Below are 144,179 nucleotides of genomic sequence, written 5' to 3' on the forward strand. Positions count from 1 at the left end.
TTGATGATAGAACTTTGTGTATGAGTATCTATGCCCACAAATGTGTTTTGTGCATTTAATAATTATATTAATATTAGCCTCTAAAGAGTAATATGGAAGGATGGCTAGGCAAGGCCCAGTAATATGTAATATTTGAATTGTAACAATAGTAACAACTCAAGAAAACCTGGTAGATTTAGAAACTAAGAGAAATCATTACATGAATTTATATTTATAATTATACCTATGATTATAAACATATCAGATTTAATAATGAATATAGTTCTACATCTTGCATATATTGAAAAAATTCACACTCATTATTCTTTTAACGCTTTGTATTTATTAAACAAAGTCAGTGTTGTTGATTTGGTAATGATAAATTGATCTCAGTATATTTTTAACATAAGAGATAACTGTATTCTTATTTTTCTCCAGGTTTATATTTTTCTCCCATCTATCTTTCTAGTAATTTGAGGCAGTAGAAATATCATATGTAACTTCAAAATGAATATTGGATTCTCTCATTTTGCTGTATAAAATACTTTATAAAAAGTCTGAGAGGATTTCTCTAACATTATTTACTATAAATGTTACATAAAGTAACAGTAGAGTTATTGTTAACTCAATCATCTAACTAAACATCTTTCTTCAAATATGGCATAAACATGCATGTAAATTTAACAAAAATTGGAAACATTTTTGTTTTCATGCTAAAATAAGGAAAATATATATTAGGCTTCTCAATAATTTAAACTTGATAAATTTAATTGTATCATTCAATGGATTCTACATTTATTTTTCAACCAGATTTCACATAAATCTTTCAAATTCCTTAAAGACTTTGAGTTATCCAGACTTACAGAAATGCTCAACATTTGATTCTATAATCTATACTTGTAACTTTAGTCTGCAAAGATGTGCATGTCTGTTCTTCACAGTGAAGGTTACAGTGCTTGGCCGGAAATTGAAAATGAATGGAAATCAGTAAACTTTGGTGAGAGATCAACTTAGCATAGGACTTCCTTACCTTATATTCTCATATATTTTCAGATCAAGTGACTTTTCAAACCTTAAATGTTACTGCTTTGGTGTATAACTTAACATGATGAAATAGCAACTAAAATTTGGTATAAGCATGTTCGTCTTAGTGCTTATATGATTATATTGTGTTTCTTTTATTGTGATGGTGAAGGCTATCAAATTTAAACATAAAGGAGAATAGTAATCTCTTGGCATTTAGGCACTTAGCATCAAATTTCAAATATTCATAATCAATCATAATTCCATAAAAACATCTACTTCTGCTTCATTGACTGCACTAAAGCCTTTGACTTTGATCACAACAAACTGTGGAAAATTCTTAAAGAGATGGTAATACCAGACACCCTTACCTACCTTCTGCGAAATCTGTATGCAGGTCAAGAAGCAACAGTTAAAACTGGACGTGGAATGGACTGGTTCCAAATTGGGAAAGGAGTATATTGTCACCCTGCTTATTTAACTTATTTGCAAAGTGCATCATGCTAAATGCTGGGCTGGGTGAAGCACAAGCTGGATTCAAGTTTGCTGGGAGAAATATCAATAACCTCAAATATGCAGATGACACCACCCTCATGGGAGAAAGTGAAGAGAAACTAAAAAGCCTCTTGATGAAAGTGAAAGAGGAGAGTGAAAAAGCTGCTTAAAACTCAACATTCAGAAAACTAACATCATGGCCTCCGGTCCCATCACTTTATGACAAATAGATGGGGAAACAGTGGAAAACAGTGACAGACTTTATTCTCTTGGCCTTCACTATCACTGTGGGTAATGACTGCAGCCGTGAAATTAAAAGACACTCCTTGAAAGAAAAACTACTTCCAAGGTATGCAGCATATTAAAAAGCAGAGATACTACTTTGCTGACAAAGGTCCGTCTAGTCAAAGCTATGGTTTTTCCAGTAGTCAAGTATGGCTGTGAGAGTTGGACTATGAAGAAAGCTGAGCACTGAAGAATTGATGCTTTTGAACTGTGGTGTTGGAGAAGACTCTTGAGAGTCCCTTGGACTGCAAGGAGATACAACAAGTTCATCCTAAAGGAAATCATTCCTGAGTGTTCATTGGAAGGACTGATGCTGAAGCTGAAGCTCCAGTACTTTGGCCACCTGATGGGAAGAATGGACTCACTGGAAAAGACCCTGATGCTGGGAAAGATTGAAGGTGGGAGGAGAAGGGGATGACAGAGGATGAGATGGTTGGGTGGAATCACCAACTTGATGGACTTGAGTTTGAGTAAGCTCCAGGATTTGGTGATGGACAGGCTGCAGTCCATGGGGTCACAAAGAATCAGACATGATTCAGCGACTTAACTGAACTGATAACCCTAAAGTTACATGACAAATAGTAATCATTAATTTTGCTAAAGTATAATTTAAATCACTCTTGAACTGAGGCTTTTGTTGACAAAGGAAGCTGATGGTACCTGGAAAACTCAGTCAGGGCCGCTCTGTATTTCTTAACTTGTCCTGTGTGTATTTTACGCTTCTTTTTTCCAGGTTTGAGATCAAGAAACCAAAATTATACCAAACATTTTAAACAGAAAGTGATTTAATAGGTAATAGAGGGCAAACAAATCCACCTGCAATGCAAGAGACCTGAGTTTGATCCCTGAGTTGGGAAGATCCCCTGGAGAGGGAAAGGGCAACACATTCTGGTATTCTTGCCTGGAAAATTCCATGGGCAGAGGAGCCTTGGTGAGCTACAGTCCATGGGGGAGCAAAGAGTTGTACTCAACCGAAGTGACTGAGCACGTATACACACAGACACATTCCGAGGCCCACAAGAGTGAATTTTATCTTAGGCACCAGGAGAGGGTAATGTTCAGAAGCCCCAGAACTGAGCCGCTAAGAGGGTTACTAACTCTGTAACTGTCAAGAAACTCTCCCTAGAGTATTTTAGCTCATGAAAACACCAAAATCACTGCTATCCAGGGCGTGTCCCCTACATCCATGGCCACCGTCCTCGTGAGAGAATTTTTGTGTGTGTCCACCTTTTATCTAGTGCTTTACATTTTCATTTGTTAAATATAATGTACAAAGCACATCATGTATTAGAACATCATATGCATTTATTTAAAAGTAGATGCTCGGGACTTTCCTGATGGCTCGGTGGTAAAGAATCTGCCTGCCAATGCAGGGGACATGGGTTCAGTCCGTAGTCCAGAAAGATGCCTTGTGCAGCGGGACAACCAAGCCCATGAGCCCCAGCTACTGAGCCAGTGCTCTAGGGCCCATGATTCACAGCGAGAGAAACTTCTGCAGTGAGAACCCCTCATGCTGCAGTGAAGAGTAAGCCTCCACTCGCCACAACTAGAGGAAGCCCACATGCAGCAATGAAGCCCCAGCTCAGCCAAAATAAATAAACAAACTTTAAAAATAAATATGCTCATGGCATTTACTCAAAGATACTGTGATGTATCTTTTTCATGGTGCATCATCATGCACCATGAAAAACCTTTAGACAGCAGTGGCCTAAAACCACTATGCTTAGCCATAACCCTGGTTGACTGCTGCTGGTAACATGTGCCTGCTCTATCCATGTTCTAGGAAAAGTGAAATTTAAAATTTTCAGGCAAGAAGGTGATTCTAGCCCTCTAGGGTTAAAACATGGGCTTTATTTAGCATGGAGGGCTGCATCCCATTGCCTTCTCAGCCTGATAACAACATCCATGACATTAAGCACCTTTCTATGCCTGAAAAATAGCAGAGGGAGAAAAGGCAGAGGGAAATGCTCTCCAGACCTGTTTTGTTTTCACACAACAATAACAGAAAAACAGTTTCCGCTGCTGCCTGATTCCTCAAGCACATTTTCTAGCTCTCAATCAAACAAACAGGAACCTAGAGGCCTTTCAGACCTCCCCACTCTTCAGCAGATACATACTTGTCCCTTCCTGGCAGAGCTTCACATATTGTCTGAAATACACAACTAGATGTGTAATGGCTTTTTTGCAACCTTGGATTGTTCTCCGGGACCTGGCCACCTACACTAAGCAATAAGGGACAAAATTGAAGAAGCTTTTTAGCTTTTATAGCTTATTGATTTTTGTATTTTCTGATGTATTAGAGCAATTTTTCAAACGTATCCTCCTTACCTTGATATCTTGAGTGTGGAGAGAGGATTTCACATTTATTAGTTTTGCTTTAGGTTAAAAAAAAAAAAAAAGAAAAAAAATATATAAATTCTGTGTGTGTGTTATCTCAGAGATATAAATGGTTTAGTATTAAAAAAAATCAATTCTTAGAGTAAAATTCAAAGACTGTGTGCAAGTGTTACATAAAAAGCAGACAGAAAGGAATATTCCCCTTCCAACAGGTAACAAGGATGGTTTCGCAAAGTACAATTTCTGGGCCATGGTTAGACTCAGAGATGCTCCATACTGTTCAAAAGAAGAGTTCTACCATAATGGACAGCGTATAACGTGGTAAATACTTTTTTCATTACCTCTGATCATCCGTGACAGCATTAAAGAAAGAGGTGCAGCAGAAATGTCTTCTCCAGTGGGAGTAGTCTTTTCTCGGAGCTCAGAGACAAGGTGTGAAGCATTTCATGGTAGAGACTCTTTGAAGTTTTTCATTTTAAAATAATAGGTGCAAAACAAAATTACTTGTGGTATGCTACTTCACTGTTGCACTCTAAAGAATTAATAGTTTCTATTTTAGAGAGAGTCTATTACTTGATAGTCATGAATTTCACTTGCGTATTTTCAATCCTTAAGATGGCTGAGAATCAGGCTGAAGTTTCCCCCTATTATTATTTTTTTTTTTGACAATAAATTCCGTGACTTATCAGCATTCTTTTAAAAACCTCTAAAACTTCACTCATCTATAATGTATTTAGATAGAGAAATAAACTAAAAGCATCAAGGAAGTTTTATAAACCTTGAGTTATCCTACCTCCAACAATGTCTCCTATTATTCTGATATAATGAGTGAACTTTACTGAATTTTATTTTCCTTGAGGTAATTTTTTGTTTGTTTAAGAGTTAGCTATTACAATATAGAGAGCAAATTAGGTTAAATACATACTCCTGATTTCAAACAAATTACAAGTTTAGATGTGTTTCTTACCAGTAATTAAATTTAAAAGGTTAAAAATATGGAAGACTTTTGATGAAGACAGTGGGCAAGCCAAACTTAAATGGTGGTGCTAGCAAGTCAATTATCACATGATCGTTGTGCATTCTTAAACCTCTCTGAGAATGGGTAGTTCATTTATAAATTGGGAATGCTGCTGCTGCTGCTGCTAAGTCACTTCAGTCATGCCCGACTCTTAGCGACCCCATGGACTGCAGCCCACCAGGCTCCTCCGCCCATGGGATTTTCCAGGCAAGAGTACTGGAGTGGGGTGCCATTGCCTTCTCCAAATTGGGGATAGTGATACATAAACACAAGGTCGTTTTGAGAAAAACAACAGAACGGACATGAAACACAGAGCACCCAATCGAGCGTGTAGTGTGCCCTAAAAATATGGCAGTGTTTTCCTGATTGTTCCATTTGTTTGCTCATGAATTTATTTGATTCAGAGGGCACTGCAATTGAGAAATACTCCTGATGGTGATTAGATGCGGTATAAACAAGGGAGATATGAGTTAAGGTCTCTAAATTCATGCCAGGAAAAAGGAATGGAGTGTATAAAAGAAAGAGAAGAATAGAATAGATCCTGGAAGGAAAACACGGTAAAAACCTGCATACTAACGTCATCTAAGGTTTACCCTGAGCTTTGAGTTTATATACACAGACTATCTGATAGACGCTCCAAAGGCTTGAGCTGCTGTGAGGTTGGTTAATAACCATTTCTTTCAACCACAGTGTGGCTCTTGCCATCCTCAGGTCTTGCATATCAGTGGCCTATTTTACATCATTTCCTGAGCTTCTGAAGCTATCAGAAGTTGTCCACTTTAATTTGCTCACTTGCATCTTCTGGCGAAGAACAACATGCAGTGTGGAATATGCCCCCCTCGATTCACTTCAGTGAGCCAAGCTGGGGGTCGGGTCCGATGGCTGGAAAATATGTCACTTCATTCTTAGCAGCTGTGTGAATGCTCTGAAGAAAGAACAGGCGCCCCTAGGCTCCTCGTACAATGGGAGGAAATCTCCATATGGTCACTACCTCGTTTCTGAGCCCGTATCTTCTTTTCACCCTTGAAAAGCAACTGCAGAGCATGAAACCATCAGTTCTGCTCTCAGAACAGAGAGTAAAGGCATCTGACAGCCCATTCTGTGGTCATCCCACAACAGATTTCTGGAGGCCAGCCCAGTCTTTGGAATTCTTACTCAAGTTCTGAGCAGTGATGAAATCCCCTTTGCCTGACCCTGATGGTTTTGGCTTCAATTTTGTTCAAAACCAGGTCTATTTTGAACAAAGGACTGGGAGAATAGGACAGGAATTGAAGGGAGGAAGCTTTCTAATACATTGATTGGAAGCAAAACAGCCTTGAGTAAACACTGACCTACACCGATTCCCTGATCACTACCTGAATGGATTATCTGTAATAATCCATTATGATTATCTGATATACACTGCTTGTGTAAACTAGGGTTTCCAAAGTATGGTTTGATTTGAACTTTCTTAAAATCTGTTAATGGCTTCCATTTCTTCTATGACTTTCTTGTACTCTGCCTTATATCATTTTCTCTTCATAAATGACCTATTTTTCCCTTAGCAGGCATTTCACTATATGACATTAAGTGCCAGAGAGTATATAACCCAGTTCAGTTCAGTTCAGTTCAGTCGATCAGTCATGTCTGACTCTTTGCGACTCCATGAATTGCAGCACACCAGGTCTCCCTGTCCATCACCACCTCCTGGAGTTCACTCAAACTCACGTCCATGGAGTCAGTGATGCCAATCCAGCCATCTTATCCTCTGTTGTTCCCTTCTCCACCTGCTCCCAATCCTTCCCAGCATCAGAGTCTTTTCCAATGAGTCAACTCTTTGCATGAGGTGGCCAAAGTACTGGAGTTTCAGCTTTAGCATCATTCCTTCCAAAGAACACCCAGGACTGATCTCCTTTAGAATGGACTGGTTGGATCTCCTTGCAGTCCAAGGGACTCTCAAGAGTCTTTTCCAACACCACGTTTCAAAACATCAATTCTTTGGCGCTCAGCTTTCTTCACAGTCCAACTCTCACATCCATACATGACTACTGTAAAAACCATAGTCTAAAGTAGACGGACCTTTGTTGGCAAAGTAATGTCTCTGCTTTTCAATATGCTGTATAGGTTGGTCATAACTTTCCTTCCAAGGAGTAAGCATCTTTTAATTTCATGGCTGCAGTCACCATCTGCAGTGATTTTGGAGCCCAGAAAAATAAAGTCTGACATTGTTTTCACTGTTTCCCCATCCATTTCCCATTAAGTGATGGGACCAGATGCCATGATCTTCATTTTCTGAATGTTGAGCTTTAAGCCAACTTTTTCACTCTCCACTTTCACTGTCATCAAGAGGCTTTTTAGTTCCTCTTCACTTTCTGCCATAAGGGTGGTGTCATCTGCATATCTGAGGTTATTGACATTTCTCCCGGCAATCTTGATTCTAGCTTGTGCTTCTTCCAGCCCAGCGTTTCTCATGATGTACTCTGCATATAAGTTAAATAAGCAGGGTGACAATATACAGGCTTGACCCAAGCCAGAATATATTCAAAAGTGAAAAGGGTGCAGCAGATAATGCACCCATCAGGTCTCTGGGACAGCAGGACAGATAGGTATAAACTGGATCATCCCAGGCAAACTGTGTCTAATGGCTCCCCTGATTTATTGCCCCGTTTTTTTTAAATTTTTCATCTATTAGGAGCGCTAAAGATTTTGCCAGTATTAGGCTTGAACTAAACATTTAGATCGGAGAAGGCAATGGCACTCCACTCCAGTACTCTTGCCTGGAAAATCCCATGGGCGAAGGAGCCTGGTAGGCTGCAGTCCATGGGGTCTCGAAAAGTCGGACACAACTGAGCGACTTCACTTTCACTTTTCACTTTCATGCATTGGAGGAGGAAATGGCAACCCACTCCAGTGTTCTTGCCTGGAGAATCCCAGGGACGGGGAGGCCTGGTGGGTTGCCGTCTGTGGGGTCGCACAGAGTCTGAGATGATTGAAGCGACTTAGCAGCAGTAGCAAATATTTAGATGTAATTTTAAAGAATCGTGTGTTATGGTGAGTTGAAGCAAGAAGAACTTGAAGTCAAAGAAGTACCTTCTAGTTGGATTCTGATCCTTCCCTAAAAGGAACTATAGGGAAAATGCATTTAATAGCACCTGCATTAGCATTGTAAGAATTAAATGAGACAATATATTTAGAAATGTTTCAAAAACTGCACAACCCAATCAACATTAAAAAAAAAATGTTATCCAAGAGCAAGGTGTATTAAAGTAGAAAGTCATGAGTTCATGCCACTATGTGAAAAAAACAAATGGTTTTAAGAAGATGAGTCTTAATAATTAAATCTAAAATTTATATTAGTGGTAATAAAATGGGGGAGGATTATTTTCTGCTGTTTGCTAAATTCTATTAGAAAAGTAGAAATAATTTATGAACCAATAGCTCTTAAGGATCGTTAGGATTTTCTATCTACCTTAAAGGGTATCAAGAGAGCAGGGAAATAAGTTGCCAGAGCTAGAGAAAACAATTAATTGATTAAGCTAATGCACATACCTTCATAATATTCCCCCAGGCCATAACCACAATTACCTAAATAGTTATATTTTTAAAGCACCGACATATGACTCATCCTTAATATGTGAAACTGTCACATGACTGGGAAGTTACTTATTGAAATTTCTAAATTCTCATGGGAGGAGCAGAGGAAAGTCACTGCAGTGGAGCAAGTTGGACACATTGGTGTATAAGAATTTAACTTGATTTCTGTCTCATGGAAGCTTAGCACAGACGTAGCTGTATCGTACCCTGATTCTGTATTTGTAGTCACTGTTATTCCAAGAAATCACATGACGACTATATTTTGTATAATAATATGGCCTCACGCACCTTACAAACTTGAATCTTATTTACCCAAAAAGCATACCCAGGTATCTTCACCTCTAAAGCCCGCATCACTCCTTTAGTATGGTGTATTATGAATCTCACCGGTATTTTCTGCCTGTTTTTTTTTTTTTTGGCCACACTCCACAGCAGGTGGGAATGTGAGATCTTAGTTCCTGGACCAGATATGGAACTCTTGCCCCCTGCAGTGGAAGCACAGGATGTTCACCGACGGATTGCCAGGGAAGTTCCTCACCTACATAATTTCTTTATAAACTACAAGTATACACCATTTCTTTCAAATAGGGGTAGGATGTTCAGGGAAGTTTTGTGCACTGATGACAATGCTTTGTTTCAAATAGAAATTAAAAAAAAATAGGTGTGCATTTGTGTGTTGGGGGGCGATGAAGAGAAAGAGAAATGGAAGGAGAGAAAAGGAGTAGGAGGGGAGAAAGTGAGCTCACGGCATTCCAGGTGATGCTACAGAAGTGAAAAAGGTCCTTGCTTACATGCGGCTTTTGTACTAATACAAGGAGCATGTAAACAAATAGACCTGTGCTTTTCATTGTGTGGGAAAAAACCAACTGATGTTCCAGTAAGGGCCAAGGAGGAGTTGGGTAAGCTTAGAAAGGAGGATCAGTGCAGGCCACTCTGAAAACATGGGATTTTAGCCTAGGCTGGAAGGACAAACATGAGGCTGCCATGTCAAAAGCAAAGCTACCTTTTGTCACCTTCAGCCTCTGAAACACTTTGGTGTGTTTAAGGAATGGAAAAAAAAAGGAAAAAGCAAAAGCTGACGTCAGAAAGCAAGGCAAAGAATATAGGAGACGCGAACAGAGAGACTGAGAGGGGTTAGTTCTCTCCCTCCTGCCAGCGGTTTATAATGAAGGGTGTGCAGTATCATCTATGTTGCTGGCATTTAGAGGCATGTGGGGGTGGAGAGCTCCTGGCATTTCATGCCCAGGGGCTTGTGATGGCAACCATTCTGCAGTGCCAGGGACAGCTCCTCAAAAGGCAGAACCCTTCTACTCAGAAGGGCAATAGAGCCATCATCACACCTTTCCCCGCTGAAGAATACCAAAAGTCTTTTAATTCATGCTAAGGAGCTTTAGACTTTATTCTAAAGGCATCGAGGCTAATATTTTATTCAGGGAGGTGATATTATCTAAATTAAGGGCTTAAATAAACTGTAGCTTTATGGAAAATGGATGCTAGATGCCATTAGTAGTATCATTTGGGGATTTGGAAAATTTGTATTTGTAACCTAAATAATACATTGTGACATGATTTCTTCATATGAACTGGGACTACCTTTTTTTTTTTTTTTTCCTGCCTCCCAACTTGATTCTGTACATTAACCGAAGGGAGAAAGAATATTTTAAAATAATGAAGCACTATTTTGGTTCCTATTTTTTTATCATCTTTGGGATTTCCTCATCAACATAACCCTGAAAACATACCAAATATTGAATTAGATAACCTCAACCCCTATGTCTTCACAAACTCAAAGGAAAGTACCAGTAATTTTGCATAAATCTGAGAAGCTAAATTACAGTCTTTATTAGCCTTTTAAAAGCCAACATTACACTAAAATGTCAATCAAACAACACAGAACAGTTTAACCTTATGACAGCATTCCTGCCAGATACCAGGCTGGCTTGAGGCACTTAGCTGAAAAGCTGAAGCCTCCATCACAGTAGAATGCCTCCTGCCCTTGCCAGAGGGTTCCTGTCCACTTATTTTCTACATTCAGATGTTGTTTGAGATGAGTATCATGTTCCCCTTCACCCTTTGGCCCCACTGGCATCTGCATCCATTAATTCAGGACCTCGTGTCAGAACATGTTCATTACCAGAATCCAACCACCTCTTGCCTAGTCTCAGTAAAATATCCAAATCCTCCGAATACATTTCCTTTTGCTTAATGAGGTGCCCGGGGGTGACAACAAAGGTTTCAGGCAGGGGAGGGATATGTACCAGCTGTGGCCTGCTGGTGTAGGAGGCCACTGAAGTATTACCCCCCCCCAAAAAAAAAATTGCCATCAAAGAATCATAGCTACAAATCAAGAAGGGAAAAAAGGGATCATTTAGTCTGTGTGTTGCAAACACAAATATTTACAGAGACAAGCAATTAATGAGTGAAGAGAGCCCTGTAACTTCACTCAGAAGAGCCAGGATGGGGGGGAATGGAGAGAGCGGCCCCCTGAGAACGCACACTGTTGCCATGTGTGCCAGGACATGTCACGTGTCCCCACCCACTGATTTATTTTTTCCAGAAAAAGCTATCAAACCAGACAATTATAAAAATGATCCTTAATTTCATGCTAGGGCTTCTCTGGTGGCTCAGATGGTAAAGAATCCAACGAATCCACCTGCAATGCAGGAGACTCAGGTTTGATCCCTGGGTCAGAAAGATTCCCTGGAGAAGGGCATGGCAACCCACTCCAGTATCCTTGCATGGAGAATCCCATGGACAGAGGAGACTTATGGCTACAGTCCACTGAGTTGCAACAAGTTGGACACCACTGAGCAACTGAACACACAATTTTGCACCCAACAAAACAAAAACAGGCTGCCAACTTAAAATCTCTGACTAGTCTAATCTCTTGATTACACCGAGATGCTAAAGCATGGTTCTAGAGTTAATAGAATGAAGGAGTTGTGATTAAACAACAGAGATATCTTGGTTTTTAAGTCATTACTTTTCTATGTGTGACTGAATCATCCTTTGTCCTTTTTTCTCTATCACTCTGTAGCCAACTGAGTCTCAGCATGCCTTCCAAGTACGTGTCTTCAGCTCAGCAGAACAGGTTTCTATGGCACCTTCTGGCACAACGAAGTGCATATCAGTTCTTCATTCTACCAGCAAGCAGAAAGTTTTTAGGACTAGTAGAAATGTGGCTGATCCTTGTAGAAGAGGAAAATACCTTCAGTTTCAGGTGTTTTCCTGTGCTATGTATTATAGGTTGCATAAAGTACTTTCCAGACCAGTTGTGAAAAAAGGAATAACAGACATACATAAAGAATCAGATGCAGATTAAGGTTAATTTGCTATATCCAAGGAGCTTTTAAAAGCATGGGCAACTTAAAAGAGCAGTGTATGTCATTTTAGCCAGTTTTATATGTCTGATAAATGTGCATGCTTTCACTTCAGTCGTGTCTGACTCTGTGCGGCCCCATGGACGGTAGCCCGCCAGGTTCCTCTCGCGGTGGGATCCTTGAGGCAAGAATACTGGAGTGGGTTGTCATGCCCTCCTCCAGGGGATCCTCCCGACCCAGGGTTCAAATCCGTGTCTCTTAAGTCTCCTACATTGGTAGGTGGGTTATTTACCTGCTCACAGATAAGTGTGAGCAGTTATTAAATATAAATTGAGTAGAACACAATTTTTACAGATTTTGAGTAGCTATGGGTAGTATTTCAATAATCATAGTAATAAAATCATATTATTCATATTTATCACACGAATTGAAGGTAAATAAGTTCTGTTTTTTTGTTAAATGTCTAATTATATACATATAATTTCGGGAGTTGACATCTTTCTTAAAGATTATTTAAAGTGGTAATTTTGAGGAAAGCCTGACACAGGCAGGGTTATTCAATAGTTCTTATTTAAGAGGGCAGTTTATTTGCAAGAAGGAAATATGATCAGCTCAAAACTGTTATTAATAAAGAAAGAAATCTTAAATTATCTCTAAGGAAAACACACATACAAACACAAGTATATATATATAGAGAGAGATAAATAGATAGATAGATATATGAAATAGCTATAAATATAAGAAGTTGGCAAAGGGGGAAACAAATGAAAAAAATCTTCTACTCATGCAATCATCCAATGGTTCCTTAGATTTTTTTTTTAATCTACTATAAACCTAGGTATCTAGGCAGTAAAGTACAAGTAGAAGAGAGAATCTGTGTCACAGATCAACTTTAGTTGTAATGAATTTCAAGTTTCAAATTGTACTTGAATGTCAGTGCTCTGGAATTGTTCAACCTATATTGCTCATTGATTAGAGTTAAAACATTTTAAGGATATGGGAAAACTCATTATTATGGGATTCATATTAATAGAATTTATCTGAATAATTTTGAAACTTATCTACTGATCTTTATTCATTCTTGTGCCTGTGTGCTCAGTCATGTCCAACTGTTTATGACCACCAGGCTCCTCTGTCCATGGGATTTTCCTGGCAAGAATACTGGAGTGGGTTGCCCTGTCTTCCTGACCTAGTGATTGAGCCCAAAACTCCTGCATCTCCTTCATTGACAGGTGGACTCTTTACCACTGAGCTGCAAGGAAGTGCTTTATTCTAGCATTTATTATCAATAATTATGATAATAATTAGGATAACTTGTTTATAAGCTCTATGGTTAGAAGTTCAATAAAGATGTTTTTGACTACATTGAGTGGGTATAAAATTTGGCAGTGAAGTTCTAAATGGTAGATCCCTAATCCAGTTTTGACAGCTGCAATATCTATTTAAACTTCTATTATCCCAGGCTTCTATCATCCCTAAGGATATGAAAATTCACAATAGAAAAAGATTTTTTTTTCCATTTTTAATGCAAATATGAATTGAATGCTTTCTTTATGCTTCATCTTTTTACAGGAATTAGGGACCCATCAGTTAACACAGGAAAAAGATATCCTTTTGTTGGTGATGGACAGGGAGGCCTGACGTGCTGCAATCCATGGGGTTGCAAAGAGTCGGACACGAGTGAGTAACTGAACTGAACTGATGAAACAGAAAAGTGTTTTTATAGTGCCTACAGATAAACAATAAACTTGAACAACATAGGAGTTAGGGATGCTGACCCTGTACACAGTCAGCAATCCATATATAAGTCAACAAACAGCCAGGCTTCCATACCAACAGTTCTGTATCCATTGATTCAACCAAATCAGATCATGTAGTACTATAGTATTGATAGGTAATTATCGAAAACAAATGTGCATATAAGTGAACCTGTGTGGTTCAAACCCCTGTTGTTCAATGGTCAACAGTAGTTTATCACCTTTATATTAAATGAAGGGGAATACAGTGTGTTGCAGGTGGGAAAGGAGCTGTAACTTCACATCTTTGGCTAGACAAGGTCTCAGCGAGAGGTTGTGTTTGAGGAAGACTGGTGAAGAAGAAAAGTAAAAGTTAGTCGCTCAGTCCTGTCCAGCTCTTTGGGATCCCATGAACTGGATCATCTGTCCTGCCAGTATCCTCTGCCCATGGGATTCTCCTGGCAAGAATATGGAGTGAGTTGCCATTTCCTTCTCCAGGGATCTTCCCTACCCAGGGATTGAACCCGGGTCTCCTGCACTGCAGGCAGACTCTTTACTGTTTGAGTCACCAGGGAAGCCAGAGAAGGAGTAAACCATGCAGCTATTTCGGAAAGAACAGTGGAGGGTGTAAGAAGAACAAATGAAAAGGCCTGGGGTTGGAATACACTTGCATGTTCATGGAACTTCAAGGAATGGCGAGGAGTCCCTGTAGGCTGGAGAGCACGTGGGGAAGGCTGACTGTAGTGAGGCTGCTGTGTATGAGCTTTAGGAATGATGGACCGGGTCACGGAGGAGCCTGTAGGCTCTTAAGAAACGCCAGATCTGACTCTGAGTGATATGCGAAGACACCGAATTCTTGTTGTATTTGTAAACCACCGTTACATAACAAATGGCCACATACTTGGTGGTGTGTTAGTTCACAATTCTGTAGGTCAGAATTTCAAGTATGGGAAACCAGGTTCTCTGCTCTAGGATAGATATCAAGAGGCTAACATAAGAATAAAACTGAAGTCAGTCTTACATTATATTCAGATAATTTTTCTCATACTTCTCTTTAATATATATTTTCTTATTTAATTCATTTATAAACTATACTATAAACTTCTTAATGCTTTGACAGAATTAAAATTAGATAAAATCATAAGTATACTTCCCACTAAACTTCATAAGTATGTTGTCATTCACATGTTTTGAGATTTTTCTAGGTATTTATCTTCCTGTTCATTCATTTGACATCTATTGCTGGGAGAAATCTCTGAATCTTATTTTTAACTCTTTTGGCCCGTTACACTTCTTCTGTGTTTAATACTGCATTTAAGTTGGTGTTACCACAGGAAAACTAAAAAATTAATACAAATATTTATAAAATAATGTTCATGAAAAGAGTAATTTATACACTTGGAAAATGTTTTTGACATTCTACTCAAGAAGACCATCTAATATTATCTGGTGGCACATTAAGTTAATCCGTATTTTATGCCTTTTGGATATAAGGAACAACATGTTGTCCCTGGAAACACTGTCTGCTGACTTGGCATTCATGAAATTCACTCGGCCTAAATTGCGGGGTTAGTTCAGCCTATAAGATATGAAATCATTCAGGTTTCTAAAAGGGAATAAGAATAGCTTCACCCTCAAGCCTCCATTTCACACATCATCACTCAAAATATCTTCACATTTTATAACCTTTTGAAAAATCACATTTATCAGCACTTTTAATATTAGATTCTGGGCATGTTTCCTTGTTGCTTTTGATATTTGTTGTTGATATTGCTATTTTGTTTTAATTAGTGTAATTGGTATTATAGTGCAATTAGCATTTTATTATTCTTTGTATCCAGTCAACTTGGAGAATGCTAGAGTATGAGTTTCTGGCAGGTACTCTGGCTCTTATTATATTGAACATTTCTTATTTTGCATACTGATTGAATGACCATCTGTCCCAATTTTTCATCTCCAAGTTTAAGTATCTGTAATATTATGAATTTGGAAAAAGCAAGATCCTTGGTAAGTTATAATAGGGCATGTAGTGCATGAAAAAATCCGATGGACAGAGGAGCCTGGTAGGCTGCAGTCCATGGGGTCGCTAAGAGTCGGGCACAATTGAGCGATTTCATTTTCACTTTTCACTTGCATGCATTGGAGAAGAAAATGGCAACCCACTCCAGTATTCTTGCCTGGAGAATCCCAGGGACAGAGGAGCCTAGTGGGCTGCTGTCTGTGGGGTCGCACAGAGTTGGACACGACTGAAGCGACTTAGCAGCAGCAGCAGCAGCAGTGCATGAAAATAACAGAATATTAATGACATGCAAATTGATTGAAAAGATTTGAAATGACTCCTCTAACACCTGATCTTTTCCATTTAGCAACTGACTTTCTTACTTCAACTTAACAGTCTATGCATTCATGGTTTTCTTGGCTATTTGGTCTTTAAACCAATGAACCTAAGTGTGAGCATGAGCACCTAATTTTTATGTACCAGGAATTGCTTCATTGTTAGTCACCAAAAAAGTTGCCTTCTGGTAGACAAAGCAATTGAGCAATATAGTAATCCAACTCTGTGGCTACAGTTATACTCCTTTTATATCTATTAAACTGTGAAGTCAAGTGAGGTTTTCAATTTATGCTCCTTCGAAGCTGTGCTCTGCAGCATCAGGGGCTCTGAACCACTGCAGGATGTCTAAAGCACTGAGGAATTGGTCAATAGAAGAAAACGAGTAATGAGCCAACTTCCAAACATCTATGGTCTCATTCTGTAAAACTTTTGGATCACTGTAGTTTTAATTTTAATTGTATTGCAACCATTATTAAAGCCTGTATTCAGCTGTATCCATTTCTAGGAAAAAATAAGAAGAAGAAAATGAGAGATGAGGAAAATAACATAGCTAAATAAAATAAAAACTAAAGAAAAAACTTCAATTTGTCTTTTTCTATAAAGAAATAGTGTTGATTTCTGCCTTGGGAAAATGTTTTTCTTTAAATTTTTACTAGTCTTCCAATACCAATTAGTAATATAAAGAGATTTATTTTATGACAGATATTGACACATATTGTTTTGAATAAAATGTACTTAGAATAGATATATTTTCTTTTTTGTCCTGGAATTCTACACTCTAAATCATGAAAACATGTTTATTTCTTTAATAGAACTCCTGGAATAAATGGGCCAGATATTAAATACACAATAAATCTGTTTTGTTATGTAAAAATTCTTTGGCCAAATTAAATTAAAAATTTCCATTTTGACTTTACAAAACAGAAGCTCAATGCTATGTTTTGATGAACATGTAGTTCACTAATTTATAGTGAAATCATCAGTTAAAGAAGTCACTCACATTTCAACAAGTATTTGTCATATTTTATTCTCAAAGGACTACAGAGTGATTTTCAGTCCCTTCCCAATACTCCTCTAAATCAGTTTTGGATTTATTTATCTGTTTTGGATTGACATACTATTTGATTAGAATGAGGAACAAATTCAGTTAAAAGGAAAAAACAGTTTTGCACAATAGGCACAACCTAAGAAATTAACTACATAACCATATGGTTTATTGGAAATGTTTACCATAAAACATAAATAAACTAAAAACAACATCATATTATACTGCTAAATTTAATTCAGTTTGCTTTGGGTTGGGAAGAAAGTAAACTTTTCAGTAAAAATATGGCTTTATTTTAAAACAATTTCTTATTTTATACTGCAATTTAATTTTTAGTTTTAGAGTTCATTTTCTCCTTCAAATATTGTGAAACATAGTTAAATATTTACAGTGAAGATTTAGATCTATAAAAGTGGAGAGATACTATTTATATTATTGCCTTTTTTAATACTCATTAATGAGAAAGTCTTTATTTCATAATAAGTATCTCAAATATCTAAAAAATTTAGAAAAATGTTCTCATATAAATAAGGATTAATAAATTTTAATTTATAAAAATTAAATTTTACAAATTCACTTTGTATGTATGTGAATTTTTCATATAATAAAATTTACTTGCCTATGGTTAAATGAAGTTTTCCTATTTTTTAAAAACACTACTTTGTCAAAAATTATTTCATGCAAACTATTGGTCCTGAATTCATAAATAGACACTTGAATACACTGGAAAATTATACAAAGATATTATTTTATGTGAAAAGAAGCACATTTTTATTTTTTAAAATGCAGGTCAGGAAGCAACACTTAGAACTGGACATGGAACAACAGACTGGTTCCAAATAGGAAAAGGAGTACATCAAGGCTGTATATTGTCACCCTGCTTATTTAATTTATATGCAGAGTACATCATGAGAAATGGTGGACTGGAAGAAACACAAGCTGGAATCAAGATTGCCAGGAGAAATATCAATAACCTCAGATATGCAGATGACACCACCCTTATGGCAGAAAGTGAAGAGGAACTAAAAAGCCTCTTGATGACAGTGAAAGTGGAGAGTGAAAAAGTTGGCTTAAAGCTCAACATTCAGAAAATGAAGATCATGGCATCCGGTTCCATCACTTCACGGGAAATAGATGGGGAAACAGTGGAAACAGTGTCAGACTTTAGTTTTGTGGGCTCCAAAATCACTGCAGATGATGACTGCAGCCATGAAATTAAAAGACGCTTACTCCTTGGAAGGAAAGTTATGACCAACCTAGATAGCATATTGAAAAGCAGAGACATTACTTTACCAACAAAGGTTCGTCTAGTCAAGGCTATGGTTTTTCCTGTGGTCATGTATGGATGTGAGGGTTGGACTGTGAAGAAGGCTGAATGCCGAAGAATTGATGCTTTTGAACTGTGATGTTGGAGAAGACTCTTGAGAGTCCCTTGGACTGCAAGGAGATCCAACCAGTCCATTCTAAAGGAGATCAGCCCTGGGATTTCTTTGGAAGGAATGATGCTAAAGCTGAAACTCCAGTACTTTGGCCACCTCATGCGAAGAGTTGACTCATTGGAAAAGACTCTAATGCTGGGAGGGATTGGGGGCAAGAGGAGAAGGGGACGACAGAGGATGAGATGGCTGGATGGCATCACTGACTCGATGGACGTGAGTCTGGGTGAACTCCAGGAATTGGTGATGGACAGGGAGGCCTGGTGTGCTGTGATACATGGGGTCGCAAAGAGTCTGACATGACTGAGCAACTGAACTGAACAGAACTGATTAAATTACAGTAAGGGAAGTACTTTAAAATAATACTCTGCTGCATTATTTTTGAAACAGTCATTTGAACTTATTAGAAGCTCAAATCCAATGCTCTTTTCATCACTTTTTTAACAGTGATCTTTAAAATCCCTGTGTGATTTGGTGAAAATAACATCATCTGTGTTTTTAATATTGTATCAGAACTCATATATTAATATTACAGGTTAAAAGGATCTTACTTTTAGATATAGATTATTTTTTATTTTTACCCATGAACATTAAAAAGTGTATTTCAAGTTCTAAAACATAAATACTCCAGTGAAACTGAGAGTATAAATGTACTATATAAATATACATAATATGGAGATTTTGCATTCCATCCCTTTATTGTCACTCACTCTAATACCATTTACCTGTAAATATTTATCAAGCATTTGGTATTTATGAGTGGTGATATTAGACATTTGGGATACAGCAGTAAATAAATCTAAGGAGACCCTGATGTCATAGAATTTACACTTTCAGCAATCAGAAAAGAAATACAAGGAATCCAAATTAGAAAATAAGTCAAACTTTTATCATGCAGATGACATGATACTCTACATAGAATGTCCTAAATATGCTACCAGCAAACTACTTGAGCTCATCAATGAATCTGGTAAAGTTTCAGGATACAGAATTAATGCACAGAACTCTCTTGTGTTTCTATACACTTACAATGAAAGATCAGAAAGAGATATTAAAGGAACAATCCCATTTATCATCACATCAAAAAGAATAAAATACCTAGGAACAAACCTGTAATAAGAAGACAAAGACCTGTGCTCTGAAAACTGTAAGACAGAAATGAAAGAAACTGAAGGTGACTCAATAGATGGAAAGATATACCATGTTCTTGGATTGGAAGAATCAATACAGTCAAAATACCATATTACCCAAAGCAATCTACAGATTCAGTGCAATCCCTTCATTTTTTTTCCCACAAATATAGAACAACAACAACCACAAAATAATTTATATGGAAACACAAAAGACCTTGAATAGCCAAAGCAATCTTGAGGAAGAAAAATGGAAATGGATGAATCAGATGCTGTAACTTCAGACTATACTACAAGGCTCCAGTCATCAAAACAGTAAGGTACTGGCACAGAAATAGAGATCAACAGAACAAACTAGAAAGCCTAGAAAAAAAACCCACACAGCTCTGGTCAAAAAGATCCCCCCCCCAAAAAAAAAAATTTAAAAATGGGCAGAAGATCTAAATAGACATTTCTACAAAGAAGACACATACGGATGGCCAAAAAGCACATGAAGAGATGCTCAACATTACTATCAGGTAAATGCAGATCAGAACTACAGTGAACTATCACCTCACGCAGGTTAGAATGAAAATGAAACTGAAAGTCACTCAGTTGTGTCCAACTCTTTGTGACCCCATGGACTCTATAGTCCATTAAATTTTCTAGGCCAGAAAACTGGAGTGGGTAGCCTTTCCCTTATCCAGGGGATCTTCGCAACCCAGAAATCCAACTGGGATCTCCTGCATTGCAGGCGGATTCTTTACCAACTGAGTCACAAGGTAAGGCCAAGAAAACGGTAGTGGATAGCTTATCCCTTCTCCAGCAGATCTTCCCGACCAAGGCATCGAACTATGATCTCCTGCATTGCAGGAGGATTCTTTACCAACTGAGCTATGAGGGAAGCCCACAGGTTCAAGTGGCCATCATCAAAAAGTGTATAAACAAGAAATTCTGGAGAGGGTATAGAGAAAAGCAATGCTTCTACATTGTTTGTGGGAATGTAAATCAGTACAGCCACTATGCAGAAGAGAATGTAGGTTCCTTAAAAACTCAGCAATAGAACTACCATATGATCCTGCAATGCCATTCCTTGGCTTATACCTAGAGAAAACTATGATCTGAAAAAATTCACACATTCTAGTGTTCCAATAGCCGAGACATACAAGCAACCCAAATTTCTGTTGACAGAGGAATGGATAAAGAATAATGTGGTGTATATATACAATTGAATATTACTCAAAGAATGAAATAATGCCATTGATGAACCTGAAGATTATCATACTAAGTGAAAAGTCAGACACAGAAATGTGAGTATCATATGGTATCACTCATATGTGATATCTAATTTTTACAATGATGCAAATGAACTTATTTACAGAACAGAAACAGACTTACAGATATAAAAACAAACACATGTTTATCAGAAGGGAAACAAGGTCAGGGAGGGGTAAATTAAGAGGTTGGGATGAACAGGCACACACTGCTGTGTATAAGATAGACAACAAACAAGAACCTACCGTGTAGCACAGGGAACTCTACTTAATGTTTTGCAATTACCAGTTTGAGAAAAGACTCTGAAAAAGAATGAATCTATGCTTCTGTGTAATTCAATCACTTTCCTGTTTGCCTGAAGCTGACACAGCCTTGTAAATCAACTCTACTCCAATAAAATAGATGACTTAGAATGTACATTTTCGATATGTATTTTATGTGGGTGTAATGGAAACAAACGATACATAAGTAAGTAAAAATAGCCACTGTGATGATTAGTTTCAGGTATTAGCCTGAAGGCTAAGGGATGCCTAGGAAGCTGGCATCTTCAAAAGAGATCAAATCTGAATCAGTAGCATGAGGAAAGACTATCGGTCCCCACCAGTGTGGATGGCCACCATCCAGTCCGTGATGGCCCAAATAGAAGAAAATGACAGGAGAAGGGCAACTTATCTTTCTCTTTCTGAGCCTGGACATCCATCCTCTTCTTCCCTCAAGCACTGGAGCTCCGGGATCTCTACACTCTTAACCCTGGGACCTACACCAGTGCACCCTGGCTCTCAGCTCTTCCCACCAACTGAAATACACCAGTGGTTCTCCTGGTGCTCCAGCTCGCACTGAAGATCATGGCAGATCATGGGACTCCTTGGCCTCCAAAGCAGTCTGAGCCAATTCCTGTAATAACATATCTCTATCTCTAATCTCTGCCTCTCTTTCTACATTTACATCTGCATCTACATCTATCCTACTGGTTCTGCTTATCTGGAGACCCTTGACTAATAGTACATTAGTACATTAGACCTGCCTGAAGCATACTATTACAGTGTTTTGAATTCACAACCAGGAAGCTATTTCACACTGCAGCAAAAGGAAAGCAAAGTTTAAGCTGAGATCTAAGCCATTAAAAGGAGACAACCAACTAAAGATTTGCTAAAATAGCTTATAATACATATTTTACAAACACACTATTCCTAGATCTGAAAGCAGAATGAAATCATTGAGGTCTAGGAACAGAAAGAGAAACATATTTTTGCTCATGAAGTAAAGGAAATAAGCCCTGCATAGTCACTGGAAGGACTGATGCTGAAGCTGAAGCTCCAATACTTTGGCCACCTGATGTGAAGAACTGACTCCTTGGAAAAGACCCTGATGCTGGGAAAGATTGAAGGCAGGAGGAAGGAACGACAGAGGATGAGATGTTTGGATGGCATCACCGACTCAATGGACGTGAGTTTGTGTAAACTCCAGGAGTTGGTAATGGACTGGGAGGCCTGGCATGCTGCAGTCCGTGGGATTGCAAAGAGTCAGACAGAACTGAGCAACTGAACTGAACTGGACTAGGTGTTCGGGAAATGAGGGGAGTGAGACAGGCCAGAGTGAGATGCACAGTCAAGGCCACATCGTAAAAGGCTGATGGGGTTTTGTTTCTTGTTTTAATTGCGCTGGAAAGCTATTTAAGATTTTAGGGGGAGCCTATTACACAGAGTGAAGTAAGCCAGAAAGAAAAACACCAGTACAGATACTAATGCATATATATGGAATTTAGAAAGATGGTAACGATAACCCTGTATGTGAGACAGCAAAAGAGACACAGACGTATAGAACAGTCTTTTGGACTCTGTGGGAGAGGGCAAGGGTGGGATGGTTGGGAAAATGGCATTGAAACATGTATATTATCATATGTGAAATGAATTGGCAGTCCAGGTTTGATGCATGATACAGGATGCTCGGGGCTGATGCACTGGGACAACCCAGAGGGATGGTATGCGGAGGGAGGTGGGAGGGGGGTTCAGGATGGGGAACACGTGTACACCCATGGTGGATTCATGTCAATGTATGGCAAAACCACTACAATATTGTAAAGTAATTAGCCTCCAATTAAAATAAATTTATATTAAAAATAAATAAATGAAGTAATTAATTAAAATAAAATAAAATTGTAACAATACAAATTTAAATTTAGACTTAAAAATTGATTTTAGGTAGGAAATTGCAGGACATGATTATTTTTAAAATACTATTCTGGTTACTCATTTAAAATGTACTGTAGGGGGTTGAAGCTGTGAAATAAAATTCATATTTTATGGAAAGACAAGTAAAATTTCAACATAAAAATTCTCCTCTGCCCTTTGACCTCCTCTCTCCCTGCACTGTGCCTCATGTATCTGCATTGTACATCAACCAAAATTTCCCCATCAGCAGGAATACCTGTTGAACCATAAAGAGCAACTTTCTCCTATCATCAGGACAGTTCGTTAAAAGATAGCATTCCTTCTTGATCTTGCAAAGGGTCACATACCCCATTACAGTGATGGTTAGATCTGGATTATGTAAACTGTCAATACTATGTCATTTGACATGCAGCCTTGTCTCAAAAAGAAGAGGTGTCTGCGGCTTAACTTCTAACAGACAGAACAGTTCTCAGAGCTTTCTGATATGCTCCTCCAGAGTTACAATCCTCAAATTTGGCTTGAATAAACATTTTCATTTCTTTCATAGATCGAGTGATTAATTTTTCATTGACAAGGCAAAATGGTAGCTCAGAGATTAATGGATAAAATCAACAAGTCTACACAGTAGTACAGTCAAGGGAGAGTAGAAATTAGGACAAGGATGGTAGAAGCTGAAATGGTGAGAAGTAGATCCACTTGGAATATATTCTAGGATTAATATGAGGAGTGTTGAGATGCTAACATAGTGTTCTTCTGTGTCCTCCATATTCTCAACCCAACTTTTGCCCCAGTTGTTTATTTTCCCCATTTTACAAAATCAAGATACAGTATCGAAGATCCTTACCTTAGGCCCAGGGGCATACTTATGTCTTAGGTACGTAGAGTTGACTGGCCTTTCTTCATGGTAGTTGAATGTTCACCAAAAAGCCAAGATCACTCTAACAAAGTATTCGTTATTTAGAAATTATAGAAACTTTTAATAAAATAATTACTATTTAAAATTTAAGTCCTTCATTTTATAGATGAGGAAATGTAAGCTCCAAGAGGGAAGGGATTTATCACACATCACAACCTATCCTCAGCGTTCATCACTTTGCTGGGGCATATTACTAATACAAGCTCAACAATATGTTTTTCAGAGGACAAAGTAACATACCTTATTAGTGTCAGGGCTGGAAGTCTAATGCAAGTCTCTTACCTTCAAAATAGATCTCTTAAATCCTCTTTTTCTTCTTAAATTCAAATCTGGAATCTCAAGTTTCATTGTAGTCCTGAGTCCGGGTGTAGAAAACATCTGAAAGATAGATTATTATACATTTTTGTCATAATCTTTTATTTAAGGAATAACCTTTAACATTTTAGGCACCTAGTTATCTCGATTTACCACGTAATAGCCCAAAGAGTGGTGTTTATGCCTCATCTCACAGATGAGCGACCAGAGGCTCAAAAGGTTGTGTCAGATTCTCAAGGTTACAGAAATAGGTGTCAACAGTAAATTTAATTCTAGAGTATTTGACACCAAATCCTATACTTATGAACTCTATGACAAGAGATAACTCACAGCACCCAAGCTTTTGATTGAAAATAGTTTGAAAATCACCATCTTAGTGTTCACTTTATTTTTAACTCTTGCTAATGAAACAAATATGTAAAGCTATTAAATGACAAAATCAGCCCTGTCTTTTATCTTCTTATCACTTCTATTATTGCTAATTTGTTCCCTTTTATGATCCAAGTCTTAAAAAGCAAGTGAAAATTTTTAGATTTTTTGATAAATTTAGACTTAAATAATATAAATCTATAGATCTCAATTTAGATTTTTATATAAATATATGTATTCTTATATAAAAGTATATTACATTAACATTATTAAATAATTATTGCCTGAGCCATCAGGGAGCACCAAATTAACACGTATGTACCCCCAAGCCAACTGACAAATTGAAATGCTACCAAATTGATGATCCTTTTTACATAGTTCCTGTGAACACAATCTACTAATTTAATAAGGTGGCTATCATTCCCATGGGATTCTGTATGAAATAAAGATGTATACATGCAGGATTTTTAATCAGTGGATATGAAACTGTAACATCATACAGTTTCTTTTATTTTGCTTTATATTTTAAATATATTGTTCAATCATATCTGAACTTGGCTGAAGAAAAACTATTTGAAAAGACTATTGTAAAAGGAAGAACACTCAGACCTTGAAATCTGCAAGCATCTCAAAATCAAACAGAAAAAAAAAAAAAGCTTTCCTTGTATAGGGAGGAGTAAGCAAGGTCAGCAAGAACTTTGAGGGGAAATCACTCAAGCAGGTGGGCATGAGCAGATAGCATGACTGGCCTGATTGAATAGGAAATGTTTCTTGCTGTGACCAGCTAATTATCAGAATGAGCTTCTAAGGGGGCATGTACTGTCTCTTAGTAATTTCTTAAAAATGGGAGTAAAGCTAAGGTTCATAGGATTATAGGAGGGAGAAGGCTAATTACATTTTGTCTGGGCCACATGAGTCAGTAAGTAATGGGCAGTTGTGTACAACTGGTCAGCTGCTCTTGTTTAAGATGGACAGTGTCTGTCTTTAAATATTATTAGAGATGTCCTAAGAGTCATTGTTAAATTGAGGTCGGCTGGCCTTCACGTTCATGTTGGTCTTAAAGAGACTTGACAAGAACTATGCCTAAGAATGTAGTAAAGGGTCAAGCAAGATGGCGATATAGGAGGCTCCTGAGATCCTCTAACACACTGAATACTCTTCCTCTTTGAAAGAACACACGCAAAACAATTCTCTTTGAAAAAAAAAATCTAGAAAATATTATAGCAGAATAGACAAACGGGGAAACATCCACATCAAAGTGGCAGGCTCCAGGGGAGGACTGAGTCCACCTGGAGACCAGTGCTGCTTATAGACACCACTCTTGCCTTGTCCCTCCAGTTGGCTCCAAGAAAATGCCTTGAAAGAGCTTTTGCACATATCCTAGCACCCCGGCTTTATTAGCTGCTGCCAAGAGAGAGGTTCCCAAATGTCTGGTTCTGTTTGTGAGTCCCACTCTTACAAGATGATACCAATCCAAGCAATTTTTTTCCTATTCCAGTTTTACTGAGATATAAGTGACATACAGCACTGTATAATTTGGGGCTTCCTTGGCAGCTCAGCTGGTAAAGAATACACCTGCAATGCAGGAGACCCCGGTTCAATTCCTGTGACTAAGCACAACAAGCACAGCTATATAAGTTAAAATGATGGAAGGCTTCAAAAACTGAGTGCCATCCTTAAAAGGGGAACATGCTAATCTTCTCTGTATCATTCCAATTTTCAGTGTATGTGCTGCCAAAGCAAGTACCAAAGAAGTAATAAGAACCAGCTATTCTACTGCTCAAGACACTAGGAAGAACGTATTAGCAGAAGGAAGTATAACAAAGATTAGTATGAAAATGAAGACTTAAAAAATTAGAAAAAAAACAATGAAATTAAGAGTTATTGTTTTGAAAAGATAAGCAAAATTGATATACTGTTAGCTAGACTAAGAAAAAAGAAGCAAAGACTCAAAATCATAAACGAGAAAGAAAACATTACAGTGGATACCATACTAAGCAAAGGATTGTAAGAGAGTACTATAAAAAATTATACACCAACAAAGTGGACACCATAGAAGAGAGGGATAAATTCCTAGATACAGACAACCCACCAAGTTGACTCATGAAGAAATCAAAAATCTGAACTCAACAGTTTGGCAGCCCACTCCAGTATTTTTGCCTGGGAGATCCCATGGACAGAGGAGCCTGGTAGGCAACAGTCCAAGGTGTTCCAAAGAGTTGGACACAATTGAGTGACTGAACAAGAAAGCTAATTCAGTAACCAAAAGCTTTAAAAATAATGGAAAGTCTAGGACTAGAGGGTCTTGCTGGTAAATTATATCAAACATTTAAAGAATATTAATACAAATCCTCCCTGTTATTTACGTGGGGCCAAACTATGGTGGAGGTAATGAAAATAATGGCGACCTCCTTCAAAAGGTTCCATGCAGGCACTGCTAGACTCAGTGCCCCAACCCTGCAGCAGACCACCGTTGACCCATGCCACCACCAGAGACTCCTGGACACTCATGGGCAAGTCTGACTAACCAGATAGTCAATACCAAGATCAGATTGATAATATTCTTTGTAGCCAAAGATGGAGAAGCTCTATACATTCAGCAAAAACAATACCGGGAGCTGACTGTTGCACAGATCATGAACTCCTTATTGTCAAATTCAGACTTAAATTGAAGAAAGTGGGGAGAACCACTAGACCATTCAGGCATGACCTAAATCAAATTCCTTAAGTGGAAGTGACAAATAGATTCAAGGGATTAGATCTGACAGACAGAGTGCATGAAGAACTATGGATGGAGGTTCGTGACATTGTACAGGAGGCAGTGATCAAGACCATCCTAAAGAAAAAGAAATGCAAAAAGGCAAAATGGTTGTCTGGGGAGGCTTTACAAATAGCTGTGAAAAGCGAAGTGAAAGGCAAAGGAGAAAAGGAAAGATATACCCAGTTGAATGCAGAGTTCCAAAGAATAGCAAGGAGAGATAAGAAAGCCTTCCTTAGTGATGAATGCAAAGAAATAGAGGAAAACAACAGAATGGGAAAGTCTAGAGATCTCTTCTAGAAAATCAGAGATACCAAGGGAACATTTCATGCAAAGATGGGCACAATAGAGGACAGAAATGTTATGGACCTAACAGAAGCAGAAGATATTAAGAAGAGGTGGCAAGAATACACAGAAGAACCGTACAAAAAAGATCTTCGTGACCCAGATAATCACGATGGTGTGATCACTTACCTAGAGCCAGGCATCATGGAGTGCAAAGTCGAGTGGTCCTTAAGAAGCATCACTACGTACAAACTAGTGGAGGTGATGAAATTCCAGTTGAGCTATTTCAAATCCTGAAAGATGATACTGAGAAAGTGCTGAACTAAATATGCTGGTGAATTTGGAAAACTCAGCAGTGGTCACAGAACTGGAAAAGTTCAGTTTTCATTCCAATCCCTAAGAAAGGCAATGCCAAAGAATGTTCAAACTAATGCACAATTGCACTCATCTCACACACTAGCAAAGTAACACTCAAAATTCTCCAAGGCAGGCTTAAACAACGTGACTGTGAACTTCCAGATGTTCAAGCTGGATTTAGAAAAGGCAGAAGAATCAGAGATCAAATTGTCAACATCCATTGGATCATCAAAAAAGAAAGAGAGTTCCAGAAAAAACATCTACTTCTGCTTTAATGACTAAGCCAAAGACTTTGAATGTTTAGATTACAACAAACTGTGGAAAATTCTGAAAGAGATGGGAATACCAGACCACCCGACCTGCCTCTTGAGAAATCTGTACGCAGGTCAGGAAGCAACAGTTAGAACTGGACATGGAGCAACAGACTGGTTCCAAATCAGGAAAGGAGTACTTCAAGGCTGTATATTGTCACCCTGCTTATTTAACTTATATGCAGAGTACATCATGAGAAATGTGGGGCTGGAAGAAGCATAAGCTGGAATCAAGATTGCCAGGAGAAATATCAATAACCTCAGATACGAAGATGACACCACCCATATGGCAGAAAGTGAAGAACTAAAGAGCCTCTTGATGAGAGTGAAAGAGGAGAGTGAAAATGTCGGCTTAAAGCTTAACATTCAGAAAACGAACATCATGGCATCTGGTCCCATCACTTCATGGGAAATATATGGGGAAACAGTGGCAGACTTTATATTTTTTTGGTGGGGGGGCGGTGCTCCAAAATCACTGCAGATGGTGACTGCAGCCATGAAATTAAAAGACACTTGCTCCTTGGAAGAAAAGCTATGACCAATCTAGACAGCATATTAAAAAAGCATAGACACTGTTTTGCCAACAAGGTCCATGTAGCCAAAGCTATGGTTTTGCCAATAGTCGTGTATGGATGTGGGAGTCATACTTTAAAGAAAGCTGGGTGGTGAAGAATTGATGCTTTTGAACTGTGGTGTTGGAGAAGACTCTTGAGAGTCCCTTGGACTATAAGGAGATCCAACCAGTCAGTCCTAAAAGAAATCAGTCTTGAACATTCATTGGAAGGACTAATGCTGAAGATGAAAGTCCAATACTTTGGCCACCTGATGCAAAGAACTGACTCATTTAAAATATCCTGATGCTCAGAAAGATTGAAAGTGGGAGGAGAAGGGGACAACAGAGGATGAGATGGTTGGATGGCATCATTAACTCAATGGACATGAGTTTGGGTAAACTCCTGAAGTTGGTGATCGACAGCGAGGCCTGGCATGCTGCAGTCCATGGGGTCGCAAAGAGTTTGACAGGACTGAGTGACTCAACTGAACTAAACTGAATACCAATCCTTCTCAGACCCTTCCAGAAAATAGAACAGGGAGAAATATATCCAAACTCATTTCATGAGGCCAGCATTATCCTGATACTAATGCCAGATAAGGACACAACAAGAAAAGAAAATTGCAGGTTAATGTTCCTAATAGAAATCGATGTAAAATTTCTCAACAAATTACTAACAAACTAAATTCAACAGCACATTAAAAGATAAGGATCATGCACCTTGATCTAGTGGGATTTGTTACTGGGATGCATTAAGATTCAGCATCACACACTATAAATGTCACATTATAAAAGTGACACATTACATTAAGAAAATAAATAATAGAAACCACTGGCTATTTCAATCAGTGAAGAAGCATTTCACAAAATTCAACATCCTTCTATGGTAACAACTCTACACAAACTTTGCATAAAGAGAATGTATCTCTACATAATGAACACTATCTGTGACTGACCCTCAGCAAACATCATCATAAATGGAGAAATGCTGAATGCTTTTCTTCTAAGATCAGGAACATGACAAATAAATCCACCTTCATCACTTTTACTCAACACAGTACTGTAATTCCTAGTCAGAGAGTTCCAGAAAAACATATATTTCTGCTTTATTGACTATGCCAAAGCCTTTGACTGTGTGGATCACAATAAACTGTGGAAAATTCTGAAAGAGATGGGAATACCAGACCACCTGACCTACCTCTTGAGAAACCTATATGCAGGTCAGGAAGCAACAGTTAGAACTGCACATGGAACAACAGACTGGTTCCAAATAGGAAAAGGAGTATGTCAAGGCTGTATATTGTCACCCTGCTTATTTAACCTATATGCAGAGTACATCATGAGAAATGCTGGGCAGAGGAAGCATAAGCTGAAATCAAGATTGCCGAGAGAAATATCAATAACCTCAGATATGCAGATGACACCACCCTTATGGCAGAAAGTGAAGAAGAACTAAAGAGTCTCTTGATGAAAGTGACAGAGGAGAGTGAAAAAGTTGGCTTAAAGCTCAACATTCAGAAAACTAAGATCATGGCCTCCAGTCCCATCACTTCATGCCAAAAGTCAAAGAAATTAGGAAAGAAAAATAAATAAAAAGCAGCTAAATCAGAAAGGAAGAATAAATTGCTTCTGTTCACAGATAATAAAGTACTACAGACAGAAAACCCTTAGGTTTTCACCAAAAATCTCTCAGGACTAATCAACAATTTAAGTAAAACTGCAGTATATAAAATTCATATAGAAAATCAGTTATGTTCTCACACATTAACAAATGATATAAAAATATAAATTCAGAAAACAAATCTATTTATAGTAACATCTAAAAGAACAAAGTTCTCAGATATAAATTTAACAAAGAAGGTGAGATATCTGTATGCTGAAAACTGAATAATTAATGAAAGAAATTGAGAAGGAATAAAATGAATAGAAAGATTATGTTTATTGATTAGAATAATTCATACTGTTAAAATATCTGTATTACCCAAAGCAATACACAGGTTTAATGAAATCCCTATCAAAATTCCAATGGCAATTTTTAGAGAAATAGAAAAAAAATCCTAAAATTTATATAGAACAACCAAAGATCTCAAATATTCAAAATGATCTTAAGCAAGTAGAGCAATGTTGGAGGCATCATACTTTCTGGTTTTAAACATATTACAAAGATGAATTAAAAAATTATGTTACTGGCAATAAAAAAAAAGAGGCATAGATCAATGAACATAATAGAGTCCATAAATAAACTCACACATACATGGTCAGTTAATTTTAAACAAACGAGCCAAGGATGTACAATGGGGAATTTGTTGTCTGTTCAATAAATAGTATTGAAATAATTGGAAGTCCAATATGCAAATAATTTCCAATTATGCAAATAATTTGAAATCCAAATCAAATATGCAAATCAGTGAAATTAGACAACTATCTTACTCCATTCACAAAAATTTAACTTGAAATGTATTAAAGAATTATAAGATCTGAAACTACAAAAATCCTAGGAGAAAATCAGAGGTAAGCTTCTTGAATTTTGCATTGGCAATGATATTTTAATATATTTTAATTATGTTTAATATAATTTCATATATTTTAATGATATTTCTAAGTGAACAATGCATAGAAATAGAGGAAAACAATAGAATGGGAAAGACTAGAGATTTCTTCAAGAAAATTAGAAATACTAAAGGAGAATTTCATGCAAAGATGGGCACAATAAAGGACATAAACATTAAGGACCTAACAGAAGCAGAAGCTGTTAAGAAGATATGGCAAGAATATACAGAACTATATCGAAAAGGTCTTAATGACCCTGATAACCACGATGGTGTGATCACTCATCTAGAGCCAAGACACCCTGGAGTGTGAAGTATATTGGGCCATAGGAAGCGTTACTGTGAACAAAGCTGGTGGAGGTGATGGCATTCTACAAAATGATGCTGTTAAGGTGCCACACTCAATATGCCAGCAAATTTGGAAACCTCAGTAGTGGCCAAAGGACTAGGAGAGGTCAGTTTTCATTCCAATCCCAGAGAAGGGCAATTGCACTCATTGCACATGGTAACATGGTAATGCTCAAAATCCTTCAAGTTAGGCTTCAGCAGTATGTTAACTGAGAACTTCCAATGGTACAGGCTGGGGTTTCAAAGAGGCAGAGGAACAAGAGATCAAATCGCCATCATTCACTGGATAATAGATTAACCAGGGATTCCAGAAAACCAACCAACCAACAAACAAACAAAAAAACCTGCTTCATTGACTATGCCCAAGCCTTTGACTGTGTGGATCACAACAGACTGTGAAAAATTCTTCCTGAAAGAGATGGGAATACCAGACTACTTACCTGCCTCCTGAGAAACCTGTATGTAAGTCAAGAAGCACCAGTTAAAATAGAACATGGAATAACAGACTGGTTCAAAATTGGGAAAGGAGTACATAAAGGCTGTATATTGTCACCCTGTTTATTTAACTTTTATGCAAAGTGCATGTGTTCTAAGTCATCCCATTCCTGTCTGACTCTTTGTGACCCCATGGACTGTAACCTGCCAGGATCCTCTGTCCATAGAATTCTCCAGGCAAGAATACCGGAGTGGGTTGCCACACCCTCCTCCAGGGGATCTTCCTGACCCAGAGATCGAACCTGCATCTCCTGTGTCTCCTGCATTGGCAGGCAGATTCTTTATCACTAAGCTACCAGGGAAGCCATTCTATGCAGAGTAAATCATGCAAAGTACCAGGCTGGATGAAGCTCAAGCTGGAATCAAGATTGCCAGGAGAAATATCAATAAACTCAGATATGCAGATGACACAACCCTAATGGCAGAAACAGAGGAAAAGATCCTTTTGATGAAGGTGAAAGAGTAAAGTGAAAAGCTGACTTAAAACTCAGCATTCAAAAAACTAAGATCATGACATCTGGTCCCATCACTTCATGGCAAATAGATGGAAAAAATTACAAACTTTATTTTCTTGGACTGCAAAATCACTGTAAACAATGACTGCAGTCATGAAGTTAAAAGATTCTTGCTCCTTGGAAAAAAGTTATAATAAACCTAGACAGTGTATTAAAAAGCAGAGACATCACTTTGCCAACAAATGTCTATATAGTTAAAGCTATGGTTTTTCCAATAGTCATGTGTGGACATGAGAATTGGACCATAAAGAAGGTTGAGCACCAAATAACTGATGCTTTTGAACTGTGGTGCTGGAGAAGACTCTTTAATGTCCATTGGATCCCAAGGAGTTCAAACTAGTCAATTCTAAATGAAATCAATCTTGTATATTCATTGGAAGGACTGATGCTGAAGCTGAAACTCCAATACTCTGGCCACCTGATGTGAAGATCCAACTCATTTGAAAAGATCCTGATGCTGGGAAAGATTGAGGGCAGGAGGAAAAGGGGGCAACAGAAGATGAAATGGTTGGATGGCATCATTGGCTCAATGGACTTGAGTTTGATCAAACTCTGGGAGATAGTGAAGGACAGGGAAGGCTGGTATGCTGCAGTCTACACAGTCTCAAAGAGCTGGACATGACTGAGCGACTGAATAGCAGCAATGATATTTTGGGTTTGACACCAAACACAAAGCCAACAAAAGCAAAAAAATAAACAAGGAGGACTACCTCAGATGAAAAATCTCCTCCAGAGTGAAGGAAAGCATCAACAAAATGAAAAAGTATCCCACGGAATAAAAGATAGTATTTGCAAACCACATACCAGACAGTGAGGTAATATCCAAAATACATGAGGAGCTAATGCAGCTCAATAGCCAATAGCTAAAAAGACAAACAATCCTCAGAAAAAAATAAGCAGAGGACCTAAATAGACATTTCTCCAGAGAAAATGTACAAATGATAAATAGGTACTTGAAACAGTATTCAACATCACTAATCACCAGGGAAATGCAAATCAAAACCACAGTGAGCTACTAACTTCCATCTGTTAGGTTGTCAGTTATCAAAAAGTCAAGAGATAACAAATGCTGGTGAGAAGGTGGAGAAAACGGAACCTTTGTGCACTGTGTGTGGGAATGTCAACTGGTACAGCCACTGTGCAAAGTACCGTGGTGGCTCCTCAAAACATAAAAATTGAACTTTCAGATCATCCAGCAGTTCTACTTCTGAGTATACATCCAAAAGACATAAAATCATTATCTTAAAGAGATATCTGTACTCCCATTACTCACAATAGCCATAATATGGAAACAATCCACTTTTCCATCAACAGATGGAAGGATAAAAGAAAAAAACCTCTATCCCCCTCTCTGTCTCTCCCCCACCCCACACACAGTATTCAACATTATTCAGCCTTAAACAAAAAAGTAAACCCTGTTATTTGTGACAACAGGGCCCAGAATGAACCTGAAAGCCATTACGCAAAGTGAAATAAGTCACATGTGAAAAGATGAATACCACATGGTACCACTTATTTGTGGAATCTAAAAAAAGAAAAAAAGTCAAATGCATGCCAACAAGCAGGGGTGGAATAAGCAGAGGGTAGAAAAGTGGTTGCTAAGCCATCACACTGTGCACTTTAAATATTTTTTCCTTTTCTCTACTAATTATACCTCAATACAGCTGGGTGGGGGAATGAAGCACACCATGCAACACGCATGCTCACACACCAAAGAACATATGAGAAAAATAAGGAGGTTTAAAATTTCATTATGAAAGCAAAAACTAGACTGGAGGTTTGAAGGAGATAAATTCAGAGGATTCAGAATGTTGGACTCAATGCGTCCTTAGACAGTAGAATGAGGACAGCAGAGCCATTGCAGCAAATTTCCTTGTTTGTGGTCTAAATATTTTCCGCAGCGGCACAAGTAACAGAGCGTTCAGGGAACATACACAGCAGTCACTGTGACCAATGCCCAGCTGTATCCTGGGGAAACCAGAATCATGCCCATATTGTATAATTGTAGATGACCCCTCACTGGGATGCTGTTTATCATTTTGGTAAGATAGTCTAGAGTCCTGGTTATTTCCCAGACCAGAGCATGTGAATTCCAGGAGCTCAGTGACCTTCATTCGGGGTCCATATGGCAACATCAACAGGCACAAAGTTCACCCATAAATGATCTGCTATGAGAGTCAAATATTTTAGGTTTATGCCAAGTCTCTCAGCTTCTGATTTCAAGTCTTTTGGGGTATATTGTGAGAAAGGAAGGTCATAGATTCCTTTTAGTGCTGAAATTTGACACCTAAGCTTACAAGTGTAAGACCTTGTTAAAGACTTTTTGCTTCATCTACTGTATGAAAATTTGAAATCAGAGGTCATAGAATAGTTAAAGTGAGAAAGAAGATAGCTTATTTGAAGACTTGATAAGGGCTAATTGTATTGGCTGGATAATAGGATCTAGCTCAGATAGCAGGCAGACACTAATAGGCACATTTGCCATAAATAAACGATGTCTCACTGTGTGCTATTCAGGAGATAATTGTCTCATGGGTTTGACATTTTTTGGAATTTATATAAAACATTTTGATGAAGTTGTTGTCTCAGTTCTCAGTCTTATATATTAAAAAAAAACTATATATTTTTGTTTGTTTTTTGTGGGTCGAGGCATGTAAGTCAGATATAGACCAAGGCTTAAATGTAACTAATTGAGGAGGTGATTGGAGTCACTTAACTTCTCTCTCCCAGTGTCTGAATACTAGGGGAGCAAAATCAAGGTCTTCAAGTAATTTTAAGAACCTGGGGAGTGAGAAAAATAAAAATGGGTTGGGAAGGGGTGGGTAAAACCAAAGGGGGCTCAGACAGATGAGACAGGAGAGCATGCTTGGAGGAACAGTATGATAAGGAGAGCAGACATAGGGAAACGTGTCTTTGAGGTTGGAATCAATGTGGGACTAACAGCTGAAGACATGAATTTTGACATATTGAGTAACTTCAGATAAAGTAGGCTGAGATTGTTGGATGGCCTGATTAAGATTAGATTGAGAAAGGTGTTTTTCTTCTTCATATCGGGAGAAAAAAGCAAAACATATTTTTAGAAGAGATTCCTAGAATATTGATTTTCAAGGGCCCTCTGGAAATGAATCAGTTTGGAGAGACTCCAGGAACTCTTGCTCTCATAAACAGTGCTGCCATAGGCATTCTCTACTTCTCTTTCTGTGGATAATTCAGTTTCTCAAAATGATATATCTAGATGATGCTTTCCAAGTCAGGGGACTGAGACCTTGAGCTTTACTAGATATTTCAGATATATTTTGAAAGTGGTTATACCAGTTTTATTTTCACCTCAAAAAGATTTATATTTGGTTAAGGTCCTTACAACATGTAGTTTTGTGAAACATATATTTACTCAAACTAAGGATTTGGGATGTAAGATGGTCTCTCATTCCTTGCACTTTTATTCTTATTTTCTAAGAGATTGAGCATTTTTCCTCAGATACTTTCTTAATAATATTGCCTATTTTGGCAAGAATACACAGAGGAAATATGTAAAAGGACTTAATGACTCAGATAACCACAATGGTGTGGTCACTCACCTAGAACCAGACATCCTGGTGTAAGAAGTCAACTGGACCTTAGGGTATTATGATGAACAAAGCTAGTGGAGGTGATGGAATTCCAGTTGAGCTCATTAAAATCTTAAAATATGATGCTATTAAAGTGCTGCACTCAATTTGCCAGCAAATTTGGAAAACTCAGCAATGGCCACAGGACAGGATAAGATTAGTTTTCCCTGAATTCCCAAGAAAAGCAATGCCAAAAAATGTACAAACTGTACAATTGCACCCATTTCACATGCTAACAAGGTAATGCTCAAACTCCTTCAAGCTAGGTTTCAGCAGTATGTGAACCAAGAGCTTCCATATGTACAAGCTGGATTTAGAAAAGTCAAAGGAAACAGAGGTCAAATTGTCAAAATCCTTTGGGTCATATAGAAAGCAAGGGAATTCCAGAAAACATCTATTTCTGCTTCATTGACAACATGAAAGCCTTTGACTTTGTGGACTGCAACAAACTGGAAAATTCTGAAAAAGATGGGATTACCAGACCACCTTATCTGCCTCCTGAGAAACCTGTATGCAGGTCAAGAAGCAACAGTTATAAGTGGACATGGAACAACAGACTGGTTCAAAATAGAGAAAGGAAATTGTCAAGGACTTATATTGTTACCCTGTTTATTTAACATCTATGTAGACTACATCATATAAAATGCTGGGCTGGATGAATCACAAGCTTGAATAATGACTGTCAGGAGAAATATCAACAACCTCAGATATTCACATGCCACCACTTTAATGGCAGAGGGTGAAGAGGAACCAAAGAGCCTCTTTATGAGGGTGAAAGAGGAGAGTGAAAAAGCTGAGTCTCTATCTCCCTCTGAAACAATACTCCTGTTATTATTCTTGGTATCCATGCGAATAATACACCCAATATCCTATCAGTCACATGATCTAATTTCATCCAAAGACCTTGTCCTCAATCCTACCTCAGCCAGTGCATTATCACATCAATACTTCCCCCAAATCACACTCTAGTTCTCCATTGACAGCAAATCTTTTTAATCCAATAGAAGTTTAAATCCAGCATTGCAATCACTTTTATTCACCTCTCATCTCTCTCCCCATGAAATTTATTCCCTTTAAGCTAATGTTATTCTCTCGCCAGTCGTTTTGAATATTCTACTGCACATACTCTTTCTGCTCTTGCTTCTCTATCTCTTTGCACAATTTGCTTCTGCCATGTATCCTAGTTATATCTGAGTTACTTCATTCTTGTTTCAGCCAGTTAAACTTTCCCCCCAAATAATGCTCTATCATGTTTCTAGTCTCACTTTACATTAGTAATTAATCACCAAAAGGGGGCTTTAATGCTTAGCCTGTTGTCTTTTCTCTAAAATAGGATCTCCTATTTTCTGTTCATGTCTAAAAGCTACAATTTCCTTCCCCCATTCTCATTATAAGTTGATACTATTTTATTCTAAATCAGAGAGAAAACTGAAGCAATTAAGAGAATTTCCTCTTCCACTAGCTCTTCATATTATGATCCATTTGCTTGCTGCTTAAGTAACAAATCTGTTCTCCTAGTCTTTGGCTTGGTAGTGTCTTTCAGCTCATCACTTACTAAAAGGAAGCCCCTGTTTTAGGGTAACACCATCACTCTGTTTTTCCTGTTTTATACCAAACAGGGCCTTGTGGGACTGGGCACAAAGCTTTTCTGTGTCCCCCATTTCTTTGATTGGAGGAAGTACCTTCATTCAGCCTCTGTGAATTTCCCTGAGTTCCAACGGGCAGATTCAAGCAGCTGTTAATCAGGGAAATGAGGGGATGCAAGACCAGAGAGAGACGGTCAAGGGGAACAATAGCATAGCATTGGAGGCAAGGTCCTGGTTCCCCATCGAGGGACACACAACAATATATTTGAGCTGTTTTGCAGATACTGAAGCCCCCTCCAGGTGGGAGAAGTTAATGATTAATGATGGCATGCTGCCCACAAGCATTTAGACCTCAGACTAGTTGGAACCTGAAGGTTGATGATGCTGACTCGTACTTAACTTCACCACCAACCCATCAGAAGAATGTCCTCTAGCCAACCATACTGTCTGGGGAGTTTGTGATTTCCTCAGTTCTGTCTTGTTGCAACAAAAACTTGAAACAATGGACAGACCAGTGTGACAGCCCTGTGTAATTTCCTCGGATGGACCAGTGTTACAGCTCAGTTTTATTTATAAAGCAAAGGAAAATACATCCTTGAGGCATGAGGGCAGGTCGACCCAAAAGACTGAAGAGAAGAAAAGCCACCAGCCCAATTTTGGCTTCTCTTTTTATATGTTTTTATTTTCTCCTCCCCTGAAGCCTGCCCTATGTAAACTGGGCGAGCCAGGAGTGCTGTTTGCTTCACCTGAGGTCCTCACTGTGGTCCTCAGACCTTCCTGTGTTCTATTTCTGGAGTTTTCCCCTTTGTCTTTTCGCCACTGCCATTCTGGACTCCTTTTTCCTATTCTAACTACCTAACAACACCCTCTTTGAACCATTACTATAAAACTTCTCACTGTCCTCTTCTAGTGGAAACAAACAGTTTTCATGGTAAGATTCCACCATGTCTCTCTTTGCCTGGCAAAGTAATAAAGCTATAGTTTTCTACTTCAACCAAAACTCTGTCTCTGAGATTTGATTAGGCACCATTGAACAGAGAAGCTGACCTTTACAACTACACTCCTTGAAAAAAAAAAAAAAGAAAGCTTAAACTTGCTTTCTCTAATTTTTCTTCTCCATTCTCTATTGAACCCGTTTCAATAAAGTACTTCTTTAAGATATCTTGTCTAAGCTATCACAATAGCATGTACCATAACTGCTTATTTGTAGAACTTCTCTTCCTGAAAGGAAAAACTCTACTTCCTACTCTGCTTTCTGTAACTACCAGACTCAGTATATCTGAGACTGTACTTCTGAATCTGTAGGCAGACAAGGTAGTGGGTCCCCAGAGGGAAAGAACTAGAGTTGCCTTCTATTTTTTTAGACCTAAAATAAGCCATTTGGACCTGAGCCATTTTTTGTTCTAAGCCTGGCCACAATACCTGCCCTTGAACAGGTCTCAGTAGTTAATTACCTCTTAGTGGTAGAGAATACAGAAAAAAGGGAGGAGCCATCAGAAAACAATAGTGTAGCCTGGAGATACACGTAATAATACATCTCTGAGATCGGCAGTACTAAGGCCTCCATTCAGGATGGAATTATAATGTTGACCCTCCTGACTTCAATCAACTGAAATTTGGACTCAGTCATCCCTGACTGTATGATGAATTCTCTGTTCAATGCCCCTCATCAATATGCTTAAAACTTCCCCCAAAATGCTGATGGGGAGACCTTGCTTTGGGAGAGATCTCTGATGTTCTCCTTACTTGCTGCAAGTAATAAACACTTCTGTCTTCTGGCTCCAAACTCAGCAAGTGTTGAACCCACTTTGGGGATAACAAAACCAGATAGGTGGGGATTTCCAAACCAAGCAATTCTCCAACTTTTGGAAGACCTCAACTAGGTGTCTATAATTTAACTCAAATCAGACACTAACTCCTGGATTTAAAGTAGAGCCAATGGGTTAATACTGTTCCTCACTTAAGACATGAATCACAAGCCTGGATTGTCATCTGTGCTTCTGACTGTCTATATATTAGAAATTTCTACAAATCCCTCATTAGGTTTGATAATTTCCTAGGACATTTCACAGAACTCAGGAAAATGGTTTACTTACTAGATTAGCAGTTTATTATAAAAGAATACTGGGCTAGATGAAGCACAAGCTGGAATCAAGATTGCCAGGAGAAATATCTATAACCTCAGATATGCAGATAACATCACCCTAAGGGCAGAAGGCAAAGAGGAATTAAAGAGCTTCTTGATGAAAGTGGAAGAGGGGAGTGAAAAAGTTGACTTAAAACTCAACATTCAAAAGCTAAGATCATGGCATCTGGTCCCATCACTTCATGGCAAATAGATGGGGAAAAATGGAAACAGTGACTTCATTCTCTTGGGCTCCAAAATCACTGCAGATGGTGAATGCAATCATGAAATCAAAATATACTTGCTCCTTGGAAGAAAAGCTATGACAAACATAGACTTTGTATTAAAAAGCAAACACATTACTTTGCCAACAAGTTCCACATAGGCAAAGCTATGATTTTTTCCAGTAGTCATGTATGGGTGTGAGAGCTGGACAATAAACAAGGCTGAGTGCCAAAGAATTGGTGCCTTTGAATTGTGATGCTGGAGAAGACTCTTGAGAGTCCCTTGGACTGCAAGGAAATCAAATCAGTCCATCCTAAAGGAAATCAATCCAACTCATTGGAAAAGACCATGATCTGGGAAAGACTGAAGGCAGGAGGTGAAGGGGATGACTGAGAATGAGATAGTTGGATGGCATCACTACTCAATGGGCGTGAGTTTGAGCAAACTCTATGAAGCAGTGAAGGACAGGGAAGCCTGGCATGCTGCAGTCCATGGGGTCGCAAAGAGTCAGACCCCACTGAACAACTGAACAACAACAATAGAAGAATGGAAGTCAGATGCATGGGGCAGAGAATGTGGGAAGGGGTGCAGAATGTCCACACTGTCTCCAGGTGAGCCATTTTCCTAGCGCTTCCCTGTGTTCAGCAATCTGGAGTTCTCTGAACCCCTTTGGTTAGTGTTTTTCATGGAAGCTACATTACACAGGCATGACTGATTAATCACTGTGATTAATGATTTATTCAACCTCTAGCCACTCTTCCCTCCTTAGACTTAGGGGTGGGGTTGGAAGTTCCAACTGTCTTATTAAATAGTTACTTCCTCTCCCATAAGGGCTTCCCTGGTGGCTCAGAGGGTAAAGTGTCTGCCTGCAATGCAGGAGACCAGGGTTCGATCCCCTGGAGAAGGAAATGGCAACCCACTCTGGTACTCAGGGATCGAACCCTGGTACTCTTGCTTGGAAAATCCCATGGACAGAGAAGCCTGGTGGGCTACAGTCTAGGGTGTCCCAAAGAGTTGGACATAACTGAGGAACTTCATTCACTTCCATGAGCGCCTATCCCTGGAGCTTTTCACAGTCACTTCATTAACATAAATTCAGGTGTGGTGGAAAGATCTTGTTGTGAATAACCATAGACTATCTTTTCACCTTTACTGCTCTTATCACTTAGGAAATTTTAAGGTTTTTAGGAGGCCAGGAACAGAGACAAAAACCAAACATATTATTTCTTATTGTACATCACAATATCCCACTCCCTAAACCCATTCACCCATTTTTAGCAGATTATTTTTCCCTCCATTTTTCCTCCATCATTCCTCTTCAAGCAGCATTTCCTCCACCAGCAAACATCAGAATTTTGTCGTTTCCTGCATGTGCCATGATTGCTTATGGCTCTTGGGCTATGGTGAATTAATGAAGGGAATTAAAAAGTCTTTCTCTCTCCTTTAAAACCTGTGGGGCCCTCCTTGATGCAAAAGCCTTCCCATGTGCCCTGTTTCTGGGTTTTGGAAAAAGGCTTCAGCCTCCTAGACCTTCCTGGAGTTCCAAAGGGCAGATTCTAACAGTTACTCATCAGGGAAGTGAGGGAATACAGACACAAGAGAAAAGCAGCCAAGAAACAAGAGTGCAGCAATAGAGCAGAGTCAGAGCTCCTCCTCAAGGGTATACAAACTAGTATCTTTGAGTTCTTCTACTGAAACTAAAGTTCTCACCTAGGTGAAGGGTGGCTTGCATAAGATTCCTTGAACACCACTCTCCTACCACACCACGAACCAGTCAGAAGAAAGGCACACACCTTTCCACCCTTACCCCAATTTTTGCCTTTAAAAATTCTTCCCTGAAACCCATCAGGAAGTTTGGCCTTCTGAGCATGAGCCACCCATTCTGTTTGCTTGGCCCTTGCGATAAATCTTTCTCTACTCCAAACTCCATCGTTTTTTGTTTGTTTGGCCTCACAGTGTACCAGGTACGTGAAATTAGGTTCATCAACACTTTTCTGACTTTTGATATCTTACCAGACCATCAAGTTATTCATTAATATTACCCCTGTGGAGAATTTTCTGTTTTCTCTCGGTCAACTTAAAATTTCACTGTTAAAGTATTTGTAGTAGCCTGATTTGCCTAGCAATTACTTGAATATACTTGTTTCCTTTCATAGTCTCTAAAGGACTTGTATTATTACTTTTGATACCTTAATTACTTAGACCAGTATTTAAATCATTTATATGCTGAGAATATGTTTTGGCTTGAATTTAGAGTTGACTGAGGGAGACAGCAGCTTTTCTAGTAGCATCCTGGATTTATATAGTTTCTTAGGGAGGATGTTGATCCATGAAATATGATTGTTAGTTTCATTTCTAGACATGTATTTAGATCAAAATCCAGATCAAGCAGATGAGTACATCTTGCTAGGAACAGTGACATGTTCATTAGACTATAATAATTAAACTTAAAAAGAAGTGTGCTTACTTTTATAAAATAAAAGAGTTTTGTTCAAAAAACCAAATAGGAAATGTGTGTGTGTCTTTTGGTGACTTCTTTGTATTGGTGACATAAACTTTTCCTCAGGGAGGACCTGGATAAGTACTTATTTGTTGAAGATATATGTTACGTTTTTTAAACTTTGAAAATAAAAACTTTTCAGTTCAAAAACTGGTCTTTGTTCCTTTAAAAAATAAAAAAAAAATATATATGCACATGGGAGAATTATATTGGCACATTAATATGTAAAGTATTATATGTTTGGTTATTAGAAACCCAAATTTTTATACAAGATTAATGATATCAGCATATTCTCATAGCTCTCTCCATCAACTTCCACAGTTTTAGCAGCTAAGATGTTCTTTTTTTAATATTAATTGAACACTTTTCATTTCCCAGAGCACCATTTTCTGCAGTATAATAGTTAAAAAGAAAGTTTCTGACAAGAATCCAGATTCATAGCATATAATACTATAGAAGAAGAGTAAAATTCCTATATTTTAATAATGGAAGATGAAAAGAAACTTAGGGGCCACCATTTCTCAAATGTCAAATGCATGATTTTCACACCTACCAATCTAAGATAGAACTATCAGGATCACAAGTAGAGAATGGACCTACCTAATATTTCTGAGAGTATCTGCTATAGACTGAATGTTCATGTCTCCCCAGTATTGTTGTGTTGAATTCCTACCTCCTCTAAATGATGGTATTGGGACGTGAGGCTTTTGGGGGGTGATTAGGTCATGTGGGTGGAGGCCTCATGAATGGGATCCATATTTTTATAAAAAAGACCCACAGAGGTCCTTTACATGGTGGAAGAAGGCAACGAGTTACTGGCTGTGAATCAGGAAGAGCACTCTCACCAGAATGTGACCTGTCAGAGCCCTGACCTTGGACTTCCAAACCTCCAGAAATGTGAGAAATAAATATCTGTTGTTTATAAGCTACCCAGTCTGTGTATTTATTATAGCCAGAATAGGCTAAGATAGTCTCTGTTTATAACTACAGACTTCCTAATTTATTATTAAGTTTCTACCTCATTACTAGATTTAGGGATCATATCACTCCTTGTCTGGCATCCAACTTCATGGGGGTGGGGGGAGGGAAGAAAAGATAACAGTACCCACATTTTCTGACTTTATCAAATATTAAAGACAAGCTTATCACCTTGGTATCATTCCATACAGCTTATGCATAAACCATCCCAATCAAGTAAGCTATAGACAAGACAGTGCCTTTCTTTGCACACTTGACATCACTTTGGTATTATGCTCCTGCCCTCTCTATTGCTGTATTTAAATCCAGGTCCCATATTTTCATTTCCACACATAGGCTTTTGATTTCCTCTTAGAACCTGATAGCTCCAGCACAGACTTTGTCAACTTAAAATATGCATAGGGTTTAACCATGGATATTGTTAAAAGTGCAAATTTTGATTAACTGGGTTTGAATCTTGAGACCTCAAGATTAACAGACTGGTTCCAAATAGGAAAAGGAGTACATCAAGGCTGTATATTGTCACCCTGCTTATTTAACTTATATGCAGAGTACATCAAGAGAAACGCTTGACTGGAAGAAGCACAAGCTGGGATCAAGATTGATGGGAGAAATATCAATAACCTCAGATATGCAGATGACACCATCCTTATGGCAGAAAGTGAAGAGGAACTAAAAAGCCTCTTGATGAAAGTGAAAGTGGAGAGTGAAAAAGTTGGCTTAAAGCTCAACATTCAGAAGACAAAGATCATGGCATCCGGTCCCATCACTTCATGGGAAATAGATGGGGAAACAGTGGAAACAGTGTCAGACTATTTTTGGGGTCTCCAAAATCACTGCAGATGGTGACTGCAGCCATGAAATTAAAAGACACTTACTCCTTGGAAGGAAAGTTATGACCAACCTAGATAGCATATTGAAAAGCAGAGACATTCCTTTGCCAACAAAGGTCCATCTAGTCAAGGCTACGGTTTTTCCTGTGGTCATGTATGGATGTGAGAGTTGGACTGTGAAGAAGGCTGAGCGCCGAAGAATTGATGCTTTTGAACTGTGGTGTTAGAGAAGACTCTTGAGAGACCCATGGACTGCAAGGAGATCCAACCAGTCCATTCTGAAGATCAGCCCTGGGTGTTCTTTGGAAGGACTGATGCTAAAGCTGAAACTCCATTACTTTGGCCACCTCATGGGAAGAGTTGACTCATTGGAAAAGACTCTGATGCTGGGAGGGATTGGGGGCAGGAGGAGAAGGGGACGACAGAGGATGAGATGGCTGGATGGCATCACTGACTCGATGGATGTGAGTCTGAGTGAACTCCGGGAGTTGGTGATGGACAGGGAGGCCTGGCGTGCTGCGATTCATGGGGTTGCAAAGAGTTGGACACGACTGAGCGACTGAACTGAACTGAACCAGTTACCACGGGATACCAACACTGTTTGTTTGAAGACAACACTGAGCACAGCAGGGTTCTAGTTGATTTTATACGATCTCTTAAAAAAGATAGAAAAAACCCCTAAAACTGCTCACAGCATTCTTTATATACGTGATCTTTATCTTATCCATCCTACTTACCTGCAAGCTTCTTGAGGAGATTAAACGTACCATTTACACCGGTGTGTGTATGTGTGTGTTTTCTTTTTGGTCCTCTAAATTCTTAACGAGTATTTCAATTTTAGTAGTTCCACACCAAATATCATTTGCAGATGGAGTGGATATTTCAGGAGTGTGAATGACTGGGAAAGCCTCAAAACAGTCAGCTAACTCTCTCACAAGTGTAGGTTTTATGTGGCTCTGTATGATTTGGGAGAGGGTAGCAATTTATATTTGTGGAAGGATGGAAGTTAATGAAATCAGTTTAGTTTGAAGCGGTAAGTACAGTGTGTCTGAAGGGAAGAAAACAACTGAAGAAGAGCTGAGTAGACAGTGCCTGTGGAGGGGCCCAGTTTCACAATTTGATTTGACTATATGAGCACAATTAACAAGCAAAAAAAAAGGAAAAACCTGGTTTCTGGTATCTTCAGACTTCTGATAGACTTGAGAATCCTTGTAAAAGCCATTACGTGTAACCAGCTCTAATCAAGAAAGAGGAATGAGTGGCCCTGCTCAGAATGATATCTAGAGAAGATTTTTTTTTTTTAAACCTCCTAATGAAATCAGCATTTATCTCCACATAAATAGCAATTTAAAACAAAAGAGACAGATATCGTGAATTAATGATGTAGAAATTAACTGGAATGCAAGCATCTATGTACACTAAAGACCTTAATAGCTCTTAACCTGAAATATGGCTGAAGTGAAATGACTTCTTAAAAATATGAAGGACCTGCTCAGATAAGTCATTTATTTTTCATGGACTGTTGGTGCCAAAACATAAATACTGAGATCATCTCGACCTGCACGGGGCCTTTGTACTCTATGCCTATGCATGAGTCCCTATCAGAGGACTGGGAATTTGCCAAGCCTCATATAAAACGGCAATGACTTTTAAGGCCACTCAGGCCATTCCATCTACTCAAAAATGAAATTAGGCTTCTTTTTATAGGCTTGAAGCCACCTAAATTCGACCTCTATCTAACACATTTTTATCCATCAAAATTATCAATACTGTGAGTAAGGGGTAGAAAGTTTAGAGTCAGTCACCAGAACATATCATTTGTAAGGTCTTTTATCAAGGTTTCTCAAATAAATTGCTTTTGCAAATGCATTTAGAGAGAAATAATTAACTTTGAGGGTCACAAAGAGAATATATGTGTAGGTAATACCAGAGTTACTTTTCCTACCATTCTTTCCCCCACCCCTTGCCTTTCTGTTCATTTACTGTAGATGCAAAAAGTCTCTTTCATAAGACAGGCAAAGAGACAGATATTCCATTAAAATAATTACATTTATGCTCTGAAAATTTATCAACATGAAAATACAAATATTTGCTTAGAGGTATTTTTATCTGAAGATTTTTAACTTCTTAAGTCTCATCCAATAGATCAGAAAGTTTTAAAAATGTGATATTGTCTATATTGTAGGCCCTGGGAGAGGAAAGAGGGGTAGTTCAAGACAGAGGGTTTTCTGGACAACACAAGAGCTTAAAGCATCTGAGAGAGAAAAATTAATGATGCCTATCCAATTTAATTTTCTTATGGACTTGATGGAAAAACTAAAAATGCTTTACACATAAGACTGGGTCTCCTATGAGCATCTAACAGGAATGATGTTACTGATATATACTGAATGCTTCCACCCAAACATTTTGGGCATTAGTAAAGGCTTATGTCATACTGGAAATAACAGAACCGACTTTGATCTATTTCTCCAGATGAACCACTGATACATGCAAATACCATCATTCTTTCGAAGGTAATTTTTTGAACTGTAAAGGATTTCAGAGCATCAACAGTGTTACAGCTTTGGGTTTACCTCTTCCTTTCCCCCTCTAACTGGACAGTCCTAAAATGAAGCTTAAGACAGGGTCAATGAGTGACCAACTAGCAAACCCTAACGGACACTCTTCCCTCCTTAGAATACTGGAGCTGTTTAAGTGTTAGGAGAATTTAGTGAACTATCTGGACAGGATCTGCAAAGATTCTTCCCAGGCTTCCTGAGCTCCTTGAGGGTTAGGACAAACATTCTTCACCCAAACCTAGCATAAACTAAATTTGAACAGGCAATTTAGGAGAGAAAGATTAAAAAGTGATTTATTATTTTGTGGAGAAAACAAGGAAATCATAGCAGTTTTACCATTACCTTCCCAAATAACCCAACTTAAAACTGTTAAACATCACTACATATATAACCAATGAAAATGAAGTGGATCACTGAAAATGTAGGATTAACTTGATTGAATTGATTATATGATTAGAGAAAAATTATTTGGGGATCTCAATCTGATACTTTTGCTGCATATGTTGGTCAAGTTGACTGAATATTTTCCAGCACACTTTGTCATATCACCTACAGTGGTACTATGCATGTTTAAAGCTATTCCTTCTATGTGTCACTATTGATATTTCTGCATAAGGAGATATTTGTTCTGGGTCTCTTCTCCATAAATCTTGAAGTATTTTGTTTTTCTGAGACTATTTTGGTTCTTATAACCAATTCTGCATTCAAATTAATTCCCTGTCTCACCAACACAGACACAGTTTAAAGGCAGAATCATTGTCTATCTGTGACATCAAGTAATACACTTGCCTAAATCTGTCTTTTAAGAGCAGCATCAATGGCGCTAGCAACACCAACACCAGCAATGCCTCCTAGATTACAACAGAGAGCAGGGGGAGAACCCAGAGCGCTTTTGGACTTTTGTTATTACAAATCAGATCAGATCAGTCGCTCAGTCCTGTCCGACTCTTTGCGACCCCATGAATTGCAGCACTCCAGGCCTCCCTGTCCATCACCAACTCCCGGAGTTCACTCAGACTCACGTCCATCGAGTCAGTGATGCCATCCAGCCATCTCATCCTCTGTCGTCCCCTTCTCCTCTTGCCCCCAATCCCTCCCAGCATCAGAGTCTTTTCCAATGAGTCAACTCTTTGCATGAGGTGGCCAAAGTACTGGAGTTTCAGCTTTAGCATCATTCCTTCCAAAGAAATCCCAGGGCTGATCTCCTTCAGAATGGACTGGTTGGATCTCCTTGCAGTCCAAGGGACTCGCAAGAGTCTTCTCCAACACCACAGTTTAAAAGCATCAATTCTTTGGTGCTCAGCCTTCTCTACAGTCCAACTCTCACATCCATACATGACCACAGGAAAAACCATAGCCTTGACTAGATGAACCTTTGTTGGCAAAATAATGTCTCTGCTTTTGAATATGCTATCTAGGTTGGTCATAACTTTCCTTCCAAGGAGTAAGTGTCTTTTAATTTCATGGTTGCAGTCACCATCTGCAGTGATTTTGGAGCCCAGAAAAATAAAGTCTGACACTGTTTCCAATGTTTCCCCATCTCTTTCCCATGAAGTGATGGAACCGGATGCCATGATCTTCGTTTTCTGAATACTGAGCTTTAAGCCAACTTTTTCACTCTCCACTTTCACTTTCATCAAGAGGCTTTTGAGTTCCTCTTCACTTTCTGCCATAAGGGTGGTATCATCTGCATATCTGAGGTTATTGATATTTCTCCTGGCAATCTTGATTCCAGCTTGTGTTTCTTCCAACCCAGCGTTTCTCATGATGTACTCTGCATATAAATAAACAGGGTGACAATATACAGCCTTGACGAACTCCTTTTCCTATTTGGAACCAGTCTGTTGTTCCATGTCCAGTTCTAACTGTTGCTTCCTGACCTGTGTATAGGTTTCTCAAGAGGCAGGCCAGGTGGTCTGGTATTCCCATCTCTTTCAGAATTTTCCACAGTTTATTTTGATCCACACAGTCAAAGGCTTTGGCATAGTCAATAAAGCAGAAATAGATGCTTTTCTGGAACTCTCTTGCCTTTTCCATGATCCAGCGGATGTTGGCAATTTGATCTCTGGTTCCTCTGACTTTTCTAAAACCAGCTTGAACATCTGGAAGTTCACGGTTCACATATTGCTGAAGCCTGGCTTGGAGAATTTTGAGCATTACTTTACTAGCATGTGAGATGAGTGCAATTGTGTGGTATCTGAGCATTCTTTGGCATTGCCTTTCTTTGGGATTGGAATGAAAACTGACCTTTTCCAGTCCTGTGGCCACTGCTGAATTTTCCAAATGTGCTGGCATATTGAGTGTGGCACTTTCACAGCATCGTCTTTCAGGATTTGGAATAGCTCAACTGGAATTCCATCACCTCCACTAGCTTTGTTCGTAGTGATGCTTTCTAAGGCCCACTTGACTTCAAATTCCAGGATATCTGGCTCTAGGTGAGTGATCACACCATCGTGATTATCTGGGTCGTGAAGATCTTTTTTGTACAGTTCTTCTGTGTTCTTGCCATCTCTTCTTAATATCTTCTGCTTCTGTTAGGTCCATACCATTTCTGTCCTTTATCGAGCCCATCTTTGCATGAAATGTTCCTTTGGTATCTCTGATTTTCTTGAAGAGATCCCTAGTCTTTCCCATTCTGTTGTTTTCCTCTATGTCTTTGCATTGATCGCTGAAGAAGGCTTTCTTATCTCTTCTTGCTATTCTTTGGAACTCTGCATTCAGATGTTTATATCTTTCCTTTTCTCCTTTGCTTTTTGCTTCTCTTCTTTTCACAGCTATTTGTAAGGCCTCCCCAGACAGCCATTTTGCTTTTTTTGCATTTCTTTTCCATGGGAATGGTTTGATCCCTGTCTCCTGTACAAGTTAACCACAAATGGATGACAACTAGCAGGTATTTTAATAGAGGGGTGTTCTGAAGTACAACCACTGTTGGCTAGAGCCCAGTGTTTCAGGGTCTAGAAGAGAGGAAAGAGTATTAATCATAACAGATGCTATATTCCTTGCCTTTTGTCCTGTATCAGACACACAATTAAGTGCATTATATAGATCATCATGTATATTTCTAATTAAAAAAAACTGATGGAGTAGGTAACATTAACCTAATTTTACATATGAGGAAACTGAAGCTTAAGAAATCCAAGTAACTAAGATTAAATCTCAGAACTACTGGGTTAAAAAGCTGAAATAGTATCATATTCTGACTCCCTAATTTTCAGTCAGGGTTACTAATTTGGTGGACATCACTTGCTGCCTATTAGGCATGCATTCCATTCTTTAAAGTAACACTTAGGAAAGATTCTAAGCAAAATGTTATGAAGAAAGATATAATTTAAAAAAAATATTATTTCCCCCAAAACTTGCCAAAGTCTCTTTTACCCCTCCCTCCTCCACACTCATGAGTTGAAATGTCTTAACATGCAGCCTCATCCAGCTGTGAAACTGGATGGAATTGCACAAATAACAACCCAACACACTCAGAGGAAAAGTGTGTATCTTTGGTAGGAGAATAAAAAAAAAAAAATTTTTAATGGTGTACCCAAAGGGCATAGGAGAGAGAATAAAGATGTTATACTTAGTGTTGGGGGGGGTGTTCCTAAATGTCTAATGTCTAAGACACGACTGGATGCACAGTTTTGAGTCTAGAATGACCAGTCTCATGTTAATTAAGTAGCTGAGCATTTTGTGGAATGGAGTTGCCCCTCTAAGTTCTCAAATACTGTGGCTTTTATATGGGCTGGCAAAGATAATGCAAACTAAAATACAGTGCTGAGATTTGATATGAAGATTATGTGTAAGCCTGATAATCCAATATAAAACAAACACAAACAGTAAAAATTTTGGTCAAGGACTCTACTGTTCTAGACTTCATTCAGATGTATTTTAAACATTCATTACCACAGTCTGGAGTAAAGAGGGAAGAAAAATCACTTACTGGTTTCAATGAGATCATTATTTCTATTAATTCCATGTTTACACTTAAATTACACTTAAATTGTGAACCCTGATTTATTTGCATGTGATATATCCTCCATTTGAGTTAATGTGGGGTAATAAATCTCTGAAAGTGAACTTTATCTTTCTTTCAAGGAGTTTAGAATGTTTTGAAATACCATTTCACTTTAAAAAAAACCATCTGCTGGATATGTAACATGTGTATCTGGGAAAGTACTAGGTACTAGATAAATAAAATAGTTTAATGGGAGAGAAAAGTAAATATACTAATGTTTAAGCATAATGATTGCTCAGATAGGATAAGCCTTGGATGATACGAGGCTACATATGAGTACACTTTATCTAGCTGTCAGGATCATGGAAAGCTTCCAAGAGGAAGATGAGGAACTTAAGTATTCTAACATGGTGGGAGCACGGGTTCTCAGATGGGAGCTGGAGTTTTAGGAGGGAATCAGTGTTGAGAGATGAAGTTTGAGAGTTAGATGGGGGCCAGGCTCTGAAAGTCATTACATGCAAAAGTAACGAGTTTGGAATGCGTCCTAAGTGCTATTGGAGCCACTGAAAGATTTTTGGCATGAAAGAGAGGTGTCTAAATTTGTATCTTAGATACATTTATCCATCATGTCTTTGGAATATATTTTGAAAACCTGAGATTGGAAGGAGGCCGAACAGGAGATGATACAGGTTTGATCAGTTCAAGGCACACACACACAAAAACAGTAGAATGAGAAGATGTGAATGGCTGATTGAGAGTAAGAGTCAGTGGGGAGTTAAGGATGGCACACAGAGGTCCTGGTTTAGGCAACAGGCAAATAGTGGTGCTGGGAACCAGGAGTATTATACACAAGGATCAGTAGGAAGCTTGAAAATGCATATATTTGTTATTTTGACTATTCACTACCCATTGTTAGTATATTTAGGTAGAATCTGATGTCTGACTGCTGCAAGCCCCTAACAAGGGTACAAGGTTGATGCTTTGGATCTGCAGGTATTAAGGTCAGCTTGGATCCTGGGGCTAATAGTCCTTATAAGGTCTGAGTATCCATCCTCCTCCTTCTACAATATTCAATCACTTGAGTAAATGGGCATAAGCCCATTAAAAAAATAAACAAAACAAGAGCAGCAAAACCCAACTTTATGAATTATTATGGTAGATTCTTGGCACAGTATTGCAGTCCTTCCTCTTTGGGACATAATTATCACTTTGAGTCTGTGAACTGAGCAAGAAATTGTGACTTTGCATTATGGTAACTGCCTTCAATCTCTTGGTTTTTTACTCTTCTAATCTCTGAGCTTCTGCTGCTGCTGCTGCTGCTAAGTCGCTTCAGTCATGTCCGACTCTGTGTGACCCCACAGACGGCAGCCCACCAGGCTTCTCCGTCCATGGGATTTTCCAGGTAAGAACACTGGTGTGGGTTGCCATTTCCTTCTCCAATGCATGAAAGTGGAAAGTGAAAGTGAAGTCGCTCAGTCGTGTCCAACTCTTAGCCACCCCATGGACTGCAGCCCACCAGGCTCCTCCGTCCATGGGATTTTCCAGGCAACAGTACTGGAGTGGGGTGCCATTGCCTTCTCCCCTAATCTCTGAGTATACATGTTAAATAGATACAAATAATATTAACCTCCTTATTCACTTTTCTGTTGTTTTTTTTTTTCTGATATTTATGTTTCTCAATATCCTTAGGATAATTTATAATATATAGTAAACATTTGGGAGAGAAGCAGTGATTAATTTAGTAATATTATATTCATTTCACAGATATTAGGGACTTCCCTGGTGGTCTAGTTGTTAAGACTCTGCCCTTCCAATACAGGGGGTGCAGGATATCACAGATATAAATATACATAAATATATATTAACCTAGTTTATAAAAATTTCACAGGTATGTCAGAATTCTGATGTTACTCAGTTACTCCATGCCATTTGCCACTACCAAATAAAACAATCTTCATGGTTAGTTTCAATCAAGTTCATATATGAAAAAGATTGGCCAAAAACCAACAACCCTGATCATTTCTACCTTGTCAGAATTTATTTTCTACCTTTACTCTCGTTAATCTATGTACAAGTGTCATAGATTAGGCTTCCTCCAGATTAGAAGATTGATAATGTTATCAAATGTTTTCAATTAATTCCTGAATATTTATTTGCTTGCATGACAACAGTATTAACTTTCTCTCTATATGTATATGTGTATGTATGTGCATATATATATATATGTATATAATTTTCCAATACTTGGAATGAAAGAAACTTGTGAAAACACGAACAAGGATTGTGGAAAAGAAATAGGTAAACAAGGTAATGGAAGGAGAAGTTTAAAGGAGAAAGTAAGACAGAATCATAGTTTACCCCTCAAATAAATTTTAAAAATCTGTTTACAAAATTAAACATAAAGAAAGCTTTACAAATTGACATTAAAAAATTAAATTAAGTAATACACTAAGGGTTTAATTTTGGTCTATGTGTTTTAAAACAATGTGTAAATTTTTATTTTTGATGGCATGTCCATGATTTAAGGTAATTAAATGATAGATCATTTCTATCTGATAATTCCTTATTTTATAGACACAAAAGCTATACTTTTCAACTGTATCTGGTATTGGCACACAGTATTCATAGCATATATTCTGAAATAAAATCAATCTCATATAAAATTATACAGTTTTGAGGTAATATAACATATTGGCTAGAAACAGCTCGTCAACTTCATATCATTTTGTTTCCTTTCAATAATGTATTTCTTTCATATAATTGTGCTTATTATCTTAAATTCTTTCACATATACTTATTACAACCAAAAGCAAGGGAACATGATTATTTCTTGATGTTACTTTTTAAGCCAGAGAACCAAAAATTTTACTCAAGTCATGAAGCAACAATAAACATAATAATTAAATTCTTCAGAAATTTTACATATACCAGGATGTAGTTATATCTAAATCTGAGATGATTATTTTAAATATTCTTGGCTTATTTATAAACATTAGTCATAATTGGGGATCAGTAGATGTGTTGACATAATCTTTCAACATGTTTATAAATATATTCCTAGATAATTATACTTTAATATGAATGTAATAATCTTTGATACAAATTTTGCAAAGTATTTAAAAATGAAGATTACAGGGTTATAAAATCACTGAGGATGGTGACACCGTCATGAAATTAAAAGATGCTTGCTCTTTGGAAGAAAAGCTATGACAAACCTAGACAGCACATTAAAAAGCAGAGACATCACATTGTTAACAAAGGTCCACATAGTCAAAACTGTGATTTTTCCAGTAGTCATGTGTGGATGTGAGAGTTGGACCATAAAGGCTTAGTACTGAAAAATTGATGCTTTTGGATTGTGGTGGTGGACAAAACTCTTGAGAGTCCCTTTGACTGCAAGGAGATCAAGCCAGTTGATCCTAAAGGAAATCAACTTTGAATATTTATTGGAAGGACTGATGCTGAAGTTCCAATACTTTGGCCACTTGATGCGAAGAGCAACTCGTTGAAAAAGACCGTGATGCTAGGGAAGATTGATGGTGGGAGAAATGTGGTGACAGAGGATGCGATGGTTGGATGGCATCACCAACTCAATGGACATGAGTTTGAGCAAACTCCAGGAGAGAGTGAAGGACAGAGAAGCCAAGCTTGCTACAGTCCATGGGGTCGCAAACAGTCAGATGTGGCTTAGTGAACAACAACAGAGTTTACAGAAACTGCTGAGATCATGAAAGCAGTCTATTCCTGTTCGGTGTGAACCTCAGATCCAAGACCAAAAGATAACTCTGGCATTCCCTGGTTTTCATCTGGTGGGCCTTACTGTGTCCCAGAGACCATTGCAAGATATAAGCTTACAGAGGCTGTCAAATGAAGTTCCCCTGTGAGGAGTTGAGGATGTTACACATATACAGTAATTCTCTTTCTTCTCTTCCTTCTTCCCCCAGAAGATTTTGTTTGCTTTTGTTTTTAATTTTCTGTTGGTAGACTTTGCAATTTATACAATCATGACTATATTTTAAAATAATGACTATGTTTGCCTGTGTGTATACCAGTGTTTGTGTGCCTGTCTATGTATGTATATATAAAGGGGGTCTCAACCTTATGAAAATTGGAAGCAGACTTCCAAGGTGTTTTATATCCTCAGATGTTAGGAAGTGAAGTAATTTATAGGGAGTTATAAAAATCAGCAATGTCAAGCAGCAAGATATCTGATTGGAAAGAGAAGGCAGCTTTGAAACCTTTAATGGCTGGAAGAAGTTGACTACACACAGTTCATTGTGCTGTGCAATATATGTTGAGTCCATAATGCCTTTTCTTATTTTTTCTAATGAAACTGAAAGCAGCTTTTCCATATATGAAGAGCAAGAAAATGGACAGTGAAGAAGGCACCTTTAGCATTCTCATCCTAGTAAGAGGAGGGCTGCTGCTGCTGCTAAGTCACTTCAGTCGTGTCCGACTCTGTGGGACCCCACAGACAACAGCCCACCAGGCTCCGCCGTCTTTGGGATTCTCCAGGCAAGAACACTGGAGTGGGTTGCCATTTCCTTCTCCAATGCATGAAAGTGGAAAATGAAAGTGAAGTTGTTCAGTTGTGTCTGACTCTTAGCGACCCCATGGACTGCAGCCCACCAGGCTCCTCCGTCCATGGGATTTTCCAGGCAAGAGTACTGGAGTGGGGTGCCACTGCCTTCTCCAAAGAGAAGGGGCAGTGGGCAGGGGCAGGCAATTAAGATTTTCACTCTAGTGATAATCTGTACATTAAGGCTTTACCATCATGTTTCCCAGAATCATCAGATTTTACCCTAAAATATGATGATACTAATGGAGAAGGCAATGGCAACCCACTCCAGTATTTTTGCCTGGCAAATCCCAAGGACGGAGGAGCCTGGTAGGCTGCAGTCCATGGGGTCTCTAGGAGTCGGACATGACTAAGCGACTTCACTTTCACTTTTCACTTTCATGCACTGGAGAAGGAAATGGCAACCCACTCCAGTGTTCTTGCCTGGAGAATCCAGGGACCCGGGAGCCTGGTAGTCTGCGGTCTACGGGGTCACACAGAGTCGGACACTACTGAAGTGGCTTGGCAGCAGCAGCAGCAGCATGATGATACTAGAATGCTATATATTAAATTTGAAACTATTTGGAAAAAATAATCTTATTGAGTAAAAACCATTTATTTAACAAATTTAACTTTTCCACAATTTTGGTTGTAAATATTTCAAAGAGGATAAAAATGAATTAGGTTAAAAAATTAAAAGCAACCCTTTAGACCAGACTCTGAAAAAAATGTCCAGATTATCAAACTGGAATAACCCCTGAGTGCCACCACCTCTGACCAAGAATTAACTCAATGATATGTGGCTTACCTACAGAAGAGATGCATCTCATCACTGGAATGAGACATCATCCCATTATGTGGTATAAATAAAACCTAGAATATACATTTACATAAGCCCAATGTATATAAATATGCCTTCATTTTTCTAGATGAAAAATCTATGGGAAAATGGTAGCTCCATCAAATTAGTGAGCAAACAAGACCATTACATCAAAATAGATTTTGCTCATTTACTCTGACAAGTGTAGCAGTATAAATTATTTATAGTTCCATTCTGAATGGGTTTACAAATGCCCTGTAGTGCATTTTGTAAATTCAGTGGAGTCTTAGTAACTTCTTTATTAATTACATTTATAAATTACAATCCTTGGGAAAGCCCTGAGACTCATAATTGATACATTAAATATTTATCAACTCAGTAGATATTGCATTTTATGTGTATATAAATTTAACTAAAAATATAGATTATTCCTTTTGGTGAAAGAGTAATAATATATTATTAGGAAAGGATTTATAAAAATAAAGCAATACCTTGAAAGTTCTCCCAATTGTGGTAAATGTTAGTTATACCTTCTAAGGCTTTCTCATCTTCCATCAGAAAAGATGGGATTACAGACACAATGAACACAATGATCAATACTTTGTCAACTTCTGCAAATATCTACTTCTAATTATACTGAGAAATTGTCTCACATTACTATGTATCATTAGTGTAATAGTGAACATTCATTGAGATCTACACATCCATTCATGAAGAAGATAGGGAAAATGTTGACACAGGTTATCATAAAGTAGGAATCCTAGCAATATATTAAAAAAAAAAAAAAACTCAGTCTCTGCTCATATTTGAGTCCTAATACACAAAAAAGTTCTGACTAGCTGATGTGAATTTTTATCTCATTTAACCTCTACTTGTCTCAGTATCTTTCATGCCACATGCAAGTAAAAGATTCTAACTCCCTGCACTGCAAGTAGACCTGAGGTAGAAGGCAATGGAATCTGATATGTTTGGGTATCAGATCTGCTATAGGCAGTGGAGAGGCAAGGTGAGTACTGGGATCAGTGTACTCTAGAGTTTCTAGCTTCTCAGAAACCATTCCCAGGTAAATAAAAATTGCAAACCATTTTTATTTTGTGAAATAGTTTTGTGGCCTGTTCAGAGGGATAGGCAATGAGAGTGGGAAATAATTCAGACCCAATTCAATAGAGTCAACAGCTAAAACACCAGCATTTTGACCAGGCTCTACATAGCAGATTTCACTTGAATGTGGGATTGGAAGAAGAAATCATGCAGAACCAATGAAAGTGATCAAGAAATAACTGCAGTAGATACACTGTGTAGGTTCTCAGTCCCCAAGTTCAGATGAAGTGCTCCTACTTTTAATTACTATTATTTTTAAATTCTACAACCTTCATGTCTTACTTTAAAAATGTAAAGCATGAACATTATTTTAAAATTAGACTATACTTTTTGTCATGCTTCAACTATGCCTTATAAACTGTTAGTAAATGCTCTTAAACAGATCTCAAATAAAGAAAACTTCCAAGTGGAATAAGAGACAGGACTGTGTGATGAAAAGAGCAAGTGCTTTGGAGCCAGGCAATCATGGATTGAAATTCTGACCTGGTTCTAATTCAAAGGGTGTTTTTGACAAGATATTTACATGGGATGAGTTTCAATTTCCATATCTATGAAATGGGAATAATAATATCTAGTTAATGGGTTTACTTATTGTGGAGTTAAATAGGCTATAACAAAGATAATATAATTAAAATAGTTAATTAAATGCCTGATATAAAAGCATATACTATATGTAGTATGCTATAGAAATATACACATTATTTTCTTTGTTACTGCCTTTGATAACTTTTGGAGCTAGAGCTAAATTGTGAGCTTATAAAAACAGGAGTCAGGCTTGGGGGGAATTTAATGGATGAAGGAGTTTTAAAAAGATAAACAGACTGTTTATGAGTTATCTACTTGATAGTTAATCTTACGTATGCTTGGTAGTCATGTTGCAGTAGGTCTAGAGACTGTTAGTGGTTTCTTAAAGTTGTATTTATGATCTCTCGCCTTGCAAGGTAAGGAAAGCTGAACAAGTACAGCCTACCTGTCCATACTTATAAAGTGACTAAACAGATGGATACATTTAGAATCAACAGATTTTGGGGGGCACAGAATAGTTTCATGACCTATGAGAAAGGAAAGAGCTGTTTTTAGATAATGACTGCTTTAGAAATTGTAGATCATTATTGACTGGAACTTTAAGCGGCAATATTATTGATTTTCTGTTTATTTTACTCCTTTCCTAAAACATAGTGAAGTATGTCCATCTGACCTGCATCTAGCCCGTGTATAGAAAAGGTGTTACAAATCTCTCCTGTCTTTGGCTATGAAAAGTTGTGAGTAAACTCAGCCATTGCTCTCCAAAAATGTTAATGTGACAAGATCTATATGCCAATATCTCTTTCCATCTCACAATACCGTTAATTCTTTCCATTTGACGTCATTTGATGAAAAACAGAAAAAAAACTTGGTGAGATCAGGAATTTATCCAATAGTTATTCTTTAGTGGGAAGGGGGAAATTGTGAAGAATAAATTATTCCTCTCCAACAGATTCTCCAGATCATAAACCCTTACCCCAACTCACCTCCTCTGGTGATAACCTTGATTTTATTTGCTTGTGCACATAGGCAGTGACGAGTGACGTGCCGCAGGAGTGTAGAGAGTTTCAGGTATATTTAATGGAAAGATGAGAGATGAGACACTGACAGAGTGAAAAGTCGTGCAGAATGTGGACTCAGAACTGGAGGAGAGTATGCTGTGGAAATTGAAGTAAAATAAATCTCAAGACCAGCAGCTAAGTTGACACCTAGAGTGTTGCTTTCCTCAACACTCCTGAGCCCCCAAAGAAAACTAGAACTAAGCCTATAAAAATAGAAACACAAAGAATCTCTACTAAGCTTGGAGTTGTTACCTTGAAAAGGAAAAAAAAAAAAAATGATAACAACTTATAGCATTTCCCCTTGTCCAGAGCAAAGCGGCAGGAGGCTGTGGGCCCGAGTCAGAACGAAATGGACTATTGATCCAGTTTTGTGAGCCCTCTAAACTCGAGGATTAGATCACCACACCAATGATTGTGAAGATGGCTTTCCTGGAGACCCAACCTGTAGCATAAATATTGGGGATGGGATCCGTAAGATGAAGAAAGTGATGACCGTGAACAGAGAATGAAAGGGAGGTAAAGAATGAATACTGTTCAGGATAGGCTATTAATGTATATCTTATGTGGAGCTGAAGGCCTGCTCTCTGTTAAACTGACCGTGAAAAGCATGCACATTGGGAAATTTTCTGACTTCAAGGTACAAACTCTTGCATCAGCTTCCTGTGCCTGGTTCATACATATGATTTAACACATAGCAGAAGATTAATTTCTGGGGACAATTCCGAATGAATTTCATTTCTTGGCAGAAAATGAACCCTAAGCCAGCAAACACTAGAGAGCCGAGATTGGCGTCTGTTTATAGTCAGCTCCTGGGGTTGGTATTGCATAATGCGCATTTTCAACCGAAGGCTGACTTATTTCCACCTCAACTGTTTACTTCTCAGGCGAGTTTCTGTACAACCACTCTGCGTTAGGAAAATCTTTATACTGTGAGTCATCAGTCATTCTGATTCCTGCCAAGTATACACATTACCCTAAAGTAAACAAAAATAATACATTGCACATGACAAATTCAGATTCCAACTAGCTCAAAGAGTTTCTGCCATTGTTCAATTCACCTGTAGATACTTAGGTCAAGTTTAAGTGAAGTATATAAACCACACTATTTGAGATACAGATTCATCAACAGTAGATCAATATACAGTAATTTTGCAGAAAATGATTATCTTTACTATTTAGATACTATAATGTTTTACACTAATTTTAAGCATGATGGCCTTATCTATGTTATTTACAGGAAAAAAGAAAAGGAAATGATTATATTTATTTCATTAAAGTCCCAATGAGGCAGATTCATTTTCTTGAAAATTGAGTGTTTATAGGAAGTTAGTAACTATAGAACTAAACTGAGTAACCATAGTGTATACAAAGGAATTACACAATTCCTGCACCTTAATATGTTTACCACATATGCAAGATCCTCACTTTTCATAATCAGCTTCTACTGAGCTCGTGAAACTCTGGGAAACCTGGGTTTTGCAACTCATGCTTCCATGTAATTTCCTTTATAGCAGAACACTAAATTCACACAAAAAAGATTATTGTTAAGCAGGTCAGAATACATATATTAGTTGCTCACTGTATTATCATCCCAGGTAGGAAAAGCTGCTTGAAAATCACTTTAAAAATAAAAACTTTTTTTTTTTTTCCACTTGGTGAGTGTGTTATGAGAGATAAATGATTCTACAGTGCATTGCAAGAAGGCATGGCTTCTTGGCCAGTCACCCTTCTCTAAAGGAATATACTCACCAGGACAAGAGGCAGATTTGTATTTATCAATATGAGAAGTATCTTCCTATAAAACGCATTAAAGACACCATGACAGTATTATTTGTCTTCCCAGTTATTCTAATTTTGGGAAGAGTGCTCCATTTTATGGCCTTCATCCCTTTTTAGCTTTTAACATTACTTGTCCTTTTTTTTTCAAATTTCAATATTCTTTTATAACATGCCATATTTTCCCACACCAAATCATGTTTTACATTGATTATATTTCAGGATGATTGCTTCTCAATAGCATTTTAGAGAAGAGACAGGGCAACTGATTCATAAAAAAAAACATTAAATGTGTTTTCACATGTCTTTCTGTTGGAAAGCATTCTGGCTAATATGATATAACTGTCATTGTAAACCATTAATGGTGTCTGATGGTTTACAACAAACCATCAACTTTGTTACTTGCCTTTTTCTCTTTGCTTTTGCAGGTGCTTTCTTGCCTCTCTGCCTTAGCTCATTCCATTTTCTCTATCCTCTTCCCTGTTATTTAATTCATTTTAAAAAGTGAACTCAAGCACGGTATATTTATACAGCTTTACATATTTTGGAACTTGTATATTCTTGTTATCAAAAATCTGGCCCCTAAAATGTTTTTTATCTTTTTTTCCTTGTTTATGGACATAGGTGTGACTATGGTTATAGCCATAATTAATCCCTGATTTTTGATGCTCTGCTTCCACTTATGGCATTTCAGTTGCACATCCATGCGACCTGCCACCGTGTGCTGGTGGTGCCCAGTGCTATGAACGCTCACTTCTGTCTCACCTGGATTGCCAGCAGGTGTGAGGGAAGGAAGGCAGTGTTCTCGTCTACACCTGCTCTTGTTGTTCAGTTGCTAAGCTAGGTCTGACTCTTCACAACCCCGTGGACTGCAGCACGCCAGGCTTCCCTGTCCTTTTTTTTTTTTTTTTTTTGACAAAACAAAATCAGCCTGTTTAATGGGAGAAGATATTTGCAGATGACGTGACCAATAAGGGATTAATATCCAACATATGTAAACAGCTCATACAACTGAATGTCAAAACCAAACAAAACAGCAAATAATCCAATTAAAAAATGGGCAAAATACCTGAATAAATGTTTTTTCAAAGAGGACATGTTTACGGCCAATAGGAACATGAAAAGATGCTCAACATTGACGGGTGGCCGAAATAGCTCAGTTGGGAGAGCATTAGACTGAAGATGCTCAACATCACTAGTCATCAGGGCAATGCAAATCAAAACCACAATGATGTATCACCTCACACCTGTCAGGACGCCCATCATCACAAAGAACACAGCAAATGCTGGCTGGGATGTGGAGTAAAGGGAACCCTCGAATGTATGTACTTGATCCCTTGATTCACGTAGTCCACTATTCTTCCAGTATCTTTGTTTGTTCTCTTACTCCATAAGTTTTTACTAACATCTACATTTCTCTTTTGCTTTAGATTTCCTAGCAATTCATTTATGTCTGCTAACACTGACAGCTGCCCCATCTCCTATAAGATAGAGTTTCCCACTGAATTCTTCTTTTGATCAGTACTATATACTCCATGTTTCTAAATTTTACATACGTTTCAAAGCTTTTCACCTTAATAAAAACACTATGTCATTACTTTCCAAATCTGTATGCTTTGATCAGAATTCCTCTCATTTCTCATTTGACCATTATTTCTGATTAATAACCAACCTGTTAGTCTAAAATCCAGCTTAAAACTCACAGAATTTAAGTTGGTCCACATATGGCATGTTTACACACAGTATTGGAAAAGCAATCTTTAGCTCATCTGTGTTAACATTGTTATTTCTGCTTTATCATGAATTCATGGAGCATTCCCTGTCCTTTACCATCTCACGGAGCACGCTCAAACTCATGTCTATTCAGTCAGTGATGCCATCCAAACATCTCATCACCCGTTGCCCCCTTCTCCTCCTGCCTTCAATCTTTCCCAGCATCAGGGTCTTTTCCAATGAATCGGCTCTTTACATCAGGTAGCCAAAGGATTTGAGCTGCAGCATCATTCCTCCCAATGAATACTGAGAGTTAATTTTCTTTAAGATTGACTGGCTGGATCTCCTTGCTGTCCAAGGGACTCCCAAGAGTCTTCTCCAGCACCACAATTTGAAAGCATCAGTTATTTGGCACTCAGCCTTCTCTATGGCCCAACACTCACATCCGTACACGACTATTGGAAAAAAAAAAACATCGCTTTGCCTATACAGACCTTTGTCAGCATAGTGATGTCTCTGCTTTTTAATATACTGTCTAGATTTGTCAGAGCTTTTCTTCCAAGGAGCAGGTGTCTTTTAATTCTGTGGTGCAGTCACCATCTGCAATGATTTTCAAGCCCAAGAAAATAAAATCTGTCCCTGTTTCCACTTTTTCTCTATTTGCCATAAAGTGATGGGACTATATGACTTGATCTTAGTTTTTAGAATGTTGAGTTTTAAGCCAGCTTTTTCACGCTCTTCTTTCACTCTCATTAAGAGGCTCTTTAGTTCTTTTTCACTTTCTACCATTAGAGTGGTATCATCTGCATATCTGTTGTTATTGATATTTCTCCTGGCAGGCTTTATTCCAGCTTGAGATTCATCCAGTCCAGCATTCCCCATAATGTACTCTACATAAAAGTTAAATAAGCAGGGTGACAATATACAACTATGACATACTCCTTTCCCAATTTTGAACCAGTCCATTCTTCCATGTCCTGTTCTAACTGTTTCTTCTTGACCTGCATACAGGTTTCTCAGGAGGCAGGTAAGGTTGCCTGCTATTCCTATCTCTTTCTAAATTTTCCATAGTATATTGTGATTCACACAGTCAAAGGCTTTACCATAGTCAGTGAAGCAGAAGTAGATGTTTTTCTGAAATTCCTTAATTTTTCTATGATCCAACAGATGTTGGCAATTTGATCCCTGCTTCTTATGTCTTTTCTATATCCAGTTTGTACATCTGGAAGTTCTCTGTTTACATATTGTTGAAGCCTGAAGTGAAATGAAGTCGCTCAGTTGTGTCCAATTCTTTGCGACCCCATAACTGTAGCTTTCCAGGTGCCTCCATTCATGGGATTTTCCGGGCAAGAATACTGGAATCAGTTGCCATTTCCTTCTCAAAAGGGGATCTTCCCAACCCAGGGATCTAACCTGGGTCTCCCACACTGCAGACAGATACTTTACTGTCCGAGCTACCAGGCTGAAGCCTAGACTGAAGGATTTTGAGCATTACCTTGCTAGCATGTGAAATTAGTAACATTGTACAATAGTTTGAATGTTCTTTGGCATTGTCTTTCTTTGGGATTGGAATGAAAACTGACCTGTCCCAGTCCTGTGGCCACTGCTGAGTGGCCAAATTTGTTGGCATGTTGAGTGCAGCACTTTGACAGCATCATCTTTTAGTATTGAAATTCCATCATTTTAGGATTGAATTCCATCACTCCACTAGCTTTGTCCATAGTAACGCTTCCTAAGCCCCACTTGAGTTCACACTCCAGGATGTCTGGTTCTAGGTGAGTGACCACGTCATTGTGGTTATCAGGGTCACTAAGAACTTTTTATATAGTTCTTCTGTGTATTCTTGCCACATCTTCTTAAATCTGCTTCTGTTAGGTCCATACCATTTCTGTCCTTTATTGTGCCCATCGTTGCATGAAATGTTACCTTGGTATCTCCAGTTTTCTTGAAGAGATCTTTAGTCTTTCCAATTCTATTGTTTTTCTCTATTTCTTTACATTCTTCACTTAACAAATGATTAGTGGATTTGATAAACTGGTCTGAAATCTATGTATGAAAGTTTCAGAATATATACAATTTGGAAGACAGATGATAAAATATGAATCATTGTTCTGAATTGTTAGAAACCTAACCAACCCTTTCAGATTAAGGATTACAAGCTAAATTTCAAAGAAAAGGACATCTCCCTGGATACATAGCCATGCATTTGCTTCCCACAAGGGGTCTAATTTGTCTGGATTAGTTGGAAGCTGGAAGTATTCATCCAAGGTTCATGTTTTGAGGTCCTGTGTGATCTCAGGCAGTCATCAGATGGTAATAATCATGTCTGTACATATATGTGTACTTTATCTCCTGAAGAGAAAATGCCTTTAATCAGAATATTTAACATAGCCAAAGAAGCCTTGTTTAGAGCTTCTGCCTATCCAACACAAGATACTGCTAATAAGCTAATCTCAAATTGGGTCAGAAGAAGGCTCTTCAAGTCATTGCACAAATAGAATGCTCACTCTGCACAGACCAGTTGTAAAGCACACTTACTTTGTTCAGGAGGAAAGCAACAGTGAGGTCAGGACTTTTGCCTCAACACGATTCCTATCAACATAAAAGCGGATGAGCCTCAAAAGATTGGAGCCAAGAGGATACTCGTACTAATGGAGCTTATTCTAGGAATCAAGAATGACCAGGGGGATATTTCAAATCATTGAAATCTTCAGACCTTTATGCTACGTCCATTAGAGTTAATCCCATTTGACTCTTTCTTAATTCGAATGCCAACTTTGTCAGTGAGAATAGTCTTGATTACCTCATGTTTCCTACCAAGAAATAGGAGTTTGATACCCTCAGAATGGTAACCTAACAATGAGTCCTTGTGTTCTCACTGGCATAAGGTCTAGGAGTTAATATAGCCCACCATTCTTGGTAATGTTTCTTTATTTTGTTATAGCTTCCAGATCTCTAGATATACTACAGAACAATGACCTTGTAATCAACAGAATATGATCTACCTTGATGGTCAGCATCTGTAGCCCTTTTTCATGACTTGATAAGCACCTAACTCTGAATTAAGTCCTTTTCATATGAAAGATTGGAACTTGTTTTTGCTTTCTATTTCCTGAATTGAAACTTGACTGATGGAGGATTCTAAACTGAATCAACTTACCTATGTATCTAACTGTTCCTTATGCAAAGATCCTACAGGATTGCCTACCTCAGCAGATGGCATTATTTTTTTTTCTTGTTGCCACAAGATGGCTGTCAGGAGTTTCAGAAACTATAAACTTCTACAGTAAACTCCAGTAAGAAACACACACACAGACACACACACATATTAAATAGATGAAAGCCCAGAATACAATTTCCTTTATTTGACTGCTCTGACCTGGGCCATGTGCTCACTGATAAAGTAATATAGTTCAGGAGGAGGATGGAATGTGATGCTTGATTATAACTAGTCAGCCTTTAATCAAAGATGTGATCAATGCAAGCCAAAGTATAGAATCTGGGATACTTTTCAAAACAGTTAATGAGGGAAATAGTTTTCCAATGTAGCTTTTTCATTTGGCTTCCTTAATATTATCCCAGTGATGTTTACAAAAAGCAAATATGAACATGTCACTCCCTTTCCTAATTCTGTTAAGACCTGCACATTTCCCTAAGAATTATGTGCAAAATGGCAACCTACTTCAATATTCTTGTCTGAAAACTCCCTTGGACAGAGGAGCCTGGTGGGTTGCAGTCCATGGGGTCACAAAGAGTGGGACACGACTGAGAGACTGACACTAGTCTGGCAATAGTGTTTTTCCGGCGATAGTCTGGCAATGCTAGCCCCTGCCTACTCGTGGTTCACATTTCTTTGTGACCCTATGGACTATACGGTCCATGGAATTCTCCAGGCCTGAATACTGGAGAGCATAGCCTTTCCCTTCTCCAGGGGATCTTCCCAACCCAGGGATTGAATCCAGGTCTCCAGCATTGCAGGTAGATTCTTTACCAGCTGAGCCACAGGGAAGCCCAAGAATACTGGAGTGGGTAGCCTATTCCTTCTCCAGTGGATCTTCCCAACCGAGGAAGTGGACCTGCCTCTTTTGTATTTCAGGCGGATTCTTTACCAACTGAGCTATCAGGGAAGCCCCCATCAATTATCTAATAATGACTAATTATTAAATTAATTATAATAGCTGCCACTTTATTGAGCTTTATTACACATGTCAGCAAGTAGGATGAATACTAGATATGCAGAGTCACATTTAACCTTTCCCACAGGGCTTCACTGATGGCTCAGTGTTGAAGAATCCACCTGCCAATGTGGGAGACACGGGTTTGGTCCCTGAAGATCCCACATGCCTAGAGCAACTAAGCCCATGTACCACAAGTACTGAGCCTGGGCTCTAGAGCTTGGGAGCTGTGGCTACTGAGTCCAAGTACTGCAACTACTGGAGTCCACGGGCCCTAGAACCCCTGCTCCACAACAAGAGAAGCCCCACAATGCAAAGCCTGTGCACGGCAACCAGTCACAGCTAGAGGAGATCCCAAGCAGCAACGAAGGCCCAGCACAACCCAAAATAGTGAATAATAAATAAAATTTTAAAAAAGCCTTGCCCACAGAATTCATATTCATCATTTGCAAATGGGGACACTGACGTTAAGAGACATGAGGCAGTTTGGTCAATGTCACAGAGATAAATGGCACAGCCAACCCTGGCTGTCTCGCTCTATTCATCTCAAAAGTTGTTTCCACCTAGCAGAGAATGGAAAAAAAAAAAAAAAAAAAAAGGAGGGGGGGCAGTGGTGGGGAAAGACCTTAGAAATAACCTATTTCATTTCTTTACAATTTTATATGAGAAAATTAGTTTAGAAATGTCATTTGGTCTAGAAAAGAGCCTTATAATTTAGACTATGTATGCTATGCTATGCTAAGTCACTTCAGTCGTGTCCGACTCTGTGTGACCCCAGAGACAGCAGACCACCAGCTCCCCCGTCCCTGAAATTCTCCAGGCAAGAACACTGGAGTGGGTTGCCATTTCCTTCTCCAATGCATGAAAGTGAAAAGTGAAAGTGAAGTTGCTCAGTCGTATCCAACTCTTAGCGACCCCATGGACTGCAGCCTACCAGGCTCCTCTGTCCATGGGATTTTCCAGGCAAGAGTACTGGAGTGGGGTGCCATTGCCTTCTATGTAGAACATGATTATATCTTAGATGATGGTCTTAAACATGGAAACAAGTGTCCATAACTGAATTTTTTTGTAGCTAAAACAAAGTAGTGTACATAATTATTAAACAGTTAATGAAAACAAAGGGGACAACAAAGTAAAGTGCTCGGGACCATGCCAAACCTGGGAGATGTTTAATGAATTACCTTAAACAAGTATTACAACTTGAATCAAACAAATGTAATTGTGTATTACTACTTATTGTTGCTCAGTTGCTGTGTCATGTCTGACTCTTTGCTATCGCATGGACTGCGGCACACCAGGCTTCTCTGTCGTCCACTATCTCCTGGAGTTTGTTCAAATTCATGTCCATTGAGTCAGGGATGCTATCTAACTATCTCATTCTCTGCCACCCTCTTCTTTTGCCTTCAATCTTTCCTAGCATCATGGACTTTTCCAACAAGTTGGTTCTTCATATCAGGTAGCCAAAGTATTGAAGCATCAGCCACAGTCCTTCCAATGAATATTTAGGGGTGATTTCCTTTAGAATTGACTGCTTCAGTCTCCTTGCAGTACCTTGTAGTGCAAGGTACTTTCAAGAGCCTTCTCCAGCACTTCAGTTTGAAAGTATCAATTCTTCAGTGCTCAGCCCTTTTTATGGTCCAACTCCCACATCTGTACATGACTACTGGAAAAAACCATAGCTTTGACTACACAGACCTTGTTGGTAAAGTGAGGTCTCTGCTTTTTAATATGCTGTCTAGGATTGTCATAGCTTTCCTTCTAAGGAACAAGCATCTTTTAATTTCATGACTGCAGTCGCCGTCTGCAATGATTTTGAGCCCAAGAAAACAAAATATGTTACTGCTTCCAATATTACCCCTCTTATTTACCATTAAGTGATGGGACCAGATGCTATGATCTTCGTTTTCTGAAAGTTGAGTTTCAAACCAGCTTTTTCACTTTCCTAGTGAACATAGTCAACAAAAAATTTGAAAGGCAAAACATGGGTGCAATCTTAAAAACAACAAAATGATCTCCATTCATTTCCAAGGCAAACCATTCAACATCACAGTAGTCCAAGTCTGTGCCTCAACCACTAATGCTGAAGAACCTGAAATTGAACAATACTCTGAAGACCTATATGTTCTAGAACTAGCACCATAAAAATGTCCTTTTCATCACAGAAGACTGGAATGCAAAAGTAGGAAGTTAAGAGATACCTAGAATAACAGGCAAGTTTGGCCTTGGAGTACAAAATAAAGCAGGGCAAAGGCTAAACAGTTTTGCCTAAAGAATGCACTGGTATAAAGGAAACATCCTTTTCCAATGACACAAGAGACAACTATACACATGGATATCACCAGATGGTCCATAACGAAATCAAATGATTATATTCTTTGCAGCCGAGGCTCTGTACTGTCAGCAAAAACAAAACCTGGAGCTGACTGTGGCCCAGATTATCAGCTCCTTTTTGCAAAATTCTGGCTCAAATTGAAGAAAACCACTAGGCCATTCAGGTAGTGGAGGTGACAAATAGATTCAAGGGATGATATCTGGTAGATAGAGCGCTTGAAGAACTATGGACAGAGGTTCTTAACACTGTAGATGGAGTGGTGTCCAAAAGTATCCCCAAGAAAAAGAAATTCAAGAAGGCAGACTGGTTGTCTGAGGAGGACTTACAAATAACTAAGCAAAGAAGAGAGGCAAAATGCAAAGGAAAATGGGAAAGATATATCCAAATGAATGCAGAGTTCCAGAATATAGCAAGGGGAAAAAAGAAAGCCTTACGTGAACAATGCAAAGAAATAGAGAAAAACAATAGAATGGGAAAGACTAGAGATCTCGTCAATAAAATTGGAGACACCAAAGGAACATTTCATACAATGATGGGCACAATAAAGGACAGAAATGGTATGGACCTAACAGAAGAAGAAGAGATTAAGAAGAGGTGGCAAGAATACACAGAAAAATTGTACAAAGAAGTTATTACTCGCCTAGAGAGACATGCTGGAGTGTGAATTCAAGTGGGCCTTAGGAAGCATTACTACAAACAAAGCTAGTGGAGGTGATGGAATTCCAGCTGAGCTACTTCAAATCCTCAAAGGTGATGCTGTTAAAGCGCTGCACTCAATGTGCCAGCAAATTTGGAAAACTCACCAATGTCCACAGCCCTGAAAAAGGTCACTTTTCATCCAATCCCAAAGAAAGACAATACCAAAGATGTTCAAGTCACTTTAAAGTTGCACTCATTCCACATGCTAGCAAGGTTATGTTCAAAATCCTTCAAACAGTATGTGAATCCTACAGCAGTATGTAAACTTAGAATCTAAATGTGGATTTAGAAAAAGCAGAGGCCAGAGATCAAATTGCCAACATCTGCTGGATCATCAGGAAAGCAAGGGAATTCCAGAAAAACATCTACTTCTGCTTCATTGACTATGCTAAAGCCTTTGACTGTGTGGATCACAACAGACTGTGAAAAATTCTTAAAGAGATTGGAATACCCAGCCACCTGACCTGCCTCTTGAGAAACCTGTATGCAGGACTAGAAGGGACAGTTAGTACTGGCTGTGGAACAATGGACTGGTTCCAAATTGGGAAAGGAGTACGTCAAGGCTGTATATTGTCACCCTGCTTATTTAACTTATATGCACAGTACATCATGTGGATTGCCGGGCTTGATGAGTCACAATCTGGAATCAATATTGCTAGGAGAAATATTACGAATCTCAGACAGTCAGAAGTTACCACTTTAATGGCAGAAAGTTAATAAAGTGCCTCTAGATGAAGGTGAAAGAGGAGAGTGAAAAACCTAGCTTAAAACTCGACATTCAAAACATAAGATCATGGCATCTGGTCCCATCACTTCATGGCATGCAAATAGGGAAAAATTGGAAACAGTGACATATTTTATATTCTTGGCCTTCAAAATTACTGCAGACAGTGACTGCAGCCACTTAAAATTAGTTTGCTTCTTGGAAGAAAAGCTATGACAAATCTAAACAGCAATTAAAAAGCAGATCATATTAAAAAGTGATTAACGATCACGTTATCAACATGTTCTGTATAGTCAAATCTATGGCTTTTCCAGTAGTCATGTATGGATGTGAATGTTGGTTCATAAGAAAGCTTAGTGTGGAAGAATTGATGCTTTAAACTGTGGTGCTGGAGAAGACTTTTGAGAGTCCCTTGGACAGCAAGGAGATCAAACCAGTCAATCCTAAAGGATATCAACCCTGAATATTCATTGGAAGCACTGATGGGGAAGGTGAAGCTCTAATACTTTGGCCACCTGATGCAAAAAGGCAATTCATTGGGAAAGATTCTCATGCTGGGAAAGACTGAGGGCAAGGGAAGAGAGAGACAGAGAATGAGATGTTTGAATGGCATCAGTGACTCAATGGAAATGAGTTTGAGGAATTCAGGGAGTTAGTGTAGGACAGGAAACCCTGGAGTGCAGCAGTTCACGGGGTCACAGAAAGTCAGACAGGACTTGGTGACTGAACAACAAGTGCATTATTATATTCAGAACCAAAATACTAACTCTATAGATGAAGACTTCCTAATGTTTTATGTCCAATTACTTCTACTAAACACCTTTCTTGAACTGTGTGCGTGTGCATGCTCAGTCACTCAGTCATATCCAACTCTTTGCAACCCCATGGACTGTAGCCTGCCTGGTTCCTAAGTCCATGGGGTTCTCCAGGCTAGAACGCAGAAGTGAGTTGCCATTTCCCCCACCATGGGATCTTTCCCACTCAGGGATTGAACCCATGTCTTCTGTGTCTCCTGCATTGGCAGGCAGATTCTTTACCACTGAACCACATCGGATGCCTCTTAAATTGCAGATAAATATATTACTGAAAATTTAAATCAGGAGATCATCATGATTTACATGGATTTAGTACAATGCATTCTTGTTAGTATTAAAATCTTACAAGAAGGAATATATTCTGTGTGAGTAATTCCTTGAATTCAGTTCAAATAAAGTTTTGAGTTTCTCACAAAATGTTTTCTTATCATCTGGTAATGTGAAGATGTCTGGTTATTTCTCTTCTGGCTGTTTGGAGTTATATTTGAATGCTATTTTCATGGAAGATGCTATTTTTCCTTACTTTCCTAAATAAGATGAAAAGAACAGACGTGGCTTTCCCCAGAGGTGTTTTTACTCATGAATTTCAATTCAGCATCTTGGGTAGTCCCAGAGCAGAAGGTACTGTGACACTTGTCTAGCTTTGATTCTGTGAAGCTAACTTCCCAAAATTATTGTGTTTTCTTGTTTGTAAAGCCATTAATCTCTTAAGGGGAGCAAACTTCCCCAGCAATAAGGAAGAAAATATACATATCACATTGAATTTCATTTCTTCAGTAACACTTTAAATATTGTTTACAAATATTCATTTTCTTTTTTGGCTCATATTGCATAGTCTAATGCCAATTTAGGATAAAAATGAGAAATCATAATTGTACTCTTTGGCATACTAAATAACTGTTTGAATATACTTAGGAGAATGGTGTAAAAATAAAATTATAATTTATTGCAATTATGACAGTACTTTTTTAAGTGATAATAATCTATCCTGTTCCTTAGCAAATTTAAAATCCTTTCAAAAGGGTTAACTACTATATATTTAAATCACTACACTTGCTGTAACATTAAGGAACTCTTGAAGAAATATATGTCTTATGTATGCTTACATAATTACAAGATTCAGGAACTAAGGTACATATAATAATTTGAATCAAATAGAATTTTAAAATTTCTTACATGAAAAGGATAGTTCAAAAGTGCTGGCCAAGTCTATGTCTCAGATCTTAAAATATTTTCTTTCTACACGTAATATCATACAAAATAGAGTAAAAACAATGCTGTTACATAAATTATCCCAAACTATACTGGAATGTCTTTTTGAGGATTTTTAATATGGGAATCATCCTTCCGAGATACAGGCAAATCCTCACTCTAGAGCAAAGGGAAAACTTGTCTACTGTGCAGTATAAAAGCTTTGGTGGGAACTTCCTGGTGGTCCAGTGGTTGGAACTCTGTGCTTTCATTGCCAAAGGTGTAGGTGAAAAATTAAAATACAAGCTCTGAGATCTCTAAGGTCAGGTTTCCTCTCCTGCAGTAGTAAGTGCAGAGGTCCCTGGCTCTCTTTGAATTACCCCTGAGAACTAGGATTTGGGAAAATAATAAATTAGAATGTTATTATTCTGTCTACTGTTATTATTGCAAATAATAAAGTCCTTTCTCTTTGATCCTGGATGGTCTTCTACCAGAATCCATGAAATGTGGCAGGCTAACTTGTTAGCATGCAAATAGAGTGATATTTCAGACTCATCACAGTTTTTGACAACTCATATTAATAATTTTGTGTGTGTGTCTCTATGTGTGGGTGTCAGTCACTCAGTCGTGTCTTACTTTTTCAGACCCTGTGGACTGTAGCCTGCCAGGCTCCACTGTCCATGGGATTTCCCACTGGATGGGGTTGCCATTTCCTCCTCCAGAGGATCTTCTCAAGCCAGGGATCGAACTTGCATCTCCTATCAGTAGATGGATTCTGTACCACTGAGTCACTTTGGAAGCCCCATATGTATACACACACACACACACACACACACATACATACATATGAAATGCAATGCAGCCATATATTATGCTAATATTCTGGGGAAGGAAGGAGAGAAAAGGGAATGGGATCAAGGGAAATTATAAGTGAGGCTCTCCAGTAGTATCTGTAATGCTTTATCTCTTTTAAAATGATCTGAATAAAATGGTTGGGGCGTAGGCTTGGATCACCGTGATATTGAATGGTTTGCCTTGGAAACGAACAGAGATCATTCTGTCGTTTCTGAGATTGCATTCAAGTACTGCATTTCGGACTCTTTTGTGACCATGATGGCTACTCCATTTCTTCTAAGGGATTCCTCCCCACAGTAGTAGATATAATGATCATCTGAGTTAAATTCACCCATTCCAGTCCATTTTAGTTCGCTGAGTCCTAGAATGTCGATGTTCACTCTTGCCATCTCCTGTTTGACCACCTCCAATTTGCCTTGATTCATGGACCTCACATTCCAGGTTCCTATGCAATATTGCTCTTTACAGCATCGGACCTTGCTTCTATCACCAGTCACATCCACAACTGGGTAATGTTTTTGCTTTGGCTCCATCCCTTCATTCTTTCTGGAGTTGTTTCTCCACTATCTCCAGTAGCATATTAGGCACTTACTGACCTGGGGAGTTCCTCTTTCAGTATCCTATCATATTGCATCAATGATTTGATGGACACGAGTTTGAGTGAACTCTGGGAGTTGGTGATGGACAGGGAGGCCTGACGTGCTGCGATTCATGGGATCACAAAGAGTCCGACACAACTAATTGAACTGAACTGGACTGAATAAAATGGTATATTCTTAACTACCCATCGGGTAAGTGCTTCTTTGTTGTATTCTTTATTTTTTGCATATATTTTGAATATAATTTCATAATGAAAACTAGGAAATGTGGTGGAATCTCATATAACTATTGAATTCCATGATTGATCAGAAGGATCTAGTTATCTAGTAATGCAGTTACTTGCTATTTTATTCTCTTTTTCTAAGATAGCCCTTCCAAGGGCCCATCAACTTATAATTAAACAACTAGAATTACAAAAGCCTTTTTATTTTTCTGGGAGAATGCACTTTATCTTTAGGAAATAGTCATCACTGTTGGAAAGACCCTCTTTAATTTTACCCTAAATCTTGCATTTTCTAATAGGGGGCATCTGGAGTGTTATACACACATGCACACAGACACATACACACATGTAGAATCGAATCAGATCTCAGTTCAAACTTAGAACTTGCCACTTTGATCATCATGTCACAGTGCCAAAGGACCAGAACTCTTTTGCCTTTAATTCCTTCACATATAGGGCTTCCCTAATGGCTCAGTGGTCAAGAATCCGCCCATCAATGCCAGAGATGTGGGTTCAATCCCTCATCTCAGGAAGATCCTCTGGAGAAGGAAATGGGAATCCAGTATTCCCATAGAATCCAGTATTCTTGTCTGGGAAATCTTATGTACAGAGAAGTCTGGTGGGCTACAGTCCATGGGATTGCAAAGAGTCAGACGTGATGGAGCATGCACACTTCTCTTATAATACTGGAATGACAATATCTGTCCTTTTGTAACTCCGGCAGTTGTTTTGAGGATTGAGTTCATTTATGTGAAGATTATTTGTGAGTGTTGTGAAATATAGTGTTTTTAAAGATGGTAGTCATGCTCTCTTGCTTTTATCATCTTCTCAATTTTGTTTTATTCCAGGCAAAAAATTCAGTTTCACTAACCATTCAGTGTAAAAGCTGCTTCAGTAACCTCCCACCATCTTGATCTTTCTCCCCTGAATGTGCTGAGCACAGGACTGCCTCCTCCCTAAAACTACTTAAAATACAAACTCAAAATAATCCAAGGACAAAAAAAGGCAATATAGTATGAATAACTACATTTAAATCTAAGATAATCAATCATAAGAGAACAAATGCATTTTCCAGCTACTTTTCTAATTATAAAGAATACGGTGTTGTTTTAAAACATATCAAAGTGGTTTTAGTCTTGAGGTAAAGCCAAAAATTTAAGAAATGTATTTTTAGGATAAAGATAAGTTGTAAAGTGTGAATATAAATGTAAGTCAGCAAAAATAGAATACAGCTGAGATTCATGGCTGTGAAATCAAAGCTGGTTCAAATTCTGACTTAAGCTTTAACCAGTCAATATCTTGCTTTTCTTCAATATAAGGAAATATTATGAATATTACCATATTCATACTGTAATAACTGCAATATTACAACATTTCAAATTATTAAGCCCAATGATTTCCAAGTAAGCAGTCAAGAAATAATGATATTATTATAAACTAATTCACATAAGATGCAGTCATATAGACATATTTCAATGTTGTACAACATGTGGGTATTCTTACATCAATGGATTAATTAATCATCTATCTTGACATTGAAAAATTATGGAGAATTTTACAATTTATTCACAATTTCTGAGAATCAGGTTTTCAACACTTTCTCATTTTCCTTCCATTTTATTTTGAACAGTTGTAAAACTGTGCTTCAAAGTTTCTAGTGTTTAGAAGATTTAGTTTCTTCTTTCTATAGAAATTCTTTCCCTTCTTAATACCAAATAATCAGTTATCTGATGAACCCTCAGCCTCTAGGCTATAATTTAGCAGGCAATTTAATACTGAATTAGATTTTTTTTAATGTGAACAAAAATTTCAGGTTTCAATTTTGATAACATTTTCATGATGTTTTAGAGGTATTGAAGTCTGAGATATATACCATTTCTCTACATAATTTCCAGAAAGCCCCTTTTCATTAATATTCTGAAATATATTCTATGTGCTACACAGGTTTCAAATATAATAACTCCATCAGTGACAATCAGTTTTATAGTTCAGTACATTAATGAACACTGCATTTTTATGTCATATCTTAGGTTAAAAGTAATCTAGGTTTAAAAATTCTTAAATTCATCTCTTTAAAAATTTTTCATCTTTTTATCCATTTTTCCCTTCTTCCCTTTGAGATCAGGTAATTTTGAGTTCTTTTTGGAAAGCAGGTACAGGAGACCTATGCAATGATAAAAGTTCCTGCTCCATAAAAATCTAAATTGTCTGATAGGGTTAGAAGGAGAACCCATGGAACATTATTCTCTATAATAAAACCTGGTAAGATGTTGATGCACATCAGTAAGTTTTCAAAGTAATTAGGCCTGGATCCTGATCTTGGGTAAGCTACATCTTTTTTCAAGGACTTTGATTTCCCCTGTGTGAAATAAAGATGTTGGACTATATTGGTGCTTCCCAAATATGAGCTACTCATGTACTACCCTTATAATTGTTGGACATCCACAAATTATTTGTTATCTTATTTAATTTAAATAATTCACTTGAATCACATATATGCCTATAATATTCTATTATACCATAAGTGGAAACTGTAATATTCTGCCATCAATGAAAGCCTGTATTGCATTTTATTAATTGAAGGTAATCATAAAATTGTAATTAAAATAGAGCTGAGTAGTCTTACACAGGCAAGACTCATTCTGTTGTTTGATTTCTCTTTGGGGAAAAGGAAGATTAGCTCCTGTTAGAGCAATGTCAAAGACAACTTGACTCAAATTATCTCTTTTCCAAACATAATCCAAATACTCAAAAGGGAGTTAAAAGGGGAATAAACCTCTTTTGTGTTTATTTAATGCAGCATCTATCAGCTGTAAGCATCTCACCAGGCTCAATGATGTCTCATGTGTTCTCTCTTTAATGGCCAATGCTCCTATGATTTTTAATTGCAGAGAAAATTTAGGTGTACTAATTATAATGATCTTAGTACTGATAATTACTTAGCTAAATGTATTGAGCTCTTATTGCATGTCAGGTAGTGATCAAAGGCCCTCATATGCTTTTCCCACTTACTCCTTATGACAACTCTCTGAGATGAGTGGTATTACAACCTGTACGATTACAAAAAGAAGACAAACTAGGATCGCATCCATCACCAGTGAGTGGGCGGGAGGTTGAATGGAAATGAAACTGAAGACAATAGAGTCTGAAAAATATAATGTGCTGAGAAAAGCTACACATGAATCTAGAATTAAAGAAATTTCTGATCATATTTCTCAAATGGCCTTGGAATCATTTTGTATTTTTTTGAAGACACGAAAAGGTGCAAACATCACAATATCACCAGTGCCTAGCATAATGCATGACATCGTTGGAAAGCAGGTAGGTATAAAGGAAGGAAAGAACTAAGAAAGTGAAAATAGCAACAAGAAAACAGAACAAAGGGCTAAGTAGATCTGAAAAACTTCACAAGGAATATCAGGACATTTAGGGCCTGGAATTAATCCTGGTAACATCTGGACTATTCTAAGTATGCTAAGGCCTTAGACAATCAGCTTCCCAAGACTTTTAAAATCTTTCCCCCAAGTGTTTAGTCTGCCAAGCCAATGGGAGTTCTTTATATCAGTGATACTGGGGGAGAATTCTGGATGGTTCTGGAGAGGTAGGCACAAATATGTAGTCTACAAGAATATTTTATTATAGATTACATGTCTACTATTATCCTTATATTGAGCCAAATAATACTTGAATTTATACACTGTAGGTGAATTGTTAACACAAGCATGAGATGAAATTGATTTAATTTGCCTGGAATAAGAATGTTATAACAACAATGGAAATAGGGTTTCTGGATCTTAACCAAAAAATAAAACAAATTGATGGAAATTTACTTTTCATTATGTTTTGGATTCATTTATATTGACATGACTATAGATATAGATCTCTGTGAATAGACAAGCCACAACCTAGTGAAAGGCTATTTGGTCCAAAAATTAAAATACAGCTGAGCTCTGGAATCCCCAATTGCTTTCTATCTGAAGATTTTAGAACTCTTTTTTAGTTTTGCGACTAAAATATAAGATGGAATTGTTTGTAAAATTTTGTATGTTGAGTAAAAAAGGGAAACTATGAAGTTTCTTTCATTTCTAAGCTATCAATCTACATCCAGGAATAAAATGCACTTCTGTAATTTTAATTAACTTGGATTTCTTGCCAAGCTATGCTAATTATTATTGCTTTAAAACCAGTGAGACAATTTTTCTAGATATCACTTATCTGTCATTAAATATCTGGAATTTAGACAAAAACCCAAAGATAAGAAACAAAGTTTCTCATGAACTAGAAAGGAAGTAGGAAATGAAATCACTAAAAGCCCTACATATTATTCACAAAACACTAAAGTTTCTCCTTATTTCAGTCTATTTTTTTTTCTTATTTTAGACATGAATCTAATGAGACTGTTCAATTGGTTTCTTAAGCCACAACAAAAACAGCAAATTAGAAGAAGGTAATTTTGTAAGACGCTGGCCAAATTGACAGTTCTAAGACTTGGCAGCTGAAAAATTAGAAGAGACAGTTAAAAAAAAGAAATACTGCTCAGAGTAGAGAGAAGATGTTAGAACATGACGGTCCAGGTATTTATTGAACAGGTATTCTTGGGACCTTGCTAAAATCAAGAGAGAGTACAGATCCCAATTAATCAAAGCAGAAGTCTATAACACCAAGAGCCAAAGTGTTTCATATTCCCTATGTATTTCAAGGTAATTATAGTAACTAAATTGAAAGCAGTACTTATACTGAGGCAGTGACTGGTGAGATTGCTTTTGAAGAAAAATCTGAACAGATCTAGAATGTTCGTTTTGGGGTGACAATTTGTGACAGATGGTCATTGCAGCCACAAAATTAAAATATACTTGCTTCTTGAAAGAAAAGCTATGACAAACCTAGACAGCATATTAGAAAGAAGAGACATCATTTTGCTGACAAAGGTCCATATGGTAAAAGCTATGATTTTCCAGCAGTTATGTACAGATGTGGGAGCTGGACCATGAAGAAGGCTGAGCACTGAAGAACTGATGCTTTCTAATTGTGGTGCTAGAGAAGACTCTTGAGAATCTCTCGGACATCAGAGAGATCCAACCAGTCATCCTGAATGATCCAACCAGTCCTGAATGTTCATTGAAAGGACAGATGTTGAAACTGAAGCTCCACTACTTTGGCCACCTTATGCGAAGAGCCAACTCTTTGGAAAAGACTCTGATGCTGGGAAAGATTGAGGGCAGGAGAAGAACAGGGAGACAGAAAATGAAATGGTTGGATTGGATCAGTGACTCAATGGACATGAGTTTGAGCAAACTCCGGGATAGTGAAGGACAGGGAAGCCTGGCGGGCTACAGTCCATGGGGTCACAAAGAGTCAGACACAACGTAGCGACTGGACAGTCTCAAGAAGGTCACAACCAGAAGGCCACTTCAAAGGGGTAGACGCCTATTCTTATGACTTTATCTGAGGCATATTCACAACAAATACTAATTTTATTACCTTATTTGAGGCATAGTCTGAGGGAAAGTGCCTTTAAGTAGTATCAATGTTACATCCAGTTGTCCAAGGATCACATGTTTGAATTGTTATAAAGGATGTACATTGTTTTGGTAAAATCTTGCTATATGAATCGCAATCCTTGTACCAAGTGGCTCAACTTCAACTGAATGTTTGAAAAGCAGAATCCTAGTCCATAGCTCAAATTTCCTCAACCAGAATCATTTAGCAACATTTAACAAGCTCCCAGATGATTTATATCTGTGTTAGCATTAGAGAGGCACTGTCAAAAACAGTGGCATACTGATTTTGTGATAGTTTGATTAAAAGTTACTGTTTATTTCAACATTTTCCTAAGAGGTTAATTGTATGGCACTTCCTTGAAAACTTTAGGACTATGGAGCAGAACTTTATAATGAATGTATTAAAGCAAAAGCTTGTCTTCATAATTTAAGGGATGTCATTCTTTCACAGAGGCTATGTTGAGTCATGTGAGTAAATCTTAGTTAAATTAAATTAACTGAATTTAACATGGTTTAAACATTTATACTGGAATAGTTCTATTCAAAATGGTTAAAATAATCATCTTTGTATCCATGTTGTATTTTACTTTGCTTTTTAACTTGCTAAATAACCAATGTGATACTCTGTGTCATGCAGGTTTTGAGTACCAAAAAGGAGAGATGTATTTTTTCATTCTCAAATACCTAGCAAGGTTCAGTTCAGTTGCTCAGTCATATCTGACTCTTTGCAAGCCCATGGACTGCAGCACGTCAGGCTTCTGTGTACATCTCCATCTCCCAGAGCTGCTCAAACCCATGTCCATCAAGTCAGTGATGCCATCAAACCATCTCATCCTCTGTCACCCCCTTCTCCTCCCACCTTCAATCTTTCCTAGCATCAGGGTCTTTTCCAGTGAGTCAGTTCTTCCCATCAGGTGGCCAAAGTATTGGAGTTTCAGCTTCAGCATCAGTCCTTCCAATGAACATCCAGGACTGATTTCCCTTTAGGATTTACTGGTTGGATCTCCTTGCAGTCCAAGGGACTCTCAAGAGTCTTCTCCAACACCACAGTTCAAAAGCATCAATTCTTCTGTACTCAGCCTTCTTTATAGTCCAACTCTCACATCCATACATGACTACTGGAAAAACTATAGCTTTGACTAGACAGACATTTGTTGGCAAAATAATGTCTCTGCTTTTTAATATGTTGTCTAGATTTGTCATAGCTTTTCTTCCAAGAAGTAAGTGTCTTTTAATTTCATGGCCTAAGTCACTGTCTGCAGTGTTTTTGGAGCCCAAGAAAATAAAGTGTCTCACTGTTATAAGGTTTACCCATCTCAAAATATTATTTATTTCTTCAGATATGACATGGACCATTAGCTTTCTAAGTTGAAGATATACTGGAGAAAATAAAGCAAAGGGAAAGGAAGAGGGAGATATTAGATAGAGTTCTTGAGAAATCTATCACATTCTCAAGAATCTGAAAACTAAAACTTGACAGATCTATATTTGTTCTTTTTCTGATTTTTGTAAATACCACAATTGAATGTTTTAACACTAGAATAATGTGATACATATATTTAAGTATCTATATTTTATGCATGTATATGCATTTGTTTTAGTTGCTTAGTCATGTCCGACTCTTGCGACCCCATGGACTACAGCTCACCAGGCTCCTCTGTCCATGGGATTCTCTAGGCAAATAATACTGGAGTGGGTAGCCATTTCCTTCTCCAGGGGATCCTCCTTAACCAGTAATCGAACCCAGGTCTCCTGCATTGCGGGAAGATTCTTTGCTAACTGAGCTACAGGGAAGCTCATATCTACATAGAATAATTATTTAATACTGTAGAAAGCTACTGTGAAGGATGCAATCATAACATTATCAGAGGATTATATATCAATGCGTTTTCATTTGATTTAAGATATGTGTGTTAGTTGCTCAGTCATATTCAATTCTTTGCAATCCCATAGACTGTAGCCCACCAGTCTCCTCTGTCCATGGAATTCTCCAGGCAAAAATACTAGATTGGATTGCCATTCCCTTCTCCAGGAGATCTTCCTCATTCAGGGATCAATCCTGGGTCTTCTGCATTGCAGGAGAATTACTGTCTGAGCCACCAGGGAAGCCCATGATTTTAAATATAGTAGTTTACATGTCTTTATCATATCTCTGAGGCTCTGTGAACATGCAGAATCAAATGATCAGCAAGTATTTAACAGGTACTTAAATTACCTGTTAAACATCCAGCTGATATTCCGCTGTATGCTAAACAACTTGGTAAAGTTTATAAGACATATATTTCGATTTTTATGTTCTTTCTTATTAGGTACTGTAGAACTTATTTTCAATTCTGAAAGCAGGGATAAGTTTATTTGCCAATAAAATGACATTAATGTTATATAAAGTAATAGATTAATGGAAGGTTAACTTGCAAAGGAACTAAATTTTTCACTATATCATGAAGAACTTAATGATATTTCAATAAAATCTATTCACATCTTGGTAAGTACAAGATTAACAATGTACAAGAACAGAAGAAAGGAAAAGATGTATTTAGTCAGCAAAAGATTATTATATACAAGTATTTTGCAAGTTTGTATACAGCTATTACATTTCAACTCACCATTAGCCCTAATCTATTAAAATTTTTACCATAAATATCAACACTTAAGACCTCTAGTATGATACTATATACTATTTTAAGTTCTTTGGCTCTCAATTAGAAATCATTTTTTTGCAATTAACTTCCACGAATGGCTAAATTGTAATTATTAAATTGCACTTCTCATTAAGAGTGTACTAATTTCCAAGGAGATGTAGTTTAGATTTGGTTTCACTTGATAAGATTTAATTCAAAAACACTGATTGGTAATTAAAGACATTGCTCTCTATATGGAGCAGAACACTGTAACTGAAGCTTTTCTGTCTTCTTTCACTTTCTAATTTCCTTTCCCTCTCCTTAGAAGTAATTGTTGGGGTTTTTTCCCCTCTATTTAAAACAGATCCACATAAAAATGTAGATATTGATGGAAATCAAATCATACTAATGTTTGCACCACATCTGAAATATACCTCTTTTTTTTTAGTGAACTAGTATTTGCTTTGGTCCTTATTGAAACACTGTAATTTTGACCATGAAGTGTCCAGGTGTTTGAAAAACATTATTTGAATGAATAGAAAAGAGTTAAAAAGCCTATTCCAGCACTGATTTTAACTTTATAACTTTTTCATTTTTGCAAAGGTAGTTGGGGAAAGGGAGTTAAAGTGCTTTTGGCTAGGCACTGGAGTCATTCACTGAATCATAGTTTACAGTTTTCAAGAGCGTACTTAAATCCCTAAAGTAGCTCATGGCATGTACAGTCTAAAGAATGGTTCTGCATATTAAGTGATCATTATCTGAACAGCAAATAAATAGCTGGTGTACTTAAATGAAATCACAATATCATTGAAATATACATTCCCTAAATGTATTTACCAATTGTAGGAAACTAGCATTTATAAAAATTGAATTTAGGTAAAAATGGTGTTTTGGGAGCAAACCACATGTTTTCTCACATACATTTAATATGCAATATCTCACATTATATCTTGAAGAGAATGCTATTTTATTTGCATATTTGAAACCTGTTTCGGATGTTAACTCAAAGATCACCTAGGTGGTAGCTGCTCTGATCATATTATTCAAAACTTCAGAGGACTGACATTACCAATATGCTGGATAAAGCCCTGGAGTCTTCCCTCCCTGCGACATCCCCAACACATCAATTCAAAAGCAACACACAGATCAGTGCCCTTTGTGAGATATGCAGAAACTAGCCAAGAGGAGTAATCCAGAGGAGTGTGGAAACAACAACGATGAAAGGGTAGGCAAAAGGGAGACACTGGCTCACCAAAAGCTGTACCCTGGCATGGTGCCATATGATTGGCAGGGAACCATCAGCCCTTGCTTCTATCAAAACCCCAATTGCGTTTTTTTATGAAAATAGAAAAAGCAATTCTGAAATTCATACAGGACCAGAAAGGACCTCAGATAGCTAAAACAATCTTGAAAAACGGCTAAGCTTGAATTGAACATGACTGCTTCCCTGGTGGCTCAGACAGTAAAGCGTCTGTCTACAATGCAGGAGACCTGGGTTCAATCCATGGGTTGGGAAGATCGCCTGGAGAAGGAAATGGCAATTCACTCCAGTAATATTGCCTGGAAAATCTCATGGACAGAGGAGTCTGGTAGGCTACAGTCCATGGGGTCACAAAGAGTCGGACACAACTGAGAGACTTCACTTTTCACTTTAGTAACTAAACCACTAAGCTTGTTTCTTTATTATAAAATACATGATAAAGCCATAGCAATTTAAAAGTATGGTATTGGCATAATGAGAGGTATATGTATCAATGTAACCAGCAAGAAATCCAGTATAAATCCACACAAATAAGGTCAACTGATTGATAAGGTACCAGGAATACACAATGGGGAAAGAATAATATCTTTAACAAATACTGCAAAAGAATGAAATTGGATCCTTATTTTCCACCATATACAAAAATCAACACAAATGGGTTAAAGACCATAAAACAATGGTATAGATCATAAAATCTGAAGCTGTACAACTCCTAGAAGAAATAGTGGAGGAAAACTCTATGACATTAACCTTATTAATGATTTCATGGATATTAAACCCAAAGCACAGGCAACAAAAGCAAAAATAAACAAGTGGGACTATATAAAACTAAAAAGCTTCTACACTGAAAAGAAAATAGCGCAAATAGTGAAAAGATAATCTTCAGAATGAAAGAAAATATTTACAAACCATATATTTGACAAGAGGGTCATTTACATAATATATAAAAACGTCTACAACTCAATAGCAGTATAATGACAATAATAATAATCTGATTTTAAAATGGGCTAAGGACTTGAATGGCTCAGTGGGTAAAGAATCGACCTGCAATGCAGGAGATGAAGGAGATGCGGGTTCAGTCCCTGGGTCGGAAAGATCCCCTGGAGGAGGAAATGGCATCCCATCCAGTATCCTTACCTGGGAAATCCCATGGACAGGAGAGCCTGGAAGGCTACAGTCCACGAGGTCCCAAAGAGTCAGACACGCTGAGCAACTATCCTTTCAAACTGTACCTACAATGGCCAACAGGTGTGTGAAACGTTGCTAAACATTGAAAAAGGCTAAGCATGACTAATCATCACGTCAATATCCCGTCATACCATTTAGGATGTCTGTTACTAAAAAAAAAAAAAAAAAAAGACACCTAGTGTTGGCAAGTTTGTGGCAACCTTTGACCCTTAAACCCACAGAGGAGAGGAGGTCATATGAAGACAAAGCAGAGATTGGAGTCATGTGACTGCAAGCCAAGGAACGCTAAGAATTGCCAGCAGTCACCGGGAACTAGGAGATGTGGAGTAGATTCTTCCTGACCATGTCAACACCCTAAGTTTGAACTTCTGACCTCCAGAAATAGCAGAAATAAAGTTCTATGCCTGGAGAATCCCAGGGACAGGGGAGCCTGGTGGGCTGCCGTCTATGGGGTCGCACAGAGTCAGACAGGACTGAAGCGACTTAGCAGCAGCAGCAGCAGCAGCAAAGTTCTATTGTCCTAAGCTATCAGGTTTGTGTAATGTTATGGCATTCTTAGGCGCATCTTTTTTATATGGGAGAAATGTTTCAATAAAGTAGAAGTTTCCACAAAGTTCAAAATCTTTAAAATGCTGCTATTTTTTTTTTACAGTCAATATCAAAGACTTTATTGTTTTGTTACTTAACAAGTATGATCTAATAGTGACCAGAACTGAGCAGTAACAACAATTTGACAGTCAAAAGTGCCTCCTTCATGTGTTGAAGAAAAAAATACATTAGCTCCTTCTGAAGTTCATGTCTGCATTGATAACTAGTGATGCTGTATACAGTGACAGCTGGCACAGAGGCAAGCGATTTCTCATCGTGTGCGTGTGTGTGCGTGAGTGTCTGTGTGTAAACAAGACCTTTAGTAACTCCATAAATGTACATGGAGTTTATTAGGGATTATCTGCAGGACTGTTTTCCATCTTTCTCTCTAAGTTCCTTGACTGAGAACGTTGGCAGATCTAAAAATTTATTTATTTTCTGTTGTGTAAAATGACTTCTTCCTCAGAGCTCCTACAGTACTTATGCTTTATCTAGAAATGTATCCTAACTTTTCTTATGTCAACCACTCATATATTTCCATAAATGGCTATACAGATGTTTTATTAGTATTTAATATCTCTCAAATATATATAGTTTTCTCTCAAACAAAGCACATTCTTGGAAGCAAAGGCCCTGTTTTTCACAGCACATAACACACAGCACACTGTTTTGTATAGACAAAGTGCTGAAACCAGGGTTGGTTTGCTTTGATTAAAAAGGAATTTTAAGCTCTATTTGCACAACAGAAGTATTTTTGTAGCAACATTCTCCATGACTGCCCTTGTGTCAATTATTTCCTACTATTATTATTAATACTTTTACCTCTGCCTTGTATCTTTGGAGGGTGTTAGATTAGTTTGGAAAATTGGAATTTCAAGAATTGAGAAGGGAGAGTTCAAGAATTGGAGCTGCAACATAAGGTACTCCAGTTGTATTTCTAAACATAGAGAAGATTATCGCTGCAAATATGAAAAACCAGGCTGCTTGCTATGCATCAGGGCTCATTCCTCTTACATACTCCAGAACTCCCTCTAAGAACTCCAAGTTCTCCCTCCAGAACTTCATCACCCAAATATAAATAATAAAATCGTCAAACAGAGAAACAAACGTACACACAGACAACAGTAGAAATCTATTTTTGCTGACTCTACATATATGTCTTAAGGAAGTCCCATTGGCTCAAAATGCAAAATACAATCAGAACTGGATCTTTCCTTATCTCTATACCATTACCACACTGGTCTGAGCACCATCGTTTGTTGCCGAGATATTTGCCTCCAATGATACTTCCTCAACATGGTAGCCAAAGTGACGCTTTAAAAAAAACATGTGGAGTCATATTACTCTTCTATCATGGGCCCTCCTTTTCCTCTGAGTAAAAGTCTAAGCCTTTACAGTATGAAATTCCTATAATAGGAAATGTAAGCGTTTTATTCCAAGGGTGCTTTCTGAAGTCTGATTAAGCTTATGAACTCTACTTCAAATTAATGTTTCCAAATGCAAACAATTTCAAGATTGCAAAGGAACTCAACTATATTGAAATGTTGCTATCAAAATATTCAGTATATGAAGAAATTTATGGTACAGCAATGATATGCTTTTTCGGTAAGGTATTACATAAAGTTGGTTTTCCCTAGTGCTGGACTTGATAACTACTGCAGTTTTGAAGTGATCATGGCCATAAAAAATAGTTTTAGATACTTTCATAAACTGAAATACTTTCATATGACATAAAAATATCCATAATTTATTTTTGTGATAAAGTCACATATACTATTAATTCTCCTATGTTAACAGATAATACATTTCAGTTAGAAATGCATGTGTGCATCCTGGGTCATGTTTGATTCTTTTTGATCCCTTGGACAGTAGCCTGCCAGGTTCTTCAGTCCAAGGGATTTTCCAGACAAGAATACTGGAGTGGGTTGCCATTTCCTCTTCCAGAGGATCTACCTGACCCAAGGAGGCAACCTGCCTTCTCCTCTGTCTCCTGCTTGGCAGGATTTTTTATCATTGAGCCACCTGGGAAGCCTGTTAAGCTACTTAATTTGTGGTAATTTGTTACAGCAACAGTAGAAACTACTATACATTTCTATGGCTTCCCTGGTGGTGCAGACGGTAAGGAATCTGCCTGCAATGTGGGAAACCTGGGTTCGATCCCTGGGTTGGGAACATTCCCCTGGAGGAGGGCATGGCAACTCACTCCAGTATTCTTGCCTGGAGAATCCTATGGACAGGGGAGTCTGGTGGGCTAAAGTTGATGGGGTCACAAAGAGTTGGATGTGACTTAGCGACTGAAAAGCAACAACAAAATCAAGGTGTTGGTGGGACTTTGCTTCTTTGGAGGCCCCAGGGGAGGATCTCTTTCCTCGCCTTTTCAGCTTCTAGAGGTTACATACGTTCATGGGCTAGTGGCCCCTTCCTTCATCTTCAAAGCATTTCTCTCCTATTTCTGCTCCTTCCTCTAATTTTCTTTCTCTAACTGTGATGCTTCTGCCTCCCTCTCGTATAGACCCCTGTGATTACATTCAACTCACCCCGCAGTCAAGGATAATCCCCATGTCAAGATCCTTAATAACATTTGTAAAGCACGTGCCATGTTGTAAGATAAAACATCCATAAAGGTTATGGAGATTAGGATTTGGATGTGCATATCTTGAGGCGGGGGGTCCCCTCTTCAGCCCACCACACTGAGACTGAAAATAATGTTTCCCATCACAATTCATGAATACTCTCTCTGTTTCATTCCATGCCAGGGTTAAGAATTCTTGCCCTTTAAAGCCTTTGCAAATAATATCTCTTTGACTTCATCTTCTATTACCTTCCTTCTTTGACAACACTGCCAAAGTGACAGTGAAAGTCAGTCATGCTTGACTCTTTGCAACCCCATGGACTATACAGTCCATGGAATTCTCCAGGCCAGAATACTGGAGTGGGTAGTTTTCCTTTCTCCAGGGGATCTTCCCAACCCAGGAACTGAACCCAGATCTCCCCACACTGCGGGCAGATTCTTTTACCAGCTGAGCCACCAGGGAAGCCCAAGAATACTGGAGTGGGTAGCCCATCCTTTCTTCAGAGGATCTTTCCAACCCAGGAATCAAAGCGGGGTCTCCTCCATTGCAGGCAGATTCTTTACCAATTGAGCTACCAGGGAATCCCCTGACAATATTGCCAGGGTGCACCCAATATTTTATTGTGTTCTCATTTTTTCCATTCCAGGTATCACTATCTAGCATACAATTTGATTCACTTATTTTTTTTATTGTGTGTCCCACGTGATTACACACCCCAATTCCCTCTGAAATAAAACTCAGCAATAACAGGAGTCTTAGTTTTAGTCACGTATTTATCCCAAATTTCTTGGCAGGATCCCAGCACTTAACAGATACTCAATAAGTATGTCCTGAAACCATCCAAATTAACTATAGACTCTAACAAAGTTGGGGACACTATTTTATAAGAAAGTGCTACACTTTCACCTCTATTTCTAGCTTTATTTCTTCAGTGAATAAATATGCATGAGATGAGAGGCACAGAAAACAATAAGATACACTAGAAAACATCAATCATAACAACAACTAAAAAAAGTTGACTAGAAAAAACGTTAGAGCAGGAAAAGTCATTGCTCTCTCCTGCATGCTGTCTTTGTTTCAAAAATATAGTATCAGTTTGCTCAGGCTACCGCAACGAAATAGCATAGACTGAGTGACTTAAACAATGGAAATTTACTTTCTCAGAGTCCTGGAGTCTGAAAGCCTAAGATTAGGGTGACGGCATGGCTGGTTCCTGGTGAGGACTCTGTAGTAGACCACTGCTTCTCACTGGTGCTCGCGGGGTCTTTCCTCGGTGTGTGCATGCGCAGAAAGATTGTGCTCTGCTCTCTTTTTTTCCTATACAGGAGAATTCTCTGGGATCAGGGCCCTACACTTATGACTATATTTACCTTAATTACTTCTATAAGGGCCCTATATTCAGAAACAGTTGCACTGGAAGGGTGGAGCTTCGGCAGGTTAACTTGAAGAGGTAGCACAAACATTCAGTCCATACATTTCGTGTAACCAGCATGTTAGCAGAAAGAAGACGTGAGCGCTTCATATTGATCATACTACCATCTAACACAAATCAAGCTTTCAAGTGGAAGATGGATCCTTTTATGTTAAATATGAGTTCTTCTCAGAGGAATAAAAGGTGGTGGTAGAGGGGGGACAAAGCTATTAATAATTGTAGAAACGTTAGCGAGAATTTCAGATGCCTCAGTCAATAACAATGACAGCATGGCTCCTGTCAGGAGAAAATTGTGCCTGACAAATCTATTGGCTTTCTTTGCAGCATAAATATTCTTGGATAATGAGGAAAACACAAAATACAATCTCTTTAAACTTTTACAATGCCTTGAATGAGTTTTCATACCTAAAGGTACTCAAAAATTACAGCAACGGTAAAATGCAAGGTTACTGGCTTGTCATAGGTAGGAAACTAGCTTAGAGACAAGAAACAAAGATGAGTAAGTATTGGGAAAGTCCGATTCAGCACTTTAATGAATTATTTAGATGGTGGAGTACACAGTGAACAGCAAAGCAAAAATAAAAAAAATTGAATATTTTCTTGGAATACAGAGAGGTATTTCATAGACTCTTAAATACAACAAATGCAAAATAATAATTTTAATAGGAAATGATGCATATTTTATTTAGACAAACTTTGAGTTGAAAGTTAAAACTCAAGACTTGCCTTACTCATTAGGTGAGCTGTTACCCAAAATCAGTATCATTGTGAAGTTACTTTTAGTACTCTCCTCTCTGGATCCTTCTTAAATTAGGGCAAGAGTGCGTGTGTTAGTCGTCCAGTCATTTCTGACTCTTTGCAACCTCATGGACTGTAGTCCATCAGGCTCCTCTGTCCATGGAATTCTTCAGCAGGAATACTAGAGTATTAGACTAGAGTGGGTTGCCATTTCCTTCTCCAGGGGATCTTCCCAACCCAGGGATCAAACCGCAGTCTGCATTGCAGGCAGATGCTTTACCATCTGAGTTACCTGGGAAGCCCAAATTAAGGCAAGAGGGGATGTAAAATAGAATTTTAACAATATTTTTATATAATAAAATTCTAAGAAGCAGGTCAAGTGGAATAGCCTATGAACTTTTGAACACAGAAAATAGGTATGTTTATAAAAAATACCAACTGGTTCATTTTCTGTGTCTTGACATTTGAAAAATGAGTGTGTTAAGATTGCTATTTTTGCAGATGACAGCAGCATTTCAGCTTGTGTGACAATCATCTTTGTAACAATTTAAAAGGGAATTATTAACTCATCTAACTAAGAATCCAGGGGAGTCCTTTCATTGCTGATTAGATGGTTAAAATTCCCTGTAGCAGGAAATGTACTTCTATCAGCCTCCAGACCCCCAGCTCTGAATTGGCCAGAAACAGCCTGTCTTTCATTGTATCATGGGCATGTGTTGGGTGATGGGCCCAATACCACACCAGTCACCTAGATGAACCAATTATCTAGAGTATTCTGTTTAGCTGGGCTCAGGTCTCCTTGCCACTTCTCCTTTCCACATTCCGGAAAGGGATCAATCCAACCCAAGCTGCATATAATCGTTTCCCCTCTGAGAAAAGCATCCATTTGTTACCAGAGTAAAGGGTGGTAGTCAGAACTTTTAAAATAAACAAAACAAATAGCGAATCATTAGCATGAAATTTCCAATGTGAGCAAGGGGGACAAGCAGCAGAAGGCGGCCGTCTTGAAGTAAAGGAATGCCTCCTGCACTTTACAAGGGCTTTGCAAACAGAAAACATGATTTGAAGCCAATCATGTAAGAGAACGTGGCCCAGGAGGCCTTAAAGAGGGAAAATGTTACAAACTGCTTTCTCTGCAATTATGGATAATCCAGAAGCGGGTGGGGAACGCCCTCTTTGGCCACATTGTTATATGACTTTTCCAGAGATCAGCTTATTTATCACCTTCTCAAAAATTTTTGTTTCTTGAGAACCCAAATATTTCTATAGTTGTTTAATATCACATCTTCACATTATTTCTTTTAATTATCTCAATAAGTTTTTAAAAAGAAGTTTCTTCAATTACCATCTGCTCTCACTTTAAAGATACAAACATAATACTATTAGGGACTTTCTCCTCTTGCTTTTTACTTTCTTTCCAGAACTGAACAACACGGTTGGAAAAACACTAGGTGGAAGAAATTTGCATCCATATGCACCAAAGAACCGAGCTTCAACACGTTCAGTACCACAGAGCCTCAGAAGTGGTCTTCAGTGACAGCAGCTCCTTGTACATTGAATAGCTTTGACTTAATGTGGAGGTTGGAGTTGGACCATAGTCTTTAAAAGGCAACGTAAGTAAGTTATTTACAGACACCTGGTGCTGGAGTTGCACTTCAGAGGACCTTAGAGGTGTATTCCCAGAACAACGAGTCCCTTGTTCACATCACCTGAGCTGAGAATCAGAACTCTCATCCTTGTTGAAGAATCTCCAGAAGTCCCAGTACAGAATGTTCATAATGCGTCACCTATTATAAAGCATTACTTGAGGAATTATGATTTACTAAATGATGTATTTAAAACAATGATCCACTTGGCTGGTTCATATGTATACTCATGATATTTCATAGAGATAGTCCATGTACAGACATAATCCTCACAACGTCTAAACTGCCTACAGGTGGAGAATACTTCTGCACAAACTTGATTTTTACTTGAATATCAGTTTCCTTAGATTTGTTTAAAGCTAGAGTAATTCAGTTAGGACAGTATGAACAGCAATTTTTAGGGACGCCAACTTTGGAATGCATATTAAAATGACATGAAGTTACACAATTTACCTGGGAGATAATTTAGAGAAGAGTTTACAGACCCACCTACCCATCAGAATAGAGGAAAGGAGAGAAAGATAGAGGGAGAAAGAAAAAGAAAATTAGGGGAAGAGAGTTGGGGAGGGAGGGTAAAGAGAGCCTGTGTATATTCTAACACCCCACTGAAGACCTGCTGAGCCTATCTGGGTGTATTATAATAAATAAATGTTGTTATAAAGCTCCCTGAGTTATTGTGAAAAAGCCAGGTAGCCAGATTGGCAGCACTTCATGAAGTGTTGTTAAAATACTAGAGATGGAGACATTCATTGATTAAAACTGACACTGGGGGAAAAAAAAAAAAAAAAAACCCTGACACTGAACACAACAACATAATACACACATCAAATGAAATTACCCAAGATTAAAAGTGCCCCTAAGCCTGCCATCGTCTCATCCCCGTCACTGACCGCAGTAAGCTTGCCTGCCAGAATCACTCTTCCAAACATCCAACTCGATGAATGCCAATCAAGGGCAGGTAATGATTGCTCTATGTTTGATATATGTGTTGACAAAAATGGCTTTCTTAATACTATTTGGATGAAAAAAAAACTACTGAAGTAAAAAAGTCATACACAAATAGAGCAGATCTAAGTCATTAACTCATTTATCATTTGCCTTTCAGTCAGTTCAGTTCAGGTGAGTTGCTCAGTCGTGTCCGACTCTTTGTGACCCCATGAATCGCAGCACGCCGGGTCTCCCTGTCCATCACCAACTCCCAGAGTTCACCCTAACTCATGTCCATAGAGTTGGTGATGCCATCCAGCCATCTCATCCTCTGTCATCCTCTTCTCCTCCTGCCCCCAATCCCTCCCAGCATGAGTCTTTTCCACTGAGTCAACTCTTCGCATGAGGTGGCCAAAGTACTGGAGTTTCAGTTTTAGCATCAGTCCTTCCAAAGAAATCCCAGGGCTGATCTCCTTCAGAATGGACTGGTTGGATCTCCTTGCAGTCCAAGGGACTCTCAAGAGTCTTCTCCAACATCACAGTTCAAAAGCATCAGTTCTTCAGGGCTCAGCTTTCTTCACAGTCCAACTCTCACATCCATACATGACCACAGGAAAAACCATACCCTTGACTAGACGAACCTTTGTTGGCAAAGTAATATCTCTGCTTTTGAATATGCTATCTAGGTTGGTCATAACTTTCCTTCCAAGGAGTAAGTGTCTTTTAATTTCATGGCTGCAATCACCATCTGTAGTGATTTTGGAGCCCAAAAACATAAAGTCTGCCACTGTTTCCACTGTTTCCCCATCTATTTCCCATGAAGTGATGGGACCAGATGCCATGATCTTCATTTTCTGAATGTTGAGCTTTTAAGCCAACTTTTTCACTCTCCTCTTTCACTTTCATCAAGGGGCTTTTTAGTTCCTCTTCACTCTCTGCCATAAGGATGGTGTCATCTGCATATCTGAGGTTATTGATATTTATCCCAGCAATCTTGATTCCAGGTTGTGCTTCATCCAGCCCAGTATTTCTCATGATGTACTCTGCATATAAGTTAAATAAACAGGGTGAAATACACAGCCTTGATGTACTCCTTTTCCTATTTGGAACCAGTCATGTGCCTTTATGTGTGAATTATAACCAAAACTCACTGCATTTTTTTTATTATTATGCAAAGCCACTGAGAAGCAAGCTTTCTGTTCTTTGTCTGCAAGACCCACAAAGAGCAGCATGTCAACAAGCCACTAAGCATGCCCAGCTAGTATTGGGGCATCGATTTCTGTTCTTTCTCAACCTTGCTCATCACCCTCTAACCCACTGCGGTAATTTTCAATATCCAGTCAGAAGCAATGACAATAACAACAGAAGAATAACGCCCCAAACATTTTCTCTTTTTGAAAAAGAAAAGTCTTTAAAGGATGGAAAATTGAATTGTGAAGTCTCCAAAATTTCAGGGTATATTCCACAGATTGAGAATCTAATCTATGGCCATTCTCTTACATAGGATAGCCCTCAGCTGATAATATACTTTTGGTAAAAATGTATAGTAATTTTTATCATAAAGTATAAAAGTGAAAGTCACTCAGTGGTGTCCTACTCTTTGAGACCCCATGGACTTAGTTCATAGGGTTTTCCAGGCCAGAATACTGGAGTGGGTAACCTTTCCCTTCTCCAGGGGATCTTCCCCACCCAGGGATTGAACCCAGGTCTCCAGCATTGTAGGCAAATTCTTTACCAGCTGAGCCACTTATAGCTCATTTTGTAAAGAATCATAAAGTATAGGGTTTTATAATAAATATAAGCTCAAGACCTGGTTTATATCTTCTGCTCTGGGGATTGATATTAAACTAGGGAGCGTAAGGACAGGAGAGATTTAGTTAGTGTTGACTCACATGTTTACTCCTACAGTGGAGGTGGCTAAGAAAATAAATATTTAGCTCTTCTAGTCCTTGGAGTGAAAATGACAAGGAAACTTTCAGTGAGCTAGGTCTTGAATCATACAGACTGAACGTAGGTATATACGACATAAAGCTTATTAAAATCTTTAATATGATTCCTTCTGTTCCTGAAAGACTGTGAAGAAAAAACGTGAGAGAGAAAATCAGGAAAGTTGATAACAGGGCCTAACACTGATAGGTGAAAAAAGTACTTTAGATATAATATCTAGACATATATGGAGAAATTAAAGACTTTAGGCTAATGACTTTCTGTCTTGCACTTGACTTGAGAAAGATATACGAGCTTAGGAAAATTTGAAATATAGGCTTGGCATCATGTGCAAATTATGTGGAAGAAACAAGGATGCACCAGTGGTGGGAAAGAGGTAGAAAGAAGGTGATTAAGGCCGTGTTCTTGACTCCCAGTATATTTTTTAGGATACTGTGAATATCTTGGGTGCAGAAGCTTGTGAATGAATGTGATTGTGGAATGTCACTCACATTGTGTAATGAATGTGAATGCTAATGGGAAAAAGTGAATGCCACAGATGGGAACATTGAGACCAGGCAAATTGATGGGGCCAGCTGGCCCAGTGATGAGACTAGTCACACCTGAATAGACACCAGCAATAGTCAATTAAAATGCAAAAAGTATGGGGTTCCCTCTCTTCTCTTCTTGAAAACACAGTTAATCTGCCCCCTTCTTTATACTCAGATACCACTTTAGTGGAGGAGGGGGAAGAAATCTAATATACTATGCTATTCAAAGGAGCCTAAACCAACTTTGATGGTAAGTTCAGTCTGAAATTGACAGAATTTTTTTTCTTTCTGTTTTGTTTTTTAAACTATGGAAGCATAATAACACATTTACAGACTTCAAAAATACAGAACAAAGATACATATAGTTCCATTATATATTACATTTACATTGAATATTACATTATAAACATATAGTTACATTATATATTACATTTACACTGAAACATGTAAAATATCATGTATGAAGTGAGTTGCCAGTCCAGGTTCGATGCAGGATACTGGATGCTTGGGGCTAGAGCACTGGGACGACCCAGAGGGATGGTATGGGGAGGGAGGAGGGAGGAGGGTTCAGGATGGGGAACACATGTATACCTGTGGCAGATTCATTTTGATATTTGGCAAAACTAATACAATTATGTAAAGTTTAAAAATAAAATAAAATAAAAAAAAGAATCTAATGAGTAGAAAGATTAAAAAAAACAATATATATTACAATTATTATTTTTTTTAAGTAGGCAAATCAAGATTTTTAGTTTGGAGTTTCAACATCCAGCTCTCAAAAATGAATAGACAGAAAAGTAGAAGGATATAGTAGACTTGAAAAGCACTATGAATGAAATTAACAGAAATTTTAAATTGAAAAGACATCGTTCAAACCTAAGAAGAATGGAAAACAATTTTAATCGGAAAAGCTTAGTGTATCAGCTTCAGAACAACAGGACCTTAAGTAATCAGGTCAGTTAGGGGTAAAGAAACTATTTTCTCTACTCACCAAAGTACAGGGTGAACGAATGTATTACTTCACTATTCCTCATCTATCTTTATTCTCTCTTGTTCATTCAAGCTGTGCTCTCCTTTTGCTGAAATCAGCACAATGATATGTGCTGTTAGCCCTAACATATTTATACAGCGTTTCTGCCCAACGTCCTCTTCTGCCCTTTCCGTGGAAGAGCTGTTCACAACTCATCTGCATTTTGTGGATCCAACACTTCACTTCCCGTTTGCTCTGCAAACCATTCCATCAATGGACCTAGCTTCCTCTCTAGAACTTTGATGAAATTGTTCTTGCCAAAGTCACAAAGACCTCAGTGCCAAATTCTCAGGAACCTGCATTCCTATCACTTTAGTCAGAACAGGGAGAGAAAGAGAGAGAGAGAGGGAGAGAGAGAGGGAGAGAGAGAGGGAGAGAGAGAGCGCGCGCGCGCAAGCCCAACCGGTGGCTGGGGAGAGGGAAAGAGGAAGAGGAAGAAAGAGTAGGGGAGGTGGGGGGATAGGGGAGAGAGTTTAGCACCAGGGGCCATTCCATTGTTCTTAAACGTCTCTTTTTTCTGAGCTTCTTTGATAATGTACTTTCTCACACGATTGATTGCTTTAGGCAGCATTCCATAAACCTGATCATTATACGTGAAATGGCTTGGGGCTACACGAGAGAGACTAGATGCTCTTTCATTTTTTCTATTCCTTTCCATCAATTTCAGCGGCATTAAATCCCAAATGTCTTCTGCATCAGATCCTAGGCTTACATTTCTAACTGCTTACATGTCCCTTGAGTGGGCTGTTCTCTATGTCTATGGGCAAGTGTTCCAGACTGAATATTCCCATACTGCTGTAGGTCTTGCAACTTTCACTGCAACATGTTAAATTGGACCTTGTCCACCTTTAATTATCACCTATTTTCTCAAGATTCTCTGGTAAGTTTCCCTTAAAAGCCCAGGCAAATCTCCCACCATCCCTTAAGCATTAGTATCATACACTACCTCCATATGCCTACCCAAGAATTCAAATGCACCAAAACAAAATGATTTAAATATCTTCTAAGATAATAGTTTAAAATGTTGCTAGTAATCAACTATAATAGAAAAATGACCTTCTTTTTTTGTTTAGGAAGACATTTCTATCTTAATGCATTCCTGGCTACTCTTTTTAAACCAAGAATAAAAACTATTTAAAAATTGCAACATGCCAAAATAAAATACTAAAACAACTAAGATTAAGAAAGCAATTTTTAGCTAAAATGAAACATTAAGAGAAAAATATGACAACAAAATTTTGAAATTTAACTTCATTCTATAAATGAAACATCATTGGATACTTACTAAGAGCCATGTATCAATAGTTTTGTAAGTGTTTTATATGTATCTAATTTAAGCTTCACAACAATGCTATTAAAACTGTTGAGTGTTCATCCTTATTTTACAAGTTAAGAAATTGAAGTACAGGGTAAAATAAACTGCCCACATATGAACAACTAGTAAGTGGTGGAATTGAATTTGAAAACCAGGATTTTTTAATCCAGGACACACACTTAATTTCTTTTTCAATATGCTATATTGATTGTAAGATTATATTATATTTGCAATTTTATTTTTAATATATTATTAAAATTTTTTACATATTTCATCATTTAAACATGTCTTTTTAACATCATTTACCACATATTTAGCTTTCTTAAGTCATATTATTTTATAATTTATTCAGAAGAAATATTAAAATTGTTTAATATTTTAATAAAACACAAGACAGATGTTTATTACTCTCTCACGTAAAATAAGCTGAGGTAAGACGTCCTGAGCTTGAAAGAAGCTGCATGCCTATTCAGAGACCTAGATTTCTTCCCAGATTCTGCTCCATCATCTCGGAGCACAGAGGTCAACTCAGCTTGGAGAGTAACTATCAGATCTCCAGTTCCAAACCTCAGGTGAGGGCATAGAAGGGCAAAGGGGCAGGATGTAAATTGTCACCCTGCTTGTCACGGTCTTTGTAGACCGGGACCTGGGGACTGGAGTCGACGAGAAGAGGGATGCAGGGGACCCAAGTCTCAAGTGAAACAAGGGTGCTTTATTTGCAGAAACACATGTTTATATATCTTCATACAAGGCAGCTTTAGGCAGTAAAAGAATTGAGCAAAAACAAAGCCAAGCAAATAACAATCTTCAAAGGGCCAGAAAGCATTCAATATCTTGAGTAAGAGGGGCATAACTGAGAAGGTCACTGAAGGGAGTCACTGAAAGGAATCCAAGCAGGTGCTCTTTCTCATGATCTCAGTCCTAAGAACTGCGCGCAGCTCTGCTGGTTCCTGTTTTCCAGGAACTGATAAGGAATAGAGAGCCCTTGAGAAACAGCACACAAAAGAACATATTGGATCTCTTAAAGTTGAACGTCCCCGACACCTGCTTATTTAGCTTATATGCAGAGTACATCATGTGAAATGCCAGACTGGATGAAGGACAAGCTGGAATCATGATTGCCAGGAGAAATAACAATAATCTTAGATGTGCAGATGACACCACCCTTATGGCAGAAAGCAAAGAAGAGCTAAAGAGCCTCCTGATGAATGTGAAAGAGGAGAGTGAAAAGCTGGCTTAAAACTCAACATTCAGAAAACTAAGATCATGGCATCTGGTCCCATCATTTCATGGCAAATAGATGGGGAAACAGTGACAGACTGCATTTTCTTGGGCTCCAATACCACTGCAGGTGACTGTAGCCATGAAATTAAAAGACACCTGCTCCTTGGAAGAAAATCTATGACAACCATAGACAGCATATTAAAAAGCAGAGAAATCACTTTCCTGACAAAAGTCATTATAGTCAAAGCTATGGTTCTTCCAGAAGTCATGTATGGATGTAAGAGTTGGACCATAAAGAAGACTGAGTACTGAAGAATTGATGCTTTTAAACTGTGGTGCTGGAGAAGACTCTTGAGAGTCACTTGAACAGCAAGTCAGTAGAAATGAAAAAGAAATTGCTGAGATACTGTCAATACATCTGGATCAAGAATAAGTTAATTTAATTATTCTCCTGCTTTTCAGCTGAGTTAATATTCACTATTGCAGAAGTGTTTGATTTCATATAGTTACAAAAATAATGTTGAATGTCAGTCATATAACAATTGTGTTAAATTATTATACATAACCTATTTGTTAATTCATAATAAATTTTACCATGTTGCAATAGTCTTTAGGGCATGATTAGATAAATATCAATCTCTGGGGTAAAATATCTTTTCTGAGGTAATATACTCTTTGGAATATAGTTTTGAATCTTTGAAAAACTGTATTATTTTTCCTTTTCTCTGTTATGATCGATCCTTAAGGCAAACAGACTTATAATTTCAGCTAAGGAACTATTAATACTTTATAACAGTTTAATCATGAATTATACCCAACATCCCCTTGAAACACATAAAACAATTCTAGTTTTACAAATGAGACTGCTGAAGTAAAGTAAGGACCCATTCCTTGCTGGAAAATTCACTCCACTATTATTAATCCTGAAAATGTTCTTATTAGTAGATGAACTGCATAAGAGACTTTCTAATTACCCTAAGTTCCATTAAAGTATTTTAATACTTCATTAAAGCTGATGGATGGTACACACCTTTGATTATTCAGGTGCTGATTACTTGTGAAAAACACTTACACCACCAAAGTGTCAGCTAAATAGAGTTCACATCTTATGATATGTTAAGGCTGTGCCTGCAAGGAATAGATAAAGTCAGTCTTAGGAGCTCTCTCGGGAATTATTTAAGAACTATTTTTATCATCATATTTTGTTTTAGTATTTCCATTAACGTCTGGAAGTTTAAACTAGGGGAACTGTAAAAAGGCAGACTTTAAACTTGCCAAATGTGTGAATAATAATAAAAAAAGATTAAAAACAATGAAACAAAAGATCATAGGGTTATTTCTCTACCCATTATAACATTCTAAAATATGCATTTGGCATGTCTTTACCAGAACATTGATTTCACTTTTAAGAGAAAATAACTCCTTATGTGAATTGGGAACATGACCAAAATAAAACAGAGGAAGGAAGAATAACACAATTGTGAAATTTGTTTATAATGGAAAAATCTTTTCATAATTATTTTCTCCAGAGTCTGATAATTTGAAACTCTATGCCAACTAGCAATCAATGAATTATATACAATCAAAAATCACCTTTTGAAATATCTCTAGTTTCAGTGTGCAGTGGGCTTCCCTACTGTTTTCCTCTTCTTGAAATACGCGGGTGGCTCCTCTGCCTTTGTTGTGTTTTATCTGTTGGACAATTCAAATATTGATCTTTTTTTTTTCCAAAATGCGTTGCATAGCTTTAAATGTTAAAAAATAGATTAATGCTTTAAGAAAAGAGTATATTATCACCTTAGGGAGGACCTTGTGTCAGAATGGGGGTCAAAATGTCTTGTAGACATTAGGGATTTTGAGAACTGTCTCTACTCTTTTTGATCTCAGGAAGAGCTTAATGTCTCTGCATTGTTCATGAAGTTTGCTCCATTGAAAGGATTTCTTAAATTGCTCATTTATGGCGGCTTATGGCAGCATATTGGGAGTTGACTGAGATAAGTTCCTCATGATGCGATATTTACAAACAGATGCAGCTCAGACAATCCTTTCACTGCTTTTTAACCCACCGAAGAAGGGATGTCCCTAAACTGGACATTTCTATGGCAGCCTGGAATTTAATTAATGTCCTTACTTTAACCTATAAGCATAATATGCTGTAAGACCATTAACATGTAGTTTGAGAGAACAGTTTCTGTCAGAAAGAATTAGTGGTTTATTAGAGTATAGATTCTGGATCCAGGCTTTCTAGGTTTGAAACCCAGCTCCAGCTTTTATTAGCTTTGCAAAATGTCTTTTTTATTAAGCTTTATTACTGTGTAATTGGAAAAAAAATGTAATATATTAGAAGCGTTCAATGTGATGATTTGATATATGTATATACTGTGAAAGGATTTCCCTCATCCAGTTAAATATTAATAACATTCATCACCTCACTTCTTCTTTCTTTTCCTTCTAGTGAGTACATTTAAGTTCCACTCTCTTTCAACAAATTTCAGTTATACAATACATTGTTATCAACCATATTGTCCAGTGATGTCCGTTAGACCCTCAGACCTTACTCATAGTAAATGTCCAGTGATATCCGTTAGATCCTCAGACCTTACTCTTATTATAGCCACAGTCTGAACCCTCTTACCAACTTCTCTTTCCATCACCTGCCACGCCCTGGCAAGCACCAGTCTACTCCTTTCTATGAGTTCATCTTTCCTCCTCTCCCCCAGATTTCAAATACAAGTGATAATACAGGGGATATTTGTCATTCTCTGTCTGACTTATGTCATCTGTCACAATACCCTCCATCTTCATTTATGGTATCACAAATAACATGGTTTCCTTTCCCTCTAAGGCAGAATAATATTACTCTGTGTGTGTGTGTGTGTGTGTGTGTGTGTGTGTGTGTGTGCGTGTGTGTGTCCACTGACAGTTTCCATGATTTGGCTCCTGTGAATAATGCTGCAATGAATATGGGGGTTCAGATAGCTCTTCAAGATAATGGTTTAGTTTGCTTTGGATATACATCTAGAAGTAAGATTATTGGATCATATGGTAGTTTTATTTTAAATTTATTGATGAACCTACATAAGAATACTTGATGTGATTGGAGTGTGTGTGTGTTGTATATGCCAAAGAACAGCAGAAGGAAACTTTGCTTGCTGGACAATGTAGGCAAAAAAGAGTTAGCTTGTGAGAACACAGATGCCGTGAGCAAACAATAGTTTGAAAATATGCCTTGGCAATTTTCAAATACTTGAGAATGCTTTGGACTTTACCAGAAACCAACACAATATTGTAAAGAAATTAGCTTCCAATTAAAATAAATAAATTTAAATAAATAAATAAAACATAAAAAGTAAAACATTTATCTTATATACAAATATATTTAAAAAAAAATAAAGTTTGAGATCAGTTTTACCTGAACTTTTGAGGTGAATGTTTTTACAAATGTCTTGGCTACACATTTCCAAGCTAATCCTGAAAGCTGTCAGAAGGGCACAAGATCAAGCAACAATAACTATTTTTCCACCCGCATCGTGTTAGTTGGCATAAATGTTGCTGCTGTTGTTCTTTTAAATCATTATAGAAGCATCAGTAGTAACTTGAACACTGATATTGATAGCTTATGACTAGATTTCATGTATTTTTCCTTTAAGTTACTTAATAATTCTATAATAAGGTTTAACCTCATTACTTTATTTTTAAAGGAATTACACGGTGTTTTAATTGTTAAACTGCCTGCTACTGCTACTGCTAGGTCACTTCAGTCATGTCTGACTCTGTGCAACCCCATAGACGGCAGCCCACCAGGTGCCCCCATCCCTGGGATTCTCCAGGCAAGAACACTGCAGTGGGTTGCCATTTCCTTCTCCAATGCATGAACGTGAAAAGTGAAAGTGAAGTCGCTCAGTCATATCCGACTATTCGCTACCCTATGGACTGCAGCCTACCAGGCTCCTCCATCCATGGGATCCTCCAGGCAAGAGTACTGGAGTGGGGTGTTAAACTGCCTGCTTCAGGTTAAAAATGTTAAGAGTAGAAGAACCGGAATTAGCGTGTTCTTTTTATTACAACTCTCTAAGTGATTCATTGTTCTGGATTAAGAAAGGGAAGACTTGAAGGATTTTTTACTTCTAAAAAATATAGTGGATGTAAATACACAATTTACTGCTGTCAAAAATAACTCTTTGATGGGAATCATTTAAGTTACTGACAACCAGGTTGATATTTTTGCTTTATTATATTTCATGGTCACTTATTATTAAAATTGTTTCTGAAAACAAGGTTTTTAATATAATTCCATTTTTATATTTCATGCAACAAAATTTCCATCTCAACATTTCTCTTTTCAAAAGACCAGAAAATCAAAGCCTAGAACCTAATATCAAGTATGAAGTATGATTTTTGAAATTTGTAAGTGGTTGGTGAATACTTTCTGTTCTCTCTCTTTTTTTTTTTTTTAAGGCTTTTAGAGTAAATATTCCTGCAAGGCTATTTTTTAAAATGAATTCATAACTGCTACTTTTATATTTGCTCTTTCCCCAAATGAAGGTATTTTAGTCAGAAGACTTGTACTTTTGAAAATAGTGCTTTTAACTTCTATATTAACAAAGATGATTCAGTATTAAGACAGTCAGCTCTGATAGTTGTTGACTTTTAGTTTTCTATTTAAAAATAATTTTTTATTGAAAGAATTGCTCATAGAGTTTACATCATACAATTTCACCCATCTTCGAATGTTAATAACTTGCATAGCCACAATAAAATAATTAAAATCTGTGCATTTGTTTCTCTTGATACTAGAGAAATATAAAGCCACTCTAAACTTTAAGTGAATATGAACCTTGGAAACTTCTTAGATACAACAGAAAAATAATGAAGTTTAAATCAAGTTGTTTATTTGGTTGCTTTTCTTTTAATCTTTGGCTTTTGCCTAATTTATTTAGAGCACAATACCTTATGGGAAACAGAATGAGGATGAAGATATGAATTTATCTTTTTATGCAAAATTAAGAAAAATTATTTCACATTCTCTTCATTTAAGATGCTATTAAAATATTTAACATAATTTGGACAAGGAGATAATTTAAGTGTTCTGCTCTTTTTTATCACCTGATTCTCTTGGATTAGACACATTTGTATCATTTTTCTGAAGAATTCCCAAAGGTGAGTGAGCACTATCAAAGCCTTTGAAGCAATGAAAAGACTTAATTTGCGTGGGATCATTTTCCTTCACTGTGTGAAGTTTATCAGTTTATCAGTAAACATATACTCTGAATCTTCTCACCCAGTAATGCATAGTTGTAAACAAATATGATGACCATGCTGAATAATTATAATAAAAGTTAAACTCATCATAATTTCATTTTAAATTTGGTCCATACATTGCCTGAGTGCCGTGGAAAAGCTGTTGACAATATTCATTCATTTGAGTCACTACATTGTTACCTGTTACCTTCCATTTGCTCCTCTAGACCTCCTTCTAAGATTCTCCTCCTACTTTGTGACTCTATGGGTTAGGTCACTGGGATCTGTCGCTCTATCATTTCTAGGGGCTGGGAACTAGTCAATGGGGAGTGCAGGCAGGAAATGAGAGTTAGATAGGAAAGTATGATCAAAGGAATCATTCCTTTGACTTCTTCTGTGAAGGAGCACTACAAACCAGCTCCCTTTATCTAAAGGGTGGCCTTGACTCAGCTCTCTCTCTCCAGCTGCAAGTAACCAGCACTGCTGTCTCCTACCTCTGTTCGGGCTTGAGATGTCAAAGCTGCCCATTCCTAGTAACCCTGTGACTCTGCACTGTTCTTTGAGATTCACCTATACTCTTGAGAGTCCCTTGGACTGAGAGGAGATCCAACCAGTCCATTCTGAAGGAGATCAGCCCTGGGATTTCTTTGGAAGGAGTGATGCTAAAGCTGAAACTCCAGTATTTTGGCCACCTGATGTGAAGAGTCGACTCATTGGAAAAGCTCTGATGCTGGGAGGGATTGGGGGCAGGAGAAGGGGACGACAGAGGATGAGATGGCTGGATGGCATCACTGACTCGATAGACGTGAGTCTGAGTGAACTCCGGGAGTTGGTGATGGACAGGGAGGCCTGGCGTGCTGCAATTCATGGGGTTGTGAAGAGTTGGACACGACTGAGCAACTGAACTGAACTGAACTATACTTTGTGCTTCGTGTATGTGTGTGTATGGGTAGGGAGAGAGAGAGAGAGAGACAGAAAAATATATATAGAGAGGGAGTGAGACAAGACAGAGACATAAACATACAAGAGGAATTAAAGATAGAGAGACAAAGGGATATAGAAAGATTTCAGAAATCAAAGCTCTAAGTTTCATGACTTTTGATAATGCACATAAAATAATATATACAATATAGACCAAGAAAGGAAGAAAGTCTGATCAAATCCAGAGGCTCCTGAACTAATTTAAAATTGTAAAAATAAATAAAGATGCACAGACCAGGTAGAGGACCTAGAAAAATAGGTTAATTTAATGATACTAATTTTTTATTCCTGCCTCTGTTTCCTTTTTTGGTATACATCCTTCAGACCGGATCCCATTCCCCTCACTTCCCTCTACCTCCAGGAATACAGGACTTGCCACATGAGGGGGTCCCATTCCAAAAAGCAAGCTGGGTAAATCCTATTCTCAGCATCCCATACTTTCCCAAGTTAAGTTATTTGTCTCATCTCACCAGTATATGTCAACATCACAAATTTTTCACTTTTATTTCCAAGTTTAAGAACATATTATGGCAGTTTGACCTGGAGCTAAAATTATCTTGTGCTAGCATGCTTAGTGTCTACGATATCAATAATTTAAACACTCCAATTAATATGGTTACACTTCAATAATAATTTTCTATAGGCCTAAACTCATGGATGATGAAAATATCAGATCTTCAGTATGAATTAACTGGAATGATTGAGGGGGCAGAGTTCTATAATCAAAATGGAAATGATCTAGGGTACAAAGTCCTGGGTGTGTGTCCACACTGGGTGTGTATCCTGGATAAATCCTCCCCTATTTGATAAAAGCAAATATTCTCTAGTTACCATGGCCTTATTAAATTCTATGCAGATTATCCTGTCATCCTTTAAATCTGCTCTCTTAATATCACATCTGTCCTTGAGAATCTCTGCCCCAGATGATTCAGTATCATGGAGAATAATTCTCCATGTGAAAAAATGATGATAAAGCTGAAAGTTATGTAACTAAGGAAGACATGTGAAATCAGGTTAAAAAATACATTTCAGTAAAAATTCCCAGGTAGCTCAGTGGTAAAGAATCTGCCTGAAAACGTAGGAGCCACAGGAGACATGGGTTCTACCTCTGGGTTGGGAAGATACCCTGGAGGAGGAAATCATAACCCTCTCTAGTATTCTGGACTGGAGAATCCCATGAACAGAGGATTCTGGCAGGTACAATCCACGGGGTTGCAATTGGACACGACTGAGTGACAGAGAAAGTACACATGCAAAAATACTCAAGAGAATAAACTGGTAATAATAGTTAATAGTGAATGCTCAGAATATGATGTCTAGACAGTTCAGGAACCATTTGAATCATTGTATACACTAAGTACTTAATAAACATTGGTTGAATAGGTTGAGAAACATCATGGGGACCTGTAACATGCAAGTGATAATCCTCGTGGCCCCATCATGGTGTAATCTAGAGTAGTATATTGAGAAAACCTATTTTCATATCTGGCTTGAATATTTATCACTTGGGATTGTCAGTGCCAACACTGGTCTATCTCTTCCTTGAAGAGGGGAACTTTCACAGTCTGTTATTCCAAGAAAATGACTGAGTTCTCGTTCTTGCCTGTTTATTTTATCTGCTAGAGGATATGTGCTTCCCAAAGAGTTCACCTTGTTCCCAAAAACCAGCCTATCTTTTGTGCTGCTTATCTGAGTTTCTTGCTTTTTGACTGAAAGAAAGGAGTCAACACTCAAGATGTGTTGGTAGAAAACAACATATCCTTTGTTTCTTATCTGCCTATCACATGCCTCACAGGAAAAGCACCATTTAAATACCTACGTATATATTTTGGATTGTAACGAGATCAAACCAGTCAATCCTAAAAGAAATCAACCCTGAATACTCATTGGAAGGACTGATGCTGAAGCACCAATATTTTGGCCACCAGATGCGAAGATCCAACTTATTGGAAAAGACCCTGGTTCTGGGGAAAAGTTGGGGCATCAGGACAAGGGGGCTTCAAAGGATGAGATGATTGGATGGCATCACCAACTAAATGGACATAAGTTTGTGCAAACCCTGGGAGACTGTGAAGGACAGGGAAGTCTGGCATTCTCTAGTCAATGGGGTTGCAAAGAGTTGGACATGACTTAGACAACAACAACAAACAACAATATATCTAAATACACAGGCATACTCCCCTCCCTAACCTACTCTTCCTCCCCTTGCATACATTTACTTTACTCTTCACTGCAAATCAATGCATAATTCAGAAGTATGGTGATTTGTCTAATGCTGCTTCTAACTAGGAAATATGGAGCTAAGATTTAAATTTAGATTCTTCACAGCACATTCATAACAGGAAATTAGAATACAAATTGCGTGTTCTTAATCTAACACATTACTTTCTTTTTAATAAGCTGTGCTTCTCGTATGTTTGTGTATTTGTGTGTGCTCAAGTGCTCAGTCATGTCAGACTCTTTGGGACCTCGTGGACTGGAGCTCATATGTTTAGCAGTATCTATAATTTTTTTATTGACACTTTTATTTATTTTAGCCATTCTACATAGGTCCTACTATTACATTCCACACTAAAGGTTTTTTTATTTTTTTTAAAAATTAATCCATGTGTTTGGATCTGGATAAAGCTGAAAAGAAAAAAATAGGGATTTGCGGATAGAATACAGGCTGAACATTTGCATGAGGCAGTTAGAAAGACAAATGGTCCAATGCTAAGTTCTACCGGAAAAAAAAGGAAAAGGGGAAAAGGTGGTAGGAACCAGCTCAGTGTGAATATGTGAGCCTGCTGGTCTAGCTGGCAGAATATCCATGTGTGGGCAGTTCTTATAGCTTAAAAGCATTAATTTACTCCAGGTAATAAATGCTTAATTATACATTTGCTTTACTTTAAAAGTTCAATATTTTTAACTTCGAATGAGTTTCAAAAATGTAATCCTTAACATAAATCAACATTTTGACTGGAAAAATCTGTAAAATGCTTTTCTCACCATGCTGAAGATGATTTCATTTATAAAATAAATGACATGCCATCAATAAGGAGGGTTGAGCTGACAAAGACAAGCCTTACTCTCTATAAATTATATATATATAGATAGATAGATATGCAACTTCTTTATTGCACAATTCATCAAAATGAATTGATTTTAATTTTTGTCTCCAACCATTGCCTTCTCTTATGCTTCCCTGCACCTTTTTCTTTCCCTTAATTACATTTTGTACAGCCTCCATTACTGTGTGTTCACATTCAAGTAGGTAAGACGCCTAGTCAAATTGAAAGAATCTCCTCCACGTTCACTTACTGTGAGTTGTTCCCTCTCGCACCAGTGCTGCTTAGGTTTTACAAGGAGGGACTTGGGGAGAAAAAGTGGACTGTATTCTTTTCCTGAAATGGCTCCCTCTCTCACTCTCCCTTGTCCCACTCCCCACCTTTGTTTTTCCGGGTTTCCACTTCCCTGTCAAGTTCATGCGGAAGGAGTGACAGGTCTGAGATGCAAGCGCCTCCTGCGTATGTTGTTGCCCACGACGGCAGACCCTTGTTTGCTCCTGTTTCCTTTCTGGTTAAGACAGAGCATGTGTGTTCTCTGTGAGAGAGGGAACAGAAAGTTGTTTTTCAAGAGGATGACATGTTTGAGTGAATACGTGAGGGAGCCCTGCAGGGGAAGAACCTTCCACACACGTTCCCAAGGTAAGAAACATAATAAAGCATGGTCCACACGATCTACAGGACAGCATCTGTGTTCAGCTGCCAGCCTTCTAAGTGGTGAACCTTAAGTGGCTTCAAAGTGGACACTCTTCACAGGGTCCACTTGACCCTTTGCACATTTCCTTTATCTTCAGCATCTAAGAAAGTGCAGTGCTGGCTGTTCCCATGGCTTTCTCATCTCTACATTCTCCTTTTCAATGATACTCTCTTTTCCAGGTTCAAATAATAAGCCCAGGGGATAGATCCATCAGCGAGTGCATAAGTAGACGTCTAATCAGGGAAAGATGCCAGTCAACACAATTGCTTCAGTCCTTTTTTAAAACAAACAATGAAGATTGTATATTATTACTATCTCCAGTTGTAAGTTCTAGTACCCAATTTCAGTATAATAAGAAAAATACCAGTTAACATGACAAAAAACATAATAGCAAATAAAATCACACTTTAAAGAGATAAAAGAACTTATTGATTCTGGAAACCAAGTGAAACAAAAAAGTTGAATTATATAGATGTGTTTACCTTTTGTGGTCTATGGAGGCATGATTAGAAACCTACAGGTCAGGGTTTTAAGTGCTACCTGGAAGAGAAGATATAGCATTAAGTTTAGTAGAAACAGGCAGCTAGAAAAAGGGCTGGCTTTGCTCAAAGATTAGAAAACTGAGACCATCTGATCCACACATGAAGTCAAGGGAGGAGAGTTAGTCATGAGAAATTGGAAACAGAGTCTCTGTCACTCACGGATGTGAGATCTGGAGTCTCATCGCAACCTGGGAATAGAAACCAACTCCAAAATTAGATGATGGCCAACAACATGTTCAAATTCAGTTGTTACCTTAGAATAATATACGCCAGAGTGACAAAATGATTTTGAAGGAAATGTTCCTAGAACGAACTCATATGGAACTCTCTACAGTGGGGAGCAAAAAGGTATCACTCCTCAAAGATGAACCAAAAATTGACAAAGCCATCTCTTAAGCCAATAAACTATCATGAAGGAGAGTCAATTCTATAAACAGGAGATTTAGCAGTCCCAGGAAATAGCAAAAATCTAAAGAGATTATAAAAGCATTATAAAAATTATGAAAAATATTTAAAGGCATAGAATGATAAATGCTCCTTATTCATTCATAGGTAGTACAAAATATTTGAAAAATAACTCAATATAACTTCTAAAATTAAAAATATAGTAATTCAATTTTAAATAGCGTTTAAAAGATAGATAGTATTATATAATAGATTCGCAGTAATAACTCAGGTAATGTAATATAGAAATTTTGAAAGGTGGAAAATACTGAAGATATGTTAAAAGTGCTAAGGATACACTGAGAAAATCCAGATGAAGGAAAAAAAGGAAATGCAAGCAATACCACAAGATAATATTCAGTGTTTTCTAGGTGCAGAGAGATTACTGAATCCTTACACTGACTGTACATCAATTTCAAACATAAAAATCTAATACTTACCCTATATACATCATAGATAGAATGCAGAACATTACATTTAGAAAAAATCAAAAGCACTTCAATAGACTGACAGAATACTTCTCATTAATAACAATAGACGCCTGAAGACAAATGATTAACATGTTCAAATAGCTGAGGGAACATCTAGCTGTCACTAGATTTCTATGTCCATTTAGATTATCATACAATAATAAGAAGAAAATAAATAGCTTTTAGATTACATTCAGAATTTCATAAAAAAATACTAACAATGAATTTCACAGGAATAAAAAAGGAAGAAACTACATACAAGGGAAAGAAACAGTAAATCAAGGAATCAGTAAATATATTAGCTAACTTATTACTCATTTGCTGAAACATTTCAGATAATTTAAAACAGGTCAGAAATAATAATAATATGTAAAAATAATATGAAATACCAAAGGAGAAGATCTGAGATAAAACATTTTATGGTTCCTGTACTGTGTGCTGACTAACTTCCATTTTGTCATAGTCAAGTATGCATATTAATAATTTATAAAGACAAATAAAATTCAAACTACAGTGTCTTTAAAAAGAAGAGTAATGAAGAAAACACGATGCATCCAGAGGGAAAGCAAGATTGGAAAAAATAAACTAAAATGGTATGCAAAGAAACAAAATAACATAGAAAATGTCCAAATATATCAGAAATAACAACATGTACATGGCCTGAGGGCTTCCCTTGTGGCTTAGCTGGTAAAGAAACTGCCTGCAATGAGGGAGACCTGGATTCAGTCCCTGGGTTGGGAAGATCCCCTGGAGAAGGGAAGGGCACTCACTCCAGTGTTCAGACTTCCCTGGTGGCTCAGGTGGTAAAGCATCTGCCTACAATGTGGGAGACACGGATTTGATCCCTGGGTCAGGAAGATCCTCTGGAGAAGGAAATGGCAACCCACTCCAGTATTCTTGCCTGGAAAATCCCATGGCCAGAGGAGCCTGATAGGCTACGGTCTATGGGGTTGCAAAGAGTTGGACATGACTGAGCAACTAAACCTTCAACGTTCATCAGACTTAAGTGCTTCTCTTGTGGTTCAGCTGGTAAAGAATCTGCCTGCAATGTGGGAGACCTGAGTTGGATCCCTGGGTTGGGAAGATCCCCAGGAGAAGGGAAAGGCTACCCACTCCAGTATTCCTGGTAGGCGCTGGAGCAGTGGCTTCACGGGGTTCCAGTGACTGTGAGGAGATACGCCATATCCAAGAACAAAAGAGAAGTCGCAGCAAGACGGTAGGAGGGGCGAAATCACATTAAGAATCAAATGCCGTTCCCACCAAAGATGCTCAGAGGGCTCAGACAAACCTTGTGCACACCAAGACCCAGAGACCCCACAGAGACTGAGCCAGAACTGTGCTTGGGTGTCTCATGTGGAGGCACAGGTCACCAGTGCACTGCCACAGGAGCAGGGGCCCTGGGTGCAGCCGAGCTGGGTGTGACATAAGCCCTCTTGGAGGAGGTCGCTATTACCCCACCATCAGTCCAGTTCAGTCTCAGTCGTGTCCGACTCTCTGCGACCCCACGGACTGCAGCACGCCAGGCCTCCCTGCCCATCACCAATTCCTGGAGTTTACTCAAACTCATGGCCATTGATTTGGTGATGCCATCCAGCCATCTCATCCTCTGTTGTCCCCTTCTCCTCCCACCTTCAATCGTTCCCAACATCAGGGTCTTTTCAAATGAGTTAGTTCTTTGCATCAGGTGGCCGAGCCACAACACTTACACATTCCTGGAGGGCACAAACAGAACTTTGTGTGCACCAGGACCCAGGAGAAAGGAGCAGTGACCCCACAAGAGACTGACCTAGATTTGCCCATAAGAGTCCAGGAGTCTCCAGCAGAGGTGTGGGTCAGCAGTGGACTGCCGTAGGGCTGGGGGCACTGAATGCAGCAGTTCATGCATGGGAACATTTGAAGGAGGTTGTGATAATCTTCATTACCTCCACTATAGTTTGGCTCCAGGTAAATAACAGGGAGGGAACACAGCCCCATCCATCAACAGAACATTGGATGACCCAATTTCCCTCTTGGTCAGTCTCTCCCATCAGGAAGACTCCATAAGCCCCTTATCTTCTCCAACACAGGGCAGACAGAATAAAAGCCACAATCACAGGAAACTAACCAATCTGATCACATAGACCACAGCCTTGTCTAGCTCAATGAAACTATGAGCTATGCCGTGTAGGGCTACCCAAGACAGAAGGGTGATAGTGGAGAGTTCTGACAAAACGTGGTCCACTGGAGAAGGGAATGGAAAACCACTTCAGTATTCTTGCCTTGAGAACCCCATGAACAGTATGAAAGGCAAAAAGATAGGATACAGAAAGATGAACTGCCCAGGTCAGTAGGTGCCCAATATGCTACTGGAGATCAGTGGAGAAATAACTCCAGAAAGAATGAAGGGATGAAGACAAAACAAAAACAATACCCAGTTGTGGATGTGACTGGTGAAGGAAGTAAAGTCCGATGCTGTAAAGGGCAATATTGCATAGGAACCTGGAATGTTAAGTCAATAAATCAAGGCAAATTGGAACTGATCAAACAGGAGGTGGCAAGAGTAAACATTGACATTTTAGGAATCAGCAAACTAAAATGGACTGGAATGGGTGAATTTAACACAGATGACTATTATATCTATCTTGAGGTCAAGAATCCTTTAGAAGAAATGGAGTAGCCATCATAGTCACAAAAGAGTCTGAAAAGCAGTACTTGGATACAATCTCAAAAATGACAGAATGATCTCCATTCATTTCCAAGGCAAACCATTCACTATCACAGCAATCCAAGTCTATGCCCTGACCAGTAACACTGAAGAAGCTGAAGCTGAATGATTCTAGGAAGACCTATAAGACCTTCTAGAACTAACACCCCCAAAAATATCCTTTTCATTATAGGAGACTGGAATGCAAAACAGGAAGTCAAGAAATACCTGGAGTAACAGGCAAATTTGGCCTTGGAGGACAGAATGTAGGCCAAAAGCTAATAGAATTTTGCCAAGAAAATGCACTGGTCATAGCAAACACCCTCTTGCAACAACACAAGAGAAGACTCTACACATGGACATCACCAGATGGTCAATATCAAAATCAGGTTGATTATATTCTTTGCAGCCAAAGATGGAGAAGCTCTATACAGTCAGCAAAAGTAAGACTGGGAGCTGACTGTGGCACAGACCATGAACTCCTTATTGCCAAATTCAGATTTAAATTGAAAAAAGTAGGGAAAACCACTAGACCATTCAGGTATGACCTAAATCAAATCCCTTACAATTATACAGTGGAAGCGACAAATAGATTCAAGGGATTAGATCTGAGAGACAAAGTGCCTGAAGAACTATGGACAAGGTTCGTGACATTGTACATAAGGCAGGGATCAAGGCCACCCCCAGGGAAAAGAAATGCAAAAAAGCAAGATGGTTGTCTGAGGGGGCCTTACAAATAGCTGTGAATAGAAGAGAAGCAAAAAGCAAAGAAGAAAAGGAAATATATACCCACATGAATGGTGAGTTTCAAAGAATAGTAAGGAGAGATAAGAAAGCCTTCCTCACAGATTGATGCAAATAAATAGAGGAAAACAATAGACTGGGAAAGTCTAGAGATCTCTTCAAGAAAATTAGAGATAGCAAGGGAACATTTAATGCAAAGATGGGCACAATAGAGGACAGAAATGCTATGGACCTAAAAGAAGCAGAATATATTAAGAAGAGGTGGCAAGAATACACAGAAGAATTGTACAGAAAAGATCTTCACGACCCAGATAATCATGATGCTGTGATCACCAGCCCAGAGCTAGATATCCTGCAGTGTGAAGTCAAGTGGGCCTTAGAAAGCATCACTACAAACAAAGCTAGTGGATGTGATGGAACTCCAGATGAGCTATTTCAAATCTTAAAAGATGATGCTGTGAAAGTGCTGCACTCAATATGCCAGCAAATTTGAAAAACTCAGCAGTGGCCACAGGACTGGAAAAGGTCAGTTTTCATTGCAATCCCTAAGAAAGGCAATGCCAAAGAATGCTCAGACTACCACACAATTGGACTCATCTCATATGCTAGCAAAGTAATGCTCAAAATTCTCCAAGCCAGGCTTCAACAGTTCGTGAACAGTGAACTTCCAGATGTTCAAGCTGGATTTAGAAAAGGCAGAGGAACCAGAGAACAAATTGCCAACATCCGTTGAATATTTAAAAAGCAAGACAGTTCCAGAAAAACAAACAAACAAACAAACAAAAAACCGCTTTATTGACTATGCCAAAGCCTTTGACTGTGTAGACCACAACAAACTGGAAAATTCTGAAAGAGTTAGGAATACCAGACCACCTGACCTGCCTCTTGAGAAATCTGTGTACAGATCAGGAAGTAACAGTTAAAATTGGACATGGAAGAACAGACAGTTTCCAAATATGGAATGGAGTACCTCCAGACTGTATATTGTCACCCTGCTTATTTACCTTCTATGCAGAGTACATCATGAGAAACGTTGGGTTGGGTGAAACACAAGCTGGAATCAAGATTGCCGGGAGAAATATCCAATATCTCCAATATGCAGATGACACCACCCTTATGGCAGGAAGTGAAGAGGAACTAAAAAGCCTCTTGATGAATGTGAAAGAGGAGAGTGAAAAAGCTGGCTTAAAACTCAACATTCAGAAAACTGGGATCATGGCATCTTGTCCCATAACATCATGGCAAACAGATGGAGAAACAGTGGAAACAGTGACAGACTTTATTTTCTTGGGCTGCAAAATCACTGCAGATGGTGACTGCAGCTATGAAATTAAATGATGCTTGCGCCTTGGAAGAAAAGTTGTGACCAATCTAGACAGCGTATTAAAAAGCAGAGATATTACCTTGCCAACAAAGGTCCATCTAGTCAAAGCTATGGTTTTTCCAGTAGTCACGTATGGATGTGAGAGTTGGACTATAAAGAAAGCTGAGTGCCAAAGAATTGATGCTTTTGAACTGTGGCATTGGAGAAGACTCTTAAGAGTCCCTTGAACTGCAAGGAGACACAACCAGTCCATGCTAAAGGAAATCCATCCTGAATATTCATTGGAAGGACTGATGCTGAAGCTGAAACTCCAATACTTTGGCCACCTGTTGTGAAGAACTGATTCATTTGAAAAGATCCTGACGCTGGTAAAATTTGAAGGCAGGAGGAGAAGGGGACTACAGAGGTTGAGATGTCTGGATGGCATCACTGACTCAATGGACATGAGTTTGAGTAAACTCTGGGAGTTGGTGATGGGCAGGGATGCCTGGGGTGTTGCAGTCCGTGGGGTTGCAAAGAGTCAGACAGGACTGAGTGACATCAGTACTGAACTGTACTGATTTGAACTGAAGTGACTTCAACTTGCCTCTTAATGAAGTTATAATGCTATATTTAGATAATATGCTTAAGTTTAAGATATCGGGCTCAAATAGTTGCCAGTGAAGCTAATATTCATATGTGGCCATGGAAACTGAAGAACTGGAAATAAGAAATCAACTGTATGGGATATAGCAATTTTTGTCTACATGGAGCTTTGAATCCACCCAGTGCTTAAAAGTGTTACTCACTCAGTCATTTCTGACTCTTTGAGACTGCATGGGCTGTAGCATGCAAGTCTCCTCTGTCCGTGGACTTCTACAACCAAGGAATACTGGAGTGGGTAGCCATTCCCTTCTCCAGGAGAACTTCTCAACCCAGGGATCAAACCCAGGACTCTGGCATTACAGAAAGATTCTTTACCCTCTGAGAGATCAGGGAAGCCCTGAATTCATTCACCCAGGTTTATACTAACTACAGTCTAGTAAGGCAGATTTTATCTTTACGTAATGAAGTAACCATTTAAGTAAGAAGATCTTACCAAAATATCGATAAACAAAAAGAAAACAGACAGGTATCATGAATCTTAAGTAGTAACAATGGGAATCAGAGAAGGCAATGGCACCCCACTCTAGTACTCTTGCCTGGAAAATCCCATGGATGGAGGAGCCTGGTGGGCTGCAGTCCATGGGGTCGCTAGGAGTCGGACATGACTGAAGTGACTTAGCAGCAGCAGCAGCAGCAACAGTGGGAAGATACTGAAGCACGAGATGGATATTGTTTTTATTTCGAAAAGGTTATGCTGGCTGTGGTTGGGAGCAAATGTAAATTGGTGGCTGCAGGATTATGAAGGCATGGAAGAGTTTGTAGACTACATTTAGGAAGTGACTGCTGCAACAGAACTGCACGTAAGTTAATTTATGGAGTGTTGAGTCTAACAGTTGAAGAAGAGAGATGTGTTGTTTGTGGGTTATCTCAAGCTGAAACACTACCCTATATCTTATCTGTGTTTCAGAAGTAATCTGTTTCACTTGTCTGCAGATGAGAGTATCAGCTGATGTGCAATGAAAAATGAAGTCCTTGGCAAAAAAGCAAGATCAGTTGGTGCTTTTGGAGACAATAATCAAAGTATAAGTATTTGCTGCTGCTGCTGCTAAGTCGCTTCAGTCGTGTCCGACTCTGTGCGACCCCATAGACAGCAGCCCACCAGGCCTCCCCATCCCTGGGATTCTCCAGGCAAGAACACTGGAGTGGTTTGCCATTTCCTTCTCCAATGCATGAAAGTGAAAAGTGAAAGTGAAGTCGCTCAGTCATGTCCGACTCTAGCAATCCCATGGACTGCAGCCTACCAGGCTTCTCTGTCCATGGGATTTTCCAGGCAAAAGTACTGGAGTGGGGTGCCATTGCCTTCTCCGAAGTATTTACTAGAACTATTTTAATTTCAGTTGATTAAAAATGTAAAGCTTTCTCCATATATGTATTCATAAATTTTGCCTTCTCGGCAGACTACAAAACTTATTATCTATAGATGATAACTTCTGCTGATATCACATTGAATTTAATTGAACTTTGGCCTTCAAAATTCATGAAGTATATTATAAATCTTTTAAATAATCCATGCATGGAGCACAGCATAACATGCATGAGGCATGCAAGTATTTTCAAGTCTGCAATTTACCTTACACCACTGGTTTTTGAGACATTAATAGATTACTTTTGTTTTCCTCCACTTCACTTCATATGTCCCTGTGCTTTATAACTGTTCATCTAATTAAGTGGTGCTTATTCTTTTCACACACATGAAGGCCTCACACTTAATCTGTCAAGGAAAAAGAAACTTGTCTCTGTTGATCTAGAAGAGTTTCCTTTTGTGTGAATTTTTTGGTGATAGTATTTCAATGGTAATAAATGCAGCTGGATTAGTGACAGGCAGAAAAATATTCCTTAGCAAATATTACTAGGAAATGGTAAAAATGTATATCATAAAGAGGAGCTTATACTTGTTCTGAACTCCTGCCCTATGGGGTACTGATAAAAGAAATTTTGATTAAATAGTTCAGAAGACTTGCAAAAAGCTCTAGGATCTATTTGCCACTGACGGCAAAGATGAGGGGTGAGAATAATATAATCCTCAATGTGATATATAAAACTTCATAATAAGCTGATACTCTTCAATCATCCTGAAGAATCTTTAAGGTCCTTCTAGAATAGCATCATAAAAAATAAACAGTGGGCAGGGAGAGTAGGCAAATGGGTCGCTATGGAAAAAAGGAAAGCATCATCTGTGAGTATTAAAGAAGACAGCTCAAATCAACAATCTTTATGTTTAGTGACTCTATATAGGCTGAGATTTTCCTCCCACTCTATAGAAAGGAAGCATCAAGATTAAGAAAACTCCCAAAGGAGAATGAAAGGGTCAATGGGAAAACCTGTGGAAGTGACTCACAACACACTGAAATTCTAAAGTGGAAAATACTGAGTATATGAGTTATTTGACTTTTTGTTACATTTTTTCTCATTATCTAACATATTCAAATGAAAAGGGTGTGTCAGAATTTCTTCAAATATTTCCATCACTGATATAAATGCAAGTGAAAAAAGGAAATACAAAATGAACATAGAAATAATTCAACATAATCTTGTAGGGGAAAAAGATAGAAATATAGAGGACATTAAAAAATAAAACTAGTATAAAATAGAAAACTAGACAAACCAACCAGTGAGCAAAGATATAATTGGAAACTGAAAAAAAAAAAACCTAGAGAAATGTAACACCTTTTTTTATCTCTATCATGTATCATTATGTTTCAATTCAATACGTAATTAACAGTGCTTTTGTAAACATACCATTTAGTAACTTATTCACTAAGAACATTTTCTAAAATCTGTGGGAAAGCCAATAAAAATAATTAGAAAAGTTGAACGCTAGTTATAGTTAACATTCACCTCTTTCCACATAGGAGTTGGCTGAAAATGGGAGTATGGAAAATGGGCTGTGTTACTATTCTTTCCTTTCAGACTGTGATATATTGCTGTAAATTTCTTGCAATGAAATAAAAATCACATGACTTGGAAGTATTATTATATACATGTTTTGATTATTTTTATCATATTCTATCCTTTTAAAAGTAAATTTATCAAATAAAAGGCATTTTGTTGACCCAAACTACATAAACTTGTATCTATATGAAAGTACTAACATATGTACGTATGTATGTATATATACATGTTTATATACATACACAAGTTAATGAAGTCAAGGTCAACAAAATGCCTGTTCTTTGGCAAATTAAATACATAAATATGCATGTTTTATATATGTTAAATATATGGTGATCTCGTCTTACATCTATTTATTTAATTACACGTTTTTCCTTTTTGTTTATGCTATTGGAGGCTCACAAGGAGTTAATAAATGATTCTAATTACCTGCCTAACATTTTATAGCACATAAAAAATATGGCTTCATACCAAAATTTATATTTGAAGCATATATTGTTTTTGGAGGTAAAATGTCTGAAGATTTTACTACAGTGGCCTAACAATTATTGAGTTTTTAATGGGAGAATTGCTCAATGTAGTAAATTAAAATTGGCAGTTGAAGCTGCAAATATTCACAGAGGGAATCAGCATTTAATTTTAAATTGTTTGGTTTAACATTTTGGCTCTCACACTCTCAACACAGGCGCCCAGCAGAAGCATGGTAGGGACTTTGGAGAAGGGCGCTGGTCAATATTCCATAATTTAATTTTCAATTTCTTCACCAGACATAAGTGCCATCCTTTGTTTTAGTGAGTTTTGCTGATAATACAAATGCCTGTGTGCATGCTAAGTCGCTTTAGTCAAGTCTGACTCTTTGCGACCCCATGGACTGTAGCCCGCCATGCTCCTCTGTCCATGGGATTTTCCAGGCAAGAGTACTAGAGTAGGTTGCCATTCCCTCCTTTGGGGGATCTTCCCAACCGTGTGGGATGGAACCAACCTCTCGTGTCTCCTGCACTGGCAGGCAGGTTCTTTACTATGAGTGCCACCTTTGAAGCCCAAGAATACAAATGGGATGTTTCAAATTAGTTTGGCTCTCCTAATCATTAGTTTTTAATAAAACTAATAATAATTTTATGGCTTTAAGGTAGAAGTAATTGTTAAAAAGTGATATGCCTTATTAAGGAGATGTGAATGCTCTTTGATAAAAGTTAGAGGATAAATTGACTGAGCGATTTCACTTTCACTTTTCACTTTCATGCATTGGAGAAGGAAATAGCAACCCACTCCAGTGTTCTTGCCTGGAGAATCCCAGGGACGGGGAAGCCTGGTGGGCTGCCGTCTATGGGGTCGCACAGAGTCGGACAAGACTGAAGTGACTTAGCAGCAGCAGAGGATAAATTTAGAGGAGTGCATTTAGTCAAGTGTAACAGCAACATTTTAATCAATTTAGTTTACTCATGAAGATTGAATTATTAATTGTAAAAAGTTTACTAGGTATAGGTATGATTTTCTATATCAAAATACTTTGTAAAATAAGTGAGTAGGCTCATTGTGCTATTCTGGAGTAGTTATTTGTATAATCATTCAAATTTTATAGTGTAGGGTTATTGGCTCTAGAGCTAGTCTGCTCGTTCCTGAATCCCACTGATCATGCTGACTGTCATTACTGCCGGTAGACCACTGGCAAGTTGTATAATCTCTCTGTGCTTCAGATTCCTTATCCATAAAATTGGGATGAGATGCACCTAATAAGCGTCAAAAATTACTTCACACAACAGCTTGAACAATAAATGTTAGTATATCATTATGATTACTATTGACGATTCTTATTCAGGAAAATTAAAAGAAACTATGGTCATAAAACATTTTCCATCATTAATTGTTTTAAGCAGCTTTTTCACATGCTTAAATGGTATTGATAATTCATTTGCTCACTGTCAAGACTCCCTTTCTTCAAAGGAAAGATACATTGTTTAAGAAAAGAAAGAGAATATTTTCCTTAGGTAGAGATATTCAGTTGACAGTCACTCTTCTCTGTTCTAATTCACTACTTCCTAGACAACACATGCTAAATACATACTCATTTTCAATGATAAAGCTCACTAAGCATTGATGGGTGAATAAGAGACGTGTTTAAAAAAAAAATGTTTTCACATAAATGGATGCTTAGAAGTATCTTTCAAACTTCCATAGCTAAGATAAACTAGTTGTAGAAGCTGATGACATGCACAGTGCAAGAATAAACTGAAACTAAAACAGCACTTCGGTTCAGTTCAGTCACTCAGTCATGTCCAACTCTCTGTGACCCCATGAATCGCAGCATGCCAGGCCTCCCTGTCCATCACCAAGTCCCGGAGTTCACCCAGACTCACGTCCATCGAGTCAGTGATGCCATCCAGCCATCTCATCCTCTGTCGTCCCCTTCTCCTCCTGCCCCCAATCCCCCCCCAGCATCAGAGTCTTTTCCAATGAGTCAACTCTTCGCATAGCTATGAAATTCTTCTCTACAATTTTTAATACCATCACTTCCCTCGTTCTTGCTTCTGTATATTTTCCAGTAAACTCTATTCTGCTTCCTTCTGATAAAGTTGAAAGTTACAGAAGTCTACTCAGTGATTTTGGCATCTCCTGTACTCTCAGAAATCATAGAATGCAATCACAGAGCGGGTAATTCAAGCTCACATTCTTTCAAGGCAAAAAAGGTTGAGCTGCATTAAGTATGAGATTCCTGTAGTTTGAGAGCTATGCATTTGACTGAACTGAGGGGAAAATAAAAGCATCTCTCTGCATCTTTGTGCTCAATTCAGTCAACTGTATGGCAAAATATTTAAGAGGTTATTTCGATATTGGTTCTCTCCATAATTATTCAAATACTTGTCCCTATTTTAAAAATACTTTTTTCCAATTTATTGTAAATTCTTTTATTAGAGCAATGCATTAAATTTCATATATTGGTAACTGAAATTATGGAATCTATACACACATTTTCTCGATTGACCAAGTACACTATTACATGGATCCCCGATATTGGATAAAAAGGTTCAGAGCCTAAACTTGCCCTAGGAGCAGCAAATTCATTATTACAAAAGCACATTACTGCTTACAGATATAATTCAACAAGATCAAGCTCAAACATCTGAAGGGAAAAATTCATACTCACAGCACATGAATAAGTTGGTATTTCTTTTTTACCTAGAGGGAAAAAGTCAAAGCAAACTAAAACAAAGCGTATCCTTATAATGGTGCACACAAATGTGTTAGGGAAATGCAGATAGTAATCGCAGCAAATTTCTAATAGATCCTTTTATTTTCAGCACTACACAGCAGATAGATCTGTTTTAGTATAGCTAAAGCATTCTGCCTTCTCAGTGCCATAGTCTTTATGGATCATATAGTAATAACAGGTCCTAAAAATAAATATAAGCTTTATTCTTTTATAGAAAAAGGCATGGTTTTGTGTGTGTGTGTGTGTGTGCATTATGGGAAAGGATATAGCTTTTCTATATAAATGGTTTTAGTTCAGCTTCATTTTTGAACACTGGCCTTCTTTGGGTGGTGTTTTGCTTTCTAGGTGGTATCTTGAAATGTATCATGTCCAAAAACGCAAGATTTCAAGCTAATTTTAAGCAAATTTATCAAATGTATGAAAGCTTACAATGTCCTTTATTAAACAAATTTTTACTAAATTGAACCAGTTTGTTTTTATATATTTTCGTAATGATTGAATAGGAAGACAGAAGCAAAACAGTGGTTCTGATTTTACTCAGGATAAAGAAAGTACATCATTAACTCTACTAATGAAAATAACTATGCATTCCAAAAACATGTTAGGGATGATGAAATTATTTTGTATCTCAAATGTGGTGTTGTTATACCACTGTTTATACCAGTCAAAACTCATCCAAAAAAGGTGAATTTTACTGTTAAGTAATGTCAGTAAACCTAAATTAAGTAAATGAAATAAAAATATAAAAAATATTATTGTATATTTCTAGTGCTATCTTATTCTAACATTTGTGAAATTAATGTCATTATTGATATTTCATTATAATTAAATCATCATTAATAGCATTAATAAATCATCATTAATGAGCAGTCAGGACAAGAAAAAAAAAAAGAAAAAAAAAGCATAAGACAAAGAAACTTAAAAGAAGCAAGAGAGCAGTAACTCATCATGTACAAGTATTTCCCCAATAAGGTCGATATCTGATGTCTCATCAAAACTTAAGGAGGCCAAAAGACTGGGATGACACATTCAGAGGGCTCAAAGAATGTCAATCAAGAATTCTATAGCAAAGATATACTTTAAAATGAGAAGAAAAAAAAAAAAAAGTCTATATGTATTAGTTTTCCGTTGTTGCCTAACAAGCTGCCACAAAGCCAGCAGCTTAAGACAACACCCTTGTTAGTTCACAATTTTTGTGGTTCCACTTCTGTCTGAACACAACTTCAGCTGGGTCCTCTGCTTCAGACTCTCTGACAACGATGTCATGAAGAATTCAGGGCCAACAGCTAGGGGAGGATCCATTTCCACCTTTATGTGGTTATCAGAATGCAATTCCTCCTTGGCTGTTAGAGTCAGGGTTAGGGTTCCCTCCTGGCTGCTGGCCATGTGGACCTCCCGACTAAGGTGACCTTGTCTTACGGGCCTCCCCACTAAGGGGACCTGCTTATGTAAAGTAATGATGGAGTGACACTCCATCACCTTTGCAGTAAAGTACTAGCCAGAAGCAAGTCACAGATCCCACTCCCCAAGACTGTCAGCAGAAGGCAGTGGGGAGCAGAGGGGTCTACATTAGAAACTGCCACACCAAGTTAACACAAATGCAGTTAACATATGTGTATGCATAACGTTTAGAAATCTGATGCCTAAGGAACATGAAGATGATTGGAGTGTTAGATAAAAAATAAATTAAAACTATTCCATATATTAATATTTTGTTCCATATTTTGTCAAAAATAAATGCTAGGAAATCAATACTTTCCCTATGCATTCCATTAGTCACTGAGATATTAATTTTCTTTAAACAAATATATGGCTCCACTTCTGAATATTTAGCATAATTCTGCTCTGACTCAGGTATGTGGTATAGCTAATTCATCTTACTTTCCCCTTTTGTTATGTATTATTAATATATATCTAAAAGATTTTATATCTTAGAAAACTGTATCCTTGAAACCAACAATATATATCATTATATTTATATGCTTTTTTGTCATTAGTAATTTAGCATATAATTTTAATTAGTATATGATCAAGCAAGTTGTCAAGAATTTTACTAGCTAATTTCATTAGCTAATCTCAATACATATAATAACAAATTAAGCTGACTATAAAACACTAATTTAAAACTGGTCCAAAAATTTTATAACGTATGCTGAAAAGACCTTAGCTAAAATTTTTTAAATTACTTTTTAATGGTATTTTATTTTGATTACTCTTTCTAAAAGATGGAGAAGGCAATGGCACCCCACTCCAGTACTCTTGCCTAGAAAATCCTATGGACAGAGGTGCCTGATAGGCTGCAGTCCATGGGGTCACTACCAGTCCGGCACGACTTCACTTTCACTTTTCATTTTCATGCATTGGAGAAGGAAAGGGCAACCCACTCCAGTGTTCTTGCCTGGAGAATCCCAGGGACGGGGGAGCCTGGTGGGCTGCCATCTGTGGGGTCGCACAGAGTCAGACACGACTGAGGCAACTTAGCAGCAGCAGCAGCTTTCTAAAAGATACAACTAAAAATATATGAATTTCTAAATCCCTATCAGAGTATATCTTCATGTATTTTAAAATTTATTTCCTATTCAGCTTTTTATTTTATATGTAATATTTTACATTTAATGTTCTAACATTATTCTTTTGATATCAGATCTTTATTTTTACATTCTTTGCCACTTATTTATAGGTATTTATATTTCTAGGTCTTTAAACATTCCTGACCACTGTTTCTTAACCTAGAATTTTTTCTGCAAAATTTATTTATAGTCTTTATAATAGAAAAGACCATATTTTATATGATACTATAAAACTTTTTTTTCCAGTTAAAAAATTGTCTAATGCTTTATAGCATTTTAGGGTTGTTTTTTTTTTTCACTACCAAATATTTTATCTTATAAAATTATGACTTTATCATTATAAGATATTTATTGTTTTAACTAGATTGTCTATCTCTGGCAAGCTGAGAAAAAAAAATCTATTCCACTGTATTATTGAAAACAAGATTTCATTTTATTTTATTTTTGGCCACACCACACAGCTTACAGGATCTCAGTTCCCCAACCAGGAACTGAATATAGGCCATGGCAGTGTAAGTGCCAAATCCTAACCACTAGACCACCAGGAAACTCATGGATGTATTTTAGTATGAATAAGCATTTTGCTTCCTATCAACCTTGTTGTGTCAACATATCAGGAAAATGGAAGTTAATGCACTGAAAAAACGTGGTGTATTGTTTTCTGCAGACTGAATTACTCTTTGACTTTTTGGACTCTGAAGCATTTATTCCTTTTAACTAGATACAATTAAAATTATATAATAGCAGATATTTTTACTTTCAAAAAAGTGTTTCAGGATAACGCAGAATGAGGCTGTTAGCTTTCACATATATATTAATTTTTTTCAAGTCATTGCATTGGAAGATATATGCTGATTTAGTCAATCATTCATTAAAGAATTATTATTGAATGTGTATTCCATGCCAGACATTGAGGATATAACAGTAATCAAAGAAAACCCTTCTCTTACCCAAATTTCATTCTACTGTCTGGGGAATATGTAAAATAAATATATACCTGTCAATTAATGGCATAATTCTTCAAAGATAAAATAAGAATTGTTCACAAAATGTGTAAGTTTAGGAGGAAAGGGAGTAACAATACTTAAAATTCTTCTCAACTGCTTTTAAAATTGATATGGAATTTTAGGTGATACAGGGGCATTCAGAGATCATGAAACCCAAGCTCTTCATTTCACACTGAAGATGCCCAAAGTGGGTAGGGGAGTGATCCACATCTTATTTGATCATATGTTGATAAATTTGACCTGGAAACTAAATCATGTGTCCCCAAATATAGTGTCCACATTACATTGCTAACTTGTTCCAGAATGTCAAGTTTGATACCAAAAATTATGCCAGATGAAAGGCCAGGACCTCTTTCCCGTATTCTCTCTCCCTACATCAAGAAGAGTATTGTCTACTCATTTTCAGACTTTTTAATAGCATTTTTTTTCATATCATTTTTGTAGTTTCAATCACATTCTTCTTTCAGTTCAATTCAGTTCAGTCGCTCAGTCATGTCCAACTCTTTGCAACCCCGTGAACTGCAGTACACCAGGCCTCCCTGTCCATCACAACTCCCGGGGTTTACCCAAACTCATGTCCATTGAGTTGGTGATGGCATCCAAATATCTCATCCTCTGTCGTCCCCTTCTCCTTCCACCTTCAATCTTTCCCAGCATCAGGGTCTTTTCCAATGAGTCCAGTGAGTTCTTCACATCAGGTGGTCAAAGCATTGGAGTTTCAGCTTCAGCATCAGTCCTTCCAATAAATATTCAGGACTTATTTCCTTTAGGATGGACTAGTTGGATCTCCTTGCAGTCCAAGGGATTCTCAAGAGTCTTCTCCAACACCACAGTTCAAAAGCATCAATGCTTTGGCGCTCAGCTTTCTTCACAGTCCAACTCTCACATCCATACATGACCACTAGGAAAACCATAGCCTTGACTACATGGACCTTTGTTGAGAAAGTATACTCTATATTAATTCATATGGACTCTCATCATGATTATAGAACAATGGAGGGTAAAACCTTCATTAATGTGTGTGCAGGTGTGAACGTGTGTATATGTGTATATATGTATGTGCCCCCCCATATAAAGTTGCTTAATAAGGATTGTTCTTTTTATTCAGTCGCTAAGTCAAATCCGACTCTTTGTGACCCCATGAACTGCAGCACGCCAGGCTTCCCTGTCCACTATCTCCCTGAGTTTATCAAACTTACATCCATTGAATCATTGATGTCATCCAACCATCTCATCCTATCTCTTCCTTCTCTTGCCATCAGTCTTTTTCAGCATAGTTGACACCAAGAACACACTTGCCATGTTTTGTGAGGTACTTGCTCAACCAGGATTATTGTAAGAAATGTTCCAAACATAAAACAACTTACATATATATTATGACTCTGGGTCTGCTTCAATGTTTCCAACTGGGCCCCAGGAAGCGCTTATTTACAAACCTGGGAAGACATTAGGGAAAGATGAGTATAGTTAAAACTGGCTCCTTTCTTTGGGTTCTTAAAATATCAAGATGAGCATGAGGCTATAAGTGAGACTTAAAATCTCTGTTGGCTTCAAGGACACATCTGGGTTATAAGGCCTTCATGTGGGCTCAAATTTATCCTGCTCCATTTAAGTACAAATTAGAGCTCCCAGCCATGAGGAACAAAAATCTTTAGGGTAATTTAAGGATGTGATCAGTCAACTGGAAGCTTTTTATTATGTAGTCAGTAGCCATCTGCAGTCAATAAAACACTATCAGTTGGCCTAAATATATGAAGCACACTGGTCACTTGTGTTTGAGGGGGGATTTGGTCCTGTGCCTGCATGCACCTGTTCGCCCATTTGCAAACCTTATCGTGTAGACTGGAAGAGGCTGTAAGCGCCACATTGCCACTGAGCTACACAATACACCTGCAAAGAAGCGTGTTAGATTTTCTCCACACTTGCTTCAGAAGAACGCTTCTCCTAGTCAATGAAGGCATACCAATAAGTTTACACCTGCCAGCCAAACTTTAGTTACAAAAATGAAATGTAGAAAAACACAGATGAATATGGTCTCCACATACCTCGATTTCATGAAAATATACGTTTAAATCAGGATTGCAAAAACAACTCCATAAATTGTTTCAGGAATTACAGTGATTCAATATAAATGAAATCACAGCTGGCATTGATGTAAGACTGCTGTGAAGAATAGTTTTTCTTAAAGGTGCTGCTATCACTTGGTCAAGGGTTGTTTAAAAGCAGAAAAAAGGGCTGTGGTATAAAAGTAATGAATAGTGGAAATGAATAAAATAGAGAGAAAGCTATTGGTATAGCATGAAAAATATAAAATCCATTAAAGTAATAACAGTCCAATTTACTAAAATTTCTCAAAGTATCTTGTAAAATAGCTCTGCGTGATTTCTCTTATTTTCAGCTATGATGCTCCATATAAATGGGTTCAGGTTTTATTGCTTGTACGATAAAGTGAAAACTCAACTTGGCATCAGAAAACCTAAAATCAGAAAACAGGAGTTGTCACTACTTATGTGAATTTGAGAAATATCTCAACCTCGGTGATCAGTAGTGTGTTGATTATTAAAAGTAATATACAAGTTTTTTTTTTTTTCTTTATATATGGAAAGACTCAGCCCAGAGGCAAAGCAAGTTGCTTTAGGTTGTCAGCCAAATCATCAGTGGTGAGGCTAAAGTTCACATGTCCAGACCCTGTGTTTCATGGGTTTATTCACAGCTTTGCTCTTCAAGGTAGGGTCTCTGGAGAAACAAAATTAGCATGACTGGGGAGCTTGTTGGACATGCAAGCTGTCTAGACTCCAGACCTATTGATCCATAATCTACATTTTAAACAGATCCCCAGGTAATTCCTCTGCACATTAGACTTGGAAAAGCAACACTTTACAATATGCTGTCTTCTCACTCCATGGTTGACATGGGGCAAGATGATCTGATACATGTAAAACAGTCCATGCTCAATGAATGCAACATGTTGTTGTTCAGTCTCCAAGTCATGTCAACTCTTCATGACATAATTTTTCTTAATGGTGGTTCTAGGAGTGCTTTTAATGAAAATTTAATTTAATTCTAAGAGTGATTTTAATTCAAAATTTGGAATTAAAGAATGCCCTTGTAAAAATTTCACTAGTAATAACCTCACATTTTTGAAACACACATATGCCAATGAATTCAAAGTTCTTCCAAAGTTAAACTGAAAATAACTATTTCAATTAAATATTCATAAAGTATGAAGCAATATTTAATTCACAAAAGATTCCATCCAAGGGTGCTAGAAGAATTTACAGACAGCATAGTTTATTCCCTCTCAAAATTTGTTCATGATTAGGTGGAAGCAAAGTTATCATCTGAGACAGCTTGCAAGTAGCAAAATTGTGCAAGAAGTTAGTAATAGAAATGAATTTTCACACATTAATTTCTGATATATTCACAGTAATGTCTAGCTCTTAAAGTAACAAAAGGAATCTATCGATCTTAACTTCTCACTGTTTAGGCAACATAAATATGGTCATTGTATCTTTGGAACTATGCATCTCTAATGTCAGACGCGGTGCTGGGCTATACTAAGTGCCATTTGTATATATATATATATATATATATATATATATATATATATATATATATAACTAGCAGTGAGAAGGGAGGTTCAGAATTAGGCAAAATATTTTTTTTTCCTATTCACCTAAATAGAAGGAAGAAGGAAATGGGATCTGACTGCTATTACAACCAGAAGGAAATATGACAACTCTGAAAACAACCGAAGCTTAAGATTCTCATTTGTAAATATGATTTTGAGAGGAAGAGACAGTAATTTGAGAAAACACTGCACTACCATGATTGAAAACAGTTTTATGCTCTTCTAGACCCTGGACAGAATAAACCCAAAAGTACAATAATCTCCATTGCTGAAGTTAAAAATTGCAAACAAAACAAAACAATACAATATCGAGTGTTAAAAAATGCTGAACAAGTTGATGCAACTTGGACTCTGATAGTTTTAACAACAAATGCAAATGTATGGAAATACAGTAAACCAAATATTTTAAATAATTTTTATTCCAGAGGGTGGTAAACAGAATTATGTCTGCCTAAAGATAGTTACTTTAAAGTCTCTGAAGCCTGAGATAGGTTACTAACATTCTGGTAAAAGGGATTTACCAGAATAATTAAATTTATGGATCTTAAAATAGGAGATTACCATGTATTATACAATTTGGCCCAAAGTAGTCACATGAGTCCTTAAAAGCACAGAACTTTCTCCAGAAAAAAACTGAGATGTGGCAGAAGGTAAAGTCACATAAATTCCAAATATAAGCAGATGCAATGTATTGCTGCTGACTCTGAAATGTTACATGGAGGAACCAGAGACAAGACTCTAGGAGTTAAGATTGGGCTTCCCTGGTGGCTCAGACGGTAAAGCGCCTGCCTGCAATGCGGGAGATCCGGGTTCTATCCCTGGGTTGAGAAGATCCCCCGGAGAAGGCAATGGCAATCCACTCCAGCACTCTTGCCTGGAAAATCCCATGGACTCTGGAGGAGCCTGATAGGCTACAAGGCTACAGTCCCTGGGGTCGCAAAGAGTCGGACACAACTGAGCGATTTCACTTTACCTTTTACTTTTACCAAGGTGGGTAGGAAGCAGGCACTTCAGTTCTACAATGGATTTAAATTATCCCAGCATCCTTAAAGGGTTTGGGACTGGATTCTTCCCTAGAATTTCCAGTTAAAAAAAAAATAGAAAAAAAGAAAAGTAGGCTGTTTATATTTTTATTTCAGTCTTCTGGAATATGTTGCAGAGGAATAAGCTGAGTTACAATGTGCCTAATGTGTTGTTTTTTTTTTTTGTCAATTTCCACATAAATTATGAAATTTAGTTCAAAGGCAATTACCTTAAATTAATAACTGGAGCTGGAAGATAAAAATGACTCCATTTTTCTTAGATAACCTTAACTAGAAGTTATGACAGTAGGTCTCAAACAAGATTACTGTGGGTAAATATTAAGACTTACATGACAGACTCAAATCAAGATGGCAGAGTAGGACACAAACTCACATCCCCCAACAAAGAGGCCAAAATATATATCCACCTGTGGGTCAATTTTCACTAAAAACTAAGTGGAGACAAGCAGAAAGACTCAGTACCACCAAGGCTGTAAGTCAGATACATGGAAATTGAGGTGGAAGGGAAAATAAGTGATCAGGTCAGGACATGTGCCCTGGGAGAGGTCTCAGAGGAAAGGGGGGATTACATGAGGGGAGAACCACCTTGGGGAGTGAGCTGTTCAAGCCACAGATTAGGTAGCTCAGCTCTGGGGTCTAATGGGAAGATGAGCCCCTTTGGCTGGGTGGAGGGCTGCTGGGGCTAATAGAAAGGCTGTAGAAAATGTGGACTAGGCTTATGAGGAACACACAAATGTTTGCTTGATCCTGAATCAGGGTAAAGGGTGGAATGAAATCATATGGTTGTCTGACTGCTTGCTGTCCAGACAGAACCCACAAATTATCTCCATGCACACCTCAGCTTGAGTCAAGCAAACAGTCCTGAACCACTTACTCCTCATCTCAGCTCCACACAGTAGTCAGGACTACCATGACCCAGGACAAAGCTTGACCATGAGATGCTGTAGCAGCTCATACCCAAGGGGTATCTGAGCAGGAATAGAGAAGCCATTCCTAGTGATTGCTTTGTATCTCAGAGGCAGACCAAGTCTCTGACCATGATCAGACCACCATACCCTATGTGCGGACCTTCACTGAATACCCAAGCCAGCCACTGTTACTCCAGCATTGCTCCCCTCTGAGGTTGAGGATCCTAGGAGCAGAATAATGAGGAGCACACGTTTAAAGAGAACTGAGTCAGCTGAGATCTTACCCTTAAGGCTTTTGCTTGAGCAGTTTGAGACGACACTGCTCCTGACAGGGTAATTATGGCCACTGGGCATGGGGGGAGCCCTGCCTCCAACCTGGCTCCAAACCTATTCCCTCCACCTCTAGCACCACTTCCTACCAAGGTGATAGATGCCAAAAAACACTGAGAGAAGACAGGACTTGTGTTCATATTAAATCCAGCTCTCTCACTAGAGCCTCTGGGCACACAGACAATGTGGGATGCTCCAATTTAAGGGTGCTTCTTCTAGACTGTCATAGGTAACTGTTTCACCTAATTTCATAAAGATAGAAAAAAAAGATGAGCAACATGAGAAGACAGAAGAATGTGTCTCAATTGAAGAGCAAGAGAAAACCCTTTAAAGAACAAATAGTGAAATAGAAATTTCACTTTTTATTTCACTAAATAGAAAAAGCATTTTACTAGGTAAAGAAGTCAAAGCATTATTAGTAAGAATGCTAACTGAATTAGGGGAAAGAATAGATGAACACAATGAAAATTTTAATGAGAAGCTAGAAAATATAAAAAATTTAAAAAGACCAGTCAGAACTGGTCTTTGAAATAAAAAACAAATTGGAGAAATGAACAACGGACCAGGTCATACAGAGGACTGCATAAATGACATGGAAGATAGAATAATGGAAATCACTCAATCAGAATAGCAAAAATAAAAGAAAATTTTTTAAAAATAATAATACTATAAAGGATATTTGGGATAATGTCAAGCATATCAATATTGCCATTGCAGGGGTCTCCGAAGGAGATAAGATAGAGGGAAGGGATTGAAAATATATTTAATGAAATTTCAGTTGAAATATCTCAGTCTTGAAGTAGAAAGAGATATAAGTACAGTATCCCAAACAAGATGAACCAAATAGATCCATATCAAGACATATTGTACTGAAAATGGGAAATGTGAAAGAGAATTCTAAAAGCAGAGATAAAAAAATCCATATGCAAAGGAATCCCCATAAGGTTATCATCTGATTTTCTTATAAACACTTTATAGATGATAAGAGAGTGACATGATATATTTAGAGTGCTAAAAGAGAAAAAACCCTGCAAATTAGGGTTTTATACCCAGCAAGATCATTATTTCGAATCAAAAGAGAGACAAAGAGCATTTCAAACTAGGAAAAGCTAAAAACATTCATCAATACTAAACAGATCCACCCAAAATGTTAAAGGGTCTTCTCAAAGTAGAAAATAAAAGGCTAGAGCAAAATTTAAGTATCCATAGAAAAGGTAAATACCACTACTAATGACAAATATGTAGTAAAGACTGGAGATCAACAACTTGAATAAGGTAAGATTTATATTAAAAGAAAAAAATTGTAATCAAGAAAGGGATAAACATGAAGATTAAAATATGACATAAAAAAATATGACATCAAAAACACAAAGTGTGGAGAAAGGGAGCAAAACTATACTCTTTTAGAACATGTCTGAACTTAAAGCACAATTAATTTAAAATAAATAGATATAGCTATAGATAAAATGATACAATCCCCATGCTAAACACAAGTCAAAAACCACAAACAGAGAAAGAACAAAAACTACAAAACAGAGAAAGAGCAAGTGTATGGTACTAAATGAAATTATCAAACTACAGCAAAGAAACTAAAAGGGGTAGTGTGCATGTGTGGGGGAAGAACAGGAAAGAACAAGAAAAAAATTGGACAAAAAGAAATAAAATGGCATTAAGTACAAACCAATCAATAATTACTTTAAATGTCAATAGGTGAAATGTTCCAATAAAAATACATTGGTGGCTGATTACATAAAAATATGACTCAAATATTCTGCCCACAAGAGACTCATAAGCTAGACACACTCAGACTGAAAGTGAGGGGATGGAAAAAGATATTTCAGGCAAATGGAAGCAAGATGGCTGTAGCAGAACTCATATCAGAAAACGTATCTGTTAACATACATACATCCAATAAAGGAGCACCTAAATATATAAACTGACAAAGGTCCATCTAGTCAGAGCTTTAGTTTTTCCAGTAGTTATGTACGAATGTTGATTTGGACCATAAAGAAAGCTGAGCACTGAAGACTTGATGTTTTGAACTGGGGTGTTGGAGAAGACTCTTGAGAGTCCCTTGGACTGCAAGGAGATCAAACCAGTCCATCCTGAAGGAAATCAGTCCTGAATATTCATTGGAAGGACTGATGCTGAAGCAACTCCAATACTTTGGCCACCTGATGGGAAGAACTGACTCAATGGAAAAGACTCTGATGCTGAGAAAGATTGAAGGCAGGAGGAGAGGGGGATAACAGAGGATGAGATGTTTGGATGGCATGATTGACTTATGGACATGAGTTTGAGCAAGCTCCAGGAATTGGGGATGGACAGGGAAGCCTGGAATGCTGCAGTCCATGGGGTCGCAAATAGTCAGACACAACTGAGTGACTGAACTAAACTGAACTAAAATATATAAAGAAAATACTAACAATATAAATGGAGAGACTGACAACTATACAGTAACAGCAGATGACTTGACCACCCCACTGACTTCAATGGCCAGAATATACAAACAGAGTATCAGTAAAGCTGTAGTGCTCTTAAAGGACACAATGAACTTGTTGGACTTAATAGATATCTGGACAACAAGTGTGTGTGTGCTCAGTAGCTCAGTTTATCAGCTCATTGCAACACTATGGATTGCAGTCTGCTAGGCTATTCTGTCCATGGAATTTCTTTTGAAAAACAGCAAAATAAACATTCTTTTCAAGTTCACATGGCACATTCTCCAGGAAAGATCACATTCTAGGCCAGAAAACAAATCTAATATAATTTAAGAAGATAGAAATTTTATAAAACACTTATGAGGCCACAATAATATGTCACTACAAATCAATTATGGGAAGAAAAATGGGTAAAACACAAATGCAAGGACACCAAAAAACATGCTACCAAGAAGAAAATCACTGGGTAAATAAAAGAATTCAAAGAGGAATTAACAAAATACTTCAGGACTAATGAAAATACAAACTTTCCAATGTCTGTGAGATGTAGAAAAAGCAGTTCCAAGAGGGAGCTGATGTAATACAAGCATAACTCGAAAATAAAACTCTCAAACAAATTACCTAACCTTTCATCTAAAGGAATTATGAAAAGCAAATGAAAGACAAAAGCCAGCAGGAGAAATAATAATCAGAGTGTAAATAAATGATACAGGCCAAAAAAACAGAAAAGGTCAATGAAACCCAAAGCTGATTTTATGAAAAGATGAACAAAATCGCTAGACTTAAGCTAGGTTCATTAAGGAGAAAAGAGAGAAAATTAAAAACACACACACACAAACACACACACACACACTAAATGATAAGAAATAACAATTTATTTTGAAAAATTATCATCTTAATAGATAAACAAAAAGGATTTAATAAAATCTAACATCGCATAAGAAGAGGTGGCAAGAATACACAGAACTGTACAAAAAATATCTTCACAATCAAGATAATCATGATGGTATGATCACTCACCTAGAGCCAGACATCCTGGAATGTGAAGTCAAGTGGGCCTTAGGAAGCATCACTATGAACAAAGCTAGTGAAGGTGATGGAATTCCAGTTGAGCTATTTCAAATCCTAAGAGATGATGCTGTGAAAGTGCTGCAGTCAACATGCCAGCAGATTTGGAAAATGCAGCAGTGGCCACAGGACTGGAAAAGGTCAGTTTTCATTCCAATCCCAAAGAAAAGCAATGCCAAGGAATGCTCAAACTGCCACACAATTGCACTCATTTCACACGCTAGTAAAGTGATGCTCAAAATTCTCCAAGCCAGGCTTCAGCAATACGTGAACTGTGAACTTCCAGATGTTCAAGCTGGTTTTAGAAAAGGCAGAGGAACCAGAGATCAAATTGCCAACATCCGCTGGATCATAGAAAAAGCAAGAGAGTTCCAGAAAAACATCTCTTTCTGCTTTATTGACTATGCCAAAACCTTTGACTGTGTGGATCACAATAAACTGTGGAAAATTCTGAAAGAGATGGGAATACCAGAACACCTGACCTGCCTCTTAAGAAACCTATATGCAGGTCAGGAAGCAACAGTTAGAACTGGACATGGAACAACAGACTGATTCCAAATAGGAAAAGGAGTACGTCAAGGCTGTATATTGTCACTCTACTTATTTAACTTATATGCAGAGTACATCATGAGAAATGCTGGGCTGGAAGAAGCACAAGCTGGAATCAAGATTTCCGGGAGAAATATCAATAACCTCAGATATGCAGATGACACCACCCTTATGGCAGAAAGTGAAGAGGAACTAAAAATCCTCTTGATGGAAGTGAAAGTGGAGAGTGAAAAAGCTGGCTTAAAGCTCAACATTCAGAAAACTAAGATCATGGCATCTGGTCCCAACACTTCATGGGAAATAGATGGGAAACAGGGGAAACAGTGCCAGACTTTATTTTGGGGGGCTCCAAAATCACTGCAGATGGTGACTGCAGCCATGAAATTAAAAGACACTTACTCCTTGGAAGGAAAGTTATGACCAACCTAGATAGCATATTGAAAAGTAGAGACATTACTTTGCCAACAAAGGTCCATCTAGTCAAGGCTATGGTTTTTCCAGTGGTCATGTATGGATGTGAAAGTTGGACTGTGAAGAAAGCTGAGTGCCAAAGAATTGATGCTTTTGAACTGTGGTGTTGGAGAAGACTCTTGAGAGTTCCTTGGACTGCAAGGAGATCCAACCGGTCCATTCTAAAGGAGATCAGCCCTGGGATTTCTTTGGAAGGAATTATGCTAAAGCTGAAACTCCAGTACTTTGGCCACCTCATGCGAAGAGTTGACTCATTGGAAAAGACTCTGATACTGGGAGGGATTGGGGCAGGAGGAAGAGGGGATGACAGAGGATGAGATGGCTGGATGGCATCACCGACTGGATGGATGTGAGTTTGAGTGAACTTGGGAGATGATGAGGGACAGGGAGGCCTGGCGTGCTGCAATTCATGGGGTCGCAAAGAGTCAGACATGACTGAGTGACTGAACTGAACTGAACACAGTGAAAGTCATGCTGTAATCAATAAAACAGATGTTTTTCTGGTATTCTCTTACTTTTTTGATGACCCAATGGGTGTTAGTAATTTGATCTCTGGTCCCTCTGCCTTTTCTAAATGCAGCTTGAACATCTGGAAGTTCACAATTCATGTACTGTTGAAGCCTGACTTGGAGAATTTTGAGCATTACTTTGCTAGCGTCTGAAATGAGTGCAATTGTGCAGTAGTTTGAGCATTCTTTGGCATTGCCTTTCTTTGGGATTGGAATGAAAACTGACCTTTTCCAGTCCTGTAGCTATTGCTGAGTTTTCCAAATTTGCTGGCATATTGAGTGCAGCACTTTCACAGCATCATCTCTTAGGATTTGAAATAGCTTAACTGGAATTCCATATCCTCCACTAGCTTTTTTTGTAGTGATGCTTCCTAAGCTCAACTTAACTTTGCTTTCCAGGATGTCTGGCTCTAGGCTAGTGACCACACCCTCGTGATTATCTGGGTCGTGAAGATCGTTTTTGTATAGTTCTCTGTGTATTCTTGCCACCTCTTTTTAATATCTTCTTCTTCTGTTTGGTCTATACAATTTCTGTCATTTATTGTGCCCATCTTTGCATGAAATGTTCCCTTGCTATCTCTAATTTTCTTGAAAAGATATGTAGCCTTTCCCATTCTATTGTTTTCCTCTGTTTCTTTGCATTGTTCACTGAGGACGGCTTTCTTATCTCCCCTTGCTATTATTTTGGAACTCTGCATTCAAATTGGTATATCCTTCCTTTTCATCTTTGCCTTTAGCTTCTCTTCTTTTCTCAGCTATTTATAAGGCCTCCTCAGACAGCCATTTTGCCTTTTTGCATTTCTTTTTCTTGGGTATGTTCTTGATCACTGTGTCCTGTACAATACCATGAACTTCCGCCCATATTTCTTAAGGTATTCTGTCTATCAGATCTAATCCCTTAAATCTATTTGTCATTTCCACTGTATAATCATAACGTGAAAGTGCAGTCTCTCAGTCATGTCCAACTCCTTGTGACCCCATGGACTGTAGCCTACCAGGCTCCTCAGTCCATGGAATTTTCCAGGCAAGAGTACTGGAGTGGGTTGCCATTTCCTTCTCCAGGGTATCTTCCCAACCCAGTGATGGAACCCGGGTCTCCTGCACTGCAGGCAGACACTTTACCGTCTGAGCCACCAGGGAAGTAATCATAAGGGATTTCATTTAGGTCATACCTGAATGGTCTAGTGGTTTTCCCCACTTTCTTCAATTTAAGTCTGAATTTGGCAGTAAGGAGTTCATGATGTGAGCCACAGTCAGCTCCTGGTCTTGTTTTTGCTGATTGTATAGAGCTTCTCTATATTTTCCTGCAAAGAATATAATCAATCTGATTTCAGTATTGACCATCTAGTGATGTCCATGTGTAGAGTCTCCTCTTGTGTTGTTGGAAGAGGGTGTTTGCTATGACCAATGTGTTCTCTTGGCAAAACTCTGTTAGCCTTTGCCCTGCTTCATTTTGTACTCCACCACCAAATTTGCCTGTTATTCTAGGTATCTTGTGACTTCCTACTTTTGCATTCCAGTCCCCTATGATGAAAAGGACATCTTTTTTAGGTGTTAGCTCTAGAAGGTCTTGTAGGTCTTCATAGAACTGTTTAACATCAGCTTTTTATGCATTACTGGTTGGGGCATAGACTTGGATTACTGTGATATTGAATGGTTTGCCTTGGAAATGAACAGAGATCATTCTGTTGTTTTTGAGATTGCACCCAAGTACTGCATTTTGAACTCTTTTGCTGACTATGAGGGCTGCTCCATTTCTTATAAGGGATTCTTGCTCACAATAGTAGATATAATTGTCATCTGAATTGAGTTCTCCCATTCTAGTACATTTTAGTTCCCTGATCCCTAAAATGTCGATGTTCACTCTTGACATCTCCTTGTCCATGTGTGGCAAGTCCACAACTAATAGCTAATATCATGCTTAATGGTGATAAACAGAGAAGTTTTCCTCTAAAATCAGGAACAAGACAAAGATGACCCTCTCACCACTTCTATTTAAGATAGCCTTGGAACAACTAACCATAGCAATCAGACAAGGAAAAGAAACAAAAGCCATTCAAATTGGAAGGGAACAGGTAAAACTGTCACTGTTGGCAAATGACATAGTATTATATGTAAAAAAAAAAAAAATCCAACAGTGTCCGCCAAAAGCTATTATATTAGAATTAATGCATGAATTAGGCTGCAGGATACAAGATTAACATATAGGTATATTTTCCATTTTCATACATTAATATTGAACTATCAGAAAGAAAACTGTTTCATTTACAATCACATGAAGTAGAATAAGATACCAGGAATAAACTGTATCAAGGAGGTGAAGATCTATAATCTGAGAACTATAAAACAGTGATGAAAGATATTGAGAATATGGCAAAGAAATGGAAAGATATTCCATGATCTGAGATTGGAAGAATTAATAGTGTCAACATGTCCATACTACCCAAAGTGATTCACAGATTCAGTTGAAACTATCAAAATACCCATGACATTTTTTTTTTTTTTTCACAAATTAGAGCCAACAATCCTAAACTTTATACAGAGCTACAAAATACCTGGAACGGTCAAAGCAATCTTGTGAACGAAGAACAAAGCTTAAAGTATCGAGCTCCCTGACTTCAGTCTGTAAAGAAAGCTACAATAATCAAAACAGAATGGTACTGGAACAAAAAACAAATGTAGATATCAATGAAACAGGATAGATAAACCAGAAATAAATCCACCACACTGTGGTCAATCTATGACAAAGGAGGCGAGAATTTGCAAAGCAGAAAATTCTCTTCAATAAGTGGTGCTGCTTGGAAGGCTGGACTGGTACGAGTAGAAGAGTGACATTAGAATACTTCCTCACAAATACAGGGCTTCCCTGGTGGCTTGGACAGTAAAGATCTGCCTGCAGTGTGGGAAACTGGGGTTCGATCCCTGGGTCGGGAAGATCCCCTGGAGAAGGAAATGGCAACCCACTCCAGTATTCTTGCCTGGAGAATCCCATGCACAGAGGAGCCTGTAGGCTACAGTCCATAGGGTCACAAAGGGTCAGACATGACTGAGCGACTTCACTTTCACAAATGTATTTTAAAAAAATGATTCAAAGTGGATTAGAAATGGAAACATTAGACCAGAAACTATGAAACTCCTAGAAGACATGGGATGTGCACTATGACATAAATCATACTAATATTGTTTTAGTCTGCTTAAGGCAAAAATTATAAAAGGAATTAATGAACAATGCAGCCTAATTAAACATAAAAACTTTTTCAAAGCAAAGGGAACCATTAACAAAAACAAAGTACAATCTACAGACTGGGAGAAAATATTTGCAAAAGATATGAGTGATAAAAGTTAATATTTAAAACTCATAAACAGATCATTCAACTTTCTCTCTCTCTCTCTCTCTGTATGTATATGCATGTATATATGTATATGTATATATATGTGTGTGTGTATATATATATATATATATATATATATATATATATATATATATAAAGAACCTAATAAAAAGGGGCAGGAAACCTAAATAGTCATGTTTCCAAAGTAGATATGCAGATGGTCAGGAGGCACATGAACAAATGCTCAACATTGCTTATCATTAGAGCAATGCAAACCAAAACCACAATGAGATAGCACCTCACACCTTTCAAAATGCTATGAGAAAGTTTACAACTAACAAATGTTGCCGAGACTATGGGAAAAAAAGGGAACACTAGTACACTGTTGTTGGGATGGCAGATTGTTTCAGTCACTGTATAATATCAGATATAGCCTCCTCAAAATCTAAAAATATAACTGCCATTTAATCTAGCAATTAGCCTTATGGTTATATAGCCAAAGAAACCAAAAACACTAATTCTAAAAGATAAGATTGTGCACCCCAGTGTTCACAGCAGCATTATTTACAGTAGCCAAGATATGGAAGACACCTAAGTGCTCACTGACATATGAATGAATAAAAAATATATGGAGTGTATATATATATATATATACACATACAGTGGAACCAGTCTGTTGTTCCATGTCGACTTCTAACTGTTGCTTCCTGACCTGCATACAGATTTCTCAAGAGGCAGTTCAGGTGGTTTGGTATTCCCATCTCTTTCAGAATTTTCCACAGTGTATTGTGATCCACACAGTCAAAGGTTTTGGCATAGTCAATAAAGCAGAAATAGATGTTTTTCTGAAACTGTCTTGCTTTTTCAATGATCCAGCAGAGGTTGGCAATTTGATCTCTGGTTCCTCTGCCTTTTCTAAAACCAACTTGAACATCAGGAAGTTCATGGTTCACGTATTGCTGAAGTCTGGCTTGGAGGATTTTGAGCATTACTTTACTAGCATGTGAGATGAGTGCAATCGTGTGGTAGTTTGAACATTCTTTGGCATTGCCTTTCTTTGGGATTGGAATGAAAACTGACCTTTTCCAGTCAAGGCTGTATATTGTCACCCTGCTTATTTAACTTATATGCAGAGTACATTATGAGAAATGCTGGACTGGAAGAAACACAAGCTGGAATCAAGATTGCCAGGAGAAATATCAATAACTTCAGATATGCAGATGACACCACCCTTATGGCAGAAAGTGAAGAGGAACTAAAAAGCCTCTTGATGAAAGTGAAAGTGGAGAGTGAAAAAGTTGGCTTAAAACTCAACATTCAGAAAACGAAGCTCATGGCACCCATAACCTAGGTGAGAAAGCAAAAAGAAAATAGAGAACTCTAGGATTCTATCTAGTGGAAGCAGAAAAACACAAGTCTTTAGTTAATAGAAGAAACAAATTCCTTGATGTGTATAGTTTTTACAATAACATAAGATAAAACTGTATCTTCACTGCTAAATGATTCTTGTACTTGGCCTGAAGAACTGAGTTAGTTTATTGCCATCACATGAAAAGACATAAGTATCATTGTTAAGAACAACTGATCTTGAGAAAATATTTTGACTTTAATTATAATAGCAGGACTTCCCTGGGGGCTGACTGGTAAAGAATACACTTGCCAGTGCTGGAGACACGGTTTCCATCCCTGATCTGGGAAGATCCACGTGGTGTGGGACAACCAAGCCTGTGTGCCCCAAGGACTGAGCCTGTGCTCTAGAGCCCAGGAGCCACAGCTACTGAGCTCACACACCACGGCTCCTGAGGACTGAGTGTCCTGGCATCTGTGCTCCACAAAAGAGAGGCCTCCACAATGAGAAAGCTGTGTACCACCCAGGAGGGTAGCTCCTACTCGCCGCAACTCAAGAAAAGCTCATGCAGTAATGAAGACCCAGCACAGTCAAAAGAAATGAATGCAACAGTTTATTAAAAATTGTAACAGTAAATAAAATGTTGAATCCACACACACTATGCACATCCCTTATACTACATTCTGTGATCCTAAACTCATAAAAAATGCCTTTGTTGTTTCTCTTCCATTACAATTAGATAAGAGCAAACTAACTTTCAAGAGGCAAAAATTGTGAGTGAAGCAGATCTTACAGACTTTTCCTTTGCACTGAAATGTTTTTACTCAGAGCATTTCAGAATACCAGGATTTTCCTCTGTCTCATCACTCTATTACTATCACAAATAAGAGATTAAGATGTCAAGAAAGAGAACATTTGAATACAACTTTAGATTATATGCCTTCTTACTTATGAGCTGTACTACAAGTGAACTATTTCTATAATATATAAAAAATAGCAGTAATTATATCAAATGTGCATGGGGGTTGTGCCTTTTTAAAGAACATTAGGGACTTTTACATTCTTTTCATTAGGACTTCATTACTATCTCTTAAGCTACCTCAAATTAATAATTTATTTCACTCTCTCAATGCAGTTTAAACATATTTTTCCTCATGCTATTATTTCTTGTGAAATAAAGGAAAAATGACAGTACACTAACTAACAATGAGCATAGGATATCAAGAGTTCACTTAGGTCCGTCTGAAATTCCATTTGATGTTTTTTTTTTTTTTGTATTCTACTTGTGTTGTATTGTTTTATTTAACTTCTCTTTACACATAATGAAAAGGGATCCAAATTGGAAAAGAAGGAAAGATATAATTTTTTGCAGATGCTATGATACATATGTAGAAAATCCTAAAGATGCTATCAGAAAACAACTAGAGCTTATTAATAACTTCAGTAACATTGCAGGATACCAAATTAATACACAGAAATCTCTTGCATTCCTATACACTGATAAGAAAAGACCAGAAATAGAAATTCAGGAAATAATCATATCTTTCATTGCATCAAAAAGAATAAAATAATTAGCAATAACCCTTCTTAAGAAGGCAAAAGACATGTACTCCAAAAACTGTACTGAAGATGACAAGATATACCATGACAAACAAAAAGACATATCTTGTTTTTGGAGTGGAAGAATTGATACTATGAAAATGAACATACTACCCAAGGCAATCTACAGATTCAAAGCAATCCCTATCAAACTATTTACCAAGGGTATTTTTCACAGTAATACAACATTTTTTAACTTTTATGGAAACACAAGATCCCAAATATCCAGACAACTTTGAGAAGGAAAAACAGAGATGGAGGAGTCAGAATCCCTGACTTCAGACTATACAACAAAGCTACAGTCATTAAAAACCGTATGGTACTGGCACACAAAACAGTGGAACATGACAGAAAACCCAGAAATAAACTCACTCTCTTATGCTCAATTAATCTGTGACAAAGGGGCAAGACTATACAATGAAGAGAAGACAGTCTCTTCAGATGTGGTGCTGGGAAAACTGATCAGCTACATGTGAAGGAGTGAATTAAACATTAAAAGAGAGAATTAAAACATTCTCAAAACCATACACAAGATAAACTCAAAATGTATTAAAGACCTAAATGTAAGACCAGGTATTCCTAGAGAAAATCATAAGCAGAACCCTGACATAAATCACAGCATCAACTTTTTGGATCTGTCTCCTACAGAAATGGAAATAAAAATAAACAAATGGGATCTAATTAAACTTAAAAGCTTTTGCACAGGGAAGGAAATGATAAACAAAACAAAAAGGCAATCTAAAGTATAGGAGAAAATATTTGCAAATGGCAAGGGATTAATTTCCAAAATATACAAACTGCTTTTCTAGTACTATATAACCAAACAATCCAATCAAAAAATGGGCAGAAGATCTAAATATACATTTCTCCAAAGAAGATATACAGATTACCAACAGACACTGGAAAACATGTTCAACATCACTAGTAATTACAGAAATGCAAATAAAAATTATAATGAGGTAACATCTCACACTGGTAAGAATAGCCATCATCAAAAAGTCTACAGATAATAAATACTGGAGAGGATGTGGAGAAAAAAGAATGTTCTTACTTAAAAGCCAAAAAATGTAGTTCCATATGATCCTGCAAATCCCATTCTTGGATATATATCAGAAGAAAAGTATAATTAGAAAAAAATACGTGTACCTCAATGTTCATTGCAGCACTATTTAGAATAACCAAGACATGGAAGCCACCTAGATTTCCATGACAGATTAATGGATTAAGAAGATACAGTATATGTACATATGTATATGAAGAGACTCACAGACAGAAAAAATAAGCATTGTTACCAAAGGGGAAAGAGAGTGGAGTGATAAATTAGGAGGTTTGGATTAAAATTCGCACACTACTGTATATAAATAGATAACCAACAAGGACTTGTTGTATAATAAAGAGTAGTATACTCAATATTTTGTAGTAACCTATAAGAGAAAAGAATCTAAAAAAGAATATATATACATAGGCAACTGAATTACTGTGCTATACACTTGAAA

At 37.8% G+C, this 144,179-nt stretch overlaps 1 non-coding gene across 1 annotated transcript; it reads right to left on the reverse strand.

Moving 5' to 3' along the window:
- Positions 1–26,377: 26,377 nt before the first annotated feature.
- Positions 26,378–26,484, reverse strand: LOC147370073 (U6 spliceosomal RNA). Its single transcript, XR_015168737.1, has one exon. It is a non-coding gene; the product is annotated as a U6 spliceosomal RNA (small nuclear RNA).
- Positions 26,485–144,179: the final 117,695 nt, after the last annotated feature.

Source organism: Bos grunniens, chromosome 7, assembly GCF_055505025.1.
Source record: "Bos grunniens cultivar Pamir isolate PY7600 chromosome 7, Bosgru_T2T1.0, whole genome shotgun sequence".
Classification (NCBI taxonomy): Eukaryota; Metazoa; Chordata; class Mammalia; order Artiodactyla; family Bovidae; genus Bos; species Bos grunniens.